A 138,910-nucleotide genomic window follows, 5' to 3' on the forward strand; every position below is an offset into this window, starting at 1 on the left:
GAGGCATTGATCGTGTGGATAGTCAGAGGCTTTTTCCCCGGCCTGAAATGGCTAACACACGAGGACAGAGTTTTAAGGTGCTTGGAAGTACGTACATAGAGTGGTGAGTGCATGGAATGGGCTGCTGGGGATGGTGGTGGAGGCGGATACAATAGCGTCTCTTAAGAGACTCCTGGATAGGTACATGGAGTTTAGAAAAATAAAGGGCTATGGATAACCCAAGGTAAGTATGTTTGGCACAGCATTGTGGACCAAAGAGCCTGTAGGTTTTCTATGAATGTAAGGACAGGGTGGAAGTTAGAGGCAAAGTTGATGAAATTAATGAGCTCAGCAATGGGTGCACGAAGCAGCACCAATGCAATCATCAATATAGCGCAGCAAGAGTTGGGGAGCATTACCAGCAGGTTTGGCACAAGGACAGTTCCGTGCAGCCAATGAAAAAGGAGGCACAGCTGGGCTCGATGTGGGTGCCCAGGGCTACATCTGGAGTTTGGAGAAAGTGGGAGGAGCCAAAAGATAAATTGTTAAGTGCGAGGACTAGTTCCACCAAACAGAGGGTGGTGGTGGTGGAGGGGAACTGTTCAGGTCTGTTTTTGAGAAAGAAGTGGAGTTTTAAGGCCCTCTTGATGGGGGATAGGAGTTTATTGGGACTGGACAGCCATGGTGAAAATGAGGTAATTAGGGTCAGGGAATTGAAAGTGGTTGAGGAGATTGTGAGCACATGAAGCATCACTGATTTAGATGGGAAGGATTGAACCAAGTGGGATAAAATAGAGTCAAGGCACGTGGAAACAAGTTCAGCGAGGCAGGAGTAAGCAGAAACCAAGGGCCTACCCAGACAGTCAGGTTTGTATATCTTGGGTAGGTGGTAGAAACAAGCAGTGTGGATATAAGGGAACTGAGAGGTTGGTGGCAGTGGAGATCTCCAAAGTTAATGAGGTTTGTGGATGGTGTTGGAGACAATATCCTGATGGTCCCAAGTAGGGTCCTTTTCAATGAGAAAGAGTCTGAGAGTTGCTACCTGATGTCAACAAGGTGGAGGTCAGCCCGCCATTTGTCTGAGGATTTGGTGTGAGGACGGGATTGCAGGTTGCAATTAACTAAATTACATTTCAGTATGTTCAACCAAGACAAAAGATATTTTCAAAGGAACAAAAATATAGTTAATTTTTACTTCATGAGGTTACAAAAGTTTACAACTGATAGTATATGTCCTCTTAAAGCTGTTCACATACCCCAAAGTTCTTTTTTTATAACACCTAGATGGCAACATTGGTGAATATCAGTACAGGGAAGATCAGATGCAGGGAATGGAGTAACATGGATCAGGTGCAGGCAGAAAACATTTAGTTTTAATTTGACATCGTGTTCAGTGCAGGCATCATGGATCAAAGTGCCTGTACAGTTCTATCAGACATAAATGATCATGAAATTTCTGTCACTACCTTTTGACAAAGATTTTCTCCCAATGAAAATAATTTACAGCTTCACTAAAATAGACCAAGTAAAATGATTTTAATCTCTTTAACCTAATTTTATCCCTAGAGAAATTTATGTACCAGGAATTTATCCAGGGGCTTTTTAATCTGAATTGCCAGAGAAATCCCTGCTCTAAATGAACGAATGTGTTGATGTCCTACTGTAATGGAAAGCATGATCAGCTAATTACACACACCAAATAACCCAGCCGGTCTGGACAAGGGACGAGTTTGCCCTTTACTTCTTAAAAAAAAACATTTCTTTGTTAAAAAGGTTCTTAAAGTGGAAAGCAAAACAGCAAGTAACTTTGACACATCTCATGCTACGGAATAACAGGAAATAATCATCCAATAAAGAACCTGAATCTACAGTAGCTTCAGATAATTTGTCAACAATTAGATATTAAAAACCTACTATTTCAGTAGTTGTAACCACCTGTAAGGAGAGAAAAATGAAACATCAGGTCAGCCATTACTTCATTGAATGGCAAGACCTGATCAATAGCCTAATCTGGCTCCTATGCAAATCCCTCTTTTGTGCAGCTCATTCTTCACATTGGTATGTTCCACACAAGCTTCCGTCCGTCCCTCTGTAGCAATAACCAAACCTCCAAAGAGCAGGTCATTAGACAATACAAGGACTGAACTCTAATTTCTCTATTCCAAGGATCCATTTAATTGTGAGAATGCAGAGTACATATATTATCAAGTTTTACTTTGTTGTTTGGTATGTTACGTGTTCTGCTGTGCACAATGGGCATGCTTGGTTGGTGCAGGAATGTATGGCGACATTTATGGGCTGCCCCAGCACGTCCTTGGGTGTGTTGCTTCTTAATACAAATAACATTTCACTGTACATTTGATAAATAAATCTAAAAATACAGTTTTGTCATTAAAATAAACAAAGGGAAAGCATCCACGTCTGACTGCTATCTACAGCTCTTGGCTGAGATGGACTATCACTCAAGTCTAGCACATACATAATTAGATATACATTTTATGTGGTTTCTGAACCTCATTGTCTGTCCTCACATGAAGATTTAATGCCTGGCCAAAGCACTGGGAAGGAGAGGCGTCAAAGGTATGTGTGATGAATAGCAAAGACTGTAGCATCATGTAGCACACTGATTCAAGCAATTTTTCACACAGCAACATATCTTGGGAATGAGAGCAGTTGGGCAAACCAGTTGAAGTTTTGTTCTTGCAATTTCCATGCCATCTGCACCATCCGATGTGTTGCTGCAAAGATATTGATTTTTTAAAAATAAAAGCATTGTTTTAAACCGATGATATATTGGGAAAGAAAGCAGAGCACTGGTGACGTGGCTGTAAACAAACTACCTAAGAATTAACAGCAAGACAACAAAATTAAAATAGACAAAGGTTCTTTGAGTCAGTATTTAAATCACAATAGTGTCAAAATAATTAAAAATGAAAGCAAAAGATACTCAAGATTCAAAAATAAACCAAAATAGCTACAGTTCAAATTTCAAACATAGATCAGACCAATTTGACACAGCAATGAATAAAGGAACCATTATCTTTTCAGGCAGATAATAGGAGATACATGGAACAACGAGCTCCAAAGTCACAGTTCTTTCAAGTGACAGTTCATTATACACAATTCAGTTGAATCAGTCCAAAAGATCTGCAATGAAAGACCTTTTCCCTAGGGCTAGACGGCAGGATGCAAAAAAGAAAAATCTTTGCTTTCTTTTCTCATTTGGAGATTCATATCATTTCAAAGTAATTAGCCAAAAAGTACACAAAAGAAAAGCTTCAAAAACATCACCTAGAGTAAGCACTGTCCTTTGAAATAGGTGAAGTCCCTCAATGAACGTGGTAAGCTGTCATAACCAATCTGCCACCACAACTCTTTCTTTCTTAAGAATTTTGGGTACAGGTTTGTCATTTTTTAGTTTCTTTCTTTTCTTCTTTCTTCTTTCAACATCAGCACCTTCTGCTTTGAAGAGGTGTCCTTGTCCCTTAAGAGTTTCATCAGGAAATTCAGTTTGTTTGTGTCCATTTTCTAGAATTTGCCACTTCTGTTTTGATTTTCTTTTTAAAACTTCTACCTCATCCCCTTTCCAATCGTTCTGACCTTCAACAGCCAGCTTTTTCTTTTTCTTTTGTCTTTCTTTGTGTTTGTCCTCAATAGGGCCCTCATCACAATTTGTCTCTGGCTGATTGCCGATAATGGAACTTTGCTGAAGCAAGTCATTGCCCGAAACCACTGCTTCCTTCAGTCGCTCCAATTCACTGTCTGAGTCACTGCAATATTAACCAGACCATGATTAGTGACATCCTGTACACACTTAGTTGCAAGAGAAAGATAATGAACCCAGAAAATGTAAATGTCACAGTTGCATATTCCCTATTCCTGGAAGTGATACCCTTGTTCCCATAATGGGTCCAATTCAACTCGGAACAAAGAATGGCTATTAACAATTGTTTTATGGACAAATAGGTATTAGGGTTAGAAGGAAAATAATCTTTAATACACAGTCTTTAACCGTTCAAATCTTTCACTAATGATTAAATGAAGTAGGATGCCCCATTCAAGTGTTCAATATGAATGGCTTATTTTGAATGTGGAAAGTCACTTTCATTTTGATTGGTTAGTTTAGAAACTACAGCTGCTTTTCCTATTGGTTAGGTGCCTGGTGTAGTTTCACACATCCTGGGTTTATAGAGAGCATGTGAAGGAGGTTCTTTCTCTCTCTTCCTTTAACGCAAGTGGTGCACGTGACCATTAGGAAGGTATGCTCTGCACACGCTTTTAGCCAAGTACGTTTGCTGAATACTCAGCCTTGTAGTTTCTGTAATTTGGGGAACATGAATGTTTGGTCAAATTTTTACTGTTTGCAAATAAATGATCAATATAATTATTCACAGTCAGTGTTTTCTGTCTCACTTGCCAGATTTGTAAACCTGATTCAACATTACATTTGGTGCTATGAGCCGGTGTGGCTTTTTGAGTAGAAATACCTTTCGTTAAAAGGTTATTTACAGGAGTCGACCCTCCATATGAGAAATGCAGAGTCCCAGGTTGGATAGATAATAGTCATAGCTTTGGAAGTCTCACTGACCTACTGACGGGTTATGGAATGCCAGCAGATCAGTTAGATTTCACTAGAGTTAACACAGGACATCACATTATTTCCATACTTAAATTGTTGGGTTTCCCAGGAGAAAGGATAGCCGGTGGGATACTTTCTGACTGTTTGCAACAATTGTAAGACATCAGTATAAAATGATGAGTCTTAAGAATGAATTGGAAAATCTCAGTTAGTGCTGTATTATTCTGAGAGAATCCCTATCGATGGCGCAGAGTGATGCTGCAAAGTTGGAGTTTAAGAATATGAAGATAGCTTGTCAGGTAATGAAGCTACAGCACTTAGACACTGCGTACCAAGCAGATTGGCAGCCCGACCCGGTCAAGGTGCAAGCCATGATGAGGTAGAGTGATGATCCTCTACTGTAGGGTTGGTGATGGGGATGTCTGGCTGAATGATGAAAATGAAGGGGAGGGTAGCGTGGACCCATTGGTTTAATCTTTGAAAAGATCACCCTTTCCCCTGCAAGTCTGAAGCAGTATGGCCCAAGCCAGCGATCGCGCGTTCCACGTGCGCCGTTGGGGGCATCATTTCATGGTTTCTTCCTCTGGGGGGGGGGGCAGACGAGGGGAAGAGGATCAGGAACGTGTGGGGAATGGTATAACGGGTCTCTTAGAGACAAGAGAGGTCAGAGAATTTTCCGCTAAGGATTTAGCTAGTCCAGGGGGCAGGTACAGACTAAAGCCTGTGAAGTCTTTGGCCACATGGTTACAGAGAATATGGGATGTGGAGGCTATCAGAGTGATCCAAATTAATAAAGAGATAGGTGCATTAGGAAGCCTACCATCCGAACATATGAGTAATAATGCCCTGAGAACACCGCTTGCTTCCCGAGCATAATGTATCACTATGGGTTGAGTAACAGCTACAGTTAAACCCCCAACTGGAATGGAGCACAATAAAAGGGGGCATGCCAATGGGCTCTTACCAGAGAATTATACTGCAATAGTGGTAGCGCACCAGAGGATATTGAATTAACTTCTGGAATGACAGGACACATGGATATGTGTATATGGATTTCAGCAAGGCATTTGATAAGGTACCCCTTATTGACAAAGTACGGAGGCATGGGATCAAAGAGGACATTGCTTTGTGGATCCAGAACTGGTTTGCCCACAGAACGCAAACAGTGGATGTAGATGGGTTATATCTTGCATGGAGGCTGGTGACCAGTGGTGTGCCTCAGGGATCTGTTCTGGGACCCCTACTCTTTGTGATTTTTATAAATGACCTGGATGAGGAAGTGGAGGGATGGGGTAAATTTGCTGATGACACAAAGGTTGGGGATGCTGTGGATAGTGTGGAGGGCTGTCAGAGGTTACAATGGGACATTGATAGGATGCAAAACTGGGCTGAGAAGTGGCAGATGGAGTTCAACCCAGGTAAGTGTGAGGTGGTTCATTTTGGTAGGTCAAATATGATAGCAGAATATAGTATTAATGGTATGACTCTTGGCAGTATGGAGGATCAGAGGAATCTTGGGGTCCTAGTCCATAGGACACTCAAAGCTGCTACGCAGATTGATTCTGGTTAAAAAGGCATATGGTGTATTGGCCTTAATCAATCGTGGGATTGAGTTTAAGAGCCGAGAATGTTGCAGCTATATAGGACCCTGGTCAGACCCCACTTGGGAGTACAGTGCTCAATTCTGGTCACTTCACCATAGGAAGGATGTGGAAACCACAGAAAGGGTGCAGAGGAGATTTACAAGGACGTTGCCTGGGTTGGGAACATGCCTTATGAGAATAGGTTGAGTGAACTCGGCCTTTTCTTCTTGTAGCAACGGAGGATGAGAGGTGACTTGATAGAGGTATACAAGATAATAGGAGGCATTGACTGTGTGGATAGTCAGAGGCTTTCCTCCCCCCCCACCCACCCCCCCCCAGGCTGAAATGGCTAGCAGGAGAGGGCATAGTTTTAAGGTGCTTGGAAGTAGGTACAGAGGAGATGTCAGGGGTAAGTTGTTGTTTATTTTTAAAAAAACACGCAGAGTGGTGAGTGTGTGGAATGGGCTGCTGGCGGCAGTGGTGGAGGCGGAAATGATAGGGTATTTTCAGAGACTCCTGGATGGCTACATGGAGCTTAGAAAAAGAGGGCTATGGGTAAAGCTTAGGTAGTTCTAAGGTAGGGACATGTTCGGCATAGCTTTGTGGGCCAAAGGGCCTGTATTGTGCTGTATGTTTTCTATGTTTCTATGGTAAAAAGGGTAGTGCTGTCTTTAATAGCACCAGCTTTTGGTCATCCTACAAGTAGTGATTCAATTATTGCAGGGTTTAGAGCAGTGACTCCTAACAGGAATAGTTATGTTAGTTATGTGTCCTAAGGGGGCATGAGGGGAAAGGAAATAGAAGTCTTCTGGGGGGGGGGGGTGGTAAGCAGCATGACACCAGACAGATCATTGAAAGAAGTGCCTGCTCTACAAAAAAAAAGTATGCTCAACAGTTTCCCTTGACTCATGGCATGGAGCAAATTCATGCAATTTAACATTTGGGAACTCAAGCACACCACTCTCAATTTTCTCTACAGATCTATGGAAAACAGGTTGCACAACAATACAGTGCTGGCCAAAACCAAATGGTGAAATAGAGTCAGTGAACTTGCCGACCAAGGATTCCTCTTGAGGTGTTCAAAGCGACTGCAGCTTCATATGTGTGGTCAAGGGACATCTTTGGGGATAATGAAACCTTATGTAATTGGTCAACTGCGCTAGCTGGAATAGCGTAAAGGTAGCAAGTCGAACACCAGCTTTATCCTGACCAACATTCAGATTCCCATCTGAATCCTTGACATTGTAATTTCGCTGTTGTGATCGTCTTCATCTTTGCCTCGCGGTTCCTTTGCATGCCATCTGCATTCGACCCGCGTCAACTAGTTACCGTCATCAACATCCGATTAGCATTCCCAGTTTGTGTTAATCTTTAATTTAGCCCCATTAATGATGGATAAATATGTATGGCATGATTTCTATGAGTCTGAAGGCGGTGAAGCCTTAAATTCTAATTCTGCTAAGAAACAGAAACTATAGAAAGTGCACCAATATAATGTTACATAACTGAAGCATTGCTTTATTCCGTTCTCATCAGATCAGTGATGCCACGTCTTATTTGTAATACTGTACTATCTAATGAAGCCATGAAACCATCAAGATTGCAGTACTCTGAAAAGGCTACTTACAGTATTACTCAGTTCCAGAAAATAAAACACTCGAGTTGTTTGCCTAGAAAGCTAAAAATTACCTTGACAGGGGTTCATTGCTTCTTATAACGTTTCCAAAACGATAGCAAAGTGTGGAAAATCTCATAAATGGTGAAAGATTAATAACGTCTGCTGTATCAGAAGTGCTCACCATTGTTCTTAAAATGGATACCAGTATTTTAAAATCAATTCCTCTGAGTAATAACTCCGTAGCTAGTCATATTGGCAAAATGAGTAAAGACAATGAGCTATGCAGAGCTACAGAAAAAAAACAGAATTTTTGGATACAACTGGATGAGTCAACTGTGCAAGATAACAAGGCATTGCTAATGATATTTGTACGGTTTTCAAAAATGGAAAAGTTTATGAAGCGATTCTCTTTTGTAAAAAGAGAAAAATATCAACAGAGGATCACCCTATTGCGAGCCCAAATGTATATTGAGGATAAAAATATTCTGATTAGGAACATTACTTTTTGTGCAACAGATGAAGCACCATATGAAAGGTTGAATTTTTGCTTAGAAAACAAGATTGAACTTCTACATGGAGATGAGGCATACCTAGCTAACCTGCATGACAAAATGAACATTCTAAATATGAAACTGCAGGGTGAGAATTTCAATTTAATCCAGACAAAAAGTACAATGTCCATTTTTATAGGAAAATAGCAAATATACAAGAAAAACATAGGGTGAAGAATGTTCTCACAGCTTCCCTGCATGGAAAGTATGGAACTCTTTCACAGACAGTGGTTTGCAAGAGTACTGCTTATACCTGCAGTCACTAAAGAAGAATTTTCAGAATCGATTCAAGGATTTGAATGCTCTGGAAATTCCAGACTGTGTAATTAACCCATTTCTTTGCAAGGTGGAAGAACAGGAAGAGAGCTTGCAAGAAATTCTGAGCGATGAAGAAAAAAAATGCTTTTCAAAAAAATGTCAGCTTTTGTAGTATGTGGCTACACTGTCGTATAAAGTTTCCTGGTCTTTGGAGAAGAGCCAAACTGCTCTTCATTGCATTTTCATCCTCCTACCTTGTTGAAAGAGGCCTTAGTGCAATGAGCCACATACTCAAAAAAAAAACAAAAACCGCTTGGACGTTATTACGCATGGGTACTCAAGGTATTTACTGTCACAACTTGAACCAGATATTTCAACTCTAGTCAAAAACCATCAAGCTCAAGGATCACACTATTCAGCGTACAAGTACTGCGTAAGCTATATTTAACAACAAATAAAAATTTAAAGCAGAACCATTTCTCTTATGTTAGCATATGGTAGACATGCTTTTTACGGGAAGTGGGGATATTCCGCTTATTCCGTTAAGAAATATTTTTAACATTGCTCAGAGCTGGGGTCTTGGTGGAGCAGGTAAATTGGGCTCCCACCCCCACCCTCTATGCAATGCGTTGGAAATACTGGCAAGGGAAACAAGAGGGGGAGACTTTTGAGTGGGAAGAGTCATTCTCTCAGTACTCTCCTGACAAGGATTCCTTTTGTCCTCTGCCAGATTCCTCACATTTTATTCAGGATTCCCTACAAAGTCTAACGCTCAACAGAATCAGGGGCGAGAGGAGGCTAGTACATTCATACCTCATTGTTGTAGGGAGAAGGTCATTCAATCTGCATTCCCTGTAAATAAGAGTGTGAATGATTTGAATGTGGAGAAATTGGAGGTGTGGTCACATGCGTGTGCACATGTACTTAGCCTTTAAGAGACTCTGAAGGTGCTGGGCCTTTTTTTGCTCAGTTCTCTGATAACAGTTAATTTCCCACAAACAAACAGCATGCTAAGTTGTTGCCATTCCATACAAAGTTAAGAAAAGGAGTACAGCCTGGGCTTAGTGTTTTATGTTCTAATCAGTTACTTTATTTCTTGTGATTGTTTAGTCTGTGACATGCTTATTGTGTCTTAATCTACTACTTTGTTATTCGTTTCCCCATGCAATTTGCTTTAGGGATGACTCACTTTTCATTCTGGCCGTATGAAATTTGAGTTGATGGGGTAGAAATTTTATTCAGGATATGAAATGCCCACATTTCAGAGGGAATGAGGTTTTGCGGAGCAATTCGAGTAGTTCTGTTTTTGTGTTTTCTAAACATCCAGCAACTAATCAGGAGTAAGTGCACTTGTATCGCCCTGTATACAGGACAGTAAAGTGGTGGATGCTAACTTGTGGTGAGAGATCCTGTGATACAGTCCCAGGGATGACGTTTGAAGTTGTACACTGGACCAACGGTTCAGATTGCTGAATTTATACGAGTACTCCTTACTACATCACGGAAGGGAGGCCACAGATATCAATCCCTTTGATGACGAAGAAAAGACTGTTAGGAGAAATTATCTGGCTTCTCATAATTTGGCATTCTGTTTTGGGGAGCTGGGAGGAGATGGTCTATTCGAGCCTACCTCAACCCAGAGTAAGGTAACAGCCTTAAGGGGCTTAAGCCTTAATAACCTCAGTGGAGCAAGTACTTTAAGAGCTGGCATTTTCCCCAAGTATTGTTTGTTGAAATAGAAAGGTACTGATTCTTAGTGACTTCCCCACCAAAGAGGAATGTTGAGTACCGGTACTAGGTGAAAGGTGAATGGCAACTGTGAGCAGGAACAGTATCCTGGGATGGCTGGTGTCTATGCCAAATGGCATTGTGAAGCTGAGATCTTGTTAGATGCTGAACAGCACTCACTGGGTATGCAATTTGTAAGCCTACCTGTGGGCTCCACAGAGTGATGTAGTTGATAGGTGCTGCCGTATATATAATACCCCTATGCCTGGATGAGCACCTTGCCCATGCTGGTCAGTAAGAGGGCCATTACAAAATGAAAGAAGGCTTTGAATGATAGCCTTTCTCAGCATGATGCAGGCAGACTGTCCCGAGAACTGATTTCAATGACCTTAGATTACTTGCTCACAAAGGAAGGTCGCACCTGTACCGTTATTGGTCAAGAATGCTGCACCTACATTCCTGACGGTTCAGGTAAAAATCACTCACCTGGTTGATCACATCTCAGAGTTAGTGTACAAGATTAAGTGGAGGTGGGGTGGGGAAAAGAAACAGCTCATTGGCCATTACAGTCTTGGGTGGGGCTACTGGCCTTTGGGGCACAGGGAGAAAGGTGGACTACTGTAATGTACTTGGGGTGACTGTTGGGTTACAGTACTGGGTATTGTACTTTGTGTTTTATATGTAGCTTACTTGGGAGTTCACAAAAGTCATACTAGTCTGAAGGTTGGCTCATCACATTTGCAACTTTCGAGGGGTGGAATGTCCTGTGGGGAGCATAGCTTACTCTGATTATCGAACGTCACTTCCATCGTGATTGGTTAGTTCAGAAAATGCAGTTGCCTTTCCCCAGTGGATAGCTGGCTGGTGTACAGTTTCAAATATCCTGGGTATATAGAGCACATGTGGGAGGTTCTATCTGACTGACAGTGAGCAATCCTGAGTTGTTGTGGAGGAGATGGGGAAAGACCGTTACCACCTGGTAGAAGATGTCTGCAGTACTACAGTAATCCACAAACCCATCCTGCTGGTCTTCCAATAGTCTGCTAGATCCTTAAAAATACCACCAAACCCACTGCAACCGGCAAATCCATTCTCACACAGAACTCCAAACAACCAACACAACTGCTCTAGCCACTCATTCCCACTGAGGCAATTCCCACTCATACTGCCTCTGCAGCATAGAGCTGCACAATTGGCTGACAAATCACCCGATTCCCCTCACACTCATTTCTGAAATTCTGCTACAAGGTTTGGGAAGATTAGCCCACTTCAAAAACTGTTTAAAAAACTCAGTATCTATTTTTGTAAAGTTGAAAATTCATGAGTCAGCTTGTTTGTATGTGGGGCAATCCATAAGTTAGGCTTTGTAACCAGGAGAGGGCCTGTATACTTGCTACTTAGTTCAAAAACTAATTGCTCCAAGCACAATATAGTGTCTAACAGCTACACAAGTGCACGCAATTGATGCCCTAAATAAACAAAGAGAATCCCAGTTATTTTCTCAATTACTTTTTGTTCTTTAAGAGTTGTCCCAAATAAGCAGTTGTCCTGATTAACCGATGGCCTATTTAACCAGAATTCACTGTAATTCAGAAAGCCACTTCCTTCTGTTTCTTCAAAACGGCATTGTTCAATCACAGTGTAGTTACTTCAGCTGGGAAGGAACAGGAAGACTCTGTTTTGATCCGCACACATCAGCAGTTTAATGTACTATATCATTCATTATTTAGATTGCAAGCACTATGTGCAAAGACCCAGATAAATTTCAATCACGGTGCTATCACAAACATTCACACCTGGTTTGAATCTGTGATTTATAGTATCAGATTGGAAGCTATCATGCCACTGCCCTCAATGTAATTACATCATTAACGTAGTTCTTACTCTGAAAACCTATACAGCACTTCCACTGTGAAAGCAAACATTGGTCAGAAACTAGGAATAGCAATGACTGCCAGTGCAGTGAATATTGCCATCTATGTGTGAAGAACTCCCAATGCAGCTAGTTTCAGCAGATACAGAAAAAGCTTCTATGTCACTTCTAAAGCAGAAAAAAAAACACCCCGAGCCACTTTATTGGAGCATTAATTAACAAAATATACACCAAGACACAAATAGACAATTGGAAAAAAGCTAAAGGCAGTTCTGCCGAAGGATCTTGGCCCAGAACATCGACTGTACTCTTTTCCATAGGTTCTGCCTGGACTGACATGTCAGAACAGGAATTGGAATTAAAATATTTGGCCACCAGGAAGTTCCACTTTTGACAGATGGAGCGGAAGTGCTCGATGAAGCAGCCCCACAACTGACAATGGATCTCAACAATGCAGAGGTGGCCACACTGGGAGTACCAGACACCATAGACTACCCCAGCAGATTAGCAAAAATTAGCAGGTGAAGTGTTGTTACACTTGGAAGAACTGTTTGGGTCTCTGAATGGAGGCGAGGGAGGATGTTAAATGCCAGGAGGGATACTAGTAGGGGAGGGACGAATGGACAAGGTAATCACAGAAAGAGTGGTCACTGCTGAAAGCAGTGTTGGGGGGAGGGGGGGGAGAAGGGAAAAAAAGTAAACACTTTAGTGGTAGGATACCTTTGGAAGTTGTGGAGGATCATGGGGTGGGAGGCAAGTACAAAATGAACTCCATTATTGTTAAGGCAGTGGGAAGATGGGTTGAGCATAGATGTTCAGGAACGAGAGAGCAGCATCATCGTGAAGGAAGGGAAATCCCGTTCTTTAAAGGAGAAGGACATCACTGATGTCCTGGAGTGGAAAGACACATCCTGAGAACACATGCAGCTGAGGTAAAGGAACTGAGAAAAGGGAATGGCAGTTTTACAGGAGGCAGAGTCAGAAGAGAGAGTCAAGATAATTACAATTGGTAGACTTATCAAAGATGTTGGTTGACAGCATCTCCGGAGATGGAGACAAGAGAGATTGAGAAAGGGGAGGGAAGGGTTTGAAATGGACCAAGTGAATTTAAAGACAGGGTGGAGGTTAGAGGCAAAGCTGATGAAACTCACGAGCTCAGTATGGGTGCATGAAACAGCAACGATGCAATCCACAACATTACAATGGAAGAGTTGGGAAGCATTACTGGGTAAGGCTTGGAACAAGAACTATTCTGTGCAGCCAATGAAGTAGCCATGGGCACCTGCATAGCCAGGACTCATGTGGGTGCCCATGGCTACCCCTAGAGCCTGGAGAAAGTAGGAGCCAAAGTAAAAGTTGCTGAGGTTATATTACTGACGCTTCTGTAGCAAAGCAACATTTCAGTTTTAATTGCTATTGCTACCACTCAGTTCTTTGTTTCAAAACATTAAGCAAAACTGGCACCAAATAGAGTAACAGAACTTAATGTGCACATTAAGGAGACATTACCTTACAGTTACCAGGTAGATGCTTCCCTGGTATCATGGATTCTTGATTACCTGACTGGCAGATTACAGTACGTGTGCTTGCAACACTGTGTCTGACAAGAGTGATCAGCAGCACTGGGGCTCCACAGGGGACTGTCTTGTCTCCCTTTCTCTTCACCAGAGAAACTACTGCACAGAGTCTTGTCATCTTCAGAAGTTTTCGGATGACTCTGCCATAGTTGGATGCATCAGCAAGGGAGATGAGGCTGAGTACAGGGCTACGGTAGGAAACTTTGTCACATGGTGTGAGCAGAATTATCTGCAGCTTAATGTGAAAAAGACTAAGGAGCTGGTGGTAGACCTGAGGAGATCTAAGGTACCGGTGACCCCTGTTTCCATCCAGGGGATCAGTGTGGACATGGTGGAGGATTACAAATACCTGGGGATACGAATTGACAATAAACTGGACTGGTCAAAGAACACTGAGGCTGTCTACAAGAAGGGTCAGAGCCGTCTCTATTTCCTGAGGAGACTGAGGTCCTTTAACATCTGCCAGACGATGCTGACGATGTTCTACAAGTTTGTGGTGGCCAGTGCTATCATGTCTGCTGTTGTGTACTGGGGCAGCAGGCTGACGGTAACAGACACCAACAGAATCAACAAACTCATCCATAAGGCCAGTGATGTTGTGGGGATGGAACTGGACTCTCACGGTGGTATCTGAAAAGAGGATGCTGTCTAAGTTGCATGCCATCTTGGTCAATGTCTCCCATCTACTACACAATGTACTGGGTGGGCACAGGAGTACATTCAGCCAGAGACTCATTCCACCAAGATGCAGCACAGAGCGTCATAGGAAGCCATTCCTGCCTGTGGCCATCAAACTTTACAACTCCTCCCTTGGAGGGTCAGACACCCTGAGCCAATAGGCTGGTTCTGGACTTATTTCATAATTTACTGGCATAATTTACATATTACTATTTAACTATTATGGTTCTATTACTATTTATTATTTATGGTGCAACTGTAAGGAAAACCAATTTCCCCCGGGATCAATAAAGTATGACTATTACTATAAAACATTCCAATTTTATTCCATCTATCTGAACTTTCAGATGTACTGCTGTCTTTTGTTCATCTACTGCCAAAACATTATTGTTCACAGAATACTTATCTTTAGGAATCTTTAGCAAAGCATACGGTAATGGAAATCCAACAGCAAATTTAAAAACTGATCAGTTTTATTAATAGATATTTTGAATGAACTTAAAACTAATGTTTTGACAAAAATAACATTATTTACATTCCCAGGAGCCTGTGGAGAATGCACAAGTCTAATTATTAGTAAGATAAACTCAAGCAAGGAGATTATTCATGTAGCCACTCACTATTTGTTTCAATGAAAACTAAGCCTAATTTTTTTAAAAATAGAATTTGGGAGTTGTTCTTAAGGCCAGAATTTATTGCCCATCTCCAGTTTCCCCATGAGAGAGTAACAAGCTGCATTATTGGACTTCTGCAATCTTTCTGGTCAAAGTTCTACCTCAGTGTAATAGAGTATGGAGTTCCAGGATTGAGATCGAGTGGTGATCAAGGTTTAGCAACATATTACCATAATCAGTGTTATTATTAACCCTAGGATTTTGCGAGAGGTTGCTATGGGTTCTGTGAGAGATTGTGGTTAAAAGAAAACATTGTTTTTTGAACTTTACGCAACACACAATGCTACCTCTGGCAGTGGTGGGCATTGATCAAACAGCCTCGTTAGCAATCGCATTAGAGGTCTCTCAGCCCAGTGTGGTAGAACCCTGTTTATCTGATTGAGTTCATTCTCAGTTTTGAAATGAGAGATGGGGAGGCCGTTGATAATTGGTGAGTGCTATATTGCACGGAGGGGAGGATGAGGAACTGACCAGGAGATTGAAGTACATTTTCTAAGCATTGAATTGACTCTCCCAGTTTGGACTGTGATGTCAGCCTCTCCCTCCTGAATCATCTCCCTAACTTCCCCTTACGCACTGCCAACCGACTTATGGGAGCAAACAAACTGAACCAGCGCAGTAGAAAATTGGAGGGAAATTCTCATTCTGAAGGAATTCACCACCCCCATGCTGTGACTCAGCTACTGGCCTGCTGCTTTGCTGTTGTTGTAAGCGTTGCAAAAAGCAAATTGTATTGGTTAGAAGTAAAATGTGCTAAGTTTTCATAATTTTTTGCGGTTTTCTCATTTAGTTATTTATCGTGCCATTCTTTTTTATATTTTATTAACATGTGTTTTACAGACATGTCTGACTGTCCAAACTTCTGAGTCATTTCACTGCACTAGTACAACAACGGACATAAAAAAAAGTCGTCTTTACAATAAAAGCTACTTATCAATGGGTTTTACGTGGACTGGTGATCCAAGTTGTCCTATCCAATGTGCCTAGTCTGTGGCAAACAGCTTACAAATGCAGTAATGGCACCAGCAAAATTGAAAAGACACTTAACTACAAATCACAGCCATATGACATGTAAAATTGCTGATTATTTTAAATGACTATTGGAATCTCAAAACAAACAGAGTAAAGCTTTTGTCAATGAAATCACAGTCAGTAAAAAGATTCAGGAAGCAACTTATTTAGTAGCTGAACTTATTATCCAGAACGGGAAAAGTCACAGTGGCAAGAACACAATGCCAGCATATAAAATTATAGTGGGTAAAATGTAGGACAAGATGCCATATAAGAAATTGAAAAGTTTTCACTCTCAAAAGTACGATAAGTCAATGTATTGATGACACATGACATGATGCTGAAGAGGTGTTGTGTGATAAAATGAAAACCAACAGCTTCTCTATCCAGGGTGATGAGGTGACATTTATTGGTAAAGTCTGTTATGTTGTAGCATTTGAGAGATTTGTAGATTTTAGTGAAATTCAAGAAGGCCTTTTCTGTTGCAAAGAGCTGCCCGACATATGCAAAGGCCAAGATATATTTAATGTTTTGTCTTCATATCTGGAAACAAAAGGTCTGTCTTGGAGGAACTGTGTTAGCAACTGTGTTGCTTTGGCTTATGGCTTTTATTAACTTTACTATTCAACATTCTCAATAAATTTTCGTGTTGTAAATAGCATTAGCTAAAATCAATTTACAACCTTCATTTATATTAAATCTACCAAGCTTACCTTTAGAAAAACTAAACCCATTTTGGCTTAAGCCAGTTATTTAAAATTTATTACACTTTCCTTACCAGTTTTTGAATTTATGAAAGAGAAAGAAAGAAAAAGATAAGCTTAGCTTAACTACCTTTTTTCCAAGAAAGGTTGGCTAAAGTTTCATCCTCTACTCAAAAGTGCATTGACAATTATTTTTGGATTATTGTATCTACAACTTACTGATGTTAATGTACCGTGAGCAGTAGATATAATAATTTATTTAATTTTTAAAAACACAGGGGTTCCCTGAGACCTGAAAATTATTTCAAGGGTTCCTCCAGGGCAAGGTTGAGAAATGCTGATCTGGAGTAATCATACTTCCACCTTACACAAAAAAACCTTTGAAACAATGAAGAGGCCATTATACAAGACATACCCCTCAGTACTCAGTGTAGTCACTGCAAAGTCTCTGCTGAACTTTAGTGCATCCCTTACCACATAGTCCTGCACCTTGGAATGTGCCGGCCAGCAAAATTTGCTTGCAGACATCTCCTAACTCTGGAAGGCCGACACTGTCCAGATACTTTGCCAAAAGGACACCATTGTCTGACAATAAAAAAAATCTAAAGCAAAACCCTGCAAAATATGGACCATTTCCTCGATCTTGGGAACCCCTTCACAATGACAATGGCCATCAATGACTAAATTCACCTCGTGCATCAGACCAGTTCTTGCCACACATGTGAGGTGCAAGACATCAAATACAAAGCTTTTGGTCTGCCAGACACTTGTGATTCCTACCCTCCTGTAAGCACCTGAGAAATGAACATCTTACAACAAGCACTTCAGGGCAATGGAGAGATGCCACCAATTCTGTTATCACAATATTCTGCAAATCTACCAGCAGGTTAAGGAAGCCACAGTCAGCATCCTCACAAGGTTAGCACCTCTGGCATCAAAGCCCCAATTACAATTCAGTTACTGCCAATGTGTAGACCATAATATTCGCACGCTGTACATCAGATTTTCAAAATGGACACTCTTCAAGGCTCTGTTAGAGCAAGAGATTCTCAGCTAGACAGGAAAAATGTCCATGGATGTTCTCAAAGCTGTCTTGCAAAAGGATATAGCCCCACTGACTCATGGAAATACCTAGCCCCTGGCCACACAAAAATGGAGGAGGAACATTTAGAACACAAGAGATTCTGCAGATATTGGAAATTCGGCATTTTGTGTTACTCTGGAAGAACTCAACAGGCAGCATCTATGGATGAGAACAATTAGTCAACAACATTTCGGGTCAAGACCCTTCATCAGGGACAGTTAGACACAAGATAAAAGGAGCAGAATTAGGCTTTTTGGCCCATTGAGCCTGCTCCACTTAGTATGCCACTGAGAACCCATGTGCTGCTGAAGAGACAGAAGCACATTGTAAATGGCAGAAGGTATATAGCATCTCCTAAACAAAACCATCAAGAGCTTCCTGGTACACAACTGGAGAGCCTGACATTCTCACATTAGCACCGTCAGTCACTATCACATTCCACAGAAGTGGAATAAAAGCAAGCTGATGGACTGCCTGAGAAAATGACTTTGAGATTGCCTTTCAAAATAAACCCTGGGTAATTCCACTCAGAGCCATGCTGACTGATAACTGATGGAAGCACTGGAAAAAGTTCAAGAGGTACAGAAGCAAGAAGGTCCCATCTGGATAACTTGGCAGAAATGAAGACTGCTGAAAGTCAAGTCTGCATGAGCATACACATCTCATTAAGTTATTGTTTTTCTGTAGTATGATGGGAACTTATTAAAAAAAGAATAATACTGTCATTCAGTATGCAAAGGCACATAATTATGAAAGTAAACATTACAGGGATCAAAACCTTTGCTGTTAAGCCACTTCTTCCTTTCAAGTCACAATGATGCATTTGCACATTACACCTCAATTATAATTATGGTTTAACTGAATTGATTTTAATTATCACCACAGGGTAACTTCAAGCTAACATGCTGCTCTTATTATCTGTCACTCTGTGCAGGATTGAATGTGGACCATGTATTTACAAACCGACTCTCCTGATGTATTAATGTGCTGCTTGGATTTATCTACCTTGCTTCACAAGTATTAATGAAACCTCCAGAGGTTTCATAGTGCTTAGTTTACGCTTTAGGTCACAGTCTTACACAAGAAAAAAAACTTACGCAAACATGCTATGAAAACAAGATTCTCATACAATTTTAATTCACTCCACAAGGTCCAACTAGCTAATATACTTGTAACGGTCAGCATTCCATCATAGCTTTAAAAAAATCTTAATATGTATTTTCCATGGAAAAACTTAGGTTTGGAAAGCTGAATCTGAAAGATGAAGTGGTTACTGTGTGAAGGCAAAGGTTTTAATCATTTAGTGCCTACACTATTAATCATATGCAGACACAGGAGACTACCAATGCTAGAATCTGGAAAAAAAAAGCTGTTACAGGAACTCAGCCAGCATCTGTACAGGAAAAGGTCAGGTGATATTTCGGGTCAAGACCCTTCATCTGTACTGAGAGTAGAAGGGAGAGAGTGGTGAGGGAGAGATGTGGGGAAAGTATTGACAAACAGGTGGATCCAGGTGAGGTGCTGATTAATTATTGGAGTCAGGAAGGACAGCAAAGGATGGAAATGGTGACCGAGACTAAGAGGGGATAGGGGAGGCAGAGGGCTGTTGATGATGAAAACTGATGGCCGAGGAACTTGGAGCACGAAACTACGGATGGATGGAACAGTGGGCGGGGAGAATTGGTGAGTGATGGGAATTTGAAAGGAGGTGTGCCAGATGACCTGGGAAGATCAAAAGGAGAAAGAATGGTACAGAGGGAGAGCAGGTTTTCTGAAATTGGAGAATTCAATGTTCCTGCCATCAGACTATAGACAACCTACCCGGAATCAGTTGCTATTACCTGCAGTGTGAAGAAAGCTTTTTTTTAAAAAATATACAGAGTTCTAACCAAATAAAAGGGAAGCAAATGTGGAAACAGATGGAATGCCTTTAACTGTGCCACTGGCTGATACGACACAGTTCAAAATACTCATACTGAATCAATCTATACATAGATCAAGCCACCAATTTTAGCTTTTTAACAATGAAGAGGGAAAAAATGGTACCCCAGCTGCATAGCTTGCCCACCTGGGTGCAGTACACACTATACCACTCCCTAGTATGGTCACTAGAATCGATGCAATATAATGTTATTCTTCGATTTAATAGGTTATTATTGGCAGAAGAACTGCTTCATTCTAGCAAAAGCATTGTTAATCATGTTCCTTAGCAGCATTCCTACTTCAAGAATTAAACAAATCAAAGTTAGCACCCCTCTCCACAATCAAAACTGACATTTAAACACAGCAACAAAGGAGCAATTTTTCAAATCGGAGTAGTGTGGAAACAGTTCCTTCAGCTCAGCGCCCATACCCAATAATCCATTTTCTAAATGTTTGTCTTGAATTTCAATTATAATCAAGACCCTCTCCCCCTCTGCATTCCCCAAAGGTCTTGAGAAACCTGAATATGTCAGTGGCCCAACTAATATTTCAAACTCCTGTTTAAATGACTTTGCAATGAATCCTTTCATTTATGTGTCAGAAAGGAGTATTAATCATGCACACCTACTATCTAGCATGAATATTCCATCTTATTACTTTATTTGCCAGATAACCAATATTATTTTCAGTTTAAAAAATATGAAGCATTACCTTGAACTAGGTGGGGGCTTCCACTTAACTGGAGATGAGGGTTTGAATTCCTTGTGCTCCTCAGGTATAGATGTGGAAAACAATCGAAAACCTGCAAAACATTCTTAAAATGAAATGCTTCAAATCATATAGGATCACTGAGTCATAGAAAAGTACATTACAGTAACAAGTCCTCTAGTCCATCTACCCCAGGTCTAACCATTTAAACGGTCTACTTCCATTGACCTACTGGGACCATAGCCCTCCATACCCCTACCATCCATGTACCTACCCAAATTTCTCTTAAACATTGAGTTTGAGCTTGCATGCGCCATTTGCACTGGCAGCCGTTCTACACTCATGACCTTCTGAGTGAAGTTTCCCCTCATGTTCCCCTTAAAACTTATACCTCTAACAAATTTGCCCTCAGTCTTTTATGTTCCAAGGAAAAACTCTTAACCCATTCAATCTTTCTTCATAACTCAGGTCCTCCAGTCCTGGCAACATCCTTGTAAATTTTCGTTGTACTCTTTCAACCTTGTCTTCTGTGGGTAGGTGACCAAAAGAGCACACACAATACTCCAACGACATCTTGCACAAAGTCAACATAACATCCCAACTCCTGTACTCAATACATTGATATATGAAGGCGAATGTGCCGATAGCTTTATTTACGACCCTATCTACCTGTGACACCACTTTCAGCAAATTATGGACCTGTATTCCCAGATCCCTTTGTTCTACCGCACTCCTCAGTGCCCTACAGTTCACCGTGTAAGTCCTACCAAAGTGTAACATCTCACACTTACCTACATTAAATTCTATCCGGTGTTTTCCAGCTGGTCCAGTTCCAGCTGCAAGCTCTGATAGCCTTCTTTGCTGTCCACTATATCCCCAATCATGTTTCACAGCAAATTTGCTGATCCCAATAATCACATTATCATCCAGATCACAGGGATCACCAATCTCTGTGGCACTCCACTAGTCACAGACCTCCAGTCAGAGAGTCAGCAGGCAATATCAAAATCTACGACCACTCTCTTGCTTCTCCCACAAAGCAAATGTCTAATCCAATTTACATCATCTTGAATGCCGAGCGACTGAACCTTCTCGACCAACGTCCCATGTGGGACTTGTCAAATGCCTTGTTAAAGTCCATATAGCCAACATTCACCGTCTTGCCTTCATCAACTTTCCTGGTAACGCCCTTGAAAAAATCAGACTGGTTAGACACAACCTATCACAAACAAAGCCATGCTGACTATCCATAATCAGTCCATGTCTATCCAAATACCCATATCCAGGCCCTTAAAGTACCTTCCAACTTTCCCCCTACTGATGTCAGGCTCACCTGCCTTATTTTTAAAGAGTCTTTCTTAAACAACAGAATAACATTAGCCATCCTCCAATCTTCCGGTACATCACCCATCACAAAGGATGATTTAAATATCTTTGCTAGGGCCCCTGCAATTTCTGCACTTGCCTCCCACAGGGCCTGAGAGAACACCTCATCAGCGCTGGGGATTTGTCCACCTTAATTTCCTCCAAACAGCAAACAGCTCCTCCTCTATTCTGAATAGGGTCCATGAAGTCAATGCTGCTTTGTATAGACTGTGTCCATCTCCCAAGTAAATTCAGATACAAAAAAAGTCTCCCCATCTCTTCTGGCTCCACACATGGATTACCATTCTGGTCTTCCAGGGGACCAATTTTATCCTTTGTAATTCTTTTGCTCTTAACACCTTTGTAGAGTCCCTTTGGATGTTCCTTCACCTTGTCTGCTAGGACAACCTCGTGCCTTCTTTCAGCCCTCCTGATTTCTTTAATTGTTCCCTTGCACTTCATGTACTCTATGAGTATTTCATTTGTTCCAAACTGCCTATACCTACTACACACCTTTTTTCTTAATCAAGGTTTCGCAAACCTATTATCTCTACCTTTTATTCTGACAGGCGTATACAAGCTTTCTACACTCAAAATTTCACTTTTGAAGGCCTCCCACTTACCAAGTACACCTTTGCCAGAAAACAGCCCGTCCGAATCCACACAGGATAGTATCCTTTCCGATACCATCAAAATTGGCCTTTCTGCAATTTCAAATCTCAACCCGCAGACCAGACCCATCTTTCTGCATGGTTACTTTGAAACTAATGGCATTTTGATTACTGGATGCAAAGTGTCCCCTATACAAACTTCTGTCACCTGCCTGTCTCATTCTCTAATGGCAGATCAAGCATCTGACACTCTCTTGTAGTTGGGACTTCTACATACTGATTAAGGAAACTTTCCTGAATACATTTGACAAACTCTATCCCATTAACTTCTGCTACAGTATGTGAATTCCAGTCAATATGTGGAAAGCTAAACTCACCCAAGATGACAATCACGTTTCTTGCAGCAGTTTGCTGTCTACAAATTTGTTCCTCTAAATCCCATGGCTGGTTGGGTGTTCTGTAATATAGCCCCATTAACATGGTCATACCTTTCTTATTCCTCAGTTCCACCCATAATTAGATAAGTTCTCCAGTCTGCCCTGACTGAGTACTGCAGTGACATTTCCTCGACTAGTAACACCACCCCTCTTCCTTTAATCCCTTTCACTCTGTCGTGTCTAAAACAATGGAACCCGTTGAGCTGCCAGGTCTGCCCCCCTCCAACCAAGTCTCACTAATGGCTACAATATCATAATTCCATGCGTTGATCCAAGCCCTGAGCTCATCTGCCTTCCCACATTACTCCTTGCATTGAAATATAACGCAGCTCCGAATATTGAATCACACCATGAGCAACCTTTTGATTCCTGACTTTGTCTGAGGCCTTAACATCATCGGTCTCCACTATCTGTTCTGGCACTCCAGCTCCCATTACCCTGCAACTCTAGTTTAACCTGAAATAGCGGCACATTTGGATGGCAGTAACAGGATCAGTCCGAGTCAGCATGGATTTACGAAGGGGAAATCATGCTTGACTAATCTTCTGGAATTTTTTGAGAATGTAACTATGAAAATGGACAAGGGAGAGCCAGTGGATGTAGTGTACCTGGACTTTCAGAAAGCCTTTGATAAGGTCCCACATAGGAGATTAGTGGGCAAAATTAGAGCACATGGTATTGGGGGTAGGGTACTGACATGGATTGAAAATTGGTTGGCAGACAGGAAACAAAGAGTAGGGATTAACGGGTCCCTTTCAGAACGGCAGGTGACGACTAGTGGGGTACTGCAAGCTTGGTGCTGGGACCGCAGCTATTTACAATATACATTAATGATTTAGATGAAGGGATTAAAGGTAACATTAGCAAATTTGCAGATGACACAAAGCTGGGTGGCAGTGTAAAATGTGAGGAGGATGTTATGAGAATGCAGGATGACTTGGACAGGTTAGGTGAGTGGGCAGATGCATGGCAGATGCAGTTTAATGTGGATAAATGTGAGGTTATCCACTTTGGTGGCAAGAACAGGAAGGCAGATTATTATCTAAATGGAGTCAAGATAGGAAAAGGGGAAGGACAACGAGATCTAGGTGTCCTTGTTCATCAATCACTGAAAGTAAGCATGCAGGTACAGCAGGCAGTGAAGAAAGCTAACGGCATGCTTGCCTTCATAACAAGGGGAGTTGAGTATAGGAGCAAAGAGGTCCTTCTGCAATTGTACAGGGCCCTGGTGAGACCACACCTGGAGTATTGTGTATAGTTTTGGTCTCCAAATTTGAAGAAGGACATTCTTGCTATTGAGGGAGTACAGCAGAAATTCACGAGATTAATACCCGGGATGGCAGGACTGTCATATGTTGAAAGATTGGTGCGACTGGGCTTGTACACACTGGAATTTAGAAGGATGACAGGGGATCTGATTGAAACATAAGATTATTAAGGGATTGGACACACTAGAGGCAGAAAACATGTTCCCGATGTTAGGGGAGTCCAGAACCGGAGGCCACAATTTGAGAATAAGGGGTAGGCCATATAGAATGGAGTTGAGGAAAAACTTTTTCACCCAGAGAGTTGTGGATCTGTGGAATGCTCTGCCTCAGAAAGCAGAGGAGGCCAATTCTCTGAATGCTTTCAAGAAAGAATTAGATAGAGCTCTTAAAGATAGCAGAGTCAAGGGATATGGGGAGAAGGCAGGAACGGGGTACTGTTTGTGGATGATCAGCCATGATCACAGTGAATGGCGGTGCTGGCTCAAAGGGCCGAATGGCCTACTCCTGCACCCATTGTCTATTCACACCCTCCCCCCCCCACCCACCCAAATACAGCACTCGCAAACCTTCCTGCTAGGATATTAGTCCCCTGAAAGAGAGCCCAAATTATCCAAAAATCTGACGTCCTCCCTCCAACACTTTAGCCATGTGCTTAACCATATTATCTTCCTATTTCTGGCCTCACTAATGGGTAGCAATCCTGAGATAACAACACTGGATGTCCTGACCTTCATCTTAGCACCTACCTCCCTGAACTCCCCATGCAGAGCTTCGTCACTCTCCTACCCATGTCATTGGTACCGAAATGGACCACTGAGGAATTGGGGAAATTAAAAAAATCATTTTGAACCCATGTAACTTCTGGCTAAAAGAATAATTGGGACTGAATAAGAATTTTTGAACTGAAGTAAACTCTGCCTTCAGCAGTCAGCTAAGTTCTCCCCTGCTGGCAGAGAGACATTGAGAGTTTGATAACATTGTACATTGTACCCTCATTTGAGTAGGGGAAGGTGGGCTCACCAATAAGGACAGGAATGAACATCCATCTGTAATTAAGTCAGGGCCTAGCAAAGGGAATAACTGATAAGGACTGGACAGCACATCCAACTGTAATTAAGCCTTGATCTAGCAGACTCTCATGAAGGGTCTCGGCACGAAACATCGACTGTATCTCTTCCTATAGATGCTGCCTGGCCTGCTGCGTTCACCAGCATTTTTTGTGTGTCTCTTATCTGTAACTAAGTTTTGCACCAACAGACTTGGTGGGCACGCCAGTTCAAATAACATCTTGCAACAGTAATGTATGGGGCTGACTAAGTATAAATATACGGCTGTAACCTGAGGGAATGGGCCTACTTGTCGGATGGTGGCAGTACTTACGTACCTTCCCTCTGACAACTGGGTCTCAAACTCCTGCAGGAGGGTGCGCAATAAACTGTGGTAACTTTCAGAAGCCGGTCTCCCAAGTTTTATTCAGATTCGACTTTAACACCACAACCTCTGGCTGTTCACCCTCCCACTTAAGAATGCTGAGGACTCTATCAGAGATGTCCTCGACTCTGATACCCAGGAGGCAACATACCATCTGGAAATCTCATTCTCAACCACAGAACCCCTTTTCTGCCGCTGTAAGTAATAAATCCTTTATCGCCACAGTTCACCTCTTTTCACACTTCCCTACTATGTCAGTGTCAGACTCAGTGGCAGAGACTTGACCGCTGTGACTTTCCTCATACCACACCCCCCCCATCCAAAACAGTAAATATGATAAATAAAATAATCCTAAAAGAATTAATCCAACTTTGAAAAGGATGCCCTCTTATTCTACCTTCATTCTTTCCTAAAAATGCATTGCCAGGATACAGGTATTGCTTGCAAGATCAGCATTCGTTCCTAAACCCTAATTGCCCTTGAGGTGGTGGTGGTGAGCCGTCACCTTAAACTGCTGGTTTATAATTCAAAGTGCTTCAAAACTTAGACCTAGCAATATACTTCCAAGTCACTGTGGCGTGCCACTTGGGAGAACATCCAAACATGGTGGTGTACTGTCCTTATCCTTCTTGCTATCCCAGGTCACAGACGTGGCAGACACGGTCAAAGTAACCCAGTGAATAACTTTTTTTATATATGGTATACACTGATGTCGCTATGTGCCATGGGAAGGAGGAATAAATGCTTCACAAAGTTTATGGGGAGCCAACCAAGCAGATACCTGTATCGTGGATGCTGTTGATCTTCTCAAGTTGCTTGTGTTATATTTATGCAAGCAAACAATATTCCATCAGGCTTCTGAATTATAAATTGTGAAAAAGATCTCAAGATGTCAGGATGCGTCATGTCCTGCAGCTGCACATTCTCTGACCTATTCTTGTGGCTACGACATTTCATTAGCACAGGATTGATGGTGTGGGACCTGACAGTGGTAATGTCAGTTGAGTTCACTTGCTAGAAGTGGTTATTGCTGATAATGACCACCTATCAACTCATGCCTGAATGCTGCCTAAACCCTGTCACACCCGCTTTAAGAGTTGGCCAAAGGGATGGGCTGAAAAATTGGACAAAATAAAAGTAGCTTTCTGCTAAATTCTACCGGCACACAGATTTTTTAAAATATTTCTTCACACTGAAATACACTTCTAATAACACTTCCAGATTTTAAAATGATACACAAGAAATGTGCATATTTAAGACAGGTTTATAATGGAACCAAAGATTTATATTAACAGAAGACTTCTAGTCCAGACAAACAAGTTGATAATTGCAATGATCAATTACCTTCATCATCACCAGTCTCTGCTTGCTGCTTAAGAAAGGGTCCAGAATTGTTGACAGTAATGATGCTGAAAAGTAGAAAAGACAATACCTTGACATTAGTATGCAGGACCATCTTCCCCTGATGTCACAGTGATAAACCAACCTACAATGGAACATGAAGATTTAAGTGAAAACTAGACTGCAAGTAAGTAGACCATGAGTGTTACCAGCAGAATTAGAGAAATCTTATTTCTTTCAACCTTAAAAGAAAACTAATAAATAGTTAGTAGACCAAGTTCTGCACATTCCTTGGGCTTTTAACCTGGCACATATGGTACCCTCACACAAAATGAACTGGAACAGTACCACTTATAAAGACATCTTACCTTTATTCCACAACCTAATCCCCAATTCCCAAATATTATTTTGCTTAATCAAGAAAAAACTCTGCATTATATACAACACTAATTTGATTTGTATTCATTTTTGCTCCTAGTCCTTCTCAGCTAGAAGTAATACCTGATTTTAATAGAGTACATTTGACACAGCAAAATGTCCCAAGGCATTTCAGTGCACAATGGGACAAAAATTAACAGCCAGAAAAAAAGAGTGCATAACAAAAGATTCTCAGCAAGGTAATTTTTTTTATATATTAAAAGTGTGCCTTAAGGGAGGAAAGACTGATGCCATGTGCTAGGGAGAAGATTCCAGAGATCAGAAGATTGCAGATATCAGAGACTTCATGCCGAGACATAGCTGACGACAATGATGTGAAGAGAGTTGAAATATTCACAGAACCCAAATCAGAGGAATGCAAAGTTCCCATTTGATCAAGGAGTAAAGGAAATTACAGAAACCTGGAAAGGAAACTGAACATAACTAGAATTCTCTTTTTGCTTTGAAGACAATACGAGATAAAGTTCAAAACAAACTCTTGTTTGTTCAAAGAGATGGACACTATCAAACTCAACCTGGCCAAAGAGCGAAGTGGAGTGTTTATTACTAAGGACCCCAAATCTGAGGGCCTGGTGGCACCCCATAATGGTGCTGGGTCCATTTGAGATGAACTGCTATTAACAAGCTGAACTATTGGGCGGGGGTTGGGGTGGGGGAGGGGGCTTTAGTCTATTCCCCTCAGTGGAGGGGCAAGGAGCCGGATGTGGGGGCTTTTGGACAAAAGAGGATAACTACTCACCTAGTGAGATATTCCCGCAACCAATGATCACACTTTAAGGACTATTTATCTTGTTAGTTCATGCTCTTGTTATATATTGCTATTTATTTATATTTGCATTTGCACAATGTGTCTTCTGTGCTCTTTCCATGGATCCTGCTTACAGCTGCTATTCTGTAGCGTTTGCTGAGTATGCCCAGAGCAAAAAGAATCTCAGGGTTGTATGTGGTAACATGTATGTACTGAACTTTGAAGAGGAGCTGGTCCTGGACCCTGGGGTACAACAGTAGGAGTGGGAACCCACCAGCAAGTTGCTGCGCTGGGAAGGTCAGTGAAGAATGTACCCATGGAGGAAGAAGTCAGGATTGAGAGCTGGGTGGGATCTGTTAGCAATTGATTCTGCTGTAGACCTCATTGCTGGGAGTGGGTTATAAAGAGTTAATGATGGCCTGACAGTATGTGGTCTCTGCAGTCTCAGTGAGGGGACTGCATCAGAGTAATGGAAGAATAATGGGTCCAGTAGTGCAGGGGTCCCCAATCTTTTTTGCACTGCAGACCGGTTTAATATTAACCATATTCTTGCAGACTGGCAGACTGGGTGGGGGGGGGGGGGGGGGGGGAGAGATCAGGTAGGGTTAAACTCATATCTTTTACAGTGAGGGTTGCCAACTTTCTCACTTCCAAATAAGGGACAAAAGTAGCAGTCAAATCCTGGGACACTTCACCCCAAGAAAGACTACCATGACCATGAAGCCTTGCGCAGGCACCTGTGTGCGCATGCGTGACGTGCGCATGTGATGTGCGTACGTGCCGATTTTTCCCCCACAGATCGGTTTTGCCTTCATCTTCCCGACTATACTGTACATACATTATTTCTACTTGAAATAGGCTGTGTATTTATCATGTCATCTCTGCTTTCACTATATGTTAATGTTATTTTCGGTTTTATGTGTTATTTGGTATGCTTTGGTAGGTTATTTTCTGGGTCTGGGATTTTTCCCATATAAATTAATGGTAATTGCTTCTTCGTTTCACACCATTTTGGCACGCAAGGTTCCATAGGAACTCTCTACCTTAGCGGGGGAAATACAGGACAAGGGCGGTCCCGTACGGGACAAACCAATTTAGCCCAATATACGGGATGTCCCGGCAAATATGGGACAATTGGCAACCCTATGTTCAAGTTCAACAGTGCGTGACAGGGAACATGGAAAGGTGCAGCTGACTCATATCGTTTCCTAGCGGCCCGGTAGCACATGCTCTGCGGCCCGGCAGTTGGGGACCGCTGCAGTAGTGTGTGAGGAACTGTGTTTAGGTTAGTGGAATAAGACAGGGGAAGACACAACCAAAGAAAGGATGTTGAAAGCATCTCCACAGAAAGGTAGAAGGTGGCAGTTTAAAAAAAAATACACAGGATTTTCTCTTCTATTAACCTAGAGTCAATGTTATTGTATCCTATGATACAGCAACAAAAAAAAAACTAGAAATTTAGAGCAAGAAGTTTTAAAGGGAATCCATGAGGCAAGTTCTTCACAGGGAGTGCTTGATATCTGGAAAATACTATCAGAGGAGATGAAGTTACATCAAGAGGCATTTAACTAGGCAAAACAAAGGATATAATTCTAATGCAGGCAGGTGCCATTACCGTAAATGGGCATAAAGGTCAGCATGCATATAGTGGGCTACAGGTCCTGTTTCTGTGATTTATGACTCAACTTTAAAGTTAATTTAAAATGTTGATGATTTCAGCTAATTTATGTTCCTACTGAAGTACCGATTTTCACCACTAGATGCTCAAGTGAGCTTGCAAATGTTACCGCACAATTGCAATCAGATGTTGTGAGACCACGTTTTACAGAGTTTCTTCAATCATGCATCAGAGACCACGCTGATCATTTCCAATACTGGGACATGACAAGGATACTTCTGATTGTGATTGGTTTCCGCTAATCTTCCAAAGAAAATCGGGCTAAGTATCATAACAGCAACCTCTCACTCAATGTCAGCAAGACCGAGGAACTGATTATAGACTTCAGAAAAGGGAAACCAGAGGTCAATGAACCAGTTCTCATCGGAGGATCTGAGGCAGAAAGGGTTAGCAACTTTAAATTCCTTGGTGTTGCTATTTCAGAGGATCTGCCCTGGACCCAGCACACAAGGGCAGTTGTGAAGAAAGCATGTCAGCACCTCTACTTCGTTAGGAGTTTGCAGAGATTTGGCATGACATCTAAGTTTTGACAAACTTCTATAGGTCTGTAGTGGAGAGTATATTGACTGGCTGCATCACAGCCTTGTATGGAAACATCAATGCCAATGAATGGAAAATTCTACAAAAGCAGTTGATTTGGCCCAGTACGTCACAGGTAAAGCCTCCCCCCCAATCATTGATTACATCTACATGAAACGCTGTCATAGGGAAGCAGCATCCAGAGATCCCCACCACCCATCGTGCTCTCTTCTCACTGCTACCATCAAGTAGAAGGTACAAGAGCCTCAGGACTTGCACCACCAGGTTCAAGAACAGTTTCTACCCCTCAACCATCAGGCTCTTGAATAAACAGGGTATAACTACACTCAACATCACTTGCCCCATCACTGAAATGTTCCCACAACCTAGAGTCGCACTTTCAAGGACAACCTCATGTTCTTGTTACTTATTGCCATTTATTTATATTTGCATTTTGTTGCCTTCTGCATTCTGGTTGACCTTTCATCAATCCTGTTATAGTTACAATTCTATAAATTTCTTGAGTATGCCCACAAGAACATTAATCTCAGGATGTACAAGTGACACACATATATTTTGATAATCAAAGTTCAAAGTAAGTTTTCTTTTGAGCACAAGTAACACTTCCTCAGATCAACAGCAGAAGATAGCAAATTAAAATCAGTACCACCTCCTAGGCCAACATTCCCAGCATCGAAACTCTAGTTGTTCTCTGACACTATGTAGGCCTGGCCATGTCATTTACCTACCCAACGCCTGACTTGTGAAATAGACACTTATTCCAAACAATGTTTGGTTGAAGACTACCAGAAGGAGAGGAAAAGCCTCAAAGATGTGCTCAAACTTTTGTTAAAAATTGCAACTGACTCCCAGGAACCTCTGCATATAACTGCTCAAAAGCAGAGATGCATCCTCTAGAACAGTACTGAAAACATTAAGGCCATACATTTAGACCACATAGAAGAATATTTGATGCATTTCTCCAAACTTGTTTATGATTTAAAATAAAGTGTTTTAACTCTAGACAACAGTAGACACTGGGAATACAAAGATCAGAAACACAGCAGCGACATACACAAGAATCTGATGCAAAATTATTCATTTTGTTTCCTACCTATCTAGAAAGATGCCCAGCCTTTTAGCAACGTGATTTCTGAATTCTGGTGTTGTCTGCAGCTCATTTGCATTATGCTGCTGATTATCTTGATTTTGCCTATGGGAAGAACAAATTAAATGAACATTTTACCACAGGGAGAGAAAATTCACAACATTTTTTCCCTGAAGGACACTTGTAATTCTGAAGTCACAACAAGGCTCTGACTGCAAAACAATCAAAAACGCAATTCCAAATTTGTTATTAACAGTGCATTCGTCTACTTCCATTTTATAGCAATTAAGTTTTACACAAAAAAACCTAATCGCACACCATATAATTATGACATTTTAATAACAAGGTAATTTACATTAAACTTTGACCAAACAGCATTATCAGGCAAAGATCAACTCAGGACACTGGAGTAGACATTAGGAAAGGTGACAGTTACGTTGAGTGATAAAATCTGAAATCTCAGGAGAAGCTGCAGAACTCAAAGCATACGTTGCTGAAACCACATCTTGAGTAAGTCTTTGTGGACCATGTGGTGATGGCTCTCCTTCAATGGTATTAGTTTTATAGATGCATTTCAATAAATATTAAGTGATATAAAGGGTGGGGCAGAGATAAGTTTCTACCAAAGGAGGTGCAAGATGCTCCTTCCCTCTACTGGACTGCAGGTCACTCTTGGGCAAGGTGTAGCACCTGCTTAACCCCCTGATCAGCCACAGGAACAGGTAATGGATGGTCGTATGAGCAGCTGATGCATATCACAAGTCCTGGATACGCAACCACTGGTGCCAGGCAGACAATCTCTGAAGAATATTGTTAATGGCTGGGGTCACCTGTCTTGTAAAGACACTGCCCAGAAGGCAGCAATGTCAAACCACTTCTGTAGAAAAATTTGCCAAGAACAATCACGGTCAAGGACCATGATCGCCTACATCATACGACATGCCACATGATGATGATGATAATGATAATAATACAAAGGAGAAGCAATGTAAAGTCTCTGCTCCTGATATTATCTTTGATACAGGAGAATTTCTCAGAGCAACCAGGAATCAAAAATAAATACAGCCTTGCCATTGTTACCCGAATACCAGGAACATTCATTAGAAAACAAAAAGGCTCCCATCTTAAACCTATATAGTTCTTTGGAAGTGACAAAGGTTTCTCCTTGTCATGCAAACATTAAAAAATATTTCAAGAACTGTATTTGTTTAATGTTTCGTTATCACAAAAATAAACATAACTCTTGCAGCAAGATCAAAATTCCCACATATTCTGACTTTTGAATGGAAAATATTACCAAATATAGACAAAGTTTATGCATATATACCGTACCTGCGACTTGGTTTTGTTGATGCTGAAGTGCTCTTCTCTTCACTGGTCTCTGCTAGTGAAGGAAAATATTAAAGACAATTATGATTTATGAATAGGAAGCTAATCCATTTGAAAGAATCCATAATGTTTTTATGTTTTTGGGATCAAGACTAAATATTGAAGTGCAAAGTGGCTGAAACTAAAATATTTCATGGTTTAAAAGGGACTAAGGAGTTACCCAAACCTGAAGTTTGCAGATGGTACACAAATTAGGACTGGTATTTAATGAAGTGGGCTGTCCAAGGATACAGTGGAACACTGATGAACTAAAATAAATAGGCAGAACACTGGCATAAAGAATTTAGTTCAGACAGTTGAGAGATTATGTACTTTGGCCAGACATTTAGAATAAATGGCGGACTTTAGGAAGTTTAATTTAGAGAGAGTTCATGGGATGCAAGCTCACAGCTCCCTGAAAGTGTCAGCACAAGTGGACAGACGTTTGGTATGCTTGCCTTCGTAGGCTGAAACACTGAGAATAAGAGCTGGGATGTCGTGAAGCAGTTGCACAGAACATTGATTGGACTGCCTTTGTGTAATGTGTATAGTTCTGGTGACCATCGTACAGTATGTGGTAGCAACAGAGAGTGCAGAGGGTATTCACCAGGATGCTGCCCGGAATGAAGAATAGTAGTTTATAAGGAGAGATTGGATAGGCTGGGTGAATCTCACTAGAACATAGCACGATGAGGGGAAACTTGTCAGAATCGTTTTCCCCAGAGCAGAGTACAGAACCAGAGGCCACAAGTCTAAATTGAGAGGTGAGAAATTTAAGGAAGAATCAAGAGGTGCTCTCCCCCCCCCACCCCAACACAGAGCAATTATCCCAAAGATCTTAATACCATCTCAAATCGCCATCATCCTAAGCAGTCATCAGCCAAAGCTCCCCAGGAGTCAGTGGAGACGTTGTATTTCTTCAGGGGAGGCTTTCAGCACATCCTTGAATCCTTACCGGCATATCTGCCTGGCAATCTCTTTCCATAATAGAATGTGGAACAGAGTCCATTTAAAGAACCGGGCCTGGGGCATGTACTGACCCACAGTAGTCCAGTGAGTATAACTAAAGACATTCAGTATTGGGCTGTTAGCCTGGAAGACAACAACTTTGCTTTACTTATCTTTCCGATGAATTAGAACGATTTTGTACAAAAAGCGGGTTGGATTTTTTCAGCATCAAGATATATATTGTAGGAAATCCAGGTTTCAAGAGCACACAGAGGGCAGGCAGCATAGCTGCCAAGCAGATCAGGGATTTTGTACCAGGTCTGAAGAATCAGAATCAAGTTTAACATTACTGGCATATGTTGTGAAATCTGTCTTTGCAGCAGCAGCACAATGTAATACGTGATAATATAGAGAAATATACATAGAAATTTGCCAATGTTTTAGGTGACATACAAAATCTCTTCAAACTCCTAATGAAACAAGAGCCACTGTCTTGCCTTCTTTATAGCTACATCGGTATGTTGGCACCAGGTTAGGTCTTCAGAAATATTAACACCAAAGAACTTGAAATTGCTCACTCCCTCCACTTCTGATCCATCTCTGATTTCGTGGATGGTTGCGAAGAAAAAGCATTTCAGGATGTATATTGTATACATTTCTCTGGCATTAAATGTACCTTTGCAACAGTGTCCGCCTTTGCAACTGGATCTTTGACTTCCTTATTGGAATGGATAGGTAACAATATCTCCTCTTCACTAACCATCAACACAGGGCTGAGTGCTTATTTTTATTTTTAATAACAATACAGCATGGAGTAGGACCTTTTGGTCCTATGAGCCGCACCCCTCTAGCAACTTCCAACAAGCCCCATTAACCCTAACCTAATCATGGGACAATTTACAATGACCAATTAACCTACCCAGTATGCCTTTGGACTTTGGGAGGACACCAGAGCATTGGGGAGAAACCCACGCATTCCACGCGGAGGACACAGCCTTGCGCCACTCTCCACACGCAGAACTATGGTTAACTACAGCTCCGATACTATTTGCAAATTCAGAGAAGACATCACCATTGTTGGCCACATAATGGGTAGAGTTGAGTCCGCACAAAGGAGAGATATGACACCAGGTTCAGTTGTGCCACAACACTAAACCAATAAATCATTCATTGACCAGAAAAGTTCCGAGGCTGTATGCACATTTTTGGTGGTGGTTCCGTGGTAAAGTTAGCAGCTTCAAATTTCTAGGCATTAACGTCTTGGTTGACTCGTCTTGGGTCCAACAGGTTTATGCAATCATAAAGGGCACCAACACTTCTACATTCTCAGAGCTTAAGGAAATTTGTCACTTAGCTAAACATACTGATAATCATCTTCACATGCACCGTAGAAAGCATCCTGACAGGCTGCATCACGGCCTGGCACAGCAATTCCAGTGCAAGAGAATAGTCCAGCCCAGTCCATCACAGGCACAGCTCTTCTTCATTGACAGGATATGCTGTCTCATAAAGGTATCATTTATTGTCAAGGATCCCCAAGATCCAAGCTATGCCTTCTTCTCATTGCTACCATCAGAATTGTGTTAATCAGAGGTGCAAAGGGGCTTTGAAGACCTAGTGCAAGATTCTTTAAAGGTTAACTTGCAGACTGTGTTTGCCTTCCTTGCTACCAACTCAATATTAGCATTGATTTCAAGACGACTAGAATACAAAAGGAATGATGTAATGCTGAAGCTTTATTAGACATTGGTCAGAAATCACATTTGGAGTACTGAGAGCCGTTTTGTGCCCCTTGTCTAAGAAAAGATGTACTGGCATTGGAGAGGGTCCAGAAGAGGTTCATGAGAATGATCCCGGGAATGAAAGGGTTAACACAGGAGGAGCTCGCGAGAGCAAGACTGAAAGTGATCATGAGTAACATGAAAAGTCTCAAATATGAATCAGTACATTAAAATCTAAAAATATTTTACGCATTATACGTAGATGTCGCAGGCACTACCAGAACTTACTATCAACTCCTCCTGTCGCTGTACTAAGGAGGTATAGTCAACCACACCGATGTATTTACAATCACATATAACCCAGGTCAGGAAAGCATGGCAAGATTTCCTACTCCAAAGGATGTTAGGGAACAAGTTTTTTTGTGACAATTCGACAGCTTCGAGATAAGTGGGGGCGTCATTAAAAACGAAATGGTAAATCATTCAGAAGTAAGGGGTATGCATCCTCGATGAACGTCTAGAAACTATGCAATTAATTTTAAGGTACTTTAAACTAGATTTAAAATGAAGTCTAGAGATGCACACTTATTAAAGAGATTGCCAAGTAAACCAAGGTAGAACTGGAACAAATCCAGCTGGAAATTCGCTAAGAGATCTGCAGTACCTGTCGCCGGCCGAGCACCGACACTCCAGGCCGCCTCTCTGAACCGGGACAGCTCCTCCGAGCCGTCCGAGTCGGAACTACCCGTTTCCAGGGCCGCCGCCATTTCAATACGCCCGCTCACGCGCAGCCTGACGTTGATCACCAGCCTACCAGTGCGGCCCCATGGGAGTTGTAGTTCTAATGGATCCGGGTTCCCAGAACCAGAACCGAACTGAGGTGTCCAGCGAAACTGCAAAACCCACAATACACAACGGCAAATCGGAGACGGGCGAGTTCGCGTTACGTACGTTATTTACTCCCAACACAACAGGATCCAGTCTAACGACAGCTGACGCGCTGCAATGGGTGGCTGAAGACCTTTTCGTGTAAGTACCTGCAGGGGAAGCTTGGGCTTATTGACAATTTTGGTTAGTTAATGTTTAAACAGTGTATTACATAGGCAGAGAATAAGGAGTCAGTGTGCAGGTTTCAGTATACCTACAGTACAATGAAACCGTGGTTTAATTGGTCAGAGTCATGGACAAGCATTTTCAAAATGATAAATGAAGGTTAGGGTGACAAAAAATTATACAGGATTAATTGTTGACTTTGGATATTGCCCTGGTGTACTAAATTAAGCCATGATCTAATTATGATCTGGTACTTCAAAGTTCGAAAGTTCAAGGTAAATTTGTTAACAAAGTACATATATGTCACCATATACAGTCCTGAGATTCATTTACTTGTGGGCATACACAATAAATTCAAATAGAATAATAACCATAATAGAACCAATGACAGACCACACCGGCTTGGCAGTTTGACCAGTGTGCAAAAGACAACAAAGTATGCAAATACAAAATGAAAATAATAATACATTTTAAAAGTGATAAATATTAAGAACATGAACTGAAGAATCCTTGAAAGTGAGTTTGTTACGCTGTGGGAACATTTCAGTGATGGGATAAGTGAAGTTGAGTGAAGTTATCCCCCTTTGGTTCAAGAGCTTGATGGTTGAGGGATAATAATAGTGGTATCATCAGCAAACTTGAATCTGGCATTAGGGCTGTGCTTAGCCTCACAGTCATAAGTGTAAAGTGAGTAGAGCAGGGGGCTAAGCACACAGCCCTGTGGTGCACCTGTGCTGACGGAAGAGATGTTGCCAATTTGAACTGAATGAGTTCTGCAAGTGAGAAAATCGAGGGTCGAATTACACAAAGGACATATTGAGACCAAGGTCTTGATGCTTATTGATTAGTTTTGATGGTATTGAATGCCGAGCTGTAGTTGATGAGGAACATCTTGATGTGTGCATCTTTGCTGTCCGGAAAAGCCAATGAGATGGCATCCGCTGTGGACCTGTTGCACCAGAAGGCAAATTGGAGCAGATCCAAGTTGCTTCTCAGGCAGGAGTTGATGTGTTTCATCACCAGCTTCTCAAAACACTTCATCACTCAGGTAGTGAGTGCTGCTGGATGACAGTCATTGAGGTAGGTTACCACATACTTCTTAAGCACCAGTATAATTGAAGCCACTTTAAGAAGGTGGGTACCTAGACTGCTGAAGCGAGGGGTTAAAGATCTCAGTGAACACTCCAGCCAGCTGATCAGCACAGGTCTTTTAGTATGTGTCTCTTCCAGATGCTTTTCTTGGGTTCACTCTCAGAAAAAATTTAAATTATTTAAAAATATATCTTAATGCATTTAAATAAATTTCAAATAGCAGCCTCTGAACCTGCACACATTATTTTATTTAGAGGTACAGTGCAGAACAGGCCCTACCAGCCCTTTGAGCCGTGCCACCCAGCAATCCATCTATTAAAACCTAGCCTAATGGCTGGATAATTTACAACGACTCATCTGTATTGGACTGTGAGAAGAAACCGGAGCACCCACCAGAAATCCACGCGCACACGGTTAGGAACGTACTTTCTTACAGAGGACACCAGAATTGAACGCTAAACTCCGTTGCCCCAAGCTGTAATGGCGTTGTAATAACCACTACTCTACCGTGGCGCCCTCGCCCCTGGCAAAGTTGTTCAGCACTGAGCAAATATTCTCCTCTCTCTTTAATCCTAGCTGGATGATCCTGCATTCTTTTTCACCCTCCCCAATTTTGTAATTATCTGCCACAGATTTGTTCTTTCTTACATTTTCTATAACCTTATGCTCCCTTTCATACAAATTATACACTGTTTTCCAATACCGTGCTCCTAACTTTCTCCACGGAGGAACCATTTATGTGCAGTGACAAGTGGTCAGTCTGTTTTACCAACAACAGTGGTGTAATCTGAGAATTTATATAGATTGTGGCATCATTAGTAGTGATCTTTCAATAATCACTAGATTCAGGAATGGTTCTGGATGACTGGAAAATTGACAATGTCACTCCACTCTTTAAGAAGGGAAGGAGGCAAAAGAAAGGAAGTTATAGGCCAAACAACAGGAATTCTGCAGATGCTGGAAATTCAAGCAACACACATCAAAGTTGCTGGTGAACGCAGCAGGCCAAGCAACATCTCTAGGAAGAGGTGCAGTCGACGTTTCAGGCCGAGACCCTTTGTCAGGACTAACTGAAGGAAGAGTGAGTAAGGGATTTGAAAGTTGGAGGGGGAGGAGGAGATCCAAAATGATAGGAGAAGACAGGAGGGGGAGGGATAGAGCCAAGAGCTGGACAGGTGATAGGCAAAAGGGGATACGAGAGGATCATGGGACAGGAGGTCCGGGAAGAAAGACAAGGGGGGGGGGACCCAGAGGATGGGCAAGAGGTATATTCAGAGGGACAGAGGGAGACTGACTCTCACAGCTATCTGGACTATTCCCCTTCTCACCCTGTCTCTTGCAAAAACACCATCCCCTTCTCGCAATTCCTCCGTCTCCGCCGCATCTGCTCTCAGGATGAGGCTTTTCATTCTAGGACGAGGGAGATGTCTTCCTTTTTTAAAGAAAGGGGCTTCCCTTCCTCCACTATCAACTCTGCTCTTAAATGCATCTCCCCCATTTCACGTACATCTGCTCTCACTCCATCCTCCCGCCACCCCACTAGGAATAGGGTTCCCCTGGTCCTCACCTACCACCCCACCAGCCTCCGGGTCCAATATATTATCCTCCGTAACTTCCGCCACCTCCAACGGGATCCCACCACTAAGCACATCTTTCCCTCCCCCCCCCTCTGCATTCCGCAGGGATCGCTCCCTACACAACTCCCTTGTCCATTCGTCCCCCCCCATCCCTCCCCACTGACCTCCCTCCTGGCACTTATCTGTGTAAGTGGAACAAGTGCTACACATGCCCTTACACTTCCTCCCTTACCACCATTCAGGGCCCCAAACAGTCCTTCCAGGTGAGGCAACACTTCACCTGTGAGTCGACTGGGGTGATATACTGCGTCCGGTGCTCCCGATGTGGCCTTTTATATATTGGTGAGACCCGACGCAGACTGGGAGACCGCTTTACTGAACATCTACGCTCTGTCCGCCAGAGAAAGCAGGATCTCCCAGTGGCCACACATTTTAATTCCACATTCTACATCCCATTCCCATTCTGACATGTCTATCCACGGCCTCCTCTACTGTAAAGATGAAGCCACACTCAGGTTGGAGGAACAACACCTTATATTCCGTCTGGGTAGCCTCCAACCTGATGGCATGAACATCGACTTCTCTAACTTCTGCTAATGCCCCACCTCCCCCTCGTACCCCATCTGTTACTTATTTTTATGCACACATTCTTTCTCTCACTCTCCTTTTTCTCCCTCTGTCCCTCTGAATATACCTCTTGCCCATCCTCTGGGTCCCCCCCCCCCGTCTTTCTTCCTGGACCTCCTGTCCCATGATCCTCTCGTATCCCCTTTTGCCTATCACCTGTCCAGCTCTTGGCTCCATCCCTCCCCCTCCTGTCTTCTCCTATCATTTTGGATCTCCTCCTCCCCCTCCAACTTTCAAATCCCTTACTCACTCTTCCTTCAGTTAGTCCTGACGAAGGGTCTCGGCCTGAAACGTCGACTGCACCTCTTCCTAGAGATGCTGCTTGGCCTGCTGCGTTCACCAGCAACTTTGATGTGTGAAGTTATAGGCCAGTTAGTCTGAGTTAAGTGGTTGGGAAGAGGCGCATGATAAAATAGGCTGAAGTCAGCGTGGTTTCTCTATGGGCAATTCCTTGAGGAAATTACAGGCAAGATATGCAAAGGAGGTTCAGTGGATTGTTGTTTACTTGGATTTTCAGAAAGTCTTTGACAAGGTGCGGCAATGAGACTGGTAAACATGATTTTTTTTAAAAAAGCCTATGGTATCACAGAAAAGATGTCAACATGGATAGAAGATTGGCAGAGGGCAGAGAGTGGGAATAAAGGGGGCCTTCTCTAGTTGGCTGCTGGTGATTACTGGTGTTCTGCAGGGTCAGTGTTTGGAACACTTCTTTTCATACTATCCGTCAATGATTTGGATGATGGAATTGATGACTTGTGGCCAAGTTTGCAGGTGATACAAAGATGGGTGGAGCGGCGGGTATGCTGAGAAAGCAGGGAGTCTGCAGAAGGACTTGGACAGATTAGGAGAATGGGCAAGAAGGTGGCAGATGGAATACAGTGTACAGAATTGTGTGGTCATGTGCTTTGGTAGAAGGAATAAAAGACATAGACTTTTCTAAATGGGAGCAATAATTTTAGAAATCATAGGTGTAAAGGGATTTGGGAATCTTCGTGCAGGATTCCCTAAAGGTTAGTCAGTGGTAAGGAAGGCAAATGCAATGTTAGCATTGATTTCCAGAGCACTAGAATATAAAAGCAAGGATGTAATGTTGAGGCTTCATAAGGATTGGTCAGATCGCATTTGGAGTATTGTTAGCAATTTTGGGCTCCTTATTTAAGAAAGCATTTGGTGGCATTGGAGAGGGTCCAGAGTAGGTTCATAGAAATGATCCTGGGAATGAAAAAGTGAAACAGGTGAACGTATAAAGAGTATTTGATGGTTCTGGGCCTGTACTGGCTAGAGTTTAGAAGAACTTGGGGGGGGGGGGCGGTGGAATCTCATTGAAACCTATTGAATATTGAAAGGCCTAAATAGAGTGGACTTCGATGGAATGTTTCCTATAGTGGTGTGTCTAGCACCACTGGGCACAGACTCAGAGTACAAGGGTGTTCCTTAAGAACAGAAATGAGAAGGGATTTTTGTAGTCAGATGATGGTGAATCTGTGGAATAGATTACCACAGACAGCTATGGAGAAGGTCATTTGGTATATTTAAAGTGAAGGTTGCTAGGTTCTTGATTATTAAGGGCATCAAAAGTTTCAGGGAGAAGGCAGAAGAATTGTTTTGAGAAGGATAATAAATTAGCCATGATGGAATGATGAGCAGGCTTGTGGGCTGAATGACCTAGTTCTGCTCCTTAGTCTTATGGTGTTTGAGCTGTGCTTGGCTACACAGTCACGAGTGTAGAGATGTGCCTATGTTGATAGCAAGCTGTGTAAGCCACCTGTTCACTTGTTCCACCAAAGTGATGCTGCTTTTAATGTCTTCAATCTTCTCCTTTCACCCTTGAGGGCTATGGTCTGGTACAGGTCGATGGGAGGGGAGTTGGCAGCTTAAATGGTTCGGCACAGACCGGACAGGCCAAAGGGCCTGTTTCTGTGCTGTACTGTACTTTTCTAAGACTCTGTGACCTTGTGCTCTCACCTTAACCAATTATTTTCAGTAATCCTGCTCAGGCTGGTAAACTCAGTGTTTGGTGACTCCTGGCCGCTAGTCCTTCTGTCACTGCTGATTGCTCACCTCAGTGTCACTTGGTGTTCCTTCTCTAGTCACTGTTGTTGCTTTCCCTATCTCCCTGTCACCCTGTGTAGGTAGGTGTCCATGATAAAATTCACCATCACTAGCTGAACCCTTGGCTGTCTAGGCAAAAGAGTTACTGGAAGATCAAAACACCCAAAACAGCACAGAGGACAGGAGAGCTCTATATCATTCGGTCTGCTTCCGAGACATACATATTCACAGCAAAGTACTGGAGAGGTCCAACCTGCAGAAAAATTCTTCAAATTCACCCATGAATTCTCCCAAGCCAACATCTTCTCGTAAGATGGTGGTGTGCTTGGACGCACCGGCTTCTTTCTTCTAAACATATTTTTTTACGATCACAAGACCTTGCTGTACATTAAGAATTTACAGTACTGCAGGCTACGCAATCAGCGAGTTGCTTATTGGCGGAGAAACTGAGGAAGCTGGACTTAGTGAGGACTGTGCTGCTGCTGCCTGCATCAGAGAGGCTTTGGAGTGGGTGCACGAAGGAGGTGTGCAGTCTAACAGCAAGTGATTGCCTTGGTTGTTGGACATTGGTGGTGTGGAATGCTGCAAGGATGATTCACTGGTTTATTGATGAATGGAGGGGGCAGAGAGTGGAGCAGCTGCATGGCCTCAGATGTGGTAAGGACGAGGCCTCAAGCCATGGTGTTGCCTGCCTGCAGCCACCCAAGAGAGAGGCTTCGGAGTCGGCACGCTCCACTGAAGTGTGGGAGGCAGTGTGGCTCAGCGTCCATGCAGGAGTCGGTGCTGTCCCCTAGCAGAATGTGTTGTACTCAACTGCAGACTGCTGCAACATTCATGAGCACAGGGACTTGGACTAATTTTTTTGCATGTAGCTATTTTACTGCAGTCTTATATGTGCTATATGTGCCTTATGCTGTGTATGACTATTGGTACTGTGATTTGCTCCCTGGCCCTGGAGTAATGCTGTTTCGTTTCGAAGATTCAAAGTGCTTTTATTATCAAAGAATGGATCAATTATGCAACCTTGAGATTTGCTTACTTACAGGCAGTCCCACAGCAAGGAACCCAAAAGAACCCAATTAAAAAAAGACCAACCCCCAGTGCCCACAAAGAAAGAGAAAACAAATCATGCAAACAATAGGTGAGTAACAACAACAACAGCATTCCCCTCGAACCAAAGTGAGTCCTCAGATTCAAATCCCCAGAGTCGGGCCAAGGCCTCAGTATATCATATTAGCGGGGCAAATCGCCGCAAGGTTTGCAGACACAAGGCACAGCAGCTGGGTGCAGTCTCACAGCACTCTCCCAGACTATCCGGGCTATCATTTAAATTGTCCCAACCTCAATTAGGACCTGGGCTCTGCCGCAATGAAACATTCCAGGCGCGACGAATCGTTGGTGATTTCATCGTGACAAAATCATTTCTTTGCTGAAGAAGCCATTCTCGACCTCTCCAAATCAGCTTGGCGCCCAGAGTGATCCAACCTCAGCCAACTCTCGACACCCTGCCTTTCCTGTCTATCTGGGCCAGCGATAAGGTTCCTTTGGCTCTATTCATGGGTATTCATGTATAATTGAACAGCAATTAAAGTAGAACTTGAACATCCCTGACCTATAACTGCCTAAGTTGTGAAAGAATATTCAGGGTGGCATCAAGAGCTTTGGGTGCCGTCAATGAGCATACCGAATCCTAGCGCAGTGGTCCCTAACCACGGGCCGCGAGGAAACGATATGAGTCAGCTGCACCTTTCCTCATACCCTGTCACGCACTGTTGAATTCGAACATATGGTTGCGAACTGTCCCGTACTTGCCGGGACCTTCCGTATATTGGGCCAAATTGGTTTCTCCCGTATTTCCCCCGCTAAGGTAGAGCGTTCCTATGAAACCTTTTGTGCCGAAATGGCGTAAAGCGCAGAAGCAATTACCATTAACTTATATGGGAAAAATTTTTGAGCGTATCCAGACCCAAAAATAACCTAACAAATCATACCAAATAACACATAAAACCGAAAATAAATAACACGAACATATAGTAAAAGCAGGAATGATATGATAAATACACAGCCTTTTTAAAGTAGAAATAATGTATGTACAGTATAGTCAGGAAGATGAAGGGAAAAGCAATTTGTGGGGAAAAAATCAGCATGTACGCGCATGTGCACATCACATGCACATCACGCATGTGCACACAGGTGCCCGCGCAAGGCTTCATGGTCATGGTAGTCTTTCCTGGGGTAAAGTGTCCCAGGATTTGACTGCTACTTTTGTCCCTGATTTGGAAGTGAGAAAGTTGCCAACCCTAACTGTAAAAGACATGTTGAGGTGAGTTTAACCCTACTTAAACTCTCCCCCCCCCCCCCGGTTCGTCTGGTCCGTGGTGCAAAAAAGTTGGGGGGACCCCTGTCCTAGAGTATAGAGCAACTCATTAGTTCCAAAAATACAAACCCACCTGTCCAATTAGGCACCTCCCGCTTCGTCCAAGCTCCTTATTAGCCTCCACAGCCAATTCAAAACTTACTGAACTGGTGTGGAAAGTTGTCAACCTTGATTTGCTAGGGACTGCCAAAGTACATGGGAATAGAGAGAGCTTAGTTATCCCTTTGAACTATGAACTTAGAACACCTCAGAGGATCTAAGGGGATCTTGGGCCCAATACCTTATTGTAAAATCCATGGCTCTATTTCATTAGGAATTTGACAAGATTTGGTATGTCACCAAAGATTCCTGAAAATTTCTACAGCTGTATGGTGGAGTGTATTCTGACTGCTTACATTTCATTCTGGTATGGAGCCTCCAATGCACAGGATCGCAAGACGTGGCAGGTTTGTAATCTCAGCCAGTTGCATCATAGGCATACCTTCCCTACCATCAAGGAACATTTTCAAGAGGTGGTGCTTGAAGAAGGTGCATCCATTATTAAAAACCGTCACCATTTGGGACATGCCATCTTCACATTACTACCACTGGGGAGAAGATACAGGAACCTGAAGACCCACGCGCACAATCTCAGGAACATCGTCTTGTCCTCTGCCATCAGATTTATGAAGTCCTTATTATTTATCTTTTGCACTATTTATTTTCTGTAACTTACTGTAATTTTACAGTAATCTATATGTTTTGGTGTACTGCTGCTTTTGGGGAATAAAAACTTAATTTTGTAACAAATTGTATGTCCATGATAATAAACCTGATTCTGAATTGTGAATGCAATGTACATGTCATGATTAGCGAGTTTGCTCATGATACTAATGTAAGGGGGTTTGGGCTCTTGTTGATAGTGAAGCAGATTATAATGAATTGCAAAGAGATCTCCATCAATTAGGGAAATAGACAGTAATATGGCAAATGTATTTCAACTTAGATAATTGCATTTTGGGTAAAACTTAGACAGGGAGCAACACGGCATTGACAAATGTTGTGGAACAGAGGGACTGGGGGTATAAGTGCACAATTTACTAAATGCAGCTACACAACAAGACAGTAGTGAAGAAAGCATTTAGCATGCTGGCCTTATCAGTAAGGGCATCAAGATTAGGAGCATTTATAAGTCATTGATAAGGTCGCACTTGAAGTATTGCATACAGTTTTGGTATCTGGTTGTGAGAAAAACTGTCAAGCTGGAGAAAGTGCAAAGAGATTTATGAAGATACTGCCTGGACTGGAAGGCCTAAGTTATAGCAAGAGGTAGGCCATGCTCTACTTTTAATTCCCTGGAGTGCAGGAAAATGAAGGTTATAACCTCAAAGAACTTTTTAAAATCCTGAGGGTTATGAATAAGGGGATGGTGTTGGTTTTCTCCCCCCCCCCCCCAGGCCCCAGGGTTTAGGAGGCTAAAATTAGAGAATACAGATATGAAGGGAGAGCTTTAATTAAGACCCAAGGAGCGTCTTCTTATAGAGAGAGAGTAGGGAGTATCTGGAATGAGCTGCCAGAGTAAGTGATCAAAGTGGGCACAGTTGCAATATTAAAGAGGCATAGTTAAATGGAGGAGAGGTGCTTGACAGGTTATGGGCTGAATGCAGGCAACTGGAACATGCAGGGAGGATGCTGTGGTCAGCATGGACTAGTTGGGCTGCAGGGTTTGTGTCCATCATGCATCTTATGGCTCTATAACTGCTCCATGAAATTAAAACTGAACAATGATACAGTCTTATATACTTGACTTTTGTCAATCTGTCAATTTTTTTTAACAAAACTGAACAATCTTACATGAAATTTAACTATTGACATAGTATCAGTTTGCATTTGTGGAACAGAATTCCAAATTTCTGCTACACTCACAACACGCTGGAGGAACTCAGCAGGTCGGGCAGCATCCATGGAAATGATCAATCAACGTTTCGGGCCGGAACCCTTTGTCAGAACTGAAGAGGGAAGGGGTAGAGGCCCCATAAAGAAGGTGGGGGGAGGGTGGGAAGGAGAAGGCTGGTAGGTCCCAGATGAAAAGCTAGTAAGGGGAAAGATAAAGGGGTGGGGGAGGGGAAGCAGGGAGGTGATAGGCAGGAAAAGTGAAGAAGGAATAGGGGAAAAAACAATGGATAGTAGAAGGAGGCGGAACCATGAGGGAGGTGATAGGCAGCTGGGGGAGGGGGCAGAGTGAAACTGGGATAGGGGAGGGAGGAGGAGGGAATTACCGGAAGGTGGAGAATTCTATGTTCATACCAAGGGGCTGGAGACTAACCAGATGGTATATGAGGTGTTGCTCCTCCAACCTGAGTTTAGCCCCATCATGGCAGTGGAGGAGGCCGTGTATGGACATATCCGAATGGGAATGGGAAGTGGGTGGCAACCGGGAGATCCTGTCTGTTGTGGCGGACGGAGCAGAGGTGCTCGACGAAGCGGTCCCCCAATCTGCGCTGGGTTTCACCGATGTAGAGGAGGCTGCACCGTAACTCTGCTTCCCATTCCCATTCGGATATGTCCATATATGGCCTCCTCTACTGCCATGATAAGGCTAAGCTCAGGTTGGAGGAGCAACACCTCATATACCGTCTGGGTAGTCTCCAGCCCCTTAGTATGAACATAGAATTCTCCGACCCCTCCCTTCCCCTATCCCTATTTCACTCTGCCCCCTCCCCCAGCTGCCTATCACCACCCTCATGGTTCCACCTCCTTCTACTACCCATTGTGTTTTCCCCTAATCCTTCTTCACCTTTCCTGCCTATCACCTTGCTGCTTCCCCTCACCCACCCCTTTATCTTTCCCCTTACTGGTTTTTCACCTGGAACCTACCAGCCTTCTCCTTCCCACCCTCCCCCCACCTTCTTTATAGAGCCTCTGCCCCTTCCCTCTTCAGTCCTGATGAAGGGTTCCGGCCTTACTAATATCCCGAAACGTTGACTGATTGTTTCCACTGATGCTGCCCGACCTGCTGAGTTCCTCCAGCGTGTTGTGAGTGTTGCTTTGAACCCAGCGTCTGCAGAGTATTTTGTGTTCCAAATGTCTGCTTCCTACTATACGTTTCCTAGTTTCAAGTCTTAACGCTCATTTATATACTCTAATTCTCCACTTCTCACTCAGTGAAAATGGTTTCTCCTCATCAGTTTCAGCACTATTAGGAAAGCTTCAATCAAATTGTGCAAACTACTAAACTTCGTGGAATACAACCCCAGTTTGTATAAACTGCCCTTGTAAATTAACCCTTGGATTTTTGATATTATTTTAATAAATTTGTGCTTCAACCCTTCAGGACTAATACGTTCCTCTCAGTAAAGAAAAGCCAAAACAAAATTGAAGATCCTGGGAACATAAGTCATAGAACCGAACTGCACCGGAACTGGTCTTTCAGCCCATGATGCTGTGTTGAACTAATTAAACTAGCAATTAAATGCCAACTAAACTAATCCTTTCTGCCTCCTTCCATTCTCCACACATTCACATGCCTGTCTTTCAGCCTCTTGAATGCCTCTATTGTATTTGCCTGCACCACCATCCCTGGCAGTGCATTCCAGGCACCCACCTCTCTGTGTGAATAGAAAAAGAACTTGCTTCACACATCTCCTTTGAAATTGCCTTCTCTTGCTGTAAATGACTTCCTTAATGCCTTAGACGTTTCTACCCTGGGAAAAAGATACTGGCTGTCTATTCTATCTATGCATCTGATAATTTTATAAACTTCAGTCAATTCTCCCTTCAGCCTTTGCTTCACCACAGATGCTCTCTCACAGATGCTTCACCGCAAGGCTCTCTCCAAAGCCTTCATATCCTTTCTATAATGGGGCAAACAGAACTGAATACAATACTCAGATGTGGCTGAACTAGAGATTTATAAAGCTGCAATATAAGTTCTCAACTCCTGAACTCAGTGCCTCGACTAATTAAGGCAGATATTCCATATGCCTTCTTTACTACCCTATCAATCTGTGCAGTCACTTTCAAGGAACTCCTGACTTGGACCCCAAAGTCCCTCGCTGTTAAAACTGTTAAGGGTCTTGCTATTAACAGTGTACTGTCCCTTCCCATTACATGTCCCAAAGGGCTGGATTAAACTCTCCCTGCCATTTCTCTGCCCATATATGTAACTAATCTATATCTCTCTGTATCCTTTGGAAATCTTCTACACTATCCACAACTCCACCAATCTCTGTATCATTTGTGAATTTAACCTACTTCTCTACATTTTCATGAAGGGCACATAAGGTCCCAGTATGGATACCTGCGGAACAACCACTAGCCACAGACCTCCAGCCAGAATACGTCCCATTGTCCACTATCCTCTCGTCTTTTTAATGCACAATGTAATGCTGAATCCAAACAGCCAACTCACCATGGATTCCATGCATCTTAATCCTTTAGATGAGCCTCCAATGAGGGACTTTGTCAAGCACCTTACTAATATCCATATAGGCAACATCCTCAGCTCTACCTTCAACAATCACCCATGAAAAACTCAATTAAGTTAGTATGACACAACTTGCCCTGCACAAAGCCATGCCAACTCTCCCTAATTAGGCCATGGTTTTCCAAACGCTCATAAGTCCTAAATTTTCTAATATGAAATTAAAGAAAGAAAATGCTGGAAGGAAAGGCAGGCAATGTTTTTGAAAAGTGAAACAGTTAATGCTTCAGATTTAGGCCCCTTCATCAGAACTGAGAACTGAGAAAAGTGTTTTTATACCACTCAGTTCTTCATCTGTAATTTAGTTCAGTTCTTAAAGTTACATATCTCGAGCTTCCATCCTCTCCCAGTAAAAATCATCATTCCACTTTTCAATTATTATGGTACACTGTTCCTGATACTTTATTGAAATGTATACTTGGATCTCCAATTCTCATCGGATTCCATTGGTTTGAAAGTATTTTGTTCCTCTCATATTTGCTTTATTAAAATCCATTTTGCTTTTTTTTTGCTTCTTAATCAAGTAAAATTGATTTGTAGAGTAATGTTTCCATCTTAAAAAAAGAGCTGCAGACTTAAAAATGAATCATTTTGCTCACTGCTCTGATGATATCTAACAATCTGGGCGTCTGTAGTGCTGTGATCCACTGCCTCACAGTTCCAGAGACCCAGGTTTTAATCTTGACCTTGTGTGCTGTCTGTGAGGAGTTTGCATCTCCTTGCTGTGACCACATGAGTTTTCTCTGGGTGGGTTGCTTTCCCCCACATCCAAAAGACATGAAGATTGTTAGGTTTAATGGCCTCTAAGTTACCCCTAGTGTGTAGGTGAGTGGTAGAAGTTGTCCTGTCCAAGTCTGAAAGAAGCTGCAGAAGATCGTGAACACAGCGCAGCACATCACACAAACCAATCTTCCGTCCTTGAACTCACTTTACACCGCACGCTGTCAGAGCAGTGCTGCCAGGATAATCAAGGACACGACCCACCCAGCCAACACACTTTTCGTCCCTCTTCCCTCCGGGAGAAGGCTCAGGAGCTTGAAGACTCATACGGCCAGATTTAGGAACAGCTTCTTTCCAACTGTGATAAGACTGCTGAATGGATCCTGACCCGGATCTGGGCTGTACCCTCCAAATATCCAGTCTTGCCTCTCGGTTTTTTTTGCACTACCTTACCTTCCATTTTTCTATTTTCTATTTATGATTTATAATTTACAATTTTAATATTTTCTAATTTTAACTATTTTTAATATTTGTAATCCAGGGAGTGGGAAGCGCAGAATCAAATATCGCTGTGATGATTGTATGTTCTAGTACCAATTGTTTGGCGACAATAAATTATAAAGTTCGATGGTGATGTGGGTAGGATTTAGAACATAGAACAGTGCAGCTCTTCTGCCCACAACGTTGTGGCAACCTTTTAACCTACTCTAAGGTCAATCTACCACTGCCCTCCCTCATAACTGAGCATTTTTTATTCATCCGTGTACTTACCTATCAGTCTTTTAAATGTCCCTAATGTATCTGCCTCTACCACTACCCCTGGCTGGGCATTCCTCACACCCACCACTCCGTATAAAATGAAACCCACCTCTATCACCTCCCTCATCTTTCTTTCCAATCGCCTTAAAATTGTGCCTGCTTGTATTAGCTATTTAATAAAATTTGTGATTAATATATCATTGGAGTAAATCTTATATAATGTTACGTTAATATAGGATTGGTTGATGGTCAGTTCAGACAGTGGGTCAAGGGTCCTGGATCTGTCCTATATCTGCCTTTAATTTCATAAGCTTGAACCTTAGATAACAGATCTCTGATTTTTAAAAATCCATATAGTCATTTCCATCCTGATTAATTTCCCATCTGACTCGCGTATTTTGTTGTTCTTGTCCGAGTTTCCTCGGGTTAATTTCTTTTTGGGAAAAAACATTAGGCTTAACATTTTCATGTTGACAGAACAGAACTGTTGTTGTACGCTGCCTAGCGACGGGCGTCGTTATGTATTGTAACATTTGACTGTGTAAGGGGGAAGGAGTAAATAGGATTGTAAATATCACGTGAGAGGGTACAGTGCGCTGCAAGCCAAGGCTGGCGTTTTACATGCGCATTAATTACAATATTTCGCCGTCATAAATTGGAGGACGACGCGTTACTGTCGTCATTCTGAAACAAGAATAAATGTACTGTTATTTTTCGTGGTTAATTCAGTAAAGGATGATAGCTTGCATGGTGTTTGGAGTTTTATTTTAGAAAGCACCCGGGGACGAGAGCAGTATCATCAAACTAAATTTGGAAAAGTGACGTCTGAATTGTGATCCTGCGGAGCTCTGCCCTCGCACTGCTTCATTGGACCGGGCAGGGCTGCAAGCATTGCGGAGACGGCGCAAATGAGCGAAGCCAATGGGTTAGAAGTACGTTACAAGTAGCACAGTGATTCATCGGAAACGCCAACAGCATCCAGTTACAGCAAGGCGTGGTGAATTCAGAAATCGCTGCTCTCCCACCTTTCAAAATAATTTATGCTTTTCCATTACCTATGAAGTAGGAGTAATTCATCTATTCGCAGAAAAAAAAAGTGATGTTCAATGGGCAGTGATCTACCAACAAGGACCAAGCTGCTGAAATGGACAGGACTTATGGCAGGAGATACACACCATCCCGCGTTTAGTTTCCACCCTGAACAACGCCGGCGAGCGTTAGAGGACACGGGGGGAAATTGACCCAAAGATGGAGTTACCATGACAACTACTGATGTATTCCCGGAGTTCCCTCCACCAATATCCGATAAAGCAACCGGAGAGACCCCAAAGAAGAGGCAGATGCTACACACGTTCGCTGCGGTCGTCGTGCTTTTGGCCACGGGAACTACCATAACCAGCCTCAACAAATGCATCTTCGCTGTGTATAATTTTCGTTACCCGCTCCTGTTGTCGGCTCTTCACATGCTCACGGCGATTGTTGTCGACTATGTTTTGATCCGAATGGGATTCGTAAATCTGAAAATTAAAGAAATCAGCCTCCTCCCTACCGCTGCTAAAGTCAAGGTGTTTCTGCTGAGCCTTACATTCTGTGCCACCATTGCTTTTGGGAACATGGGATTAAATTGTGTGCAGGTCTCCTTTGCTCAAGTGATCTCCACCACCACCCCTCTCTTTACCATTGCTATCTCAAAGCTCTTCTTGGGAAAGCACCATCACATTCTTAAGTACACTGCCATGATGCCCATCTGTCTTGGAGCTTCATTCAGTCTTCTTGGCGAGGTACAGTTTGATCACAAAGGATGCTTCTACATTTTTGCTGCCACCATGCTGAGAGGAGTAAAATCCATCCAACAAAGTGAGTTGGGTTTCTGAGCGATTTTATTTGTTAAGTTAGGTAAGGTGGGCGGGTGCTTGTTGTTATGACAGAAGGAGTGTTGATTTATGTCTGTCGCCCTGAGAAGAATGTTGAATTAAGGTGAGGTAGGCTAATAAGTACTGAATGGTGGCACCAGAAAATAATTTAGCTCTAACTTAGTAACAATGAATAAGCACAGTGGGGTTTAGATGAGAGCATGAAGCGCATCTGCCAATCCCATTGTGACACAGTGATTGCAGAACAATAGAGTCACATGAGTCACAGGAATGAGGAGTTAACATAAGAAAAGTTACCCGTGATACAAACTGAAAATGCGAGAAATACTCAATTACGCAACATCAATTGGGAGAGAAATGGGTTAGAGTTCTGACAACAGATATTTATTTCTGTCCCGTCACATGCTCCTTGACCTGCTAATTTTCCAGTATTTACTATTTTCAAACTCTAGCATCTGCTTTTTTTTTGCTTTTTGATTTTTGGTGATATATTAGTCACAAGAGATCCTGCAAATTATGAAAATCCAGAGCAACACACACAAAATGCTGGTGGAACTTAGTTATCATTGAAGGAAAGGAATAAACAATTAATATTTTGGGCAAGATCCTTCATTTAGTCTGTTTCTCTACTGACCTACCTGGCAGATTATGGACATTTTTATTGCTGTTGGTTGAGGGTTAGGGTTGCTGTATATTGTTAAATACCAGTTTAGACCCTCAACTTCCAACTCCATTACTTTTCCATATCATAATCATTGAAATTTACTCTGAGTTTATATGAACACAGCTGCTATTTAGGTGAATAAAGGAGCAGCATCAGCAATTCAGAGATTGTCCAAATACCCATGTGGTAGTTGGAAATGTTAAATTTAGTTTTCAACAAACAACAACAATGTAAGTGACCACTTGAACGTTTTTGTATGATAAGTCAAAGTGATTCAACAAGAGCCTTCATGAAACTTGACACTTTTATTCAATTTGTCTCAAATACAACACCATCATGAGATTGGCTATTAACTCTTCTCCTGGAGTGACCCTGAAATTAACTTTGGAGACTGAGTGGAGGAAAACTGCTAATGAGCATAAAAGTTCTAAAAAATTAATTTTAAAGGAAATTTATCCAAACCTCAGTATTAAGTGGCATGGGAGTTCTGGATCTCCTGAAATTTATACCTTTGACATATACAAAGAATCTCCTACAGGACAAAAAAATCAAATTGCAAGAAATATATTGAATATGAGAGTTAAATGAAAGGCATATTTGCTCTCTAATTGGCATGATGTCTCTTGATGATGAACTTGTGCATGTACTCAGAGAGGTTTTGATGAGTGTGTCATGCAATGAAAATAAACAAGGGTCAGGGAGCCTTGATCATGGCAGGCAAGGCCTGTGCATCAGCATTGACCCAGGGCCCTTAAGATTCAGATCTCCGTTTAACTTGTGTACATGATGCCAGGGCTGAAAGATATAAATAAAGTCCCCAGTAACTTTGTGATGAAAGTTCCTGAAATGTGCTCATAAGAGCTGAGATCATTAATTCTGCCCTTGTATTTGCTGTTTAACATCTGTTAAATGTACTATAATGTGGTATTACAATAATGACAGGATATGAATAGGGCAATGTTGACTTATTTTCCCCTGTTTCTCTCAAAATTACCAACAGATTCTGAAAAAGCTATCTGCAGGGGTTGGCTTTCTTCTGTAACCCCTTACCTAGCTGATGGTTCTTCACCTGCATGTCAGTTGTGTGATTATTGTTAAAGAGACTCACAGTTCCTGTTCTAACCCAATACCTGAATGTTGCAATATGATAGAAGGGATCATTGGATTAAAATCAAAAGCAAGAATTATTCAGTTTAGAAATGTTTTATAATATTCAAATTATATGCTGAAGCTGTAAGACTATAAGGTCATTACTTTAGAGTAATATTGTCATATGAGTAAATGCAACTTAATATATTTAAGAGATTGAAAAATCTAATAGTTATCATCTTTTGGTCCAGCAAATATGTCATTCAGAAGAAAAGTCCACCTAAGATTAGATTTTAATTATAACATTTTCCACTACTTTGTCTTTTATATCCATTGTATGAATGTGCTTGTGACATTCGAGGAATGTAGTCTGTATTGGAGGAATAAAACACAGATTTATCATAAAATTGTTAGGCAATTTAAGGTAGATTTATTGTATAAAGAAACAAGGAGAACATCTTATAGTATTCTGCTATGTTCAACTTAATATAAAACTTAAATTTTCTCCATCATTAGTTCTCTGACAAAAATAAACTAAGAGACACTCAGGTTTTCACTCTACAGGAGCTGCTGTTGGTGGTGTCAGGAAGGGATGCAGGAAAAGTATCCTTTGCTGAGGGATAAATAAAGTGGGACAGAAATTATTAAAGACAACGATTTAAGTGACCTTTGAGCATTTAAAATATACGATGTTATCATAAAAATGGAATAGGAACTGTCATTATAACTTAATCTGAGATCATTTTAGATGAGTATGTGGGTAGAGAAAATTGAAATTAGAGAATGGCATGTGTGTAATTTGACTTGAATACAAAATATAAAGAAAAATAGAAAATTACTGGATGAAGAAAACTAACGAACAAACTGAATGGTTGCTTTGTAGTTATGGGTGCCAGAGGTTCATGCAGTTTGATTTTATAGATAGTGAGTTTTTTTTCTTTACTGTAAACTTTAATCTGATATAGAGCCACATACTTTTATAACACATCTTGCTGAACTACACTGGAGGGTACCAGGGTTCTCGACTCCATTCAGATAAACAGTGCATATGATATTTACTTGTAGCTGTTAATTCCATAGAAACTTTTACCAGTGTGAAATATTAATGATTTAAAATAATTCCACTGTTAATCTCATTAACTATAAGACATAGGAGCAGAATTGGCCCATGTTGCCCATCGAGTCTGATCTGCCATTCAATCGTGGCTGATTTATTTTTTTCCTCATTCCCCATTCTCCTGCCTTCTCCCCATTACCTTTGACATCCTTACTAATCAAGAACCTAACGCAGTCAGCTTTAAATATACCCAATGAGTTGGCCTTGAGGGTTATCTGTGGCAGTGAATTCCACAGATTCACATCCTCTGACTAAAGAAATTACTACTTGTTGCACTTTTAAATGGATATTCTTTTATTCTGAGGCTGTGCCCTCTGCTCCTAGACTCTCCCATTATTGGAAACATCCTCTCCTCTGTCCAGACCTTTCAGTATTTGGTAGGTTTCAGTAAGATTCCCCCCTCCCCCAATCCTTATCTTTCTAAACTCCAGCGAGTACAGGCCAGAACCATCAAATGCTCCTCATACATTAACTTTTCATCCCTGGAATTACTCTCATAAACCTCCTCTGAGCCCTCTGCAACGCCAGCACATCCTTCCTTAGATAAGAGGTTCAAAACTACTCACAATACTCCAAATGTAGTCTGACCAATGGCTTATAAATCCTCAGCATTCCATTCTTGCTTATAGTCCTCTCAAAATGAATGCTGACAGTGCCTTTGCCTTCCTTACTGCTGACTCAACCTCCGATTTAACCTTTAGGGAATCCTGCGCTAGGACTTGCAAGTCCCTTTGCACCTCTGATATTAGAATTCTGGCCCCATTTAGAAAATAGTCTTCTATGCCTTTATTCTTTATACCGAAGTGCATGACCATACACTTCCCTACATTGTATCCATCAGCCACTTCTTTATCCATTCTCCCAACCTGTCCAAGTTCTTCTGAAGACACCCTGCTTCCTCAACACCACTTGCCCCTTTACTTACCTTTGTATTATCTGAAAACTTGGACACAAAGCCATTAATTCTGCCATCCAGATTATTATAACATGTAAAGTAGTGAACCAAACACTGGCCCCTGCAAAACACCAATAGACAAAGGCAGCCAACTGGAAAAGGCCCCCTTTATTCCCGCTGTTTGCCTCCTGCCAGTCAGCCAATCTTACATACACACTGGTACCTTTCCTGTAATACCATGGGCTCCTATCTTGTTTAGCAGCCTCATGTGCAGCGCTGTGAGGAAGTCAAAAGATATAATTTGCTTGAATTTTCAGAAGGCCTTTGACAAAGGATTCCAACAGATCTGTCAACAAGATCTTCCCTGACTTCAGCCTCTTTTATCATGTGCTTCCAAGCACACTAAAATCTCACCCTTAATAAAAAAAATTCTAAAATCTTATCAACCACTGAAGTCAGGCTAACCTGCCTATGATTTTGTCTTTTGCATCCCTCCTTTCTTAAAGGGTGTAATGACATTTGCAATTTTCCATTTCTGACTAGTGATTCTTGACAGATTAATGCTAATGCCACCACAATCCCCTCAACTTCCTCTTTCAGGACCCTGGAGCATAGTCCATCTGACTTTTTTACCTTCAGGACTTTCAGCTTCCCAAACACTCCTTCCTTAATATAAGTGACTACACTCACTTCTGCCCCCTGACTCTTGAATTTCTGCATGTTGCTCGTATATTCCACAGTGAAAACTGATGCAAAATACTTAGTCAGTTGGCGCACCATTTCTTAGTTCCCCATTACTACATCTCCAGCGCCATCTTTCAGTAGTCCAATGTCCAATCTTGCTTCATTTTTACTCTTTATATATCTGAAAAAACTTCTGATATTCTCTTTTATATTATTTGCTAGGTTACCTGCGTATTTCATCTTTTCTCCCCTTATTGTTTTTTAGTTGCCTTCTATTGCTTTTAAAAGCTTCCTAATCCTTTTGTTTCCTGTAATGTATATCCTCTTCTGCTGCCTTTGATTTCCCTTGTCAACCACAGTTGCCTCATCCTTTCTTTACAATGCTTCTTTATTCTTTGTAACAAATAACCCTGTGTCGCCTGAATTATTCTCAGTCACCCTATTATCCTTATTCATTGGTCAGAGGATAAAAGGAATACTTTAAAAGAAAGTAGGGTTAATTGGACTTAATTTAGTTGCAGTAAAAGTAAGGTATGGTTTTAACAATAATCTTGAGGTTACTATTCCTGACATTTGGATCCATTGAACTGATATAATTACTATTAAGCAACACTTGGCATTCAGTAAAAATTTAACATTAAATGAATGTCGCTTTCATTTATCTCCCTCCAAAGCAAGGGAGTTTGAGTGGCTTTGTGTAACATGTATCTCATTATCAGTGTTATCAGTTTATGCCACGTGTAATTGTTCTAACAGTGCAAATGCAACAGTTTCTGGAAACTGGAAGTTTTAAATTTAAGAATTGAAAGTAAGTTTATTGTCAAAGTGCATCTATGTTACCATACACTACCCTGAGATTCATTTTCTTGCAGACATTCACAGTAGAACAAAGAAATACAATAGAATCAATGAAAAATTACATGCAAAGATTGACGAACCAATGTGCAAAAGAAGACAAACTGTGCCAACAGAGAGAAAAATAAATACAGAAATTAAATAATACTAAGTGCAAATTGTCTGGCAACTTGGAGCAATCTGCAATTCACAGTGTATTTCGTTCCCACTACAGATTAGTGAATTATTTACATGCTGATGATAGCATGCACATTATTCTTGCCATTATTTTCCCAACAAATTCTGGATTGTGGTAAAATATATAGCAAAACGTAGTTATTTTCTGAAAAATGGAGAGTAACATATTGGAAATGTTAAAGAAGTACAGTAATATTGCCCCTGATTTTGAAATACTGACCACTGCTATATCAGTCCATTTCTCCTCAGTACGGAGTGTTGATAGTTAACACCATGAAGATCTGAATGGACATACTGAGTTTGCAATGCCTACTTGGTTATGTATTTCTTTTTCAACCTGTTTAACATGTGTTAGACATTGGGCTTCTGCAGTTTTACCAGCTTGTGCATAGACCATTATTCTGTGTATTCACTAGTTATCTGAAGGTCACTTTCCCCAAGGCAATACTGAAACTGATGCAGAGATTTGATATGGAGCAGATATATTTAGAGCACACTCATTTGCACATTCTTTAAAACAAATTACTTTTTATTTTCATAAGCGCGGATGATCACCTGAGAGCAATGTCATTTATTTAAAAAATTATTACATGGATGCCACTAATACCTTGGAGAGATTGCCAGTGAATTGAACTCAGCATCTTTGATTGAGAGAGATTATCCAGAGATCATTCTTCATCGGGCATAAAGCAACATTTAGGTAAAGTAGTAATCTAAATTTCCATCGTAAATAATTGCTGTTGCTGCGTAACCAATAGCCTTCCATATTTTCTCCATTTCCTCAGACTAATGAGAACAGGGAGAGAAGCTGTTATAAACTGAGCCCTAAATTCAGTTGGTAACAGTTAACCAACATAACCTCAGCCTATTTCCAAAACCTTCTTTCTAAAGCCTGCTTTTAAAATTGTTCAGTCGGTTCCATCACTGGTGAATATTATTCAGGACGATTCACTGTTGGGAGACATTTAAAAAAAAGAGTTTTGTATAAAGTTATATTGTTGGTGTTTTGGGCAGGATTCCAGCCTCTATATAACTGCACAATACAGTGTTATGGTTACTGTATTGAATAAAATATTTCATAGTTGTACTGCAAATTTAGGTGTATTGAGTATGGAGACAGTGACTATTCCATGTACATTTTATATAATTTGTGGAAACATGCGACTGTGTAACATCTAATATGTTGCATTGGTTACTATGGAAAAATTACTTAATGCAAAACCACTGTTGGATTTAAGTTGTTTAAATTGGAATCTCTTCATCTTTTGGAATCACATTTTTGAAACTGTTCAAATGCATTTGAAATGAGATTGTAAAGTTGGTTTAATAGCAGAGTTCTGAAAATGCTACAAAAGTTAGTTTTAAATAACAATTATAACCATCTTTTTTTGCCTGTTCCTCTGTTTCTTTCGTTCTGCCTATATTTATTTCTAACTCCTAATTCTGTTCCTCGCCTCAGGTTTGCCTATGCCTCTATATGTAATATTCTAATGTTTTCATGTAATATTCTTTTTTATGTTTTCAATCATTTATTCAAAACAGAGCCTAATATTACAGTACTCATGGCCATCTTTCTTTTTAAGGTATTCTGCTTCAGGAAGAAAAGATCAACTCTATCATCCTGCTCTACTTGATGTCCATACCAAGCTTCTGTATCCTTATTTCAGCTGCATTTCTGCTGGAAAGCGGCACGGTATGGGAGCCGTCCATTAAGTATGACAACAGACTTTGGATTTTTATTCTTCTTAGCTGCCTGGGCTCTGTACTGTACAACTTGGCAAGCTTCTGTGTCACCACACTTACCTCTGCTGTCACTCTGCATGTTGTGGGAAATCTCAACATGGTTGGAAACCTCGTCATTTCACAGGTCCTCTTTGGCAGCGAGATGACTGTGTTAGGCTATGCTGGTATCGGGCTTACACTAACGGGGGCACTGATGTATCAGAACTCGGACTTAATAGCAGCCTATTTAAATTCGAGAAGCAAACATCAAGAGCAAGACCGTTTAAAAACTGACTGAAAGAAAGCCTTGTATATAGGCACGGAATAATACATTCATGATTCAATAGGATTAAATTGTGCCAAACTGCAGGCAAACAAAATGTTAAAGATATTAAAGTAAAGCACATTGCCTTATTTAAGAATGGTTTACTCCATATTTTGTTCTCTTTAATTGTATGATAAGTCTGTGACTGGAATTGCATTTATTTCATCCCATAGATTCCAGAACAGATTATTAAATAGCTCAGTTTTTATTGTAAAGATATCTTCGTGTTATTGCATGAACAGGAAAAACTAACAATATTATATTGCACATTGCACACAAATTTTGAAATGCTCTTCTGCTTCTTTCCAGCTTTAAGCCGTCAGAATTTCTGATCAGCAGGAAAGGCAGATAAAACACAGTGCCCTATTTCATATCCAATAAAAGCATCATTTTACAGCTGCTGGCTTTGGATAGTTGTTAAGAGCAGAACAATGAGTCCTGATACACTTTACCAATCGAACCTGCCATAGTTGTGAGGTGTGCCATTAGAATTTGCACGCAGAAATTCACTAAGGACATCACTTCAGTACAGCGATAAGGATGAATTTCTTTAGCTAGAGGATGGTGAATTCATTACCAGAGACGGCTGTGGAGGCCAAGTCATTGAGTATATTTCAAGTGGAGGTTGATAGCTTCTTGATTGTTAAGGGTGTCATAGGTTACGGGGAGAAGTCAAGAGAATGGAGATGAGAGAGGTAATGAATCAGCCATGTCTGAATGGAGGAGCAGACTCAATGGACCAAATGGCCTAATTCTGCTCCTGTGTTTTATGGATTCTTCAGCAACACTTCTCAGACTTCCACTCTTTACCCTATTAAACACGAAGGCTGCTTTAAGTACATCTTTACATTCATTTCTTGCACCATCAGGACCTGAGAATAAGTGGTCAAAATCCCTGGAAGTAGTGGTGCAGTGGGTAGTGCTGCTGCCTCATGGCTCTTTTGACCAAGATTGGTTCTTGACCACCAGTGTGGTCTCTGTGAAGTTTGCATCTTCTCTCTGTAACTGTGCAGTTTTCCTCCAGATGTTCCAGTTCCTCCCCCCCCCCCCATCCTGAAGATGTGCAGGCTGCTGGGTTGACGGCATGAGAATCAAAGGGGACACCTGAGCATCTGAGAGAGAATGGTATCAGGGAAATAAGTGCGGAATGGGATTGTGATAGAAACTGGCATGCATTCAAAGGGACAAATGGCCTCCTATCATAAAAGGAATTTGAAGTCATTCAGGGTGTTATTTTAAAACATAGGCTGCAGAAGTTGAAGAAGCCATATCTCCATTAACTACATGAGTGCAAGTAGGGATAGAGAATAAATAATGCCCCTGAATCCCTAATGTATTAAATAGAGTCAAGTCCCAATACCTGGTGGGTAAACAAGATCAAGCCTTAAAGTCTTAGCCTATGTAATCTGTTCAAAGCCTACAGTATGTAACGACTCAGAAGTGGAGTACAACCACAGAATCCCAGCTGATATCATTAATAAAACTGGATAGATGAGAGTTCATCAAAGTGAACTTGCAATGTAGCACTGACATTTTGTTCTGCTATTTCAGTAAAGCAAGTACTTACTATACTGAAATGGATATATTGCATAGTTAATTGTCTCACATTTCAGATGCTGATGCGTCCTGTTTAAACCAACATTATGAACAAGACTGATTAATAGACTTAAACAATGGACATATAATTGGCAAATTAAGTGTAATATGGATAAATGATACAAAGTGTAACAAGGTCATGTATTACTTGGAAGGTACAAGTCTTCCTGGAGTTGATTCTAATTCTTATTGTCCGGGTTCACAAGGCTATTCAAAAATGGTGAAGTTTTTGAACTTATTTCCAAAGGTAAATTAAGAAAGTTCTGCTAAATCACCTTGGATACTACTTGTGCCACAAACACACCTGGTTACCATATTACAAAAGGTATAGAGGAATTAGAGTGGGTCCAGAGAAGATTTACAATGTTAGAAACAGAAATGCTGGAATATACACATCAAGAAAGGGTGAACAGACTGGCTTTATTTTTGGCTGAGAAGAGAAATCCGAGTTGTGACGCAATGAAGGTCCGTTAAAATTCTAAAGTGCTTCAATATATTGGTGCAGAGAATTCTTCAACAGCGAAAAAAAACAACTCAACATCATACAAAATGTTAGAGGACATCAGCAAGTAAGTCGCTGCAGCATTTTGTGTGTGTTGCTCTGAATTTCCAGCATCTGCAGAATCTCTTATGTTTATAACTTGAAATCATTAGTATAATTATCACTAAAAGGTCCAATCAGCAACTCAGATGAAGCTCATTTTCCCTGAGCAGTGCAAATGTAGAACTCATCATTACAGAGAGTAGTTAAGTAAATGTTGCAGATGTTTTTAAGGAGAGGTTGGACAATGATATAAGCAGAAGTGAATAGCGGGCCACAGTGTTAGATCTAGGTGAGTAAAAGATGGGAGAAAGTTTGATTGAACCATAAAGTTCGACATGAACCTGTTAGCCTGATGTCGTACATCTGATATTAAACTGTGCTTTCACCATGAACGGCAGTTTTGCTTATCTGAGGGTAAATCCAGATAGTTTTAAAAGAATCTGTTTAAATATACAGGTGGCTGCTATAAACATCTTGTTACTAAATTGTGGATTGATAGAGTTACCCATCAATGTCAAATAATTGCAATCCGTAATGTACAATTTAATATATTGTATAGTTCATTTTAAGAGTCAAATTCAAACTGGTATGATAATAACATCTCACCAAAATAACCTTTGCAAAGTACTGCTGTAAAGTACTAGTCTACATTCATCTGCTCAATTCGGTGGAGTGAGACTTGAAACCATTTTGCTCAGAACCAAGGGTGTAGCCAAATGATCTTGTCAAATATGGCAGTGCTCATAGAATATTCAAAAATAATCAACCAACGTAAACATATAAACAAAATATTCATAAAACAGAATTGTGACCAATTTTGGAGAATCAGTGGAAATCAAGTTGTCAAAATCTGCTAATGAATAATAGGTCCTATTTCTATCAACTGAAGGTTTACAGATTATCCTGTCAAAGTTGCAAGTGGGTTTCAGTAACCTGTTAACTACTATTGTTTAGTACTTCAGTACTTTAGATTTCTCAAGTATTGGATGCCCTTACAACCACTCTCCTCCCATGTCTGCATGGTTTTCTTAGATTTGATTTAAGATCCTAGTTCTGCTTTGAAGCACATCCCTTAATGACAACAACATAACTCAATGTCCAGGATAAAGGTCCACCTTTCACCAAAGGCACCTTTACAACTAGTTCATCAGTAAACTCATTTTGAAATGTTGGGGAATTGAGGGCTATGTGGAACTAGCACAGGTGAAACCTGGGACAGATCAGCCATGATCTTATTGAATGGTAGATAGGCCTGAGGGGCCAGGTGACCTTATCCTGCATTCATTTTCTTGTGGGATTGTGTTTTTCCTCATCATACAAAACAAGTTCCAAAATTGCCTCTCTCCTACTTGATTTCTCAATATTCCTCTCCCTCCTTATAATAAATTTTATTCATTCAAGTGAGTTAAAGTTTTCTTTGATTATTGCATTGTTTCTGTTACATAGGCCTCTAATTCCTTAATTCATCGCACATTCTGTGTTATAACTTAGTTGGGTATCTGTAAATTACACCTGCTGATGAGTGTTCTGCCCTTTGTCATATCTCAGCTCAACCTGAATTGATTCTAGTTCTTATGTTCCATCAAGCTAAGATCATTTCTCAGTATTGCACTGACCTCCCTTATAGAGTGCCATGGTAACATAGTGGTTAGCACGACACTATTACAGCTCAGGGCGTCTTGAGTTTTGGAGTTCAATTCTAATATCATCTGTAAAGAAGTCTGTACATTCACCCCATGGAATGCATGAGTTTTCTCTGGGTGCTCTGGTTTCCTCTCACAGTCAAAAGATGCACTGGTTAGTAGGTTAATTGGTCATTGTAAATTGTCCCATGATCCAGAATTGGCTTGCCCACAGAAGGCAAAGAGAGGTTGTAGAAGGGTCATATTTTGCATGGAGTTTAGTGACCAGTGGTATGCTTCAGGGATCTGTACTTGGACCCCTTCTCTTCATGATTTTTATGTGACCTGGATAAAGAAGTGGAGGGATGGGTTAGTAAATTTGCTGAGACACAAAGGTTGGGAGTGTTGTGGATAGTGTGAAGGGCTGGCAGAGGTTACAGTGGGACATCGATAGGATGCAAAACTGGGCTCAGAAGTGGCAGATGGAGTTTAACCCAGGTAAGTGTGAGATGGTTCATTTTGGTAGGTCAAATATGATGGCAAAATGTAGTATTAATGGCAAGACTCTTGGTGGTGTGGAGGATCGGAGGGATCTTGGGGTCTAGGTCTATAGGACTCAAAGCTGCTGCACAGGTTGACTGTGTGGTTAAGAAGGCATACGGTGTATTGACCTTCTTCAACCATGACATTGAGTTCAAGAGCCGAAAGGTAATGTTACAGTTATATAGGACCCTGGTCAGACCCCACTTGGAATACTGTACTCAGTTCTGGTCACCTCATTACAGGAAGGATGTGGAAACTATAGAAAGGGTGCAAAGGAGATATACAAGGATGTTGCCTGGAGTGGGGAGTATGCCTTATGAGAATAGGTTGAGTGAACTCGGCCTTTTCTCCTTGGAGCGACGAAGGATGAGAAGTGACCTGATAGAGGTGTATAAGATGATGAGAGGCATTGATCGTGTGGATAGTCAGAGGCTTTTTCCCGGGGCTGAAATGGCTAACACAAGAGGGCATAGTTTTAAGGTGCTTGGAAGTAGGTACAGAGGAGATATCAGGGGTAATTTTTTTACATAGAGTGTGGCGAATTCATGGAATGGGCTGCCGGCGACAGTGGTGGAGGCGGATACAATAGGGTCTTTTAAGAGACTTTTGAATAGGTACATGTAGCTTAAAAAATTGAGTATGGGTAACCCTAGGTAATTTCTAAAGCATAGCATTGTGGGCCAAAGGGCCTGTATTGTGCTATAGGTTTTCTATGTTTCTTTGATTAGTCTAGGGGTAAATTGGTGGTTGTTGGGTGGCCTGGCTTAAATCAGAATCAGGTTTATTATCACAGGCATGTGTCGTGAAATTTGTTAACTTAGCAGCAGCATTTCAATACAATACATAATATAGAAGAAAATAGATAAATAAAATAATAAATATGTGAATCAATTACAGTATACATATATTGAGTATATTAAAATCGTGCAAAAAAACCAAATAATATATATTAAAGAAGAGAGGTAGTGTCCAAAGATTCAATGTCCATTTAGGAATCAGATGGCAGAGGGGGAAGAAGTTGTTCCGGAATTGCTGAGTGTGTGCCTTCAGGCTTCTGTATCTCCTACCTGATGGTAACAGTGAGAAAAGGGCGCGCCCTGGGTGCTGAAGTACCTTAATCATGGACACTGCCTTTCTGAGACACCACTCCTTGAAGATGTCCTGGGTACTTTGTAGGCTAGTACCCAAGATGGAGCCGACTAAATCTACAACCCTCTGCAGCTTCTTTCGGTCCTGTGCAGTAGCCTCTCCCCACCGTCCCAGACAGTGATGCAGCCTGTCAGAATGCTCTCCACGGTACATCTTTAGAAGTTTTTGAGTGTATTTGTTGACACACCAGATCTCTTCAAACTTCTAATGAAGTATTGTCGCTGTCTTGCCTTCTTTATAACTGCATTGATATGTTGGGACTGTTCTGTTCTGTATGTCAATAAATAAATAATAGTGGTACACCACTTTTCTATCTTAAACATAGAAAATACCCAGAAATATTTAGTTCCAGTCATGGAAACCAGGAAGCCATATTTTGGCAATGGATTACAGATGTTACCTATTCAATTCTTCTTGTTCTATTAACATATTTACATTATTTTGAATTTTGCATTCATTATAATGTCTATGATTATTAATATAACAGAATGCATATCTTTCAAATATTCTTTAAAAGCTATTTAAGGATAAAAAGATTGGAGCATATATTATTTAGCAAATGAATTATTTTTATTCTTTGAACTAAAATAAGGAATAATATTTTTACAAAAATATCCCTTTGAAAATGTCCACATAGCCAGATTGCAGATCCTGCAGGATTATTTAAATTCTTTCAAAATGCCAAATCAGATTTGTTTATGCTTAGAATTGAAATATAAATTCCAGGAATAAAGCTTTGACTTAATTACCAAATGTACTTCGCCCTCAAATTCGTTTATGGAGCTTTGTTTATGGAACATGTGACAGAGGTGGAATCAGCACACAAATTTGGTAGGATGAAAGCTTGCTTTAAAGAATCACTAGTTTAATTCATGGCACATACAGTACTTTATATCAATTTCACCTGTCCCGAGTGGTTAGAATTTGGAAAAATCCAAATGGGTGGTTCTTGAAGTGACTACCTATTAATGTTTGGGAATAGAAACAGTAAATACTGCAAACACAGCTAGTCAAGCAGCACCTGCAGAAATATGAACATGGTTAATGACCTGCTGAATACCTCCAGCAGCTTTCTGCATTGATGTTGCTGTTTTGATAAATTCTGGTCTATTGTACTTACACTGTTAATACTCTTCCCAAATTTTCTTGTTTTCTTTTGGAATATGTTGACGCGTGGTAATGGCCAGTTCACTTTTGATTTGGCCTGCAGCCTGGAGTCACCGCACCTCCTTAGTCCTGCTCTCCCCATAAGCCTACTGGCATGGCTCCAGTTGTACAGGGCCTCCACATCTCTCTAGTGGGTGGGGGGATAGAGTAAGGCAAAGAGCAATTTGTGTACATCTTGTCAACACACTTCCTGCTGGTATATGCCCAGCACATCTGTCGCAGAAATTATCATCCATACCTTTGTGTCTTGAATATTATCAAATGCTCCTTCATTCTATGCTTCGTCATCCTGAGGACATCTAAACCTTAGGCTAAGTTCTATTAAAGCATCACCCAGTTTTCACTGATATACATTTTGTATGATTTTTTATATCCCTCTGTAACCCCTCTCCATCTGCATCCCCATTCTTCCCCACCCTTGCCCCCCCTCTGCAATCTCTAGTTGGAAAACCCTCTGCATTCTTCCAAGTTTGGTCTCACCAACAACCCTGATTTCCACGTGCCTACTATCGGCAGCCATGCCTTCAAACTTCCAAAGGAATAAACTCTGGAAATCACTCTTAAACCTCGCTGTCCCTCTTTCATCCTTTGAAATCTCTTAAAAATCCCGTTTCTTCTTATTCTGACACCACCTTTTATGCCTATTTGTTAAATTTTGTCTGATTATACTTCTGTGAAGCACTTTGGGAGATTTTTTGGCAATAGAGGAATTATATAAAAGTAAATTGTTGCTACCCATTATTGGTCTTGGACAGCCTTCTATTTGTATACCCCATCCCTTGTACATAGGTTAAAAGTTCAGCACAACGCTGACGAGGCTCTAGTGTTATAATGTTCTATGTATATTCTATCACACCCAATGTCCACTGACTGATACACTCCTTGCGTGTTGTGCAAAGCAGAAGCCCAGCATTAATAACCACCTCACAAAGTATCCAGTTTCCTTCCCCGTTCGTCATCTCCTGTCCCTTCTGTGGAAGAGAAAACAGTTTCCATATTGGCCTCAACATTTACCTCAGAACCGAGCAAACCAGAATGGAAACAAGTCATCCTCGATCCAGAGGGACTGAGAAGAATGATATATTATTCACTGCCCTTATGAAAGTTAATACTGAATCCACTTTCACCCTTACATCCAGGCAATGTATTCCATCTAAAATGGATCTCTTCATTACCCCTACTCCACTCCAGTTCTTCTTATCAACTCACCTGGAACTACTGCCAAGTAGGACCACGCACAAGAAAAAGAGGAAAGAAAGCTAAAGCTCAGAGATTAAAGTTTCAATTATGAAACATAGGAACCTGATTAAAGACCCTCACCATCCAGGATATGCCCTCTTCTCATTACGTTGCATCAGTCTTCACTGTGGAAGACACTGGAAGTTCCTGGTGTCAGGGGGCATGAAGAGTGTGAAGTTACCATAACTACAGAGAAGATTCTTGGGAAACTAAAAGGTCTGAAGGTAAATAAATCACCTGGACCAGATGGTGTACATCCCAGGGTTCTGAAAGAGGTGGCTGAAGGCAGAAGAAAGGAAACTATGCACTAGTTAGTCTGACCTCAGTGGTTGCAAAGATGTTGGAGTCAATTATTAAGGATGAGGTCTCAGGGTACTTGGAGGCACATGATAAAATAGGCCAAAGTCAGCATGGTTTCCTCAAGGGAAAATCTTGCCTGACAAATCTGTTGGAACTCTTTGGAAAAAATAACAGGCAAGATAGACAAAGGAGAATTGGTTGATGTTGTGTACTTGGAATTTCAGAAGCCCTTTGACAAGGTGCTACATGTAAGGCTGATTAACAAGCTACGAGCCCATGGTACTACAGGGGAGATTTTAACATGGATAAAGCAGTGGCTGATTGGCAGTAGACAAAGAGTGTGAATAAAGGGAGCATTTTCTGACTGGATGCTGGTGACTAGCGGTGTTCCTCAGGGGTCTGTGTTGGGACTGATTCTTCTTACATTATATGTCAATGATTTGGATGATGGAATTAACAGCTTTGTTGCAAAGTTTGCAGATGATATGAAGATAGCTGGAGGGGTAGGTAGTGTTGAGGATGTAGAGAGGCTACAGAAGGACAGACAGATTAGGAGAATGGGCAAAGAAAGGGTAGATGGAAAACAGTGGTGGGAAGTGTATGGTCATGCACTTTGGTAGAAGAAATGAAAGGGTTTGTCTGTTTTTTAAATGGAGAGAAAATACCAAAAAATTGAGATGCAAAGGGACTTGGGAGTGGTTGTGCAAGATTCCCTGAAGGCTAATTTGTACGTTGAATCTGTGGTGAGGAAGGCAAATGTAATGTCGCATTCATTTCAAGAGGACTAGAATATAAAAGCAAGGATGTAATGTTGAAACTTTATAAAGAACTGGTGAGGCCTCAATTGGAGTGTTGTGAGCAGGTCTGGGCCCCTTATCTTAGAAAGGATGTGCAGAAACTGGACAGGGTTCAATGGAGGTTCACGAAAATGATTCCAGGATTGAATGGCTTGTCATTTGAAAAGCCTCTGATGGCTCTGGGCCTGTATTCACTGGAATTCAGAAGATTGAGGGGGGATTCCATTGAAACCTGTCATATAGTGCAAGACCTTGATAGAGTGGATGTGCAGAGGATATGTCCTATGATGGGAGAGGCTAAGACCAGAGGAAGAGAGGGATGTTCTTTTAGACTGAAGATGATGAGGAATTTCTTTAGCTAGAAGGTGGTAAATCTGTGGAATTCTTTGCCACAGGCAGCTGTGGAGGACAAGCCTTTAGATATATAAGGCAGAGGTTGATAGATTCTTGATTGGTCAGGGTATGAAAGGATATGGGGAGAAGGCAAGAGATTGGGGCTGAGAGGAAAAATGGATTAACCATGATGAAATGGTGGAGCAGACTCAATGGGCCAAATGGCCTAATTCTGCTCCTATATCTTATAGTTTTATGATCTTAGTACCACCAAGGAGGATATATATGAGCCTGAAGACCCACGCTCAACATTTTTGGAACAGCTCCACCCCCTCCACCATCGATTTCTGTAAGTTCTATGAACCCATGAACACTATCTGACTACATTCTGAGGAAGTGTCTTGGCCCAAAAAGTCGCCTGTTTATTTCTCTCCATAGAAGCTGCCTGACTTCTGATTTCCTTCAGTGATTTTGTGTGTTCCTCTGGATTTCAAGCACCTACAGAATCTCTTGTGTTTATTACCACCTCACTATACCTCTTTTGCATGATTTCTTATTTTTTTATCGTATAATTTTTATGTCCTGTACTGTACAGCTGCCGCAAAACAAAATATTTCATGATGTAAGTTAGTGATAATAAACTGGATTCTGATACCGATTCTAGGGCAGTGCAGGGAAGCATTGCAGTGACTCAGGTTTAGTCCTGACCTTGGGTGCCATCTGTCTGGAGCTTCATGTTCTGTCTGTGAGTTTATGGTCTTTCTCTGAATGCTCCAGTTCCACCCACATTCCCAAGTTGTATGGATGGGTGGGTTAATTGGTCATTGTAAATTGCTCCTAATGTGTACGTTGGTGGTAGAACCTGGGGAGGGGGTTGTTAATGAGAATGTGGAGAGAACAAAGAATGTAGGATGAGTGTAAATGTGTGGTTGATGGTGGGTGTCCATTCCTGATCATCTGCTTTGATCCAATGGCAGTTAACCCTCCTTGACCCTCGTGTTCTCCTCACCATCAGTGAAAACCTAGTTAAAACATAGCTAATGATACTTGCCCAGTAACCCCGAAAGTAAACCCCTGGAGCAGTGTGCCTAAAGCCAGCTTTCAACTGACCATGTCACTGAGCAAGCGATTGACATGTTGAAGGGTTTGGCCGATCTGAATCACCCTTCAGTAATCGTCAGCCTGTCTCCACAATGGAAGTCCAAAATGTGAATAACTGGAGGAACTAACTGGGTTAAGCAGCAGGTGGATGGTCTACACTTTGAGTCAAGTCTCTTTATCAGAATGATGGTGGTGTGCTGCACTCTGAGCACTGGACAGACCAAGGTCTGAACCCACAGGAACCATGAACCAGAGAAGACCAAGCTACAGACAGATTATAACTTGAAAGGGGATCGTTTGTCCCAATGGGTGTTGCCAGCTTTTTGTAGGAACTGTACAATTGATCCCATTCCATTGCCTTTTCTCTACAGCACTCCAGTTTTATTTTCCTTCCAAATATTTATCCAGTTCCTCTTTGAAAGCTACCATTTTGGCTACAACTGGGGTATTGTGTCAAATTCTGAGCAATGCATCTAGCAAAGATGTTAAGACTTGGAAGAGGCTGAAGAGGGGATTTATTAAAATGATTCCATGGATGATAAACTTTAGTTATGTGGATAGATTGGAGAAACTGGAACAGAGGAGATTGTAATATGGATCAGATAAAGTACATAAAATTATGAAGGATCTCCACCGACAGAAAGAAAATTGTTTACATTTACGAGGATAATATACATTGTTTTATAAAGGTTTATCACGTTGTCCTTGCTCTGTACTCTGTGCTTCTACTTATAAAGCCAGGGGTGTGTGTTTTTTCACCTATTTCTTTACCTGCCCAGCCACTTTCAATGTCTATCAAAGACTGGGGGTTCCTTTAATGTTTCCTTTGGGGTATCCGTTCCTTTAGCGTGTCAAAGGTTACAGGGAGAAGGCAGCAGAACAGGGTTGAGGGGGATAATAAATCAGCCAATAGTGGAGCAGATTCAGTGGGCCGACTGTACTATGTCTTATTTTGGAAATCCCTGCGAGCTGGCTGGAGAGGATGAATGTCTGCGGGTCCGAGTGAACTGGAGGCCGAAGATGGCCTGTCCTGGGATTGGGGGACTGTGTATGTTTGTGGAAGGTTGCAAGGGGCTTGTTTTGCTGTTGTTGTTTTGTTGCTGTGCTCTGTTTTGGTGTGTTCTGTGTTGTTCTGCTATGCATTGTAGGCATGCTATATCGTGGCCGGAATATGTGGCGACATTTACGGGCGTCCAAGCACATCCTTGAGTGTGTCAGCTGTTAATACAAGCTACACATTTCGCTCCAGCATTTTGTGTGTGTTGCTTGTATTTCCAGCATCTGCAGATTTTCTCATGTTTGCGATTCTATGCATTTCACTGTGCAGGTATGTTTCTACGTACGTGTGATAAATAATTCTGATTCTGGAATCTAAACTTTGTCCAGTATTAGAGATATCAGAGTAGGAACTATAAAAAGCTAATGTACTCTTCTTTCACCTTCAGACTTACCTTGACAGAAAAGTAGTCTCTTTGCATCAATTACAGTGAATTCCAATTAAAACGTGTTTTGACAACCTCTATTCGACACTGGGCTCCAATTTGTATATGTCACTGTTCAACACCATGCTATTAAATTTGAAAAATTGCAAGGTCAGTTTGTGCTGAATTAGCTCTCAGCCAAGGCATCAGTAAAGCTCTAAAATTAGACTCTTTGGAATCCTAGCCAGAGAACAGAGCAAAAGTCAGCCAGGGATCTTCATTACAGGAACACCATTAAAAAGCAAGCATGTCAGAGAGCATTCAAGTGTTGGGAGAAGGAAATTTATCTAGAATTAAAACATCAAGCTATGTTTCTTTAATGTTGCTTTAAAAAGCTCTAAAAATATTGAGTTGTTATGCAATATTGTTGTCACGCTGTCTCATAGTTTGATGCAACTTCATCAGGCAGCTCTAAAGGACACACAAGTGAAGAAACAGCATCAACACTCTTCTAGCTACTGGATAGTGCTGCTTGCTTCTCCACACAGATGATTCCTGAGGGCAAGGATGTTGTCCTATATTTTCACACAGGTCCCTGGGGATGCTGGTGAATCACATCAAGAGGGATGTTCTCTTTTCATGAGGGACATTGAAGGGCTTCTGCAAACAGTGCTGGCAGGAATTTGCTGGGTGTGGTCTCTTTTGGGATGCAACATTTCCTAACCAACTAATCAAATCCTTAGAAAGAGGTGACATAGGACTGGAAGATGTAGTATCCTTGCAGGTAAAGTTAAGACATTGAAAGGATAAAAAGATACTGATGGGCTTACATACAGGCCTCTGAACCACAGCAGGGAAATGAGATACAAATTGCAAATGGAGATAGAAAAGGCATGTCAAAAGAACAACTTTACCATAGGCATGGGGAATTTCAATATGCAGGTAGATTGGGAAAATCAGGTTGGTGCTGGATCCCAAAAAAGAGAATTTGTAGAATGCCTTCAAGATGGCTTTGTAGAGCAGCTTGTGGTTGAGTCCAATAATGGAAAGGCTATTCTGGATTGGGTATTGTGTAATGGACCAGATTTGATGAGGGATCCCTTACTCCACTGCAATTACAAAGGGAGTAAAGGGATCTGCAGAGGCATGAGAGAGGAACTGGCCTAAGTTGGTTGGAAGGGGAATAATGGCAGAGCAGCAATGGCTGGAGTTTCTGGGAGCAATTTGGAAGGAGGTGGATAGCTACAACTCAAAGACGAAGAAGGCAGGATGATACAACCATGACTACCAAGGGAAGTCAAAGCTAACAAGAAAAAGAGCAGACCTATAATGGAGCAAAACTAGTAAGAAGTTAGAGGATCTGGAAACTTTAAAAAACCAACAGAAGGCAACTAAAAAGCCATAAGGGGGAAGCGATGAAATATGAAGGTAAGCTAACCGATAGGATCAAGGAGGATACAAAAAGTTTTTTCAGATACATAGAATAAAAGAGAGGCGAGAGTAGATATCGTACTGCTAGAAAATGATGCTGGAGATGTAGCAATGGAGGAAAATGTAATGGTAGACAAACTGAGTAAGTATTTTGTATCACTGTGGAAGACAGTAGCAGTATACTGGAAGTTCAAGAATGTCGGGACAGTAGCCGTATGCTGGAAGTTGCTATGACTAGGGAGAAAGTGCTTGGGAAACTGAAATGTCTGTAGGTAGATAAGTCACCTGGACTTAATGGATGACAACCCAGGGTTCTAAAAGAGGTAGCTGAAGAGATTGTGGAGGCATTAGTAATGATCTTTCAAGAATCACTGTATTCTGGAATGGTTTCAGAGGACTGGAAAATTGCAAATGTCACTCCACTCTTCAAGAAGAGAGGAAGGCAGAAGAAAGGAAATTATAGACCAGTTAGCCTAACCTCAGCAGTTGGGAAGATGTTGGAGTCAATTGTTATGGATGTGGTTTTGGGATACTCGGAGGAACATGATAAAATAGACCAACATCAAAATAGTTTCCTTAAGGGAAAATGATGAAATTCTTTGAAGAAACAACAAGCAGGATAGGCAAAGGAGAATTTGTTGATGTTGTGTACTTTGATTTTCAGAAGGCCTTTGACAAGGTGCCACACATGAGGTTGCTTAACAAGATTAGAGCCCATGGTATTACAGGAAAAATACTAGCATAGATAGAGCATTGGCTGATTAGCAGGAGGCAAAGTGGGAATTAAGGGGTCCTTTTCTGATGGCTGCCAGTGTCTAATAGTGTTCCGCAGGGATCAGTGTTGGGACCACTTCTTTTTATATTGTACGTCAATGATTTGGATGACAGAATTGATAAGTTTGTGGACGATACATAGATAGGTTGAGGGGTAGGTAGTGTTGAGGAAGCAGGGAGGCTGCAGAAAGACTAAGATGGATTAGGAGAATGGGCAAAGAAGTGGCAGATGGAATACAGTGTCAGAAAGTGTATAGTCATGCACTTTGGTAGAAGGAACAAAACAATAAAACCATAAACTATTTTATAAATGAGAAGAGAATTCAAAAATCCAAGATGCAAGGGGACTTGGGAGTCCTCGTACAGGGTCCCCTAAAGGTTAATTTGAAGGTTGAGTCAGTGGTGAGGAAGGCAAATGCAATGTTAGTATTCATTTTGAGAAGACCAGAATATAAAAACGAGGATGTAATACTGAGGGTTTATAATGCATTGGTGAGGCCTCACTGAGTACTCTGAGCAGTTTTGGTAACCTTACTTAAGAAAGGATGTGCTAACTTTGAAATCGATTCAGAAGAGGTTCACAAGAATGATTCTGGGAATGAAAGGCTTATTGTGTGAGGAGTGGTTGACGGCTCTAGTTCTGTACTTACTGGAGTTTAGAAGAATGAGGGTGGATCTCATTAAAATCCATCGAATGTTGAAAGGCCTAGATAGAGTGGACATGGACAGAATGTTTCCAATGGTGGGGAAGTTTAGGACCAGAGGACATAGCCCCAGGATAGACGAATGTCCATTTACAGATGAGGGCCAATTTCTTTAGTCAAAGGGTGGTGAATCTGTGGAATTCGTTGCCACAGGTGACTGTGGAGGCCAGGACATTGGGTGTATTTAAGGCGGAGGTTGATAGGTTCTTGATTAGTGAGGGCGTAAATGGTTTCAGGGAGACGTCAGGAGAATGGGGTTCAGAGGGAAGTTGATCAGCCATGGTGAAATGGGGAGCAGACTCGATACGCCAAATTGGCTAATTCTGCTCCTATGTCTTATGGTCTTATTTCATCTAGCCTCCACTGAAGGGGATGAATAATCACTGAGGAAGACAAAAAGGCCACAAATTCTCCAAGCAATCCACAGTTTCTGATTGTGTATGAAACCTCCCCATGTTCCATCTATGATCAGTTAAGATGAAGGACACTCAATGAAGCAGCAGATAATGATGGTGTCTTCCAGCCCTAGTGACACAGATTCAATCCTGATCTCTGATGCTGTCAGCACCAGTAACTCAAGGTCAATCCTGACCTCTCTACAAGTTCTCCCTACAAGGTTTCCCCCCCCCACCCGCAAATGCTCTGCTTTCTTCCCATATCTAAAAGACATGCAAGTCAGTAGATTAATTGGTTAACTCTAGTGGAAATGAGTAGGAGAACAAGGCTGGTTCTGTGACGGGTAGGATGAAAACAGAAAACTCTGAGGACTTGATGGTCATGTGACAGAGTGTGTGTTACAGAAAATATGACTGACGGGGAATGTTTCATCAGTGACACAGTCTCGTTGGGCTAAATGGCATCCTTCTACGTCATAGGAAAATTTGGGATCTCAGCACAGATCAGCATATTGGAGCCTGGCTTTGAAAGGATAGAATGAGGATCCTGCAGCGGTGGCAAAGTTCACCAGGTCGGAAGACAGCTTCAGGAGGTGGACACTGTGATGGTATTCCAGCACCAGTCCATGGAAGGTTGTCAGGATGGAGCCAGAGGAAGAAGGTCGTACTGTTTGCTAAATGTTGGTGTCTGATGGAAGAGGCAACGTGAGCAAGAACACAACGCACAGGATGAATCTGAGGCTGAGCAACTAGATAGGTTCCATCATCCCACCACTGGCAGGGAGGATGAAGACAGAAAATTCTGGAAATACCTAGGAGCTCAGGCCACCTCTGTGGGAAAAGGAACAGTTAATGTTTCAAGTCAGAACTGGGAAAAAGAGAAAATAATCTTGTTAAGCTGCAGTAGTCATGCGATCATAAGACATAGGAGCAGAATAAGGCCATTTGACCTCTAAGTCTGCTTCCCCCTTGAATTATGTCTGATTTTTCTTTTCAACCCCATTCTCCCAACTTGCTCATGTAACCCTTAACCCTCTTACCAATTGGGAACCTACCAGCCTTTGCCTTCAATACAGCCATGACATGGCCATCACAATTCTCTGTAGCAATGAGTTTCACAGATTTACCAGCTTCTTGCTGAAGAAATTCCTCCTCGTTACAGTTTTATAGGGATATCCCTTCATTCCGAGGCTGTGCTTTCAGATCCAAGACTCTCTTACTAATTGTAATATTCCCTCCATGGAGGAGGAGGTCTGGATGGCGGTGAAGGAGAAGGATAGGCTATGGCCCCTGTGATGGAGACGGGGCATGTCGCTGATAGGGTAAATTTGGTGAGATCAAGTGGATCTGGTCAGAGAGTTGGGTTGGGAGATAAACTGTTAACATCTCTTTAAAACTGAGGTGAGGAGGAACTTCTTCAGCCAGAAGATGTCGAGTAAGTGAATGGGAGTGGTTAAAGAGTGAGAACATAGACAGGCAAACGTACAGATGTTATAAATGCCAAGTAGGGAAACTTGTCTGATAGGGCAGGTTGGTGTTTGGTGTGTCCTTCACTCCCAGTGAGAAAACGTGGAAAAGGGCATAGAGACGAATGAGCTGAGCCTATATCATAGATGAACGATACACACAAACAGAATAAGCAGATTACTGTATCTACAGTTGTAGAATTCAGTCACTAAATCCAGAAGGGTGCAATACGCTCACAACGAACCTGAGGTGCTGTTTCCTTTGAGCTTGCATTGGACCTCATTTTAACAGTGCAGGAAGTCACATATTAATAGGTCGGGGTGGGAGCAGGATGGAGAAGTCAAGTAGCAAGTAATGGGAAGCTCAGTGTCACCCTGCAGACCGCAAGCAGGACGTAGGTCAGGCGGCACTGAAGATGCACAGTCTACAGCAAATGTTGATCTTCAAGGACCAATGAATGTCCAGGATTGGCATCTCAGGTGTAAAGAAACGCTCTTGAATTTGAGAGATTCGGATTAGATTTATTTATTACAAGCACTTCGAAACATGCAGTGAAATGAGTCATTTGCGTTAACAACCAACAGACGTATGGATGTGTGGCAGGCAGCCCACAGGTGTCGCCACACGTTCCGGCTCCAACATAGCAAGCTCACAATGTTTGGCAGAGCAATGCAGAACACAACAAAACAGAACATACCAGGCAACAAAGCAACAACAGCAAAATAAGCCCCATTCCTCCCTCCATCCCACCCAAACACACAGTCCTCTAACCCCAGGGCAGGCTGTCTTCTTCAGCCTCCAGTGGACCAATGGATTCGTAGACACTGGGACTCAGCTTCCTCAGTGGACTTGTAGAGATTCGCAAATCCAGGCTCCTAGGCCTCTGGACTTCCAATTGACCTATGGGCTTCAATCTTGACCTCCAATTGACCTTCAGGCTTCGATTTGAATATCAACTCAGGACTAGCAGATGACGACGAATGGGGATCCTGGATGATGGCCCGAACTCCAGGTCTTGAACACCAGACTCACCAGTGATGAGACCCCAAATACTAGGCCTCAAACTCTGATCTCACCGATATCAGGACCCCAAGTGTCCTTGTTGGTCTGCAGGCCTAATGTCTGACCACACTATTGCCGCTGGCCCTTGAACGTGGAATGGAAGCTTAGACTTTGGTCTGTCCTCTAATTCCCCCATAATCCTGTCCCTAAACCCAAACATGACCCCAATTCCCCTCTCTGTCCCCAAAACTACTCCGGTGAACCAGAGATCACAAAGGTTAAGAAAATGTGGGGATTGATGAAATCTAAACCATCTTTATATGTAGATGTCTGATATATGTTCACAACCAAGAGAAAATCTGCAGATGCTGGAAATGTAAGAAACACACACACACAAAATGCTGGAGGAACTCAGCAGGACAGGCAGCATCTGTGGAAAAAGAGTTAACAGTCAATGTTTTGGGTGAGACCCTTCATCTGCTCGTCCTGAGTTCCTCCAGCATTTTGTGGATGTATGTTTATGTGTATGTTGAGTTAATTCTTGATATTTTATCATTTATGGGGAAGTTGTTTTTAAAATAGGCTTGCAATAATTTTTAGGGGAAAAATTGTAATTTGCACTTTGAAACACCTGACCGTTCCTTTCCTCAGATTTCCTTCTCCTGCACTTCCTGCTTTCTTAACCCATTGATAAAGGCCAAATAAAACATTCAGTAGAATATATACCCAGTTAAATTGATCCAAATCCCTGGTTGTAATGCTCACCTATATGAACAAAGGCTTGGGGGCTGAATACTTTTTCAAAGCGCTGTATGTTGTATATATTAGTCAGATGATATAATTAGTAACATTCTTACACCAAAATGGTGTTCCGTTAAAATCTGCAGGGTTACATTTAGAGTATTGTGCAACATTGTAACCCACTGCTTCAAAGGAATCTGTGTCCTGTTTAACATGACTTGGCAAAAGGATCTCACATCTGTTCAGAATGCTGTCTAACCAGTAATCACATGACCTAAGAAGACAGGAAGTTTAAACCCAGAAATCCTTTACTTCAGGGCAAAGTGCACTGAACTTAACTTCCCTTTATTCCAGCTATTGGAAGAATGCTTTAAGTGTCTGACTGCTGTATGAACTGAACTCTTTGGGTCCATTTTGTTTTGAAATTCTTCTGTGGAGGATTCTAAATTGCTTCTGTTCTATGAAACTGCTGGCTGTAACTTATTCTAATTAACCCCTAGCTTGCTGGTGGCTTGTCAAGTACAGAATGCACAAATAAATATACTCCAAGGCCTGAAGGACTGAAGACAGACAAGTCTCCACTTTACAAGAATGGTAAGAAACGAGGAATGTGAAATGTAACATCTTTAGTATACTGGATTTAATATTGTACCTTTTAAAAGATACATTGATTTTGTAAATCTTATAACATCATTTGTATCCATATGGTCCATTTGTTAACAAATATGTAGGTCACAAAGGAGTCAGATTCAGTCTTACTATGTGAAGGGAGATTAAAGCTTAGTGCCAGAAACAAATATCTGTTTCATGTGGTAACACCATCTTATCACTTCTTATGCTGTTATCTAATATTAAGTAGAGTAACCAAGATTTGCTGTTAATCTTGGATCTCGATTCTAAGACAGAATGTTACGATGATTTAAGTATGATGCCAGAGCTTTGGGAGTATTAATGCAGTAGTGAGGGCATGCAACATTTAGAATAAGGCGCCACTGGTGTTTCTGGGATCTTGTGATAGACAATTTGGCTGCCAAGTTTTAAATCCTTCTTAACACTTTTAATGTTCTTAATTCGTTGTAAAACTTGAGGCTAAAGTACTACTTCCAAACAAGTAAATCCTTTTCAACATTCAATCACACCTCAGTCTTTTAAAGAATCATAGAGTCATACAGCACTCACAGCAGAGAAACAGGCCCTTCAGCCCATCTAGTTGTTGCCAACCTGTTTTTCTGCCTAGTCCCATCTACCCACACCCGGACCATAGACCGTCCTTCCTCTCTTATCCACATATCCATCCAAACTTCTCTAAAATGTTGCAATTAAACCTGCATTCACCACTTATGCTGGCAGCTCGGCCCACACCTGCAGGTTTCCCTTAAATATTTCACCTTTCACCCTAAACCCATACCTCCTGTTCTTGGCTTGGCCAACCTCAGAGAGAAATCCTGCATGTGTTACCCTATCCATACCCCTCAAAATTTTGTATTCCTCTGTAAGATCTATCTCGTAGCTAGTTAACCAGACCTGCATCCAAATTCACTTCACCAACATCTTATACATGTGGCCTCACCAGTGCCTTGTACAGTTGCAGCATAAATTCCCTACTGTTAAATTCAATCCCTCCAACAACAAGAGGCAACATTCCATTTGCCTTCTTAATATCCTGTTGCATCTGCAAACCAGTCTTTTACAATTCATGCACAAGTACTTCCAAGTCCCTCTGCACAATAGCATGCTGCAATCTCTCACCATTTAAATAATAATCTGATCTTTTTCCTTCCAAAGTGGGTAACCTCGCATTCACCAGTGTTATGCTCCATCTGACAGACCCTTGCCCACTGGCTTAACATATCTATAGCTCTCTGCATACTCTGTGCAATTTGCTTTTTCACTCAATATAGTGTTATCAGCTAACTTAGATACCCTACATTTGGTCCCCTCTCCCATAATGTTAATGTATATCATGAGCAGTTGCAGGCCACCATGACCCTGCAGCACTCCGCTCACCACTGACTGACAGCCAGAGAAACACCCATCTATCTCAACTCTGCCTTCTATCGGTTAACCAATCCTCCGTCCATGTTAATATATTACTCCCATCTCCATGCATCCTTATCTTATGGATAAGTCTGTTTTTGTCACATTATTCAAAAGCTTCCGGAAATCCAAGTAAATAAAATCCACCTGTTAATCCTCTATCCACTTTGTTCATTATACCCTCAAAGAACTCCAGTAACTTTGCCAACCAGGACTTTTCCTTCATTAATCCATGCTCTGTCTGCCTGATGGAACCACCTCTATCCAACTGTCTCACCATTTTTCCCTTACTGATAGCTTCAGGCATTTTCCCATCTACAGGCATTAAGCTAACTGGCCTATAGTTACCCAACTTTAGTCTACATCGTTATTTGAACAGTGGTGTGACTCTTGCTGTCTTCCACTTCGCCAGGATACCTGTCCAGATTCTAGAGTACTTTGGTAAATTATCACAAACATGTCTACTATAACTTACACCATTTCTTCCAGTACCCTGGTATGCTTCCCATCAGGTTGAAACAAGTGATTAAGATAAAGTTTGAAATATTATAAATGATAGCAAAACTGTTTTGAAATCAGTAAGTTCTTAGTCATAGATTGGAACAGCATGGAAACATGCCCTTTTGTCTTGGCTTATCCATGTCAATGGAGATGTCTATCAACACCAATTCCAATTTCCTGCATTTGACCCATATTCCTCTGTTCCTTTCCCATCCTTATACTGTACAAATGCTTTTGAAATGCTATGATTACACCTGCCTTTTACACCTCCTCTGGCAGCTTGCTGCAGTTAACCACCACCCTATGTGTGAAAAAAGGTCTCTTTTACCTTAAACCTACGTTCTTTATTTATAGACTCCCAAACTACTTACCAATGCCCATCATAATTTTATAAACCTCTATAAAGTCACTCCTCAGCCCCCTTTGCTCTAGTGAGAACAATACCAGCCTATCCAATCTCTTTTTGTAACTAAATTCTCCATTGCAGACCAGATCCTGGTAAATCTCTTCTGCACACACTCTAGCACTGCACACAATATTTCGTGTATGGCCTAACCAGTGAATTGTATACTAAAACATGATATCCCAAACTTTATACTCAATACCCTTGCCTATGAAGGCAAGCAAACTAAATCATCTTCAGTACCTGATCCACCTGTGTTGCCAGTTTCAGGAGCTATGAATCTGCAATGCAATGAGCCTCTGTATATCAATGCTCCTATGGTCCTTGCCATTGACTGCATACCTCTGGAGAGTATTACATGACTCAAAATGCATTACCTAACATTTGTCTGCTTTATACTCCATCTGTTACCCCCCATCCATCTTTCTGGCTCATCTAGATCCTTCTAAATGCTGAAAAAAACCTGTAGAGTCCCGGGTTTGGATTTTGCCTTTGTATATCAAAACGAGGGCGATCAGTTGGATGGCGGACTATAACATAACTACGCAAACTTAACTTTTTTGTGAGGATATCACTGAGCAACTGAAAACAACATCCTGCTCTGTCACTTCAACAGAACCCCATAATATTGAGATGCCAGTCCTGCCCCTCCTGCGACCAAGTCCCACTAATGGCTACAACATCATAATTCCAGGTGTTGATCCATGCCCTGAGCTCATTTGTCCTTCCTACGTTACTTCTAGCATTGAAATATACACAGCTCAGGGCACTAGTCAGGCCATGCTCAACCTTTTGATTCCTGACTTTGTCTGAGGTCTTACCAACACGTGTCTCCACAACCTCTCCACTAGCTCTTCTGGCACTCTGATTCTTATCCCGGCTTTTGATGAAAGCAGGGAAGTGCCACAGATAGGCTTGTTCTCTATGAGAGTCAGAAAGTTTATAAAAGGTGTCAGCAAACAGCCTGGTTCCTGCAAGTTTAAAAATGTAAGCTGAATTAACCTTTGGAAAGGGGACCTGTTACAACCTGTTGGTGTTATTAATGTTATTAATCTTTGGACTTACTAAGGTCTTTAAAGTGGAACAGCCTGTACCTTCCATAAATTTTTCTAACTAGGCGCAGAACATTCTAAAGTATTGCCAGCTTAAAATGATATTCCATGTTTTCAAAGTTACAGACTGCCAGGCCTAATATTTTGGAGTACAGGAACAGTAGTAAGGCAATAGGAATCCAAGCCAGATCTGTTTCTTAATTTTATCTACCACAGATGATTCTGTCACCCTTCTTGCTCTTACCAAGCATAAATCTATCAATCTCAGTTTAGACATTTTAGTTAATGTAGATTCAACAGTTTTTTTGGAAACAAGAATTTCTCTGTCCCGAAGGTGGCCTGGTCTTAAGTTTAAGCTTGTTTCTCATTGATCTGTGCTCCCACAACTCCAGAGGAAACAGCTTCCAGTAAACTCCCCTGTCACCTTTCACGATAATCCTGCATGTGCCAATGTGCTTTAGCTGACGGGTGACCACGTTGTCAGTCACCACCGAGGGAGCAGAACTCTGACATTTCCTGATTGAAACAAACCCCTTTCCTTCCTCCCACCCACCCACTCACACACATGGTCAGCCCTCCACCTCCAGGTCAGCCCTCCACCTCCAGGCTTCCAAACTGGATGAAGTCTTTGGTATCGATCCCCAGACTCTCCAATGATGGGACATCGAACTCCTGGCTTGAAATCTGGGCTCACTGATCGAGAAGCCCCCGTGTCTCTGGCTCACACAGGCATATAATCCCAGGACCTAGCAGCCTGGGAGAGGTTATCCAGATATCAACTGCTCTTTGTGTAAAAAAAAAACCTTACCATTGTTTCTCTCCTTAAGCATATGCCCTATTGATTTTGAAACCCCTACTATGGGGGTAAAATATTTTGACTCTCTACCCTATCCGCCCCTCTCATAATCCAATCTACTTTTATCAGTTCATCCCTCAGCCTACTTCATACCAGGGAAAACAAACCCAGTCTGTCCGATCTTTTCCATAACTAAAGTCTTTCAATTCATACAACATCCTGGTGAATCTCTTCTGCACTTGTTCCAGTGTAATCCCATCATTCCTATACAACAGCGCACAATAGTCCAAATGTGGCCTAGCGAATGTTTTATAAGGATGCCAAATATTTTTGCTTCTAACATCTCACATTAAAACTGTTACCATCTCTCCTTCACCTGAGAAAATAACTTGCCCTCTATCTGCCTTTCATCGATGAAACCTTCCTTTCATCAGGAAAGTTTAGTAACTTCTCTTACTAAAAGGAAGATAAACCATTTAACCTGTTTTTGTTCTGATACATCTGCCCCGAGTGTATCCAAGGCCAATATATATGCACTGGTTAAAGTACCCTGTCCTTAAGAGTGTTCAAACTGAAGTCTAACCAGAGCTTTCTGGAACTGCACAGTGACCTACATCTTTCTGAATTTCATCCCCTTTGACGTGAAAAGCAAGATTCTGTAAGATTTCAGAAATTCTTTCATCATTATCCACTAGATTTTAGTAGCTGGGTGCCTGTTCTGTTGTCCTCAACATTCCTCAGTTCTCATCATTTAGAAAATTTCTTTCTTAGGACTAAAGAAGATGACCTCAAACTTAACCCACAATGATTTATTTCTGTGAATCCTTTGTCCAGATCCCTTTTGTATATTACTATCTATATCTATCTCCAAGATTTAGAGTGCCACCAACAAACTTAGATATGAGATGTCATCTATAAACTTGGTTATGAGTCATGACATTCCTTCATCTAGATTATTGGAATATGTGATGAGAAGCTGAGGCCCTTGATTAGAACCATGAGTCTCTCTAATCACGTCATGCCAACTTGAGAACCCAGTCTAGCTCTGATCCGTAAACTGATCTGTAAAGAAAGTGTTCAATCAGTTTAACTTTTTAATATCCATATTATTTCTGCAATCTCAAATATTTCAATAATGTTGCTGTGAGATTGCTTTCCCATCATTAGATACTTTGCACTATGACACGAATCCATAGGTTACAGAGTTCCAACAATAAGAAGAACATCATCAAACTAATGCAAGTACATGAACGTTTAAAAACTATGACGAAAAGAGTTAAGTTCCATCACTTGTATTCTACATAACATAAACTCAGTGGCCACTTTATTAGGTACATCGGTGCACCTACTCGTTAATGCAAATATCTAATCAGCCAATCATGAGGCAGCAACTCAGTGCATAAAAGCATGCAGACATGGTCAAGAGGTTCAGTTGTTGTTCAGGCCAAACATCAGAATGGGGAAGAAATGTTATCTAAGTGACTTTGGCCAGGGCATGATTGTTGGTGCCATACTGCTGATTCCCTGGGATTTTCTCACACAACAATCTAGTTTACAGAGAATGGTGCAACAAAAACAAACAAAAAGAAAACATTCAGTGAGTGTCAGCTCTGTGGGTGAAAACACTTTGTTAGTGAGAGAGGTCAGAGGAAAATGGCCAGACTCGTTCCACATGTTACAACAGTGACGTGCTGAAGAGCATCTCTGAACATACAAACACATCAAACCTTGAAGTGAATGGGCTATAGCAGCGGAAGACCACAGACATGTACTCAGTGGCCACTTTATTAGGTACAGGGGAAAATGGCCACTGGGTATAGTTTGTTGAATTTGCACTATATCTTGCATTGATGGCCAAATGAATAAACTTCCTCTAGAATTCTGGTAAACGGTAAGATTTGTGATTAGAGAGCAGCATTATAACATGCTCTTGATGATCTGAATCCAATATTACTTCATACTGTTTAGTTCAACAGGAAGACAATACCTGGAAACCCAGCCCACGTCAATTCCTGAGGTCCAGCCTCTAGAGGAAAAATTCCGGAGAAGTACAGCATTAACAATCTATTTGCTCCTGTAGAATATGCCCATGTTGACTGCCACAGCACAGCTTTAATTTATTTCACAGTCTTCATTAACTTAACAAAACTATGCATTTTAATTCCCACAGTGTTTGCACTCTATGCATCATGGAAGCCAAAGTCAACCATTTACAAAGATGTCTCAATGGCATTTATAAGGTAAAATATGTTTATTTTAATATTTAATCTTTAAGTCCAAAATTAAACAAAACATTACGTTCTCTGCACATTTTGCATTTTACTTAAGAGTGTGAAGTCTCATTTGTAGTTATAGGTAAATCAACAATATACACACTTTTACTAAATGTGATGCCTTACAGAGAAGTATATGGAAAGGTGGTTAAGAGGGATTGAAAGTGAAACACACACAACATACTGGAGGAACTCAGCAAATGCGGCAGCGTCTATGGAGGGAATTAAATAAAAGTTTTGGATCGAGACCCTTCATTAGGACTGATGAAAGGAATTGAAAATTGTTTTCTGGTGCATTTGGGAAGCTGGAGATGTGTTTCAAATATCACTCAAGTTAACCAGCAAACCCATGTGGGAAAAAAAGAGAGAATATTATTGTTAAAGTTAAATCTGTCAAGTATACAGCTTACTGCTAAAGGGGAAGAAAATCAAGTGAGAAGTATCAAACCTTCACACCCACTTGCGTTGTTGCTGGAGCTGAATTTTATCCTCAGAGGAATTTTTAGCATTTTGTTTCAACACAACCTAGTATTTGAGAAGTACAATCAATTACTTTCTCTTGCTCTCAAAAAAAATGAGCTTTGATCACTTGATTTTGGGTTAGCTCATTCTCTGTATTACAGAACCATTTCATAACTATGATGGAGGTCATATAAAACTGTTCTGGTTAGTTATTGTGGATTTCAGCTTTGAAAGTTTTGATAGATGCCATTAACCAAGCAACAAAACATTTTTTAAGTTCAAAGGTCAATGCAAAATTTATTATCAGAGTACATTCATGTCACCACATACAACCCTGAGATTCTTTTTCTACGGGTATACTCAGTAAATTTATAGAACAGTAAATGTAAACTGCAAACATCAGGAACTATAAACAAACTGTGCAAATGAGGTATAAATAAATAGCAATAAATAACGAACATGAAATAACAATATAAAAGAGTCCTTAAATAAGTGTAGCTATCCCCTTTTGTTCAAGATCCTGATGGTTGAGGGGTAGTAACTGTTCTTAAACCGGGTGGTGTGAGTCATGAGGCACCTGTACCTTCTACCTGATGGCAGCAGCAAGAAAAGAGCGTGACCTGGGTGGTGAGGATTTTTGATGATGGATGCTGCTTTTCTACGGCAGCTTTTCATGTAGATGTGCTCAATTTTACCTGTGATGTACTGGGCTGAATTCACTACCTTTTGTAGAATTTTTCACTAAAAGGCATTGCTGTTCCCATACCAGGCCATACCAGTTTGTCTTCTTAACTACCACTAACTCTTGCCACTTTGTATGCCCTGCATTTCAATTTAACATTATCCTTGACCTCTTTAGATAACCACAGATTGTACCCTCTTACTAAATTCCTGCTGAATGTTATGATCAGCTGTTAAATACCTGCCACTGTTCATTGACTATTCTGTCGCTTAGCTAATTTTTCCAGTTCATCTTAGACAGCTCCACCTTCATACTATTATAATTGTCCTTATTAGGTACGGGGGTTATAGATATACACACACACACACACACACACACACACACACACTATTTCAACTATGATTTCAACTCAAACCTATTCTACATTACTATCTACTGCCTCTACATCACCACTCACCACCTTCCTTGATTAACAATGCTAGCCCATGTCTTTTCCCCTTTGGAATGTCCTGTTGCCTGCAATATTGAGCACCCATCCTTGGCCACCCTGCAACCACATCTCCATATTGGGTCCACGATGATGTTTATCGGCATGGATTTGACAATGGCAGCACCACTGAAAGCCAGATGGTATGATTAACCCTTCCTTTGTCAGTGATGGTACTTACCTGGCATTTGTGTGTCCAGCCCATGGCTGATTTGCAGACACAGAATACTTTAGTATCGAAAATGGAACTATTGCAGCCATCTACTAACACTCCACTTCTAACCCTTTGGAAGGAAGGTAATTGTACCCCTTTCTTGTTTGTGCTCAGTAAACTGCCCTGAATCATTGTCTTCCTCCAACACCTATTTTGATCGTTCTACCTGCTAGGTATAACTCCAGGCGTTGGAGAATTTTCCCTTATGTATCACTGACTTGGTTTTATTATTTTACATCTGTAACTATTCTTAAATGTCCTCAAGGTAAGAATAAAAATAAGTCAAGATATTGTAGCTTTTTCAACAATTTAAAGTACGATAGGTAGGACATATTCCGGGGCATATACTGATGATGATTGACAAGTCCAGATGAATCAATCTGTCTCTGAGTGCTGGAGCCCTATAAGATATTGCTTCATTTAGTAATTCTAGTTGGAAAGTTTAGGACACTAAATTAGATTATGAGGACACGCAGTCCTCTTTTATTGTCATTTATGAGTGTTCCATTCTATTTTGTGGTATTGGTCCCAGGGCCGGGTAGTAACTGGATCTTTGCTATAATGCCTCAATTTGGATAAGTAGAATTGTACATTCTTCTACAATATACATATGAGTTTTAGTCCAGAAGATAAAACATAAGAACATAGAGGTAAGAATACACTTTGGTCTAACTCTTGCCGATAGTCCGTCCCCCACTCTGTCCCCACAGCTGCCGTACCTTCAACAATGCAAATGTTAAGGTCTGGAATTTGCCTTCCAAATATGTTTGCCCCTTCTTACTTTCTGGCTCACTCTGCTTCTCCACATATCTCTCATTCTTTAAGGCTGTTGTTTAAACCCCCACTCCCTTTTGATCAAGTATTTTGATGCCGATTTTAATGTGTCTTTTTTAGGCTTGCTGCTAGTTTTTCCGTTGCCAATGATGGAATGTTTTACTGCCTTTAAAGGCAGTTAATAAATGACATGTTGTTGCTCAGGTTGAAACTGTGATCCAATTATCAATGGGAAAAGATAATCAACATGTCCAGCCAAACCTCACTCAGCTTCCTATGTGCGACTAATTGCCAAAGGCCTAGGGCAATCAAATTAATTCTGCTATAATGGCTGTGAGGCTTTGACAACTGACACATCCTGAACAGCTCGAGCTGGTCCATGCAATCAAAGTGTTCGGAAGCTTCATGAAGTGCAGATGTTGATAGAAATTGAATGAAAAGAATTACTTATATAGGAGTTTGTTTATATCACAGATGTGGTCTTTTTTTTTAGGTCATTAGTGGTGCGAATAATATTTTGTGTGGAATCAGCCAGCCGTCTGTGTGCAGTGAAGTGGTACGATCTCCACAGGGAGTTGCTTACATCTCAGGTGAGGAACAGTGGTGGCCCCAGCTAACTTTATCACTGAGGCATTCAACCATGCCTTTTGTTAACTCTGGACCTGTCTAATCCAGAGTTCTCTTGACCATTCTCCCACTCTCCATAATCTTGTTTTTATTCTGTCATGGGCCTGTATGCTGTGTTGGTCCTAACTCTGCATGCTACAATCCTTTCTAAGGTACATTTAATGAAAGAGAAATGCATACAAAATACATCCCGAATTTTTTTTTCCGCAACCATCCACGAAAACAGAGGAGTACCCCAAAGAATGAATGACAGTTAGAACCCCAAAGCCCCCCCCCCCCAGCTCCACCCTCCCAGGCAGAAGCAGCAGCAAAGCAACGATTCCCCCCTCCCCCACCAGCAAAAAAAAAGCATTAGCGCCCCACTGAGCACTCAAGTGTGCAACAAAGCATCAATAAAGATACAGACTTGTAGTATCCCAAAGACTGCTCATTCACCCAGTATTTGCAATACCACAGGCTCTCTCTCTCTCCCTAATAAGGGAAAAAGGGGTGTCTCTGTTTCACAGCGAGAGGGGAGACATAACAAACAACTCGCTGATTTACGATGCTAAAAGTCCGTTGTGTCGCTTTTTTGTGTCGCCCAAAGAACTCTCCTGTGATCACCAACCTTTGCTAGCTTCTGTTCTTCTGCCCTGCCTTTATTTTTCAGATCCTTTCCCTGCTCCTTCAGTTCTTTGTGTCTAATATGAGGATTCATACTCATCTTAGCACTTAAGGCATAATCCTGCCTGGGCTGTTGGCGAAAAGTCCAAAGCATCCATCATGTTGCTTTCCATGCCCCAGCCCAATTGTTTTCTATTGCATTGTCCACATTGCATGTAGATGTGAGATGGAGGACCATCTGCTTAAAAAATACAGCATCTTCCTCATTGGCAAGTTTGAGGATAATCCCTAGTAACCAAAATGCTACAACTTTGGACAGAGATGAATTAGAGTGAGAACATCAGATGAGGGAAATTGAAGTGGTCAACGTCACACACAGCAGTTTATGACATTTGCACCTACAAAGAGTAAGACCATTTGATGTCCAGATAGATTGTGAATTTGGAAGTCAGATATAGTGAAGACTCCCAGCTAGAGGAATGGGTATCAGGGCTGAAGAAGAAGATCTCTGATTTCATGCTCTTTCATTCCGTGGTAAACAAAGTAATCAGTAACTTCAATAGACTGATGGATCCTATAGTTAAGCCAATAACTGATGTGCATATCTGCGACATTGTGAAAGTTTACCCATCTGCACAATATCATAATCCAAGTTCTCTTTGCAACTCCTAGGTGTCATTGAGGTGTATAAAGTGGCAAAGAGAGTGGAAGGAGGAATGAAGGACTTGAACATCAACAGCGAAAATCTCCAGAATTGTCTGAGGGACATTGAACTAATGTGGAACAACCTACAAGCGTTCTTCTCATTTAGTCCTTCCGTGTTACACATGCTGGTAAGTCTAGAAATCTCGGGCATCAGTATGAATTGTAAATGTTTTCAGTTGTTTGTGTGATTACCCTATTTTCATTTAAATAAATGCATTGATGCTCTAGTGCTTTGTATCACATTCAAAACATTTGGGACCTGATCTTTATTAGTTTGTTTTAGCCAATTCACTTTAAATTACTGAAGCTTGGCTGTGGGTAGGGATGTAGGGGTGTAGGTAGGGTGAATGCACACTATTCTTATCCCAGGGAAGGGGAATTAAAAACTGGAGAGCACAGGTATAAAGTGACAGGTGAGAGGTATAAAGGGGACCTGATGGATGAATTCTTCAGAGAGGTGGTATTTATATGGAATTAACTGCTAGAAGAGGTGATTGAGGATGGTACAATAACAACATTTAAAAGACATGGGTAGGAAGAGTTTAGAGGGAAATTGTGCAAATGGGACTACCTTGGTGAGCACAGATATAATGAGCCATTCGCCTTGTTTCCAAGTTGTATTACTTTGGACTCTATCATTACATGCCCAAATTCTTGGTCTTGGAAGGCCATTTTCAGATGAAAACTGACGGCTGTATGTCAAAAATATTGACAGTTCCTCTGTTTATGGAACACAGTGTTGCCTGGAGATTATTGGGCTTTTCTCATCAAATCATATGCACATTTGGCATAAATTCCGCAGAAGTCTTACTGTGCAAGGCATCCACGGTGCTCCAAGGAGCTTCCTTAAGTTTCCTTGGTTACTGATTGTCCCTGATATCTTTGCTTGCCAATGTTCAAAGTAAATTTATTATCAAAATACGTTTGTGTCACCATAAACTATCACCTTCTTGCAGGCATTCACAGTAAAACAAAGAAATACAATAGAACCAATGAAAAACTAAGCACAAAGGCTGACAAACAACCAACGTGCAAAAGGAGACAAATTATGCAAATTATAAAAAAAATAACACTGAGAACATGAGTTGTAGAGACCTTGAAAGTGAGTCCATAGGTTGTAGAATCAGTTCAGAGTTGAGCTAAGTGATGTTACCCGGGTGCACCAGAAGGCTGTGCCATGCCCCAGTCCAATTCCCTTCCTCTGCATTCTCCACATTCTGTGTAGGTGAGATATCAAGGAAAACTGGCACAATACCATGGGTATTCTGCACTGCAGGAATACGGAGCCTTCCTTTATGAAGTCATGGAACTGAACACCGTAGAAACAGGCCCTTTGATCTACCTGTTTATGCCAATCGTCATCTTGATCTATACTAATCCCACTTGCCTGCATTAATTCCATATCCCTCTTTGCCCTGATCATTCAAGAATCTGTCCAGTTTATAGAAAGTGATTTATTGGTCATGCATGTTTCTACAGGTGAATATAATGTTGCAATGGAAAACTATTAGTTACAGGTCTGTACAGTGACTGGTTCGCCTGACTGAACTTGTTCTCACATTGGGCAACATCTCCTTCAAGTCCACTCACTTCCTCCAGACCAGAGGTGTAACTGTGGACACTCGCATGGGCCCAGGCTATGTTTGTTCTTGTCAGTGTTACGTACCCCGTAACTGGGTTGTCAAACCAGCAGAAATAGGACACTCATTGGAGTCTGTGATTACTAGAAACTAATAAAGTTTTATTAAAAAAAATAAGTAATACAGTACACTAACCGCAAGGATATAAATGTAACAGGTTAGCAATGATAGTATACACATATACACAGAAATAGGGTAATAAGAATCAACCAAGCTCTATCGCAGTCTAGGGGTAAAATGATCGGTCTTAAGGTGAAGCAGAGTTCAGTTCAGTCTAGTACAGTTCGAAGTAATCACTGTTGTTCTGTTGGGGAGAGAGAGAGAGTGAGAGATACAGTTGAGGTTTCAGGCAAACCTTTTGATGCCTTTTGATCCCATTGTGGTCACTGATTGTGACCCCTCCGTTCCGGATGCAATCGTTCTTCCGTGGTGAACCCGGCACCCAGGCAAGGGCGGACACACAACAGGTCCCCACCGGTCGTACCTTTACACCCTGTGAGCCTCTGACCGATTCCCACGAATTGGTCCTCCAAACTCCCACCAACTTGCGGGGCACAATGCTCTTTCCAGGGTCTCGTGGCGTGTGTGTCCTGTGCCTTAGCAAACCTGCTATTTTATTCCCCTCCCCCCCCCCGATGGGGTATCACCTGTCCATCAAACTTCACACTTCCTATTGTCTCAGCAGGACTGTTAATGAACAGTTCAGGTTCAGAGCAAACTGTCTGTGGCAGACGCCAACACGCTGAATTATGTGTCTCTCTCTTCTCTCTTATTAGCATTTTGATCTCTCCTTTGTCTCTCGTTATCTCTCTCTCATTAACAGCATCCGTTCTGCAGCTCTGCTTGGCTTCACACATGACATCAGGTATATGGAACAGTCCTTTGTTTCAGAGCTACTCACGCCCACACCCTCAACTTTTTCTCCACTGCGGTGACAACTGCATTAGTGCTGCTTTGTGTACTTTAGTAGAACTTGATCATTTCATTACCTTGTCTGCCAGTCTCCATTCTGCTTTCACCTGCACTTGCTCTGACTCTTTACTGGAACTCTGTCCAAGGAGTCATAGAACACTACAGCCCATGTAGTCTATGCTGAACTGTTTCTCTTCCTAGTCCCAATGACTTGCATCCAGACCATGGCCGTCCATACCCCTCCCATCCATGTATTTATCCAAATTTCTCTTAAATGTTGAAATGGAGACCACATCCACCACTTCTGTTAGCATTTCTCTGATGGAAGAAGTTCCCTCTCCATGTTCCCCTAAGAAATGTCACTACTCACCCTTAACTTACGACCTCTAACTCAAGTCTTATCCAACCTCAGTGGAAAAAGTCTGCTTGCAATTATATGCCTACTATCTATATCTCTTGTAATTTTGTATATCTCTATCAAACCTCCTTTTATTCTGCTACACTGCAGAGAATAAAGCCCTAACCTACTTAACCATTCTCTATAATTTGGGTCCTCAAGTCCTGGGGAAACCTTTGTAAATCTTCTCTGTATCCTTTCAATCTTATGTCTTTCCTGTAGGTAGGTGACTGGAACTGCACATAATACTCCAAATTAGGCCTCACCAACGTCTTAAGCAACTTTGACATCACATCCCAACTCCTATACTTAACACTTTGATTTTTGAAGGGTAGTGTGCCAACAGCTCTCTTTCTGACCCTGTCTACCACTTTCAAGGCACTATGGATTTGTATTCCCCAATCTCTCTGTTCTACTGCACTCAGCAGTGCCCTACCACTCACTGTGCAAGTCCTACCTGGGTTTGTTCTCCCAAGGTGCAATACCTCACACTTGTCTACATTAAGTTCCACCTGCCATTTTTCCAGCTGGTCTAGATACCGCTGCAGGTTTTCATAGCCTTACATGCAGTCCACCATGCCCCAAATCTTGGTGTCATTTGCAAATTTGCTGAACCAGTTTACCACATTAACACCCAGATTGCTGATATAGATGACAAACAACAATAGACCCAGCACCGATTTCTGCAGCACACCATTAGTCTAAGCCTCCAGTCAGAGAAGCAACCACCTACTAGCACTCTCGGGCTTCTCCCACAAAGCTGACGTTGAATCCAATTTACAAGCTCATCTTGAATGCCAAGTGACTGAACCTCCTGACTAACTTCCCAACCACAGGCAAGTGGGACTGGCTTAGATGGACATCTTCGTCTGCCTGGGTGAGTTGGATTGAAAAGCCTCTTCAATAGGTTTCAATAGGAACATTTAATGTCAGAGAAATGTATACAATATACATCCTGAAATCCTTTTTCTTTACAAACATCCCCGAAAACAGATGAGTGCCTCAAGGAGTGAATAACAGTTAAATGTTAGAACCCTAAAGTGCCCCAGCTCCCCCTCCCACGCACAAGCAACAGCAAAGCAATGAACTCCCTCCTCCACCGGTAAAAAAAGCATCGGCATCCCCCACGGAGCACTCAAGCGTGCAGCAAAGCATCAGTAAAGACACAGATTTGCAGTACCCCAAAGACTACTCGTTTGCCCAGTAATTCAACATACCACAGGCTCTCTCTCCTTAATAAGGGAAAAAGAGGTGTCCCTATTTCACAGCGAGCATAACAAAGCAACTCACTGATTTATGGTGTTAAAAGTCTGTTGCGTCACTTTTTCCCAGCTCTGTGCCCAAAGAACTCGGGTCTCTGGGTACACAGCCAGCAGCCAGCTCGCTGCTTATGATCTTCCATCTCCTATGATGCACCAGGCAGTGCCATTGGCCTTGAATCTGCCCACCTCCGGATCCACGAAAATCTAGCGCCCTGAAGGCGTGCTAATCTTCCAGGCCACGTCCTTGGCATATCGAAAAGCAGCCGGTCACGAGGCCCCGAGAGCGGGTCCCATTTCCCCAAAGACCGACGTCAACGTGTAACTCCAGGTCAGGGTCTTCAAAAGAAACTTGAAAGGGAAAAAAAAGAGATATCAAAGGTGGAAATAGAGCTGTTTCTGAAGATGCAAGCAGAGGAGCTGCTGTCAGGCACCATTGTCTCCTCCTAAGCTCCTCCTCTTTTTGTGCTATATGGCTCTATGGCTCTAATGCCATAGCTATTGAACTGTTCATCCTACCCTGCCTCCTGCAGAGACCTTATTCCCCATTCTCACAGTTGCCCCTTCTCCAATGATGAGGCCATTTACCTCAGAAATACCTTCCTTCTTTGAACAGTGGCTTCCTCTCTACACAAAAAATGCTGGTGAACGCAGCAGGCCAGGCAGCATCTATAGGAAGAGGTACAGTCGGCGTTTCGGGCCGAGACCCTTCGTCAGGACTAACTGAAGGAAGAGATAGTAAGAGATTTGACAGTGGGAGGGGGAGGGGGAGATCCAAAATGATAGGAGAAGACAGGAGGGGGAGGGATGGAGCCAAGAGCTGGAAAGTTGATTGGCAAAAAGCTCCATCCCTCCCCCTCCTGGCTTCTCCTATCATTTCAGATCTCCCCGTTCCCCTCCCGCTTTCAAATCTCTTACTATCTCTTCTTTCAGTTAGTCCTGACGAATGGTCTCGGCCCGAAACGTCGAGTGTACCTCTTCCGATAGATGCTGCCTGGCCTGCTGCGTTCACCAGCATTTTTTGTGTGTGTTGCATGAATTTCCAGCATCTACAGATTTCCTGGTGTTTGGGCTTCGTCACTACCATTGTTTACAAAGCACTTCACTGCATATCATCCAATTATAGTGCCTCTTGTCTCATCCCCTGTCCTCTGGGCCACAAGGATAAAGATCCCCTGCTCCTTCCCTTCCACCACACCAGCCTTTGCACTCAACAGATTGTTCTCAAAGATTTCTGCCAACTTCAAGGAAATTTTGCCACCAAACTCCTGCCCTCCATCCTCCTTCCTCCCCTTCCAGCATTCCCTGGGCCCTGCTCTTCCATTACAACTCACCACTCCACTTTCTACAGCATTTTCCCTTGAATCTGCAGGTGATGCAGCACGTGTCCCTTTACCCTTTCCCTTCCCAGTATCTAGAAAATCAGTCACTCTTTCCAGATGAACAACATGGATACAAGCCCTTTGTCCAACTGGTCCATGTTAACCAAGATGCGGATCCAAACTAGTCCCACTTGTCAGCTTTTGTCTGAGATCCTTCTAAACCTTTTCTGTTGAAATGCCTTTTAAAGGTTCTCGTAGTACCTGCGACAGCCACTTCCTCTGGCAGCTCTTGCCACTTACATACTACCTTCTGTGGAAAAAAAATTGTCCCTCAAGACTCCTATTAAACCTGTCATTGCCCCTGGAGAGTTGTGGAAGCTTGGCTGTTGATTCATTAAAAACAGATTAATTGATTTAAAGGGAATTATGGGATATGAAGATAATGCAGAAAATGGTGCCCTGGCATAGGAAACTTGACGATTAGTAGATCTGACTCAAAGGATCATGTGCTGTTCTCCTCCCTCTTACCTCCTTGATTCTCATTGTATTTTCTGATTCCATTGCTTTTATACATTTCGATAGCAATACAGAAAAAATGCTAGAGGAACCCAACAGCATCTATGGAGGAAAATGAACAGTTGATATTTCAGGCCACGACCCTTCATAAGTCCTGTTCAAGGGTCTCAGCCAGAAACGTCAACTGTCCATTTTCCTCTGTAGATGTTGTTTGGCCCGTTGGGTTCCTCCAGTATTTCGCGTACGCTGCTCTAAGTTTTCAGCATCAGCAGTCTCGTGTCTCCATACACCCAGACAGGTCTTCCCCTCTACTCTGAAAGACTGGATTTGCAGAACATTATGTTATAAATGGATTGTGTAAATCTGTTCGTATCACCTTCCTGTGCTTTTCAAATACTCGCTTTCCTTCAGCATTCCTGACATTTGTATCAGGTGCCACCTGGGCCTCTGGTGGAACAAGGTGACATTCTGGGGGGGAAAAGGTCATCACTCTGCAGGTCTTCTGAAATGAGTTAGAAAGAGTTCTGGGTCAGGACGTTCTGTTAAGGGTGAAAAGCAAAGACAGCAAGATTAAGGAAGCTTGGATGACAAAGGATATTGAAGATTTGATAGGGAAAACAAAGGGAGCATGTGACAGGTGTCAGAAACTAGAAATGGAATTGATTTGTCATTGTTACATGTACCAAGGTGCAATGAAAAGCTTGTATTACATACAGTCATTACACAGTACATTAGGAGAGGACAAAGAGGCATAGATAGGGTAGATAGGATTGTTTTCCCATGCTAAGGGTATAAAAAAACAAGAGGATATTGATGTAAGATCAGAGGGAGGATTTGTAGGAAATTTGACGTTGGAGAGTGGTTGACATCTGGAGCTCTGCCAAAAGAGTCAGTGGATTCAGTTACGGTGCTTGAGACATTTTGATGGGCCTATTACAGATGATTGGGATTACTAAGGATCAACATGGATGCGATGGGTCAAGGAAGTAGTATTATACAGCTCCACTGCATTTGCAAACTGATGTAGTAGTCAGATTAGTTTCCATGATTCGCTGCATAGAATTACCCTATAATAACTAGCCGTCTTCATAAACCGAAAGGAAGGAATACACTTATTTGGTAAATGAGAACAGGCAGCAATTCTCCAGCTAATGTGAAGTTTGCCTTTTCATATTCTGCAGTGTTCTGAACAGACCCTTGACTGTTCAGCCGTCACAGATTCAACAAATGATCAGAACGAAACCTGCAGAGTATGCCTGCTCAGAACAGCCAGTGAACTTAATGCAAGTACAAATGATTCAGACTGGATATTTGCTGCATTGAACTTTGGGGCCGATTGCTAAATTTGAATGGACACAGGTCATTTGCATGTTATTTTCCTTGCATGCTGTGGGTTTTTAATATCAGATAGGCTTGCTTTTAGGGTTGGCTCTTTCCTCATGATGAACCTTTATCTCATCAGCTTTGGGTTAGCCTATGTACTAACTTAGCTCCTAATTCTGTACCCGGTGCTGTGGAATAATTGCCCCTTATTAATACCTAAAGGAAATGCTGCAGAATTAGTAAATGCATGACTTAGTTTTCAAACTACAGCTGATTGTCCTGAAAGTATTTAACATCTTTTTAAAATATCCTCAGTTGAATAATTTTACACTTCTTTCTTTTTTTTTATATATAGGGCAAGGTAGATTCAGTGCTTTACAACAGTTGCTACTATCATGCAAGTTGTGCAAACTTTTGGTTAAACTGCGTGGATTCAAATTTACCAGGTCTTATTGCAGTTGAGCGAAGATCTTAGGCTTTGGAACAAGCCAGTCTTGCTGTTCCTGCATTGAACAGCAAATAAGAGTTGTACAGGTTGTGAAGACTTTACTCTTCCGACAGCCCAATGAACTTAAATGAATGTAAATTATATTTATTCTTGGAACTGTAAGAATTCTTTACAAAATAAATAATTTTGTCAATGGCTCTTTGTATCATATATGAGGAAAAATACTTTAATACAGTCTATGAACAAGTGCAAAAATAGGCTGAATAATCATGCAGATAGGTTTGGCCACTGTTTTTAAAAAATGATTTGAATTTATCCATTAATTTAGTCCAATATCATACTGCCAAGCTTTGCCCACCTGGGTGGGATTTCTCTAAGCTGGTATTCCTATTTTTGCCTGGATGTACATAAATTAGTTGATAAATTACTACTAACATTCTCACTGATGTGGTAAAGCATCAATGCACTTCTCCGTTTTTCAGTCACTGGGCTTGAATATTCTATCTAGCTGTAGAACAGAAGGTAAAGATCGATGGGTAGAAGGTAAAGAGCATTGTGATATTGTAAGCCCTTATCAAGATACAAGTGGAAAAATTATCTTACTGAAAAACATTAAAATCTACATTTCAGATTATTTGACATACATTTAAGAGTAGGTCATTCAGTCACTCAAATCTTATTATTCAATACATCTCGAGCTATATATTATTTACTATGTATTACCAAGAATACATTAGACCGATTTACTTTATGTAGTTGCGGCCTACTGTTAAAGAGAGATATTTTAAGTCTCTTGTGATCTATGAGTAGTCCAAAGAAGGTATGTACCTTGTTGAAAGACTGCACTATTATGAATGTAGTTTTACTTACTTTGAGCTTTCTGAAAGTTCAAGTGAATAAAATGAATGCTTAAGTGAAAGACTAATTCTCAAACTTTCGCGTGCTGCTTAACTTGATAAATTTACAAATTGGTGCCTGGAACTTGGGCATTTCATACAAAATCACATACAAAATCCATGTTATTTTGGGTTAAATTGCACTAGTGATTATTTGTAGATGAAATGCTCTAGACATCACCCTGTACAATTCATTTCACAATGTCTGACGTTTGGTGATAGCATCTACCCAGTGATGCTTCTATTCAAGTACTGACACTCTCTTCTCTCCTATGCAAACAGGAGACTTGACACACAATTTATGGCCTTTGTTTAGCACCAACATCATGGTTATGAGTAGTGTATGCCCATTGATTGCATTTTTAAAAGGATCATGTTGCCTGGACAGTTTTGGAATTGACTGCCAGTAGTTCAAAGTCCAAAGTAAAATTATGAATAAAATATATATATGTTATCATAGACTACCCTGTGATTAATTTTCTTGTACACATTCACAGTAGAGAAAAAAAGAAAGACAATAGAATCAATGAGAAATTTCACACAAAGACCAACAAACAACCAATGTGCAAAAGAGGACAAACTATGCAAATACAAAAAACACAAATAACAATAATTAATAAATAAGTACATAAATAATACTGAGAGCATGAGTTGTAGATTCCTTGAAATTGAGTCCATATGTTGTGGAATCAATTCAGGGTTGAGGTGAGTGAAGTTATCCAAGCTGGTTTAGGAGCCTGATGGCTGAAGGGTAATAACTCTTTCTAAACCTGGCTCCTGTACCTCCAAGTACCTTCTTGGCTGATTTCCAAGTAGGTTACTCAACACCTCAAAGGAAGGGTGAAATCCAATGTCTAGCCATATGCACAATAAGATCGTGCCACAGATGGGGCAGAGGTCCACCAAGGCACACCCACTTCCACTGATGTTGCAGGTGCCATCCTGAATCGGCCCGATATGCTCAGCCGCAAAGTTTCATTGTGACATTGAAACAGCTGGGGGATGGTTTGCCCATGGAAGCAGGACTTGAGTTGATAACTTAGGACCTCATATTTTAACACAGATACTAGAACTTGCACCAATCACAATGACTTAATGCTGCACCAGCCCTGGAAGCTAGATTACAGCAACACATTCCACGCTGGAAATTCCAGCAGGTCAGGCTGCCCCAATGAAGAGAGAAATAAATTTAATGGTTCAGGTCACTGATCACTCAGGGGTGTTGGTGATCAGTTCTCACAATTTCTGAGAGAAACACAAGAACAATGCAAACCTCAGCACAGATCGCAGCATGGAAAGAGGTCCTCAGGACTACCAAGTCCAAAATGACCATCGACCACTCATTTAATCCCCCTTTTCTATTCACGTCAGCTCCACATTAGGAGCAATTTGCAATGGAATGAGAAGAGACAAAAATGTTTTATGTGCTGCCCAATAGCCAAAAAAATACATTAAACCTTTGAACTGATATTATTAAGAGCAGATATTATTCCAACTGTTTGCATCAGTATGAGAGAAACAACCATACAGATTTGATCAGTATACCAGAACCTCCCTCTTGCACTCCAAATAATAGTACACGATATATATCAGTCATGTAAATAGGCTTAGGTATGTCAGTTAAGTATAGAATCTGTAAGTGTGCGAATGACCAATGAGTAAAGATTGTATGTCTTTTATAGACAATAAAGCTTCCATTTGGTGCCTTTGATATTTAGTAAATTTAATCCAAATTAACCTTGTATTTTGCCACATAAATGGGATTATCCATAGGACTGAATGAAAAATGGAGCAACAAATCAAAATGATTTAGTACACATGAAAACGTTTACAAATACTGACTTGAAGAGAATATACTTTTCTTACAAATGATGGATAATTAGCCCTAAAATTAAATGATTTCATAATTTAATAATTAAGTTATTGAACAAGAACAATGGTGTTCAGGAAATGATTAGAACTTCTATTTATCCGGCTGGGTGAGGTTCCAGCAGGTGACATTAGTCAGCAATATATTCAACAAACTGCATCCTCTGTCACTGGGTGATTTGGCTGCCATTAATTCAGCCTAGATTATTCTTGATCACTCTACCCCTGGCTATAGGTAAGAAGGTGGAACTGTGTGGTTCAAATGCTTAAAGTTTGATCCAAGCATGGTCACTCTAAACTGGAACCAAGAGAAACTGATATTGAACAAAATTACTCTAATAAATAGAATAAATAATTATATATTGAAGTTCTATTAGTATAAGGAAGACTATGAAGGTCCCTGCACAAGGAACATATACAAAATACAAGTGATAGATGGATCATGTACAAATCATCTTCTTTCCCCCTTCTACTTTGTAGTCCGTAAATTAGCGTGATTGGTTATATTTACCAATATATCCAGGTCTTTGGGTATATTTAAAGTGGAGGTTGATAGGTTCTTGATTAGTAAGGCTGTCAAAGGTTACAGGGAGAAGGCAGGAGAATGGGGTTGAGAGGAATAATAAATCAGCCCTGATGGAATGGTAGAGCCAAATCGATGGGCCGAATGGCCTAATTCTGCAACTATGTCTTATGGTCTAAATCTATATACTGGAGCTTGTAGGTTCCCACCTTTACGTAATGTTTGCAGTTAAAGAAACCTTTCCAGCAGGGAGATCGATTGTGAGCACATTGTAACACAGTATTAGCTTACTGAGGTAGCTGTGCAAGTGACCGTCACTGGAGTCAGCCGGTAAGAGCTTGCCTAATGCTACACTTTTTGCAGTACCTTATAACAGTATCACTGTAAACACTCTCATTGATGGACATCCACTTTGACTCATAGTCATTGTGTGTTTGTAGTGACATTTTGTCCTAATGACTACGGTCTTTAAGCTTAATCATGGGTTTGGATGGGATGATTGTGTCTGCGGCAATGAATTTTACAGATTCACCACCCTATGGCTTAAGAAACTCTTCCTCATCTCTGTACTAAAGAGACATACTTCTAACCTGATGCTGTGTCCTCTGGCCCTAGCCCTACCCACTATAGGAAACGTCTTCTCCACATCCACTCTATCTAGACCTTTCAATATTTGATAGGTTTCAATAAGATCCCCCGTCACTCTTCTAAATTCCAGCAGGTACAGGCCCTCTCCTCATACATCTCAGGAATCATTCTCGTGAACCTCCTCTGGACCCTCACCAATGCCACCTCATCCTTTCTTATACAAGAGGCCCAAAACTGCTCATAGTACTCCAATTGTGTCTGACCAATGCATTATAAAGCCTCAGCATTACATCCTTGATTTTATATTCTAGTCCCCAGAAGTGAATGCTAACATTGTATTTCCATTCCCTACCACCAACTCAACCTGCAAGATAACCATTAGGGAATCCTGTACAAAGATTATATTCCAACTGTGACTTCTTTGCCCAATCTTCTGATCTGTCCAAGTCTTTCTGCAGCCTCTCTGCTTTCTCAGCACTACCTGCCCTTGACCTGCCTTGATATTGTAGGCAAACTTGGCCACAATACCATCAACTTCATTTTCCAAATTATTGACATATAATGTGAAAATAAACGGTCTTATCTCCAACCCATATGGAACATCACTAGTCACCAGCAACCAAACAGAAAAGCCCCCCTTTATTCCAACTCTGTCCCTCCTTGAGGTCAGCCAATCCTCTATCCACGCTAGTATCCTTCCTGTAATATAACCGAGGTCTTCTGAGAATCCACTGGCTCTCCTTTGTCTATCCTGCCGGTTAATTCCTCAAAAAATTCCAGCAGATTTATCAGGCAAGATTTCCCCTCAAGGAAACCATGCTGACTTTGGCCTATTTTGTCATGTGCGTCCAAGTGTCATGAAACCACATCTTTAAAAACAGACATATTACCAGCCACTGAGGTCAGGCTAACTGATCTATAATTTCCCGTCTTTTGCCTCCCTCCCTTCTTAAAAAGTGGAGTGACATTGTCAATTTTCCATTCTTCTAGAACCATTCCAGAATCTAGTGATTATTGCAAGATCACTACTAATGCCTCCACAATCTCTTCAGCTACATCTTTCAGAATCCCAGCATGTAGTCCGTCTGGTCCAGGTGACTTATCTATCCTCAAACCTTTCAGTTTCCCATGCTCCCTTTCCTTAGTAATAGCAACTATGCTCGCTTCTGTCCCCTAACACTCTTGAATTCCTGGCATACTGCATGTGTCTTCCACAGTGAAGACTGACACAAAATATTTATTAACTTCATTCACCATTTAATTGTCCTCCATGTTCCAGTAGTCAAATATCCACTCTTGTGTATAATTTACTCTTTATACATCTGAAAAAAAACTTCTGATGTCCTCTTTTGTATTATTGGCTAGTGTACCTTAATATTTCATTTTTTCTCTCCTTATTGTTCTCAGTAGCCTTCTGTTGATCTTTAAAAGCTCTCAATCCTCTAGCTCCCCACTAATTTTTCCTATATTGCATGCACTTTCTTTTGCATTTATGCTGCCTTTGACATCCCTAGTTAGCCATCGTTGCCTCATCCTCCCTCAAGAATACTTCGTATTCTTTGGAAAGAATCCGGGATTCAGTCTCTCATGTCTCCATGCAGTTGTAATCAGTTTCTATTTAATGACTTGGGTGTTAAATCCATCTTCCTCATGGGCAGTTTGTGATGGAATAATTTATGAAAAGTTACGTGTTTTCAACTAAACATTCAAGGCATGTCTTATATTTATAATCTGATTGTTTCCTGATCTTGTAACATGATGTTATGCTATAACTACAGCAATTCTCCATTGGCAGAAACACCGATCAATTCCTATTACTCAAACTCTTCAGTTCTTCCTGCAGTGTAATAGGATCCTTCCCTCCCTATAACACAGAACATAGTACAACAGAGAAACAGGCCCATAATGTGATGTCAAGCTAACAACCCTCACTCAAAAAAATACGAGTGAAGACACGTTGACGTCTGAAATTAAAGCAGCAACAAGAAGACTTTTCCAAGAATGCTGCCCAATATGGAAAAAGCCACAAACACAGCACAAACGTCCACACCGAGAGGGAACAAACCACGCATGCGCGCCTCCCTATTTCCCCCCCCCAACGGCGTATTTTACATACGGAACAAATACCCATAAACCTTTTATAATAAAGCTGAATTAATCCGCAAAATTACGATAAAAAGATGCAATACCTGTTATAGAATTTCGAATACTTACCAGAATATATTATAATATCATAGATATAAAATAAAATTTTAAAACAGTATAATGACCATAAGCATAAAGTGATACAGATAAGTAAGCTTTATATAGCACTCAGCGAATATAGTAAATCGTGCTCGCTTCGGCAGCACATATACTAAAATTGGAACGATACAGAGAAGATTAGCATGGCCCCTGCGCAAGGATGACACGCAAATTCGTGAAGCGTTCCATATTTTGCATTTATCAAAAACTTATTTATTTGCTTTGTCATCTATGCTTACATCAGACATATTTTTGCCCCCCTCCCCCCACACAGAAAGATGGGTACCTACGTTCTCAAATATGTGAGTGTAATTTGCCTTCAAATCTATGATTCCAAGCAAACTATCACCAAACTCCAGACCCATGGAGTTAATACCTCCCTCTGCCACTGGATCCTAAATTTTCTTGACCAACAGAGCACAATCAGTAGGCAGCACCCCCCTCTGCCATGATCATTTTAAGCATCGTTCTCCATAAGGTGACACGCTCAGCCCCCTACTGTAGACTCTCTACACACTCGTGACTGTGATATTCCCTCTGACTCCATCTACAAGTTTGTAGGAGATGCCACTTTACTGGGCCGCCCCTCAAATAGTGTCGAGTCGATGTGCAGGAAGGAGAGAGCGAGCGCTTGGTGACAACTTTTCCCTCAATGTGAACAAAATAAAAGAGCTTCTCATTGACTTTGGAATGTGGGGGAGTACACATGCTCCCGTCTGTAACATTAATATTGAGGTTGAGAGCTTCAAATCCTAGGTGTGACCGTCACCATTAGGCTGTCCTGGTCCACCCACATTGATATCATGGGCAAAAGAGAGCTCACAAATGTCTCTACTTTATCAGAAGGCAAAAAAAAATCTTGCCTAACAAATCTGTTGGAATTCTTTGAAGAGTTAACAAGCAAGACAGACAAAAGAGAATCTACAGATGTCGTGTACTTGGATTAACTCATAGTGAGGCACAAGTGTTGCAGTTCTGTCCCAATCCTGCTCACTTGACCTGCGACATTTTGCGATCAATTGTTGTCCATTCTATCTGCCGAGGGAGTTTTCTGTCATCATCCAGGTAGTGGTGTACATTTCCCTCAAACCAATGTCAGCAGTCAGTGGAGGAACTGAGCACTGGGATCAGCAGTCACAAAACAGCACACCTTCTCTATCATCGTGTGGGATTTCAACCACTCCATTGGTCAGGTTGACCATGGATGCTGCGTCCTAGCTGTCATGATATGCAAGCCAGGACAGTATGATATGGAGAGCAAGCTGTTGCCCATGTAGCAAGCTCCCCCTCTCCACGCATCTGATGAACCCAAAGGAACATCAGAGACTTTGGTACCAGCAGCATCACAGGAGTTGACAGTCAGTGTTGAACTCAATGTATGACTTCCTCAGGGCCTCCAGCTCGGGAGTTTTCCTTCAGGATTTACCCCCAAAGCATTTCCCAGGAGTTGGTACAGCCGCAAGGCAACAGAGGTTTGAGATCAGAGTATTCTTTCTCCTAGATGAGTTGACTCCCCCCCACCCCCCACCCCCCATGGCTGACGAGCCCCACCTGCCCAAAGTGGCCGGTCTTACGGTGCCGGTAACCCACCTTTGCCCTTCTCCTGTCAGTAGAAACTGTTCCGCTGGGCTTAGTAGCTAAGCCACATGAGAAGGCCAGGGACTGGACTTGATTGTCAGAGGCTAATTGAGGCACATACAGTTGGGAGCATCTAACAAGTAGTGGGAGCTCCTCCTCATTACCATTATTGGCAATAACAAGCCAACTACTATCAACATATCACCTGTGGAACCAGAGGAGCTAACACACTTGACCACTGTATTCCACCAACAAGTGTTTATTGTGTCATCCCACGCCCACACTTTGGCAAGTCCGACCAGCTGTCTGTATTTCTACTCCTGGTGTATAGGCAGAGACTGAAGACAACAACACCAGTGGGAAGGACCAAGAAGATAGCCAAGGGAGGCAGAGAAGTGCTTACAAGACTGCTTTGAGTCAGTGTTCAGGGATTCATCTTCAAATCTCACTGAATAAGTCACAGTTGTCATTGACTTCATCAAGACCTCTGTGGATGAATACGTGCCATCGGTAACATACTGGACACACCCAAACCAAAAGCCGTGGATGAACCAGAGGACTAGATCTGTAGCGTTCAAGATTGGTGATCCAGAACTATACAAGAAGTACAGATACGACCTATGGAAGGCTACTTGAAGAGTGAGAAAGCAACTCCAATTGAAGTTAGAGACAGAATCTGGTGCATGACAGCTCTGGCCGGGTTTACAGGCCATTACTTCCTACGAAGTGAAACCTAACATCATGAATGGCTGTGATGCTTCACTCCCAGATGAGCTCAATGTCTATTATTCATGCTTTGAAAGGGAGAATAAAACTATACCTGTGTGAATCCCTGCAGCATCTGGTGACCCTGTCATCTCTGTCTCAGAGGCTGATGCCAGATGGTGAACCTGGTAGGGCACTGAAAACCTCTCGACCAACCCACAAGTGTGTTCAAGGACATCTTCAAATTCTCACTGCTGCATTCGGATGTTCACACCTGCTTCAAAAGGGTGACAATCATATTCGTACCCAAGAAGAGCAGGGTGAGCTGCCTCAATGACCCGGATGCATTCACATACATCAACTGTGATGAAGTGCTTTGAGAGGTTGGTCATGGCCAGAATCAATTCTTACCTAAGCAAGCACACAGATCCTCTGCAATTTGTCTCTCACCACAATAGGTCTGCAGCAGATGCAATCTCACTGGCTCTCCACTCGACCTTGATAATAGCAATACCTATGTCAGGCAGCTGCTTATTGATCACAGCTCAGCACTTATTATACCCTTCGTTCTAATCAGCAAACTCCAAAACCTGGGCCTCTGTACCTCCCTCTGAAACTGGATCCTTGACTTTCTCGCTGGGAGACCACAATCAGTGTGGATCTGAAATAACATCTCCTCTTCGCCGAGAATGAACCTTAATGATGTGTGCTCAGCCCACTGATCCACTCCCGATACTCATGGCCAGGCACAGCTCAAACACCATCTATAAATTTGCCAATGACACAACTATTGTTGGCTGAATTTCAGATGGTGAAGAGAAGGGGTACGGGAGCGAGGTAGATCAGCTGATTGCGTGGTGTCGCAACAACAATCTTGCACTCAACGTCATTAAGTCCAAGGAATCTGATTGTGGACTTCTAGAAGGGGAGGTCGAGGGAACACACACCACTCCTCGTAGAGCGATCAGCACTGGACAGGGTAAGCAGTTTCCAATTCCTGGGTGTCAATAGCTCTGAAGATCTATCCTGAAGCCAACATATTGATGCAATTACAAAGAAGGCACGACAGTGGTTATACTGTATTTGACAGCAGTGTGAGGAGATTCGCTATGTCACTAAAGACTTTTGCAATTTTCTACAGATGTGCCGTGGACAGCTACTGTACAGGGTCGGTAGAAGGCGCAGAGAGTTGTTATTATCATCTGTTACAATGCACTGCTGCCGCAATAACAACAAATTTCACGACATGTGCCAGTGATATTAAACCTGATTCTGATTCCGAGAAATTAATTGGATTTTTCCCCTCCTAACAGCAGAGAAACAGGAACTAGGTAAGCTAATAACGCTCATTCAAAAAGGAGTGCAGTTTGAATCAAATGTCTGAAATTAAAGCAGCAAAGATATTCCCAGGAATGCTGGCGAGTTTCGCGGAAGTTCGCAGGAAACCACGCATGCGTGCCCTCCCATCTCACGCCCCTTCCACTCGTGAGCCCCGCCCCTAACGCTATATATTTGCATACAGACCATATATTTTATAAGAACTGGATTTTTCCGACAGTTTCTGGTACAAAGATGCAATAAATGCAAAGTCATTAATATTCTTAAAGAATTAAGGCAATTTATTATAACAGAAAGTAGCTGAAATAAAATTTCAAAAAAACCCCCCACTATCAATACTCTAAAGTGGTAAGCCTTAGTGGGTTGTATATAGCACTCATCGAACACAGCTAATCGTGCTCGCTTCGGCAGCACATATACTAAAATTGGAACGATACAGAGAAGATTAGCATGGCCCCTGCGCAAGGATGACACGCAAATTCGTGAAGCGTTCCATATTTTGCATTCGCGTAAATATTTCGCACAAATTTTATTTTGGCTGTGGCATCCATGGGAAGTCGCACGAGTTTTTTATTTACTCTCCCCCATAGCAGTCCAAAGTTGAGAGTTTATAACAAGTGTTATAATGCAATGGACAAATGAAAATAAAATTTCAAATGCATAACTGGACTAGTTCTTGATGAGTGAATTCAGGGATGGTCACATATTTGGCTACCTGTGGAGTGTGGGCCCTCAGCGGGTAAACATTCCTGTGCTGATACTCTACCTGCTTTTGGAGAAGTTTCATTAACTGCAGGCACCACCGAAAGGTGGGTACAAGATCAAATATACAGCGTACACTCAGTAAACAATTTTACATTTATAACACGTTTTAAACCAGTAATAGTCTCAGTATGCGGGCAGTGGGCGAATCATCCCTCTTTGTGCTTCTTCATCTCGTCACTCGAGATTCGGTGTCACGCAATCCTGCCACTTTGATCTGGCCCGCGTCTTCATTCACCAGGTCCAACACTTGCCTTTGTTGGATCTTGCTCCCCCTTACGCAAGTCATCGGGTTTGTGGGGTGTGGCCAGGGTTAGCGGGGGTGAGTACCCCCTTGGACTTTAGGATTAGGTTTGAGGGTAGGGCTGGTGGATGTGTGGCTGGAAGAGATAAGGTTGTGGTGAGATAGTGTGGGTATGGCGGATAGGTTAGTGTAGTGGCTGCGGGTTTGTGGGGGTGTGGCCAGGGTTAATCGGGACACTCAACGACAGTAAGACGAAAGAGCTGATTGTGGACTTCAGGAAGGGTAAGACAAAGGTACATATACCAATCCTCATAGAGGGATCAGAAGTGGAGAGAGTGGGTGTCAACATATTGATGTAGACATGAAGAAGGCAAGACAGCGGCTATACTTGGAGTTTGAAGAGATTTGGTATATCAACAAATACACTCAAAAACCTCTACTGTATAGATATACCGTGGAGAGCATTCTGACAGGCTGCATCACTGTCTGGTATGGAGGGGCTACTGCACAGCACCGAAAGAAGCTGCAGAAGGTTGTAAATCTAGTCAGCTCAATCTTGGGCACTAGCCTACGAAGTACCCAGGACATCTTTATGGAGCGGTGTCTCAGAAAGGCAGCGTCCATTGTTAAAGACCTGCAGCACCCAGGGCATGCCCTTTTCTCACTGTTACCATCAGGTAGGAGATACAGAAACCTGAAGACACACACTCAGCGATTCAGAAACAGCTTCTTCCCCTCTGTCATCCGATTCCTAAATGGACATTGAATATTTGGACACTACCTCACTTTTTTAAAATTCAGTATTTCTGTTTTTGTACATTTTTAATCTATTCAACATACGTAATTGATTTACTTGTTTATTATTAATTTTTTTTCTGTGCTAAATTATGTATTGCGTTGAACTGCTGCTGCTAAATTAACAAATTTCACGTTACATGCCGGTGATAATAAACCTGATTCTGATTATGATAGAATTTATGAAGTTTGGCACTTCTTTACAGGTGATTTAAATACCTGAAAAGTTATGCGCTTTGAAATACAGGATTCAAAAACGTATGCGTTGTTCAGCCATGCATCCGTGAACAGCTGCATGTCTTGTATATATCAGCAGATTTCTTTCATGACCATACAACGTGATGCTATGCTATAAGCATACCAATTCTCAAGATTAGAAACTCCAGGCCATTCCTACTGCCCAAGTCCACCAGCTCTCCCGACAATGCACAGACCAATGGCACCTTTCCCACCCTTGTCCAACATACAGCCATTGCAGACAAAACCAGTGGTTTTGCTGGTGGAAGGATAGTTCGGAGCTAAATCTGCACCTCATTCAAAAACGAGCGAAGACGCGTCGCTGCTTGAAATTAAACCAGCAAAGACTTTTCCAGGAGTGCAAACACACAAAGGTAAGGGCAGGTACCGGGAGAAAACTACGCATGCGCGTCTCCTCACCCCTCGCCGCTTCGGCCCGTGAGGCGGTCCCTCAGAGTATAGTTTTACATACAGTGCAAACACTCGGAAACTCCAGGAACAGAGCTCAATTAATCCGGTAATAAAGATGTAATGCATGCAAAGTGATCTAGACCAATTAATGGAAAGTATCATTACAAAAAAAAGTAGATAAAAGAAAATGTGGAAAGAATTCACACCACCATCACTTTGATGTGTCAAGGATCAGTGTGCTATTTATTGCCCTCTGAGGGCAGAGTGAATCGTGCTCGCTTCGGCAGCACATATACTAAAATTGGAACGATACAGAGAAGATTAGCATGGCCCCTGCGCAAGGATGACACGCAAATTCGTGAAGCGTTCCATATTTTGCATTCGCGTAAATATTTCGCACAATTTTTATCTTGGCTGTGTCGTCCATGGGAAGTCGCACGAGTTTTTGTTTACCCCCCCGCCCCATAGCAGTCCAAAGTTGAGAGTTTATAACAACAGTGTTATAATGCAATGGACAAATGAAAATAAAATTTCAAATGCATAACTAGACTAGTTCTTGATGAGTGAATTCAGGGATGGTCACATATTTGGCTACCTGTGGAGTGTGGGCCCTCAGCGGGTAAACATTCCTGTGCGGATACTCTACCTGCTTTTGGAGAAGTTTCATTAACTGCAGGCACCACCGAAAGGTGGGTACAAGATCAAATATACAGCGTACACTCAGTAAACAATTTTACATTTATAACACGCTTTAAACCAGTAACAGTCTCAGTATGCGGGCAGTGGGCGAAAAATCCCTCTTGTGCTTCTTGATCTCGGCACTCGAGATTCAGTGTCACGCAATCCTGCCTCTTTGATCTGGCCCGCGTCTTCATTAACCAGCACCAACACTTGCCTTTATTGGATCTTGCTCCCCCTTACGCAAGTCATCGGGTTCGTGGGGTGTGGCCAGGGTTAGCGGGGGTGAGTACCCCCTTGGACTTTAGGACTAGGTTTGAGGGTAGGGCTGGTGGATGTGTGGCTGGAAGAGATAAGGCTGTGGCGTTTAGTGTGGTGAGATAGTGTGGGGATGGCGGATAAGGTAGTGTAGTGGCTGCGGGTTTGTGGGGGTGTGGCCAGGGCTAATCGGCTCTTAATGACTTTGCATTTATTGGTGGAGCTATCACCCCGGCAAGGGTGGACACATAGACAACTCCCCACCAGTCAACCCCTTCTTCAACGGTGGAATAGCAATTTGGAATCGATCCTCCAAAACCCACTTTCTCTCCGGGCACAACTATGCTCATTCAGTGTCCAGATCATGTGTCTGAGGTCTGTATCATCTGACCTCCCATTTATCCCACCAGGCTGAGCATCACCTGCCATTCAAAGAGTCCCTCCTTCCTTTGCAAAGAAATGCAAGCAGGCAACAAGTCCTTGGAAGTAACATCAATAATGTCCTGTTGGTCACCATAGCAACCTTGGAGCTACTCAGTTTTTATCTCCAAAGTAAAAATCCGGAGTTAACTCCCGTGTCAGTCCAACCGTCAATCTTCGTCTCCCTCTCTCTCCTTTCCAAACAAACCATCAATGATGAATGTCTCTCTCTGTCTCTCTCCAAACAGTTAATAGGGGCACTCCTGGATCCCCTCACAACTCAAAAACCTCAACTGTATAGATATACAGTGGAGAGCATTCTGACAGGCTGCATCACTGTCTGGTTTGGAAGGGCGACTGCACAAGACCGAAAGAAGCTGCAGAAGGTTGTAAATCTAGTCAGTTCCATCTTGGGCACTAGCCTACAAAGTACCCAGGACATCTTTATGGAGCGGTGTCTCAGAAAGGCAGCGTCCATTATTAATGACCCCCAGCACCCAAGACATGCCCTTTTCTCACTGTTACCATCAGGTAGGAGATACAGAAGCCTGAAGGCACACACTCAGCGATTCAGAAACAGCTTCCTCCCCTCTGCCATCCGATTCCTGAGTGGACATTGAATATTTGGACACGACCTCACTTTTTTAATATACAGTATTTATTTTTGCACGTTTTAAAAATCTATTCAACACACGTAATTGATTTACTTGTTTATTTATTATTATTATTATTTTATTTTTTTCTCTGCTATATTACGTATTGCGTTGAACTGCTGCTGCTAAATTAACAAATTTCACGTTACATGCCGGTGATAATAAACCTGATTCTGATTATGATAGAATTTATGAAGTTTGGCACTTCTTTACAGGTGATTGAAATACCTAAAAAGTTATGCACTTTGCAATATTCAAAGACGTATGTGTTGTTCAGCCATGCATCCGTGAACAGCTGCATGTCTTGTATATATCAGCAGATTTCTTTCATGACCATACAACGTGATGCTATGCTATAAGCATACCAATTCTCAAGATTAGAAACTCCAGGCCATTCCTACTGCCCAAGTCCATCAGCTCTCCCGACAATGCACAGTCCAATGGCACCTTTCCCACCCTTGTCCAACATACAGCCATTGCAGACAAAACCAACAACTGTGCTTTGCCGGTGGAAGGATAGTTCGGAGCTAAATCTGCACCTCATTCAAAAACGAGCGAAGACGCGTCGCTGCTTGAAATTAAACCAGCAAAGACTTTTCCGGGAGTGCAAACACACAAAGGTAAGGGCAGGTACCGGGAGAAAACTACGCATGCGCGTCTCCTCACCCCTCGCCGCTTCGGCCCGTGAGGCGGTCCCTCAAAGTATAGTTTTACATACAGTGCAAACACTCGGAAACTCCAGGAACAGAGCTCAATTAATCCGATAATAAAGATGTAATGCATGCAACTGTAGGAAGAGGTGCAGTCGACGTTTCAGGCCGAGACCCTTCGTCAGGACTAACTGAAGGAAGAGTTGGTAAGAGATTTGAAAGTTGGAGGGGGAGGGGGAGATCCAAAATGATAGGAGAAGACAGGAGGGGGAGGAATGGAGCCAAGAGCTGGACAGGTGATTGGCAAAGGGGATACGAGAGGATCATGGGACAGGAGGTCAGGGGAGAAAGAAAAGGGGGGGGGAACCCAGAGGATGGGCAAGGGGTATAGTCAGAGGGACAGAGGGAGAAAAAGGAGAGTGAGAGAAAGAATGTGTGTATAAAAATAAATTACGGATGGGGTACGAGGGGGAGGTGGGGCATTAGCGGAAGTTTGAGAAGTCGATGTTCATGCCACCAGGTTGGAGGCTACCCAGACGGAATATAAGGTGTTGTTCCTCCAACCTGAGTGTGGCTTCATCTTTACAGTAGAGGAGGCCGTGGATAGACATGTCAGAATGGGAATGGGATGTGGAATTAAAATGTGTGGCCGCTGGGAGATCCTGCTTTCTCTGGTGGACAGAGCATAGATGTTCAGCAAAGCGGTCTCCCAGTCTGCGTCGGGTCTCGCCAATATATAAAAGGTCACATCGGGAGCACCGGACGCAGTATATCTGTCCCTCTGAATATACCTCTTGCCCATCCTCTGGGTCCCCCCCCCCCTGTCTTTCTTCCCGGACCTCCTGTCCCATGATCCTCACGTATCCCCTTTTGCCTATCACCTGTCCAGCTCTTGGCTCTATCCCTCCCCCTCCTGTCTTCTCCTATCATTTTGGATCTCCCCCTCCCCCTCCAACTTTCAAATCCCTTACTCACTCTTCCTTCAGTTAGTCCTGACGAAGGGTCTCGGCCTGAAACGTCGACTGCACCTCTTCCTACAGATGCTGCCTGGCCTGCTGCGTTCACCAGCAACTTTGATGTGTGTTGCTTGAATTTCCAGCATCTGCAGAATTCCTGTTGTAATGCATGCAAAGTGATCTAGACCAATTAATGGAAAATATCATTACAAAAAACTGTAGATAAAAGAAAATGTGGAAAGAATTTACGCCACCATCACTGTGATGTGACAAGGATCAGTGTGCTATTTATTGCCCTCTGAGGGCAGAGTGAACCGAGCTCGCTTCGGCAGCACATATACTAAAATTGGAACGATACAGAGAAGATTAGCATGGCCCCTGCGCAAGGATGACACGCAAATTCGTGAAGCGTTCCATATTTTGCACTTACTTTACATGTACATGAATTTTCTTCTGTGTCACCCATAGGTAGTCACAAGAATTCTTTGTTTATCCACCTCCTTTACTACAATGGCCTGCTATAATATACTGGACATAGAAAAAGCATTCCAAGTAGAGCATTAGACTTGTCCTTGATGTGTGGAATCAAGGCTTTGTCCGCCAGAGAAAGCAGGATCTCCCAGTGGCCACACATTTTAATTCCACATCCCATTCCCATTCTGACATGTCTATCCACGGCCTCCTCTACTGTAAAGATGAAGTCACACTCAGGTTGGGGGAAGAACACCTTATATTCCGTCTGAGTAGCCTCCAACCTGATGGCATGAACACTGACTACTCTAACTTCCGCTAATGCCCCACTTCTCCCTCATACCCCATCCGTTATTTATTTATATACACACATTTTTTTTCTCTCTCTCCTTTTTCTCCCTCTGTCCCCCTCACTATACCCCTTGCCCATCCTCTGGGCTTTCCCCCTCTCCTCCTTTTCTTTCTCCCTAGGCCTCCTGTCCCGTGATCCTCTCATATCCCTTTTGCCAATCACCTGTCCAGCTCTTGGCTCCATTCCTCCCCCTCCTGTCTTCTCCTATCATTTTGGATCTCCCCCTCCCCCTCCCACTTTCAAATCTCTTACTAGCTCTTCTTTCAGTTAGTCCTGACGAAGGGTCTCGGCCCGAAACGTCGACTGTACCTCTTCCTAGAGATGCTCCCTGGCCTGCTGCGTTCACCAGCAACTTTGATGTGTGCTGCTTTCATATCTAGTCTTTCATGTGGTAAAACATCTCCGAAGCTTGGTATTATCAAACTATTTTTGACGTGGCAAGAGAACAATGACAGGTGGTTATCAAAGCCAAAATAAAAATAAATATATTTATGGAGTACTTTTCATGCACCTTTCTGTATGTATGTCCCTGATGGTGGGTAGGCCGGTGCTGGTGATCATTGTAGATCCTTCCTGTCCCCCTCACTGCAGTTTCTGTATCATGCAGTGACCTGGATTCGACTTGTTAGGATGCTCTGCACTGTGCATCTGTAGAAGGACATGCATCGTCCAGCTCTCCTCAGCTTCCTCAGAAAGGAGTGGCATTGGTGAGCTTTCACACGAGATGTGCACTCCCTGGAGTTCGGAACTACAGTACTCGCTGTTTCCACTGCTGTGCCGTCAACGTAAGGGTGGGGAGGTTGTGAGTGGTTCATGTTCTCTTGAAGTCAATAACCATCTCCTTTGTCCTGTTGACATTGAGGAAGAGGTTATTTGCCTGGCACCAGGCCCCAGGCTCTTCCACCTCCTCTCTGTTGGCCATCTGATTATTGTTGGTGAAGAGCCCCACCACTGTCATGTCATCAGCAATCCTCTGGTGCTTCGGTTTCCTCACCGATGTAAGGGCACACTACGTTGGCACTGGAAGTGAGGTGACTCTTGCTGGCTGCCCTGGACAATCCTCACTGATTTGATCCGAAAACAACACATGTAACTGCATGTCTTGACTACATATACTGGCAGTAAAAGGGAAGTTATGGTGATTTGACATCAAAATCCAGGTTAATGTCGCTCAGCCCATAAGACTATAAACCATAGGAGCAGAATTAGACCATTCAGCTCATTGAGTCTGCTGCACCATTCAATCATGGCTGATTTATTTCCACTCTCAACCCCACTCTCCTGCCTTCTCCCCATAATCTTTCACGCCTTTACTAATCAAGAATCTATCAACCTCCACTTTAAATATGCCCAAAGACTTGGCCTCCACTGCTGTCCATGGCGATGAATTCCACAGAGTCATTACCTTCTGGCTAAAGAAATCCCTACTTATCTCTGTTCTAAAGGGACTTCCTTCTCTTCTAAGGCCTAGTCCTCTAGTCCTAGACTCTCCCACTGTTGGAAACGTCCTCTCCACATCCACTCTGTCTTACCTTTTTAATTTCCTTTGTCAGGTTTGATGTCATGAGACTTCAAGAGATACAGAATGCCCTGCCTAATGCATACCCCAGTGCTCCAATTCTGGCATAGGGGTATGCATTCTGAAGGCACAGGCCAGGGAAGGGGTCCTTATCTCTCCTTCCTCTGCTTCTTCACACGTCAATTTAAAAGCCCAAAAGCTCAGCTACCATTACCACCCACACTTGGTGCTACCACTACCACCCTTGGCAGCCTGTCCTAGGCACCTACTGCTCTCTGTGTAAAAGCACCGCTCACACACTTCCTTTAAACATTCCCCCTCTCAGCTTAAATGCATGTTCAATAGATCAATAGCTCCATTTAATATCAGAAAATGTATACAATATACAACCTGAAATTCTTACTCTCTGCAGACATCCCAAAAACAGAAGAAAATCCCCAAGGAATGAATGACAGAAAAATTGTATGAACCCCAAAGCCCCCCTCCCATACAGAAGCAGCATGAAGCCCCCCTTCCCCACTTACTCTAGGATAAAACATCAGAGTTCCCATTACCCACTGTACAAGCAACAGCAAAGCCCCCAAAGAGAGACCATGATCTACAAAACATAAAAAACTAACTGTTCACTCCAACATTTTGACGTCCCACAGGCTTTCTCTCTCTCTCTGTAATAAGGTCCTGTTGTGTTTGGCATTTCTAAGCTGAGAAAATGATTCCTACTGTCTACTCCCCATCCATGAATTTTATAACCTTCCATCAGCTCTCTCCTCAGCCTCCAGCACTCCAGAGAAAACATCACAAGCCTGTGCAACTTCTCCTTACAGCGTTCTGATGAACCTCTTCTGCACTTGTTCGAAAGCCTCCACATCCATTGTGTAACCGGAATTGAACACAGAGCTGCAAGTGCAGTCTATTTTATGTGTTATAAAGCCGTAATGTGAGTTCCTGTCTCTTATAGTCAGTGATTCAACCAATGAACGCAACTACACTACACATCTTTACCAGTTTGCTGACAATACGAAGATAGGTGGAGGGGCCGGTAGTGCTGAGGAAACGGAGAGTCTGCAGAGAGACTTGGATAGATTGGAAGAATGGGCAAAGAATTGGCAAATGAAATACAATGTTGGAAAGTGTATGGTTATGCACTTCGGCAGAAGAAATAAACGGGCAGTCTATTATTTAAATAGGGAGAGAATTCGACGTTCTGAGATGCAATGGGACTTGGGAGTCCTCGTACAGGATACCCTTAAGGTTAACTTCCAGGTTGAGTTGGTGGTGAAGAAGGCGAATGCAATGTTGGCATTCATTTCTAGAGGAATAGAGTATAGGAGCAGGGATGTGATGTTGAGGCTCTATAAGGCGCTGGTGAGACCTCACTTGGAGTACTGTGGGCAGTTTTAGTCTCCTTATTTAAGAAAGGATGTGCTGATGTTGGAGAGGGTACGGAGAAGATTCACTAGAATGATTCCGGGAATGAGAGGGTTAACATATGAGGAATGTTTATCCGCTCTTGGACTGTATTCCTTGGAGTTTGGAAGAATGAGGGGAGACCTCATTGAGACATTTTGAATGTTGAAAGGCACGGACAGAGTGGATGTGGCAGGGTTGTTTCCCATGATGGGGGAGTCTAGTGCGAGAGGGCATGACTTAAGGATTGAAGGGCGCCCATTTGGAACAGAAATGCGAAGAAATTTTTTTAGTCAGAGGCTGGTGAATCTATGGGATTTGTTGCCACGGGCGGCAGTGGAGACCAAGTCATTAGGTGTATTTAAGGCAGAGATTGATAGGTATCTGAGTAGCCAGGGCATCAAAGGTTATGGTGAGAAGGCGGGGGAGTGGGACTAAATAGGAGAATGGATCAGCTCATGATAAAATGGTGGCGTAGACTCGATGGGCCGAATGGCTGACTTCTGCTCCTTTGTCTTATGGTCTTATAGTCTCAATCGTCTCCTTGTGTTTCCTTTCAAGGATCTGTTCTTTGATCTTATCCGCAGTAGATTAGTAGATACATTTATCTTGCATAATTATGTATTTATTGACTTTTTTTAGATCAACAGGTCAGACCTCATGTATGCTTATGACAGAATATTTGAGTGTTGAACAGATTTTCAGATGATGATCTGATAATGCCGGGTTGGGGTACGAGCGAGATGGGACAATGCAGCTGACAAACACTAGTGTGGACCTGATGTGGGACTGTTGTCCAGTTGATGTCCTGATGCGGGACTGTTGTCCAGTTGGGAGATGATGGGCCAAATAACCTCAAGCAATGCTGTAAATTTCTATGATTCCATAATCCTCACTTCCCTTACTGCCTCAACCAATGACATCTCCTGGTATTTGTCTGCTCAAGGTGGGTGGGTTCTTTCGTTATGCTGGCTGCTTCACTGAGGCAGTGAGAAGTATGAACAGAAACCTTAGAGTTAGTTATCGAGATATGTAGAAATTTCTTGTTGAGGGTGGTGGATCTCTGCAGTTCTCTACTGCAGAGAACTGCAGAAGTTAAATCTTTAAAACAATCTGAGTGGAGGTAGATCATTTTGTGAAAGATCAGTAGACTGACATCTATAAGAAACTAGCACAGGGGAGGAAATGAAGACGGATTTAGATTCTGTTCAAACTCTCTGCAATTTCTTGCAATGGCCCCAATTGCAACGTGTTACAACTGCAGCTGTGTGAAGTTTTCTGCTGAGCAGGGGCTGAAGTGTTAGAATGGAACTCGACGGGACTGTTCTCTGTCAGAGGGACAGTGGAAGTGTTTACCTGACACTGGTAAACAGAACACAGGCTTAAGGGTTTGTGCGGTCAGATTTAATGATGGTGCAAAGAGAAAGCTGGGTTTTAAGATGGGAGATTAGTAAACTTGTAAGAGTATAAAGCAGAAGAGTTTAAAACTTTGTGGATCTATTATTCTGAAAGAGATTCAGAACAACTGTTTTAAATTTTCAATAGACTGGTAGGCTAATTGATCTCGATTTCTGAAAGTAAAAGTGAAAACAATGGAACAATGACAATTTGTTACTATGTTTCGGGTTGAATATTGTCATGGTGCACGCTGGCAGCACTGGACCTGGGTGCGTATGAACAGCAGATTTTGTCATGGTGAATGCTGGCAGTCACTCAGCCCAGGTGCGGAGGAATGGCAGACTCCCACGTGGAGACAGAAACGAGATGTGGGACAGAGGAATACCACGGCCAAGCGACACCGCGAGGCAAATCATACTACACGGTCACATGGACTCCGCTACAGCGCTAAACAAGATAATCCTAGGATGCAGAAAACCTGTGCCAGTCACCATTAACGTGACAAGATTAAACAGAGCTTAACGGCTCCAGATGAGGTAACAATGAGTAAATGCAGGTGCTAGAGAAACCTAGAAGCCCAAATGCTCAAGCCGCAGGGGCCCATGGGGCTCATGATAGAATATATCCAGTGTGAAGGAAATGAATAGGGAGATTAGAGCTGTAATATTCATAAATATTTTCAGAGCTGTCCATAGGGTAAGAATAATAGTTTCATTTATTCAGAGCAAGCTGGCATTGCTCAGGGATTCCCACAGCTTTTGTGGAGGGATCACTGAATACTTATGCTCAATGGCATTTTAATCAGAAAGAAGCACTCCACAGCAGGGAGTTATGGTGGTGTGGTGCAATCTTACAGCTCCAGTTACACACACAAGATGCTGGAGGAACTCAGCAGGCCAGGCAGCCTCTAAGGAGAGGATTAAACAGTTGTTGTTTCCAGCTCTTGTACCGTGCTCGAGAGACACTGCCTGACTTGCTGAGTTCCTCCAGCATTTTGCGTGTGTTGTTCACGATTTCCAGCCACTTGCAGAATACCTTGTGTTTGTGCTTTAGAGGTCCATTAACACAGGTTCAGTCCTGATATCTGGTGCTGCCTGTGCAGAGTGCGCACGCCCTCCCTTCACCATGTTTGTTTCCCACTGTTACTCTAGTTTTACCCCACATCTCAAAGATGTGTGAGTTCATGGTTAGGTGGCTCCTATACAGAGGTGGGATGGGGTAGGGGAGGAGAATTGGGAGGGCTGGGAACTAAAGAGGGCGTGGGAAGTAAAATGGGATGGCATATATGGATGTTTACTGGTCAGCACGACCTTGGAGAGGCTCATCTGCTACACGCTGGTATTTTGGATTTCAGCAAACAGCCTGTTTTTGCCTTCAGATTAGATTAGATTACGAGGACACACAGTCCTCTTTTATTGTCATTTAGTAATGCATGTATTAAGAAATGATACAATATTTCCTCTGGTGTGATATCACAAAACACAGGACAGACCAGGACTGAAAAAAACCAACAAAACCACATAATTATAACATATAGTTACAACAGTGCAACAATACTATAACTTGATGAAGAAGTCCATGAGCACAGTAAAAGTTCAAAGTCTCTCAAATGTCCCACATCTCACGCAGACGGGAGAAGGAAGAAAAACTCTCCCTGCCATGCCGACCACAGTCCGACTCTGAGTCATCCGAAAGCTTCGAGCTCTGATCAGCTCTCCAACACTGAGTGCTGAGCACCATCTCTGTCCGAACGATTCGACCTCAACCTCAGTCGCCAACAGCAGGCAAGGCCGGGGATTTTGAGGCCTACCCTCCGAAAGATTCCCAACCACGCAGTAACGACAGCAGCAAATGAGCGTTTTAGAAATTTCTCCAGATGTTCCTCTGTGCTTTCACGTCCATTCTCCATCAAATCAGAATTGTCCACGACCCCTATTAACAGATACAATATCATTTTTCACCGGAGGGCTGCGCACACGCAGGCGGGCCGCTCTCTCTCCTCCTCCCTTTTACATCACATAATTTACCTTCTAGTGTATCACAATGATAACTCACTCCTTTCAAACAACTCTGGGAATGAAGAGGTTAACATATGAAGAGCGTTCAGCAGCTTTGAGCCTATACTCACTGGAATTCAGAAGAATGCGTGGGGATCTCATTGAAACCTACCAAATGATGAAAGGACTAGATAGGTGGATGTGGAGAGGATGTTTCCTCTGGTGGGGGTTGAGGGGTGACCCTTTAGGACAGAGGTAAGGAGGATTTATTTTTTTAGCCAGAGAGTAGTCAATCTGTGGAGTGTTCTGCCACAGACTGCAGTGGAGGCCAAGTCCTTGTGTATATGTAAGATGGAAGTTGATCATTTCCTGATCAGTCAAGGCATCAAAGGATATGGCGCGAAGGCAGGTGTTCCGGATCAGCCATGATGGAATGATGGAGCAGACTTGATGGGCTAAATGACCTAATTCTGCTCCTATGTCTTATGGTCTTATGGACTTCTGCCTTAAGCCTCTGAGGCCTAGTGTTTGGGGTTCCGTCATTGGTGAGTCCAGTCCGTGAGGCCCAGGTAAATGATGTGTGGCGACACTAGCAGGCTGTCCCCTGCCCACCCTGGGGTGTGTTGGCTTGCTAACACGAATGATGCATTTGACTGAGAATTTCAATGTACGTGATAAATAAACTTGAATCTTGAATCTTTTTCCATCCCACTGAGTCTGAAGTTGATACTGTTACCACCACACAACCCCTTACACCACCAGTTTGTACTGATGTTCATCGTTGCTTCTGTTTTAGCGCAAACAAAAACACCTTTCCTCTTAATCTCGGTTTAGGTTTAGCTGTATCCCCCTCCCTTTGCTCCTGAGAGCAGAGTCCTGATGAAGTGTCTCTGCCTGAAAGGTGGACTGTTTATTCCTTTCCAATAGATGCTGCCTGACCTGCTGAGCTCCTCCAGCACTTTGTGTATGTTGCTCTGGATTTCCAGCATTTGCAGTTAATTCCCCTCTCTTGGGATTGAAGTTAGTAAGGTTTAATCATCGTTCAAGCCATACATAGATACAGATAAGCAAGCAAGTGTTTCCTCTGGGGTCAAAGTTCAAAATAGCAAGCAAACATTCAAAAATGGTGAGCAACATAATTCAAAATATAGAGCAAAGAAGCATATTCCCTTGAAAAAAACATGTAGAGTCCAAAATCCTGAGCGACAATGTCCAGCAATTGATGGTACAGTCTCCCAGCAGTGTACAGACACATGCAATCCGGCCTGTCATTCCACCACTCGAACATAGGAGGGAAGCACCAACAGGAGAGACCAGGCCCCAGCCGAGCTCAAACACGTCGTACGTCTGTCACCTGGCCTGCAGTAGCAGGCAAGCCCAAGGCTTGAGTCCTAGTTTTCGCTATAACTGAGGTTACGCATCTCCCATGTCATCTGTCCCTCCAAAAGGTACCAGGCCTGCTGCAAGCTACATTATCACTGTCCTACAGAGTCTTGCAATCACGTGAAATGTCTGAGACAATCTCCCATGGTTATATGGCACAAACCCCAATGCTTCTGAGTAGTGGGTGGCAACACAATCTTCAGCCAGGTCAACTTGTCCAAAACCAAACTGGCTCCTCCGACATATTGGCAGACTCCTCCGGTATCTCGACCGTCTCTTTTCCCGATATCCCGGCGGGCTCCTCCGATATCCCAACCAGCTCCTTTGACACCTTGGCCGACCCCTTTCTTCACCTCGTTGGCTCTGCCACCAACACCAGCCCAGCTACTCTGATCAACAGACAGCTTTTTGATGGAGTAGCTCTGCAGTACCCGAAGTTCTTGGAGTAGAATTGTCTTTGGATTATAAAAATCAAATTTTACAAAAAAAACTACACCTTTGGTTGGCCCCCGAGAGGCCACTGCGTTTGCATGTCCCACCGTCTTAAAATAAAGTAAGAACTGAAAATGCCACAAATACTCAGCCGGCATCAGTGGGAAGAGAATTAGAATCAATGTTTGGCAGAGAGACAACAGAAGCACATTGACCTGTAGGGAGGATGGATGAAGCTTGTGATCTTCCCTGTTTTAACTTAGAATCTTAGATCTGAGACGTTGATTCATTCCTATCCAACAGATCTGGTTTTGCCTGCTGGGTATTTCCAGCATTTTCTGTTTTATTTCAACCTGTGTAAATGTCTGGCTGACCGTTTATAAATTTCTTAATCTCCATTCAGAAACCAGTGTAGTCCAAACTAGATACCACTTGAACAGACAAACGAGGGATCAGTGAATGAAGACACACAAAACACTGCAGAAACTCTGATGCTCAGCCAGCACCTAGGGAGGGAAATGAACACTCGATTTTTCTCGGTTGAGACTCTTTATCAAGACTCTAGCACTTCATGTGCATTGCTCAAGATTTCCTGCATCTGCAGAATCTCCTGTGTCTCTGATCAGTAACTAGGTCGTGTGATTTGACCACTGGACATAAAAAGTTCTGCGATGATGCAGTATTAACACCCTAATCCATCAGGGGGCAGCAAATCCCAAGGTAATGGTATTCACAAAAGAATAATACTGGAGGAACTCAGCAGGTCAGGCAGCATCTATGGAGGGAAATAAACAGTCTGTTTCAGGCTTAGACACTTCAGTAGGACTGGGAAGAAAGGAGGAAGAAGTTCTGATGAAGGGTCTCGGCCAAAACATTGACTGTTCATTCCCCTCCATAGATGCTGCTAGACTTGTTGAGTCTCTCCAGCATTGTGTGTGTGTTGCTCAAAATGTCCAGCATCTACAGAGTCTCTTCAGTTCACTTAACAAAATATTCCCAATTTTACACATATCTGGGGGAACTTACTGTCTTTGACTGTGAGAAAGATCAGCTATTCCCAAGTGCAGTTTGCCTTCTGCTCCAGTTGCCTGGGACACTGGTGGCCCATTCATGGATTGCCAAGTCGCAGTGAAGGGTTCCTCTGAACAATAAAAAGCTGTTAAATCAAGGCTTTGGTTGTGACAGACCAACAGATCTTCTGGGCTATTGGAAGCTGTTTTTGTTAATACTCTGAGAAACTTTCAATTCACTTTTTAAAAATGTCTGTGACACTGTAAAATAATGCATTTTCCATTGCACTCTGTAAGTCTGAAAGGAGGCTGGGTGGGATGCCAGGCCCTGGCAAGTTGCAAGGGAACCTGGGAAGCTGGGCTCTGGTGTGTCAGAGGGAGCGCAGGAACCAACAGCCTGCAAACCATCCCGATATCCGAACAGTCAGATCATGGATTATGAGAGTTTTATTGTCATGCCAAAAATCTGGCAAGAAGAGGTTTCTGCTGAACCTACCTTATGTTAGATCCGACACAGGTATGATGGTCTCTCGGACAGCAAGGGGTTTGATCACAAAGGTGAGTGGAAGATAATCTCTCTTTTATTTGATTTAATTCAGTTGATTTTAGTTTACTTGTTAGTTGTGGCTATACATTTTAATATTCTACTGTAAGTTTATATGCATTATAAATATTTAGCAGTTATTTTGATGTTTAACTGTCTGAGTGGTTTTGTACATTTCTGGATACCAGTCACAATGGTTGACAGCTTCTCCCCTGATGAGGCTGGAGGGGATGGCAGGGGCTTCTGATCAAAGTTCAAAATAAATTTATTATCAAAGTACATATATGTCACCATAGACAATCCTGAGATGCATTTTCTTGCAGGCATTCACAGTAAATACAAAGAAACAAAAGCACAATAAATAAGCAATAAATATCAAGAATGTGGGATGAAGAATCCTTGAAAGTGAGTCCATTGGTTGTGAGAAGAGTCCGGTGAAGTTATCCTCCCTGTTCAAGGGACTGTGGGAGCTTGTGAAGGAGCCTCCGTGTGTTGACAGTCAAAGACAGCATCAAGGGCATTGTGCCTGGGGTGATGCAAGGTGCAGGAGAAGATGACATGCTAACTAAGGCAGTTCACCCACCAATCATGAAATTAGTTCGGCAGCAATTGAAGTTAAAGTGAAAAAGAAGAGAAGAAAGTTACTGGCCTTGAAAGAGTATGTGAAAAAAGCTCTTCAAAAGGTAAAGGGTGTATTTCACCAGCTAAAGACAACAAGAAAGGAGTAATAATGAATTACAGCAGATGGTTATTATATAACCAATCTTTTCTCCTATTGAATGGGGTTTATATACAACCAGCAGCTGGTCCAGTAAATGACTCTTACATGCCAATGGTGCTTGAAAGTTTTACTCATTGACGCAAGTTCATAGCAGAGCCTGTCTAAGGGATGAGGTTCAACCAAATAGAACCTGTTGCAAATGCTGGACTGGTGATCATTTCCCAGATCTAATCAATGTTGAGTATTTGATAAATTGATGATTGGCAAATTGGTAACTGGTTACATGCCACCCAGGTAGATCATTCCATGTATCGAGGTAGTACGGAAGGAAAGCAATAAGAGAATGTAGAATTTAGTGTTAAAGTTAGGAGAAAGTTCCAGGCAAGTAGATAGGTAAGATGCAAGGTCCATGTTGAGGCAGAACTGGGCTCACCGCTGAGAATGACGTGGGTCAATGAATCAGGTTTGTGGTGCAATTCTATTCACCTTACACTTAAAATTGACCTCAGTGGGATCCTGGGGAATTGAAATGCAGGTGGCGGGGGTGGGGGTAGGGGAGGGGAGGGGGTGGGATGCAATGTTTGTGCAAAGTCTTCCAGCACCATTGTTGCTGTTTCTAGTACAGTTTATGTTGATGATTTAAATCATCAGTTAATGTAGCTGATAAACCAAACCAGTTTAATTTAATCCAGTAAAAGAAGTAACTTGTGTGGATAGCACAGTGGGTTAACAATTAGATCAATAAGAATCTCTGTTTCCTCAGCAAACTCCAGGAAGCACTTAACAGCTTCTCCTAAAGAGCGAGTGCCTTAAGCAGGTTTTAGTGATTCTTTCTGTGAATGAAGATTCTTCAGGTCAACAATGTTGCTTCATAAATAAAGAATATTGGTTATCAGTCTTTATTTATGTATAGTTTTTCATAAATTCTTTATTACTCGCATTTCTTTATCTTCCTGTAAATACCAAGAAAATGAAGCTCAAAGTGACAGACTATTAGGCCATACTAATGGGGACTTTATTAGGTACAGGAGGTACGTAATAAAATGGCCACTTAATTTATTTCTGTATGTTTGTTGTCTTCTGCTGCTGTAGCCCATCCACTTCAAGGTTTGATGTGTTGTGCATTCAGTAATGCTCTTCTGCACACCACTGTTGTAATGCATGATTATTTGAGTTTATTGTTGCTTTCCTGTCATCTTGAACCAGTCTGGCCATTCTCCTCTGACCTCTCTCATAACAAGGCGATTTTGCCCAGAGAACTGCTGCTCGCTGGATACTTTTTTGTTTTTCACACCATCCTCTGTAAACTCTAGAGACTGGTATGCGTCAAAATCCCAGGGGATCAGTAGTTTCCGATAAACTCAAACCACCCTGTTTGGTACCAACGGTCGTTCCACAGTCAAAGTCACATTTCTTCCCCATTCTGATGTTTGGTCAGAACAACAACTGAATTTCTTGACCATGAGTGCATGCTTTTATTGAGTTGCTGCCACACGATTGGCTGATTAGATATTTGCGTTAATGAACAGGCATGCAGGTGTACCTAATAAAGTGGCCACTGAGTGTATACATTCTTTAATAATAAATTTACTTAGAGAAATTAATTTGAAGCTGAAGAATGTGGAAAAAGTATCAGTGACTTTGACAACCAAACTCCATTTAGCCGTACAACGCAGGGAATGGGTATGATATGTGCACAGTAGTGGAGCTAATGGGGTTGGGCCTCATTAATAACCACAGCTGCATTTTAACAGCAGGATAAAACAGTTTGTGTCACATGCCAGCAAGCTCGAGTTATATAACATCAGGTGGGACTTTAGATTGGGAGTCAGTTGTGGTTTGGCCTCACTTTGTACAATCCAGAACGTTCTCTTTTCCATTGATCCAATTAAAAATAAAATGGAGGGGTTTGTGTCGGGGTGCATTGTATTAAATTTCTGTATAAAACAGCTGAAAGATTAGCCTATGTCCACTTCATTTAATGCCCCCAGAGATCCGGCAATTAATTATGATCTATTATTATTGTGAGAAAGAAGTAATGCATGTTTAATACGTTTGTGTCCAGACCTAAAACGTTAGCTGTCTTTTTCCTCCCCAGATGCTGACTGACTTGTTGACTATTTCTAGCACTGTTTTTATTTCAGATTTGCAGCATCTGCAGTTTTATTAGATTTTCATAATGTGTTTTGGGCTTCACGTTCTGGGGGGGAGCTAGGAGTTATTTGGGGGACATCGAGGAGTTATGGGGGACATTGAGGAGTGAATCAGAGAGATAGGGGAGCTGGTACAGAGGCTGGACCAAGCAGAAGAGTGGAAAGAGAGTCATCGCTGAAGTAGAAATGAGCACTGAAATGTTCACAGTGCCAGAGTTACATGGGACAAGTTTGTCCAGGAAGCCAAGGCCAGCAGTAACTCAAAGGAGATGGTGCAACGTAAGACTGGATTGCATAGTTAATACATGACTGTTTAATATGAATTGAACAGCCTGAATATAATTTTTAGCCTTAAGTAACTAATATCAGGAAATACTGAGCCTTTAGTAATGTATTAATACACAATGGATATTAAGTTTTTTAGATATAACTTGCTTGGCTTAAATCTCAAGTCCTCATTTGGAACCAAACACAAACAGATTTCACGACTGCTGCAGAGCAATCTATATTTCACAGTTCGTGCCGGTGATCATGAATAGTTAGGCACTTTCCAACACGTGAGTCCTGTGTTAAACTGATGAGTTATCCACTTGGCCTGAAGATAAGGATACATCTTGCAAAGACTTGACTTCAAAGAGATTAATATCTTGTTAAGGTGAATCATTAAGCGAGTGGTTAGATGGGTACGGCAACTGTTGTACAAGACCTCAGACTGATGGCAGATAATGTTGGATCTGTTTACCATCTTACTTCCAGTTAGATCAACGGAAAGGAAAACAGTGTGGATTGTGCAAAGTGCAGACAGACCACTGCTGACTCCCGATCTAAAGTCCCATGGGATGCTTAATAACTGGAGCTTGCTGTTGCAGATACCTGATTTATTTGCAATATGCAAATATTACATTTTGAATGCAAGATTTTCAACATCAAAAATACTATCTTCACCTTTCTGATGTTTGTGGCAGGTCCAATGGGAGAAAGTCCTGGATGGGTTTAACTGCATTTGGTGCCAAGCCTAGGGTATGGTTGTAGAGTGTTAGTGTGTTTAAAAGGATCTCATCCTTTTGTGTGCTATAGTCAGAAGATCACCCCCCTGAATCTCCAAGCTTCGTAACTTGGGATTCTGTATCTGTCTCTGCCTCATTGGCATCAAGAGGTCCTCAACACTCCCTCTGTAGCAAGAACATCTTTCTTCAGACAGAGAGACCACAACTACACATAATACTCAAGACATAGTCAGAATCAGAATCAGGTTTATTATCACTGGTATGTGACGTGAAATTTGTCAACTTAGCAGCAGCACTTCAATGCAATACATAATCTAACAGAGAGAGAAAAAATAATAGTAAATAAAATAAAACATAATAAATAAACAAAGATAGCTTATTTAAAAATGTGCGAAAACAATAATACTGTATATTAAAAAAGTGAGGTAGTGTCCCAAAGCTTCAATGTCCATTTAGGAATCAGATAGCAGAGGAGAAGAAGCTGTTCCTGAATCGCTGAGTGTGTGTCTTCAGTCTTCTGTATCTCCTTCCTGATGGTAACAGTGAGAAAAGGGCATGTCTTGGGTGTTGGAGGTCTTTACTAATGGACACTGCCTTTCTGAGACACCGCTCCCTAAAGATGTCTTGAGTAGTTTGTAGGCTAGTGCCCAAGATGGAGCTGACTAGATTTACAACCTTCTGCAGCTTCTTTTGGTCCTGTGCAGTAGCCCCTCCATACCAGACAGTGATGCAGCCTGTCAGAATGCTCTCCATGGTACAACTATAGAAGTTTTTGAGTGTATTTGTTGACAAGGCAAATCACTTCAAACTCCTAATAAACTATAGTCGCTGTCTTGCCTTCTTTATGACTACATCAATGTGTTGGGACCCAGTTAGACCCTCAGAGATCTTGACACCCAGGAATTTGAAGCTGCTCACTCTCTCCACTTCTGATCCCTCTATGAGGATTGGTATGTGTTCCTTTGTCTTACCCTTCCTGAAGTCCACAATCAGCTCTTTTGTCTTCCTGACGTTGAGTGCCAGGTTGTTGCTGCCCTACATGTTTGCAACAAGACAACCCTGAACCTGTACTCAGATCCCCTCTCTATGAAGGCCAAGATAACACCTGTCTTCATAACCTTCTGCAGTTCCTGTGCAAGTATGTTCATTGACCGGTGCAAAGGTCTTATTGCACCTTTCCTCTTTGCTAATCTCTCACCACTCATTCTTGTTTTCGCCGGCAATATAGATAATCTTATCCACATTGTTAACAAAAACAGCTGCCGAAAAGAAAATGAATTTTCATTATTGAAAACAATATTCCCGAAGTAGAAGGTTACATTGAAAATATGCAGGCACTGAATATGAACGTAGTAGAGTAGAAGATAGTTTATCAGGGATTGACCATGAGGTCTATGGTGTGTTGCAGACATGTACAAACATGATAAGAATGCATCGGCTATCTGGCTACATGTGTTAGTTTTACCATTCAGTACAGTCGTGACTGGTCTTTGCACCACTTTCCCTTTCTTTTTTCAATATGCAACAATCTATAATATTGACTTGAATACAGTCAGCGACTGGGTCGTAGTTCTTTTCAGGAGAGAATTTCTGAACGTCCTTCCCCCGGGTGAAGATATTTACTTTCATCTCTGTCCCGACTGGCTAGCCCTCTGGTTCAAGATTGTTTATTGTCATAAGTGCAAAGGGGAATGAAATAATTGATACTCTAGATCTTATGCAGCACAAAAAATACACAATAAGATTAGGCATACAATAATTAAAAACAACAAAATCAATATAAGGTAGCTTATATACATAGTTTGATTGTATATCTATAAAGTGATGCTAGGCACAGGAGTGTCTGTACATAAGGTGGCACTGACAGGAAATTATAGTGTTGCGGGGTGTGTTAGTGGCTGGAGGTGCTGATCAGCCTTACTGCTTAGGGAAAGTAACAGTTTTCCAGTCTGGTGGTCCTGGCGTGGATGCTGTGCAGCCTCCTCCCCAATGGGAGTGGGACTACCGGTCCATGAGCAGGGTGGGTGGGATTATGTAGCTGGCCTTTTCCAGGACCTTTCCGTATGTATGTCCCTGATGGCAGGGGGACTGGTGTCGGTGATGCATTCCGCAGTCGTGACTGCCTGCTGAAGAGCCTCCGCGTCGACAGCAGTGTGGTTTTCGTACCACCCGGTTCTAGTCTTTCCAGCCAGAGGGAACATTACTCTGGAAGTGCTGCTGCTTCACGGTCTCGCTGACCTGGATTCACTCTCGACGGTGGGTGCTGTCTGAGTGGAGTTGGCATGTTTTCCCTGGGATCCTGTAAGTTTCCCCATGCTCTCGTATTCCCTCCGACATGTGGTGGTAAGTTAAAATGGCTGCTGTCAATTACCCCTGCTACTGTTCAATGGCAGGGAAGTCTGTAGGAGGCATTGGTGGGGGTTAATAAATGGGCTTGGTATAGATGGAGCCTAATATTAGTGGTGGCCTGCTTCCTCTGACGTTTCAATACCCCACCATTTACAGAATACTGTACTTTCAATGGATTAATTCAAAAATTTCTGCATTAAATTTCATCAGCCACATATTTACCCATTCACTTAGCCAGTCTGTATCCCCATGAAGTCTCTCTATATCCTCTTCCCTTTGACACCAGACTTGGACAAATTATCCTTGGTCCCTTCATCCAACTCACGATGAACATTTGTGAATATTAGCTGGGGCCCAGCTCCAATCCCTTCAGCAGTTCACGTCACAACTTCTCAATCCAAAATAACCCATTTATCCCAGCTCCCTCCTTCCCGCCCATTAACCAAGCCTCGATCCACAGCAGTAAATTATTCCCATTCTATATGCTGTAATGTCCTACGTCCTATGTTCACAGTTAAATAGATCTTTGCATTGGAAGGGAAAAGGCAGGTAGGTTATTAACCCTTTAAAGGCCTTCTGAAGTCCAAACACGTCACATCCACTAGGTCATCCTCACCTACTCCCTTTGTTGCAACCTCAAAAGTTTATAATAGATTATTCAAACATGATTTCCATCTCATAAATTAGTATTGACTCTGTCAGATATAATTATGTTCTATGCATTCTATTACCACTTTCTTAATAATAGTTCCTAGTATTTTTGCTACTACTTCCCACAGTACCCTATTTTCTTTCGTTCTTCTTTCTTGCACAGTAGGCTTACGTGTGCTATTTTCCAATCTGTGTGATCTGTACCAGAGTCTCCGGAAGTTTAGAAGATGGCAGTCAAATTATCAATTATCTCTAAAGCATCTTTTTCAAAGCCTCATTAGATCCAAGGTAAACACGAGGAATTCTGCAGATGCTGGAAATTGTCGACTGGTGCCTGGCCTGCTGCATTCACCAGCAACTTTGATGTGTGTTGCTTAGATCCAAGGTACTTATTAGCTTTCAATCATTAGGAAGTATGTATAATTAACTCCTCCTTTAAGGTAGTATGGGCACTCAAGTCAAGTATGATGTTCTCCTTTAAGGTGCGTGACGGACAGCCACCACATGGTACTTGGCAGACTGGGGTCAGGGTTCAGTGGCAATGGAGTGCGGGACCACTGGAGACTCTTCACTGATGCAGCCTTACCCCACCTTCACTGCTGTTGGATCACACTGTCTGGAACCCCCACCTTGACCTTACCATCATGAGTGACCCTACCAGACGCTAATCTCCAGACAGCATCACTCTCAGGATCTCTAGAATCCACCGGCCTCTTCGCCATGACGTGGTGACAATCCTTGGATAATCCTGTATAACTTGATTACTTATGCTACTTTATTTCAATTTTGCATTCCCTCTTGAGCTTCTCTCTCTGTCACGAGCCTTGGTGGCCCATGCCGGTTTCCGTGGCATGAAGCGACTGAGAGTACGAGACTCCCCCCCACCACGAGGTTATTGCCGGTACCCATTCTCAGCTGGGTAGACTGGAGCAGTGTGTGGTTAAGTGCCTTGCCCAAGGACACACACGCTGCCTCGGCCGAGGCTCGAACCCACGACCTTCAGGTCGCTAGTCCAATGCCCTAACCACTTGGCCGCGTGCCACACACCATGAAGAAAAGCACAGGATATTTGTTTAATTTCCCTGCCATTTTCCGATTATCTATAATTTCTCAAAGTTCAGTCTATATTTCAGCTTTTGTTAAACATTTCCCTTTTACGAATACACCTGTATCCTGCTTTCCCTGTCCAGAGCAGTATCTTGGCCTTCCTTTTCTGAATTCTGAAAGTTTCGTAAAACCAAATGAAAAAGAGGCTCCATTTACAGTCATAGGAGCGACTATTGGGGGATTATTTAATCCTGGGAAGTAACAGAGTTTCAGGTTTAGTATGAGGAATCAAAGGCAGGAGAAAGAGTTAGTATCTGTTTTTCATTGAAGTATTTATCTATGTATTCCATATCTGGGACATTTTTATGCGATGATCCTTAAAAGATGAATGGCTCCAGCCCGGAGACTTAGAGATACCCATGCTTGTTCTGACTTGCAGCACGACAGCCAAAGTGGACTGAAGTAAAAACACCAGAGTCGGTGTATCAGCAGGCACAGATAGTGTGCTAGCTCAGGGTCTGAAGTCTGCAATGGGAGCTCTGCCCCAGAAACACGATCAACACGACACAAGTGCAAGTGATGCAAAGTCTTGCCATTGACAGCCATTGACAACAGGCGTGCTCCTGCAAGGAAACAGAGTGTTAGTCTGCTTACGATGGGTTTCCAAACCTTGAACTTCCAAGACAGGTTTGAAAGTTGGTGAGCTAACTCCTGTTTAAGTATCAAAATATGCCACATTCCACTACAGGACTGGTTGGACATACTAGGACCCTATTTCTTGGAATGTAGGAAAAATAAGGTGTATAAAATTATTAGGGGTATCAATAGAGTAAACCCACCCTGCCTTTTATCCTAGGGAACCAAAAACTAGTGGTCATAAATTTAAGGTGAGAGGGGAAGGGGATCTGAGACACAATCTTTTCACACAGAATGTGGTCCACATATGGAACAAGCTGTCAGAGGAAGTAATTGAGGCAGGCTCAAAAGAAAATTTGGTAGGTATATGGACAGGAAAGGTTTAAGCGATACGGCAGGCAAATAGGATTAGTTTAGGTGGGTTGGGATGAAGAGACTACTCTTTTTCTCTGAGTGGTTAATATTCTCAGGTATCAAACACTCTTGAAGAGACAGTAGATTAAAGGCAGCTGAATCAGAAGTAAAACGGTGATTGCCGTCATAATAATCCATTGGGATTGGGGAAGGTGAGGCAGCTGAAGCAATAGTAGAAAATGAGCAACACACACAAAACGCTGGGGGAACTCAGCAGGTCAGGCAGCAACTATGGAGAAGAATAAACAGTCGATGTTTCACGCCGAGCCCCTTCATCGGGACTCAACAGAAAGTGCAAGAGTTAAGACTGCCAAGCAAGTGCAACATGAAAGGGTGGGGCAAATGTGAGAAAGTACATGTCTATAGACCTAAACTGAAGGAAGAATTGGAAGTGCCTGTTTTAACCAAATAATTGAAGCGAGTGACATACCAGAACATGCTGAAGAGGCATGCGATGCTGGTTTTATTCTGGAAGGGAACATAGAACTAGCCACTGAAGAGAATACGCCAAAAAACAGCAAATTAAATCGGAATGTCATAGAAGAAACAATAATCCTAAAGGCAGAAGCATTATTAAGGCTGTTCACATAATTTGAGAAAACCTGTCCCCAGAATGTACCTGTAATAGTAGAAGAAGAAGAAGAATAGCCCTCAACTCGACAGTGGATTTATCAGGGCACCGTCATGACGGTGTTTCCGTAGCAAGCTATTTTTGTTTTTTTTTAAAAAGAGGCTGAGTTGCTAGCTTGACGCTCAGCCTGACTTGACCTGTGATAGTTGTGCATCTGTTTATTTCATCTAGGAAATGCAGAGTGGCATCTACTGTACATATATGAAGTAATCGCATTTGCTTGTGCCAAAATAGTGTCTTTATAGTGCACATGTACTGGAAGTGTACTATATATGTTTTAGTTGTTGTTCATTTCAATTAAAGTACACCCTCTAGTTTTAAAGCTCTTGGTGTCATCTGGAGATGATTATGAGTAGTATTTCTGTGTTTTTTTCTCTTTTTTTCTGCCCAGTGGTTTTTGGTCTTTCTTATCTTTAATTGGGTTATTCGGTTCCACGCTTTGTGGCTGTCTGTAAGCTGACAAATCTCATGGTGTATGATTTATACATTCTTTGATAATAAATGTGCTTTGAATCTTTGAATAGTACTGACACACTGTACAACAATGGCTCACAGATCACCTCCCATTCACTGTGATCGCTGTTTGCTTAATAAACATCTTCAGCAATTACAACGTGTATTTAATATTCAAGTAATACTTGAGTTATTTTGTGTACATATATTGTTTGGATTAAGCATTCTTGTTCAGTTAAATAATTAATTATGGATTATATGTTAAAAATACATTATTTGCCTATGTAATCTCACTATCATGAGATAAACTCGATGTTACACCCATTTACAGACTCCCACGAGTGTCTTGGAATTAATTTAATCTCTTGAAGTTATAAAGCATAACACGCTTCTCTCCCCATTTCCCCATACTATTTGCTTCCTGTATCATAAATTTACAGGAAAAGATGAAAAAAAGATAAAGATTAGTTTTATTTGTCACATATACATCGAAACATAGTGAAATTTGTTGCTGGTGCCAAATCAAACCAGCAAGGAATGTGCTGGGGGTTTGTGCAAGTATCGTCATGCTTCTGACACCAGATAACATGCCCACAACTTACTGACGCTAACCATTTCTGTACATCTTTAGAAAGCAGGAGGTAGCTGGTGCACCATGTGGTCAGAGGAAAAAAGTACAAATTCCTTACAGGCAGTGGCGGGACTTGAACACCGATCGGTGCTCACTGTTGCTGTAGAGTGATTGCTCCAATGTGAAGATGTACAGATATGAGTACTACAGTCACATTCCCAATAATGGTGCCCTTTGGTCATGGTTCGTTAACCAGAAATGCAATTATCTATGATTAAGTTCTCACTTAGTCACATGTGAATGTGATTTGTAACATAAAGCCCGGTTGAAAACACTCCAATGTACTGACAGTGCTCAGAGAGATTTGCTTCGCACTGGGTAAATGCATGTCTGCAAACAAATTTTGTTACTCTGGGTGGGAGGAAATAAAAAGAGCAGAGGAGTTTATTAAAGTACCAGTGAAAAGATATAATAAAGTACTTTAGTTCATAAACCAAAGTCAAGTTTAAGGTCATATAGACACGTACACGTATACACAGATGCAGTGAAAACTTGCGGCAGCATCACAGGCATCTTGATTCAGAGACACAAATTCACAAGAGAAGGAAAAATTCAAAATAAATGATATTCCAAGAAAGAATGGAATTAGGGCAAAAAAGTCCATCGTAGTAAAAGATACTCAAAGTGGTCATGGTGAGATAGTGATTATGATTGTGCAGGTTGGTTCGAGAAGCAAATTGCTGAGGGGATGGACCTCCTGCCCAGTGGTAGCTGTGAGAAGGAAGCATGGTGTGGATCTTTGATGATAGATGTATCCTCTTGAGGTGGATGATTTAAAAGGGAACTAAGGAACAACTTCTTCTGGCAGAGGGTGTAGATTTTTATGGAATCAGATTTTTTTTGGGTCAGAGCCGTCTCTATTTCCTGAGGAGACTGAGGTCCTTTAACATCTGTCGGACGATGCTGAGGATGTTCTACGAGTCTGTGGTGGCCAGTGCGATCATGTTTGCTGTTGTGTGCTGGGGCAGCAGGCTGAGGGTAGCAGACACCAACAGAATCAACAAATTCATTCGTGAGGCCAGTGATGTTGTGGGGATGAAACTGGACTCTCTGACGGTGGTGTCTGAAAAGAGGATGCTGTCTAAGTTGCATGCCATCTTGGACAATGCCTCCCATCCACTACATAATGTACTGTGTGGGCACAGGAGTACATTCAGCCAGAGACTCATTCCACCGAGATGCAACACGGAGCGTCATAGGAAGTCAATCCTGCCTGTAGCCATCAAACTTTACAACTCCTCCCTTGGAGGATCAGACACCCTGAGCCAATAGGCTGGTCCTGGACTTATTTCCTGGCATAATTTACGTATTACTATTTAACTATTTATGGTTTTATTACTATTTAATTATTTATGGTGCAACTGTAATGAAAACCAATTTCCCCCAGTATCAATAAAGTATGACCATGACTATGAATGAGCTGCCAGTGAAGGTGGTTGAGACAGGTACAACAACAACATTTAAAAGACATGGAAAGGAGGGGCTTTGGGGGATATGGGCCACATGCAGGCAAATGGGACTAGCTTGGTGGGCATAATCATGGGCATGGATGAGTTAGGCTAACAGGTCTGTTTCCATGCAGTATTACTCCATAATTCTGTGCACACAAAGCAGCCGGTGACACAATGCATCAGCCTATCTTTAAATATCCTTTGTGTGGATCAAACTTTGCTTGACTCCATTCAGTGATACGAGTTACTGCACCTTAGACCACGCTAACCAACAACATTGTCGTGACAGCACCCACACAATGCTGGAGGAACTCAGCAGGCCAGACAGCATCTATGGAAGAGTACACTCGAAGTTTCAGGCCAAGACCCTTCAGTGACCCCAAAGGGCACTGTCATGACAAACTCCTTCTGTCAGAAGACCAACGGTTTCAGACAGGCCACAGATCAAAGCCATAAATGTACTTTCCCTTAGTCAGTAAGAGCAAGGAATTGATTGTGGGCTTCAGAAAGGAGAAGTCGAGGTACACACACCACACCTCACTGAGGGATCAGCAGTGGAAATGGTGAGCAGTTTCAAGTTCCTGAGTGTCAACATCTCCGAAGATCTATCCTGAGCCCAACATATTGATGCAATTAAAAAAAAGGCATGCTATCAGCCATATTTCATTACGAGTTAAAGGAGATTTGGTATGTCTCCAAAGAATTGAGGGAATTTTAACAGAAGTGCAGTGGAGAGTGTTCTAACTGGTTGCATCAACATTTTGTATAGAGGGGCCAATGCACAGGATGGGGAAAAGTTGCAGAGGGTTGTAAACCTAATTAGTTCCAGCATGAGCACTAGCCTTCCTAGCATTAAGGACAGCTTCAAAAGCTGATAGCCCAAAAAGTGGCACACATCAGTCAGGACCCCAATACCAAGGACATGCCCTCTTCTCATTACTGTCATCACGGAGGTACAGGAGCCTGAAGACACCCACTCAACGTTTTACAAATAGTTTCTTTCCCTCCGCCATCAGATTTCTGATGAATCCATGAACACTACTCACTAGTTTTGCTCTCTTTTAGTACTACTTATTTATATTTTCATATATATTTCTTATTGTAAATTATAGTACATTGTATTTTATTTATTACACTGTAGTATTTTATACCTTATACTTTATTGTCACCAAACAATTGGTACTAGAATGTACAATCATCACAGCGATATTTGATTCTGCCCTTCACACTCCCTGGATTACAAATATTAAATATTAAAAATAGTAAAAATTAGTAAATATTAAAAATTTAAATTATAAATCATAAATAGAAAATAGAAAAATGGGAAGTAAGGTAGTGCAAAAAAACCGAGAGGCAGGTCCGGATATTTGGAGGGTATGGCCCAGATCCGGGTCAGGATCCGTTCAGCAGTCTTATCACAGTTGGAAAGAAGCTGTTCCCAAATCTGGCCGTACGAGTCTTCAAGCTCCTGAACTTCTCCCGAAGGGAAGAGAGATGAAAAGTGTGTTGGCTGGGTGGGTCGTGTCCTTGATTATCCTGGCAGCACTGCTCCGACAGCGTGCGGTGTAAAGTGAGTCCATGGACAGAAGATTGGTTTGTGTGATGTGCTGCGCTGTGTTCACGATCTTCTGCAGCTTCTTTCGGCCTTGGACAGGACAACTTCCATACCAGGTTGTGATGCACCCTAGAAGAATGCTTTCTACAGTGCATCTATAAAAATTAGTGAGGGTTTTAGGGGGCAGGCCAAATTTCTTTAGTTTTCTTAGAAAGTAAAGGCGCTGGTGGGCCTTCTTGGCAGTGAACTCTGCTTGGTTGGACCAAGTCAGGTCATTTGCGATATTGACCCTAAGGAACTTAAAGCTTTTGACCTGTTCCACTTGCGCACCACCGATGTAAATTGGGTTGTGCGGTCTGCTACTCCTTCTGAAGTCAACAACCAATTCCTTCGTCTTGCTGACATTGAGGGATAGGTTATTGTCTTCGCACCATGCCATCAGGTTCTTAATTTCCTCTCTGTACTCAAACTCATCATTACCCAAGACACGGCCTACAATTGTTGTGTTGTCAGCAAACTTATATATTGAATTTGATGGAAATTTGGCTACACATCATGGGTGTACAGTGAGTACAGCAGGGGGCTGAGTACACGGCCTTGTGGGGCACCGGTGCTCAGAGTGATTGTAGAGGAGAGCTTGTCCCCTATTTTTACAGCCTGGGTTCTGTCTGTGAGGAAGTTGAAGATCCAGCTGCAGATCTGAGTGCTAAGGCCCAGGTTCCAAAGCTTAGGAATCAGTTTATTTGGAATGGTGGTATTAAAGGTAGAGCTGTAGTCAATGAAAAGGAGCCTTACATATGCAACTTTATTCTCCAGGTGTTCTAAGGAGGAATGTAGGGCCAGAGAGATGGCATCTGCCGTTGACCTGTTGCTCCGGTAGGCGAATTGCAAAGCGTTGAGGTTGACCAGTAGGCTGTGGTTGATGTGTGCCATATCCAATCTCTTGAAGCACTTCATAGCAATTGATGTCAGAGCCACAGGTCGATAGTCACTCAGGCATGCCACCTTGCTCTTTTTCGGCACTGGGATTATCGTTGCCTTCTTAAAACATGAGGGGATCTTAGACTGAAGCAAGGAGCAGTTGAAGATGTCAGCAAACACTCCAGTTAGCTTGCTTGCACAGGCCCGGAGAACCCGTCCTGGGATGCCATCTGGGCCCGTCGCCTTCCTTGGATTTATTTTCAGGCAGGCCCTTCTAACGTCCTCCTCGGTGATGATGAATCTCGATGCCACCAGGTCCGGTTCATCCGGAGGGAACGGGACGCTCCTCTTCCGTTCGAATCTTGTGTAGAATACGTTAAGTTCGTCAGGAAGAGAAGCGCCACAGTTATTGATATTCCCAGCCTTTTCTTTGCGCCCAGTGATCTCATTTAGACCCTGCCATAGTCTACTGGCATCCCTCTGGTTAGCCTGGGCTTCCAACTTGGCTTGATATTGCCTCTTGTCGCCCTTAATGGCTTTCCGGAGTTCACGCCTGGATTCTGTGTAGTGACTGGTATCCCCG

At 42.1% G+C, this 138,910-nt stretch overlaps 3 protein-coding genes and 4 non-coding genes across 11 annotated transcripts; 6 read left to right on the forward strand and 1 right to left on the reverse strand.

Annotated features, from left to right (window-relative positions):
• Window positions 1-1,190: 1,190 nt before the first annotated feature.
• Window positions 1,191-36,302, reverse strand: c31h12orf43 (chromosome 31 C12orf43 homolog). Of its 3 annotated transcripts, none has more exons than XM_072247498.1 (6): window positions 36,174-36,302; window positions 32,805-32,853; window positions 31,479-31,577; window positions 26,985-27,049; window positions 20,532-20,634; window positions 1,191-3,749 (listed from the first exon to the last, which is right to left on the reverse strand). In XM_072247498.1, the coding sequence occupies exons 1-6, from the start codon at window positions 36,274-36,276 to the stop codon at window positions 3,329-3,331; spliced, it is 840 nt and encodes a 279-aa protein (XP_072103599.1). In that variant the 5' UTR covers window positions 36,277-36,302; the 3' UTR covers window positions 1,191-3,328. The 3 variants fall into 3 exon arrangements, with proteins under 3 accessions (XP_072103599.1, XP_072103598.1, XP_072103600.1); XM_072247497.1 differs by having other exon boundaries at window positions 32,805-32,856; XM_072247499.1 differs by having other exon boundaries at window positions 1,192-3,749; window positions 20,532-20,622; window positions 32,805-32,856.
• A 186-nt stretch (window positions 36,303-36,488) lies between these two features.
• LOC140190788 (synergin gamma-like) lies at window positions 36,489-98,682 on the forward strand. Of its 3 annotated transcripts, XM_072247622.1 has the most exons (7): window positions 36,489-36,538; window positions 78,457-78,550; window positions 84,916-84,985; window positions 88,131-88,227; window positions 89,540-89,700; window positions 96,800-96,901; window positions 97,297-98,681. In XM_072247622.1, the coding sequence occupies exons 3-7, from the start codon at window positions 84,935-84,937 to the stop codon at window positions 97,414-97,416; spliced, it is 531 nt and encodes a 176-aa protein (XP_072103723.1). In that variant the 5' UTR covers window positions 36,489-36,538; window positions 78,457-78,550; window positions 84,916-84,934; the 3' UTR covers window positions 97,417-98,681. The 3 variants fall into 3 exon arrangements, with proteins under 3 accessions (XP_072103723.1, XP_072103724.1, XP_072103722.1); XM_072247623.1 differs by lacking the exon at window positions 36,489-36,538 and having other exon boundaries at window positions 78,269-78,550; window positions 96,800-96,977; window positions 97,297-98,682; XM_072247621.1 differs by lacking the exon at window positions 36,489-36,538 and having other exon boundaries at window positions 78,269-78,550.
• On the forward strand, window positions 50,915-60,077 carry slc35e4 (solute carrier family 35 member E4). Its single transcript, XM_072247620.1, has 2 exons — window positions 50,915-52,085; window positions 59,167-60,077. Exons 1-2 carry the CDS (start codon window positions 51,488-51,490, stop codon window positions 59,601-59,603), a joined length of 1,035 nt encoding a protein of 344 aa, XP_072103721.1. The 5' UTR covers window positions 50,915-51,487; the 3' UTR covers window positions 59,604-60,077.
• Window positions 98,683-103,597: 4,915 nt separating the features above from the next.
• On the forward strand, window positions 103,598-103,704 carry LOC140191008 (U6 spliceosomal RNA). The gene has a single exon (XR_011883741.1). It is a non-coding gene; the product is annotated as a U6 spliceosomal RNA (small nuclear RNA).
• Window positions 103,705-107,525: 3,821 nt separating this feature from the next.
• On the forward strand, window positions 107,526-107,632 carry LOC140191010 (U6 spliceosomal RNA). Its single transcript, XR_011883742.1, has one exon. It is a non-coding gene; the product is annotated as a U6 spliceosomal RNA (small nuclear RNA).
• A 2,218-nt stretch (window positions 107,633-109,850) lies between these two features.
• Window positions 109,851-109,957, forward strand: LOC140191011 (U6 spliceosomal RNA). Its single transcript, XR_011883743.1, has one exon. It is a non-coding gene; the product is annotated as a U6 spliceosomal RNA (small nuclear RNA).
• Window positions 109,958-113,510: 3,553 nt separating this feature from the next.
• LOC140191003 (U6 spliceosomal RNA) lies at window positions 113,511-113,617 on the forward strand. The gene has a single exon (XR_011883737.1). It is a non-coding gene; the product is annotated as a U6 spliceosomal RNA (small nuclear RNA).
• Window positions 113,618-138,910: the final 25,293 nt, after the last annotated feature.

This window comes from Mobula birostris, chromosome 31, assembly GCF_030028105.1.
Source record: "Mobula birostris isolate sMobBir1 chromosome 31, sMobBir1.hap1, whole genome shotgun sequence".
NCBI classification, from domain to species: Eukaryota; Metazoa; Chordata; class Chondrichthyes; order Myliobatiformes; family Myliobatidae; genus Mobula; species Mobula birostris.

What these genes read in the sequence shown, in the direction of transcription:
- c31h12orf43 (XM_072247497.1), bottom strand. Translation starts at nt 36,276, where the DNA reads ATGGCGGCGGCCCTGGAAACGGGTAGTTCCGACTCGGACGGCTCGGAG. An exon ending in CGGTGCTCGGCCGGCGACAG is followed by an intron (nt 32,857 to 36,173) that starts GTACTGCAGATC and finishes TTCCTTCACTAG; the next exon opens with CAGAGACCAGTGAAGAGAAG. An exon ending in CTGGGCATCTTTCTAGATAG is followed by an intron (nt 27,050 to 31,478) that starts GTAGGAAACAAA and finishes TCTACTTTTCAG; the next exon opens with CATCATTACTGTCAACAATT.
- slc35e4 (XM_072247620.1), top strand. Translation starts at nt 51,488, where the DNA reads ATGACAACTACTGATGTATTCCCGGAGTTCCCTCCACCAATATCCGAT. An exon ending in AGTAAAATCCATCCAACAAA is followed by an intron (nt 52,086 to 59,166) that starts GTGAGTTGGGTT and finishes TTTCTTTTTAAG; the next exon opens with GTATTCTGCTTCAGGAAGAA.
- LOC140190788 (XM_072247622.1), top strand. Translation starts at nt 84,935, where the DNA reads ATGGAAGCCAAAGTCAACCATTTACAAAGATGTCTCAATGGCATTTAT. An exon ending in CTTCCGTGTTACACATGCTG is followed by an intron (nt 89,701 to 96,799) that starts GTAAGTCTAGAA and finishes CATATTCTGCAG; the next exon opens with TGTTCTGAACAGACCCTTGA. An exon ending in GAACAGCCAGTGAACTTAAT is followed by an intron (nt 96,902 to 97,296) that starts GCAAGTACAAAT and finishes TTTTATATATAG; the next exon opens with GGCAAGGTAGATTCAGTGCT.